General features: G+C 49.0%; 3 protein-coding genes across 15 annotated transcripts; 2 read left to right on the plus strand and 1 right to left on the minus strand.

Moving 5' to 3' along the window:
• Nucleotides 1–7,270: 7,270 nt before the first annotated feature.
• Nucleotides 7,271–80,622, plus strand: LOC108937677 (disco-interacting protein 2 homolog C-like). Of its 8 annotated transcripts, none has more exons than XM_029253435.1 (39): nt 7,271–7,910; nt 41,709–41,780; nt 45,111–45,218; nt 47,738–47,863; nt 50,714–50,920; nt 53,025–53,147; nt 54,780–54,914; nt 55,536–55,655; nt 56,077–56,274; nt 58,893–58,984; nt 60,045–60,155; nt 61,507–61,630; nt 61,869–61,978; nt 64,430–64,532; nt 64,910–64,974; nt 66,078–66,171; nt 66,278–66,397; nt 66,485–66,599; nt 66,911–67,050; nt 67,802–67,938; nt 68,030–68,238; nt 68,426–68,540; nt 68,655–68,856; nt 69,782–69,891; nt 70,766–70,846; nt 71,024–71,147; nt 71,489–71,610; nt 71,769–71,880; nt 71,975–72,084; nt 72,577–72,707; nt 73,657–73,825; nt 74,178–74,348; nt 75,469–75,498; nt 77,271–77,332; nt 77,522–77,579; nt 77,855–77,929; nt 78,067–78,241; nt 78,613–78,736; nt 78,837–80,622. In XM_029253435.1, exons 1-39 carry the CDS (start codon nt 7,811–7,813, stop codon nt 79,087–79,089), a joined length of 4,833 nt encoding a protein of 1,610 aa, XP_029109268.1. In that variant the 5' UTR covers nt 7,271–7,810; the 3' UTR covers nt 79,090–80,622. The 8 variants fall into 8 exon arrangements, with proteins under 8 accessions (XP_029109268.1, XP_029109269.1, XP_029109270.1 ...); XM_029253436.1 differs by having other exon boundaries at nt 69,782–69,882; XM_029253439.1 differs by lacking the exon at nt 7,271–7,910 and adding an exon at nt 8,450–8,466.
• Nucleotides 80,623–82,272: 1,650 nt separating this feature from the next.
• zmynd11 (zinc finger, MYND-type containing 11) lies at nt 82,273–96,840 on the minus strand. 6 transcript variants are annotated; one of them, XM_018757718.2, is made up of 16 exons: nt 96,380–96,838; nt 92,156–92,291; nt 91,314–91,473; nt 90,343–90,372; nt 88,618–88,779; nt 88,434–88,511; nt 88,214–88,306; nt 87,613–87,700; nt 87,408–87,463; nt 87,216–87,293; nt 86,375–86,493; nt 85,914–86,121; nt 85,343–85,411; nt 84,990–85,262; nt 84,696–84,881; nt 82,273–84,510 (listed from the first exon to the last, which is right to left on the minus strand). In XM_018757718.2, the coding sequence occupies exons 2-16, from the start codon at nt 92,284–92,286 to the stop codon at nt 84,388–84,390; spliced, it is 1,854 nt and encodes a 617-aa protein (XP_018613234.1). In that variant the 5' UTR covers nt 92,287–92,291; nt 96,380–96,838; the 3' UTR covers nt 82,273–84,387. The 6 variants fall into 6 exon arrangements, with proteins under 6 accessions (XP_018613234.1, XP_018613235.1, XP_018613237.1 ...); XM_018757719.2 differs by having other exon boundaries at nt 84,388–84,510; nt 96,723–96,840; XM_018757721.2 differs by having other exon boundaries at nt 84,388–84,510; nt 92,156–92,286; nt 96,380–96,840.
• Nucleotides 96,841–105,980: 9,140 nt separating this feature from the next.
• Nucleotides 105,981–122,838, plus strand: vipr2 (vasoactive intestinal peptide receptor 2). Its single transcript, XM_018757646.2, has 13 exons — nt 105,981–106,207; nt 110,537–110,639; nt 112,626–112,733; nt 114,419–114,510; nt 117,135–117,232; nt 117,670–117,802; nt 118,161–118,311; nt 118,760–118,820; nt 119,072–119,141; nt 119,662–119,753; nt 121,011–121,137; nt 121,242–121,283; nt 121,513–122,838. Exons 1-13 carry the CDS (start codon nt 106,157–106,159, stop codon nt 121,684–121,686), a joined length of 1,302 nt encoding a protein of 433 aa, XP_018613162.1. The 5' UTR covers nt 105,981–106,156; the 3' UTR covers nt 121,687–122,838.
• Nucleotides 122,839–142,727: the final 19,889 nt, after the last annotated feature.

Raw genomic sequence — 142,727 nt, forward strand, 5'->3', positions numbered from 1 at the left:
AGCAATTGATTGTGGGGATTTTTTTTTTTTTTTTTTTTTTTTTGGGCATCCCCTCCCAATCGTGTTGCCATGCTGTTTCTGTTTGTCATGAACGCATGGAACACCCACCCCTTTACCACACGCACACCATCAAAGAGCCATCGGCACCTGAACTGGCTGTCCCACCCATTGTGGTGGCCATGGAGATGCTCTGTCATGTTGAAACTCCCCATCCATTGAGGATGACAGGGCAACGCAAAAGCACAGAGTTTGAAGCACAGGATGTAGAGCGCCCCTGCCAGGGCCTAATTTCTCAGGCCTCGACAAAAAGAAACAACTGGTCTACCCTCTTTATATGATTTCTAAAAGCCGTAAAGGTTCATTCTTGCTGTAGTATGGCATAGCCCCGCCCACACACTTCTCACACTGCACATTGTCTTGTACACCCTCTTTGTTGGACCGCACTCCACCAAGCAGAGACAGTTCCCTAGTGCCGTTTCTTCCCGAGCAACAGCTCTTTGTGCACACAGTTAAGTTGTCATAATTGAATTAGTGTTTACAACAGTCTTGGTGCCACAAGTGCAGGAAAAAGTACCTGCTAGGGAGAGGAAGGTGCTGCAAATGTCCAGATGTGCGAGTGGATGTTGTGATCTACACAGTACCGTGTCAGTGTGTGAACCGTAATGCTGGTGTCAGTGGTGCGGAAGGTCAGCGCTGTACTGATGTCACTCAATATGGGATTTGCCATTTACACCGAGAATAAAATGCTTGTGTGTGAGAAAGAGACTGTTTACCTTGTTGCAAAAGTTAAAAACTAAATGCAAAAATTACCAGTAACTGACATTGCTTGGTGCATGTGTGCAGCAATAGGGTGGTGTGAAGGGGGACTGATGTAGTCTTGATGAGCGTTAAGGTTTTTTTTTGTGTGTCCCCACTGGCTGCATTGCCGGATGGCTAAATGGGGGACACCCTCCTCTTGTGCAGCCTGTGCATCAGTTTTTCTACACTCCAGCTGTGTGTTTGGGCTACGGTTCCTGTGACCCAGCATGTTCGTCTTCATCTCAACCACCTGCTCAGTTTTGCGTCCTCGGTTACTGAAGTTGGTGACCCTGCATCGTTGGTATCGCCGGGTGAAACGAACCAAGGTGAAAGGCATCGTGAGATGTTGGTGCCACGACGTGTCGACCGTGATGGCTGTTTGCTCCGCTACGCCTCCCTGTGGCGAGTCTCGTTCCAGTTGTGTCATAAACAAGGTCCACTAGTCAATGGACAATGCTGGGGGGGGGGGGGCTGCGCTTGCACAAGGCGCCTTTCCCAGGGCTTTAGACTCGTCTTCACTGACTTCCATTGCAACTGGATTCAAGTGTACATGTCTCATTAATTTAAGTTTACTGTGTCATATTGTAAATTGTCTAATTTTGGGGAAAATGTAGCTTAATGAAAGAAATAAAGATTTAGGCACTGTTACCAACTCCTGTGTGTGCGTGTGCACCCTTGTTTTCTTTTTCCCAGGATTCCTGTTTTACCTCTTCCTGAATTCAGTTGAGACCCCCAAATTCTGCATTTACACTTAACGTTAAGTCACTTACACTGACTTGCCCATTGATTATAATTGGGTAACTTTTACTGTATCACTTATGCAAAAATGCCTTGATCAGCAGGGGGGGGGGGGAGTGGGTGGGTTTGAAGACAGCCTTCATACTGTAAGGTGAAAGGTCTAACCATTTAACCAACCTGCATTTAAACTTAAGAAATCAGTGTTCTTTAAAAATATGAAAAGGTACATCTCTGACTTTGATATTTAATGCCTGTGACCTGTTGATTTTATAAGCCCCAAATTGTGCACAGAGTTAGTAAAATATTTGCAGTCCTCTCACTGGGCAGAGTGGTGAAAGCTGCTCTGATTTTTAGCATCATGGATGAGCCTGGTTTGCTCTGCTGCAGGTCCTGTGCTCAGCACCCTTTTTGGGCCTCGCCGCTCTGTTCAGTTCAAGCCCTGAACCCAGTGGATGTTGAGCTTTTCGCTCGGATCCTCAGCTGGATGAAGAACACGGCTGCGGTGTTGACATTTCTGCTGGGCGTAGCGACAGGCCGTGTGTGTGTGTGTGTGTTTTTTGCATGGAAATGCCATGACACCCCCCAACACTTGCGCATCAGCTGTCGTTTCCACTCCATAGCTGTAATTCTCGCATCGTGCTGGAAGTATCACATCACCATAAACACACTCGCCCCATACTGAATTTCCACAATCGGGTTCATCTAAAGCTTCAGTGTAACTTAGTTTATAAAAAGTAGCTTTCCTGTGGTAAAACTGAAAATACTGCATTTCTGTACTGTAACGTAAGTAAAATGCCTCTTGCAATGACTGAGTTCAGCCACAGGGCGGCGCTCTTCTCATGCCCTCAGCAGACAGTTTTCTTAATCTGTTGTCATTGATTCACATTTTCTGCTGTCAGACAAAAACAAAGTGAGTGGTCTCGAGCCTTTCTGCTTCCATATCTTACCCTACATTACCCTATTAGGCTCTGTTTATTATAGTATGTGTCATGATTAAACCTACTGATTTAGATGTATAGGAGTACAAGAATTATTTCAGTAACATTAATACTGACTTTAGCCAAACTCTTAAGACTCCACCCTGACAGCATGGTGATATCCTAAAATATGTTAGCGTGTCACCAACTACACCTGTTCATGATTAATCTTGCTGTTACCACTTATAGTCCCATGTTCTTATATGAATCCCTCAAGGTTATTGTACTGTTCTTATACTATTGTTCTTTTCACTTTTTTTTTTTTTTTTTTACTGTGTCTACCCTGTCTTTCTTATGGTCGTTCTCCTTGTGCATTACGGTTGTGTTCTGCTCGTATGAAATGCATCCCATGCACCATAAACCAGATCTGGTGCATTAATAATTCAGAAAGGGAAGTTGTAAGCCTGTTCTTTACAGAAATTAAAAAAAAAAAAAAACTTGCTGCAAGTAAGGAGTATTATACCTCGATAGCCATTTTAATTTACACTGGGACACTCCCTTGGATGGGTTTAGGGTCTCGCTTAGTTGGAACCACGGTTCCACCCCACTAGCTTCCCTCCCTGTCTTCATCTCCCTCGCTGATGGGGGATGTTGTTCGCTCTCCGCACGGCCCTTTCGGCCACCCGGCGCCGACCCCGAGGACGGCACCTCCTGGGGGCTGATTTACGCTGTAACCGTAACCCTGGCAACACCCCCGCAGGTGCTGCTGCATGGGCATCGCACCGAAACAGATGGCAAAGGGCACAAGGGGTGTGTGACGGGTGCCCAGAGATGGTGTGGGGCAGATGATCGCGCTGCATGAGCGTGTCCTGCTCCTTGGCCAAAGGCACCAGTGTCCGCTCAGCAGGCCCAAAACGGACTTGATCTAACCCTGCTGACGCATCACTTGAAACGCGCAGTAAGTGGGCAGGGACACATTTCCGTTTATTCGTTAAGCGGAACGCGGTGGATTGTGGGAGGAAGAACCACAGCACCCGGAGCAAAGTCACACGAACGCGGGGAGACCGCGCAGCCTCCGCTCAGAACGAGCCGCATCGGGCCCCGATTCCGAATCCGTAGCCCAGGAGGGGCGAGACGCCAGTACCGGAGCGTCACGTATACCAACATGCGTTCTTCACCCTTGTTTGACTTAAGGCGCCTATAGGTCTGGTGTGACCAGGAGAACATGAGCCTTTAGTAGAATTAGAGCTTTGGATTTAACCCCCCCCCCCCCGGCATGCTGAATAGCAGCTCAGTCCATATGTGCCGTTAAATGACGTAAATGCAATTCAGATTGCAAGTTGGTGGCAAATAACGCAAGTGTGCGCCGATATAAGTCACATGACCATCCAGTCTCAGAGATCCCATCCATCATTTGTTTGTTGGTTTGCTCATCCTCCACCGTCACCGCATCGTGGCGACCCCGCAGCCCTGTATCGTTCCCGAACCCTCCTTGACGTTTGCCTGTCCGTCTCTCCACGAAGGCGGATGAGTGGTTGTCATGGAGAGACGGACAGGTAAACGTCAAGGAGGGTTCGGGAATGACAGTGTGAGATGAGTGTTTGGAGGACATCTCCAGTAATTTATCATCAGTTCAGCATCTCAGCCAGGTGGCGGGGGGGGGGGGAGCCTCGTTTGTGCAATATTGCTATTAAACAGCTTTTTGAAATGTTGCGTTAATTGTTACAATAATGATGTAACGCTGGGGAGAGAATGCAGTGCAGTTTTGCCAAATTTTCAGTTTAAATTCATATTTCTTTCTCAATTTAATAGATGTTCTGCGAGCGTATCCTCTTTGTGGGATGAGGATCTGCTGCAGTGGGTGTCCCGTCGGAGTGGAGGCCACGCAATCTGGATTAGCGGCAGGACGGTCCATTACCATGGCAACTCGGAGGGCTTCAAATTAATTTTACAGCATCGTCAGGGTATCTCAAGGTTCGCAAAGATTTTCTGAAGCTAAAATGATTTTCATAAATATATTACTGCTCTGACCGAGTGCGCACACTTGTAGCTGAAGTAGAAGAGTCGCTCAGTGCATCATCGCTCTCACGTTATTCCACTTCAGCATCCATTTCTGATTATTTCCTCGGACGTTTTCTCTGCGTTTCCCGGCCGAAGGCTGTCGCAGATTACGGGGCAACATCTCGGTAATATCTGCACCATTTCATCCACTTCTTTGTGGTTTTCTTTTTCGCCTCTCTTTCTCTTTCTTTTTATTGTTGCAGCATCTCCTCTCCACAAAGGATCTTCTCAGGCCTCATCAATATTCATTGCTGACGACTTGTGTGTGTCGTCACACTCCGGGCACCTTAGGCAGTGTGCTTGCTGACTGATCCAATGCTCAGAAATGCTTTGTGCTTCTAACTAGGGTTTAGGCCTCAGTTACACTAGTAAACGGCCAACTGTATATAAAGACAAAGTTTTAAAAAAAAAAAAAAAAGGGGGGGGGGGGGGGGGATGCTGCTGTTTGTTTAAACAAGCAATGTCTCCTAGAAGAATATTTATAGATAATAAATTCTTCTTCACATATATATCAGAGGGGTGCAGTGGTACAGTCAGTTTGGCTAGGTCCTATTGTCTGGTGGGTCTGGGGTTCGAGTCCTGCTTGGGGTGCCTTGTGATGGACTGGCGTCCCGTCCTGGGTGTCCCCCCTCACCCTCCAGCCTCGCGCCCTGCGTTGCCGGGTTAGGCTCTGGCTCGCTGTGACCCCGCTTGGGACGAGCGGTTTCAGACTGTGTGTGTGTATATAACAGTTTACATATGTACAGAACGCCGGGGGGTGTGGTGGCACAGTGGGTTGGACCGCAGTCCTGCTCTCCGGTGGGTCTGGGGTTCGAGTCCCGCTTGGGGTGCCTTGCGACGGACTGGCGTCCCGTCCTGGGTGTGTCCCCTCCCCCTCCAGCCTTGCGCCCTGTGTTGCTGGGTTAGGCTCCGGTTCCCCGTGACCCCGTATGGGACAAGCGGTTCTGAAAATGTGTGTGTGTGTGTGTGTATGTATGTACAGAACACATCCAGTATATATTGTCCTTTAGATTCCTTGGGATGTAAATATCTGTAAAACAAATGCACAGCATATAATTCTGCTGCTGTTACTTGTACTAATATAACTATTATTATTATTATTATTATTATAATCTTAGCTCTGAGACAGAAGAATGCCCTGTGCACTAAGTGTGGAGCCACATGGACCTTCTGAGCCATCCTGAGTGTCGGTGGCCCTGGTTTCAGGCACCCCCCTCGTGCGCCAACGTGTTATCAGCTACAAAGTGGTGCCCTGGGTCGATGCCAGTGTAGGAATGGGCCCCGCGCCATCAGAGGAGCCCAGAGAGGGAGGCAGAGATTAGCAGGCCGAATGCACCACCCCCACACCCACCCCTGCCCCCGAGAGTGGCCATTTATCACACTTCATCCGGGGGGGGTGGGGGTGAGGGGAGTGTGTTGCTGCTTGAATTCGCTAATGGACGGAATGTGGGTCAGCCCATCTCCCGCCACCCACCACCCGGGCATCGAGTCAGCGCGTCGTCTCAAAATCGGGCCCCTTCGTCCTACAGTATCCATATGGTGCGATGCGGCCCCTTGGTGTCCTCTCCGGGCCGCTGCGAGACCGACCCGACCGCTCAGTCCGACACTCCTTTCCCCGCCGGAGCCGAGCCCTTTCATCAAACGCCAAACACGGGAGAACAGAACATGCGCGTTACTCTGGGATGCTTTAAAGCGTCTTTTTTAAAAAAAAAAAAAAAAAAAAAGCACAGTTTTTTTTCTCTTCCATTTTCAGTTTGTTGTCAGTTTAAAGCAAAGTGGATCTGGAGGTTATTTGCTGCGGCTTTTCATCCTTGATGAAAAAATAATAATTTGCTTGGCCGAGTTCTTTCCGAAGGGACTCCGGATCTTCTGAAAATGGGAAATTATCCACAAAACTCCCAACACTTTTAACGAAAAGATCTGTGATTCGGGTTAATTTTCCCGAGCTGAGATGGCTGCGTGTGTTCCGTTTGGCAAACAGCGGTAGATTTCAAAACGCGTCCCTGTAATTTGCTGATGAAGTTATTAATATTACACACACACCGGCAGCAGCCAGGTGAGGGTTAGTCTTTCTCCTCCTAATCCTCTCTGCTGTCCGTGTTTTAGTGGTTGACACTAATCCAGATTGGTGCTCATGTGTGTTTCTAACAGAAGCTGACAGGAGGCACATACAGCATCGCAGGAAGAAGGATTGCCGGAGGCAGCGGCATGCTGTTCTTTCCCATATCCTCGCGAGACCCTGCCATTCATTTTTGTCCACTATGGAGGACATTTTTTTTTTTTTTTTTTTACATTTCACCCACACACTGCATGTGCTGCAGTGCTGAGCCTTGATACATCCGTGCCTTTCCATGATGCCATGGAACGATAGAGATAGAGACCTCTTTTTTTTTTTTTTTTTGCTGGGCTTCAGGACAATATTCACACGTGTGAGCGTGTGTGTGTGCGTTCAGAAGGTACGAGAACCGCATGATGCAGCAGGAAAGGACCGTTAGCATCATATTTATCGAAGGCCCGGAGAACTTTGGTGGCACGCTTCCAAAGGGAGAACATCTCTGCTGGATGTGGAGAACATGACACTTGATGAGGATGATCTCAGCGCAGGGATTAATACAGGCAGGGACGTCCAAACTCAATCAAGGAGCTCTAATCCAGAGCGGCAGGACAAGGTTTTGTGCTCGTTTCAAATTATTGGTGGGGGGGAGGTGGTGCCGCAACACAGGGGGTCTGGGCCACTGACTCTGAGATCTGAGAGAATTAACAGTCAGCAACGCGGTGCCGCAAGGGCACGCGCCAGTACCCACAGTACTCTGTACCACCATGTGCACGCTTAGTTAGGGTACACCATTTCAAATCGAAGCGCATCCCCACGTCGCGTTTGAGCATCTCAGCATCTTCCGCACTGACGGGGATGGGGCGCCCCCCACCGGGGCTCTACAGAGGCTTTTTGTGCATGTGTGTGTGCGCGCGCGCGCGCCCGATCACGTGACAGCAGGAAGCGCAGAGGCAGCGATGAGACACCGGTGAGACGCCGCTGAGGCTCCGCCGCTCTGACAGCCCGGAGTCCCCGTCCCGTTAGTTCGCACGGACGAGGACGCGGACGCGCAAACGGAACGCGCACTCAGCCATGGCGGGACCGCGCTGACGGACAGCACACCTTCCTTCTCCGCCCTCTCGCGCTCTTGGCCCCCTGCTTTGCTCCCCCCCCTCCTCCGAAGTTTCGGCCCCTGAGGTCGGCGGCTGTGCGAAGGAGGAGGAGGAGGAGATCGGAGCGGAGCGCAGGGATCGGAGGCGGAATGGCGGAGCGGGACGCGGCGGCGCCTCTCCCTCTCCCCCTTCCCCTTCCCCTGGAGGTGCGGGCCCGCCTGGCCGAGCTGGAGCTGGAGCTCTCCGAAGGTAAGGCTTAGCGCTTCCTCCTCCTTCCCCCCGCAGCCTCGCGACGCCGCCGGCTTCTCCCCGATCCGATCGATCGTCGGGATCGCGATCGCGCGCCGCCTGCCCTGTCCCCGTGGACGCAGCTGCTACACCGCACGCGGCGTGTGTGTCCATCCGCGTGCGCTCCACTCGCTGCTCGATACATTTGGACACATTCGGTCGCGCTCGAATCCACGCGCAAAGTTCCGCGTCTGGCGGAAAAGTCTCGGGAAAAGTACCCAAGTGTTTGACCTTGAAGTGGGAGCTGGGAGAGGATGTGGTCGCGCGGAGGAGCCTCGGCGGGGGGCCGCCCGCTGTGTTCGTGCTCGTTCGTGACCGTTCGTGTCACTGTCACGCGGGAGCGCGCAAAGCCGCCGCCGGCGCTGGTTCGATCCAGGTACGGAACCCGACGCAGGTCGGGGGACGCAGCTTCGAACCCGTCTCCCCGAAGTTGGACAGAGGCGGTGGTTCCATTATGGCAATTCGTGCGCTGGGCCCGTTCGCTGCTCTTCACGCTCTTTAGGGATGATGATCGCAGGTATTCCTGGATGGAAATGGGTGTTTATGGGACCCAAAACCCAACTGGTTCCTCCGCTACCTGGTTACGCTTTCCTGAGCACAGTCCAGTTCCTCTGGACCACATTTGTTTGCTCTTATCCACCTTTTTACAGATGGTTAAAGTGCATCAGGATGCCATGGTGGATTGAATTACTAGGGCAACTAGGGTATAAGTGGTGTATAAAGAGAGTGTGTAATTCTGCGAAGGATTTACAACGGTTTGCAGGGTCTCCCTGTTCAACCCGACCTCTTCGTCCACCGAATCGCCTCTCGGTCCATCTTGGCCTCGCTGTGCTGCTCTCTGCATCGTCCTCTCCGGGGAGGGGCTCCTGGTGTCTTGGTGGGAGTGTGTCGAGTGTGTGTTCGAGGCACCCAGGAGGTTGGACCCCTGTTTGAACAGACTCGCATCCGGAGCTCGGTTGAACTGGGAGAAGAACCCCCCTTCAGAAGTGTGTTTGGATCAGTTTGGCCACAGGAGCAGAGAGTGCCATCGGTACCTGGTGTGTGTCTCCAGGAGAGTGTTTCCTGCACGGGTTTCAGGAGCTCGTGGCTCTGAAGTTCTCGGCGAACCTCAAAGGCTGTGTAACCCTCCTCCAGCCCTGATGGTCGCCGGGCCTAATGCACTCTGGGTAGTCTTAACCCCATCGTCACCGCTTTCTTTCGTCCGTGACACCCACAGCAAAATGAACTGTGGGCAGTTTACCGCAGTGTGTTACCAGTGGGTTAGTCCAAGATGAGTGAAGGGCAGTAACTACTTGCTTCTGGAAGCATCCTTGGGCACAAAGTAAATAATGATACTGATTACTTTCTCAATCTGTATGGGAGACTGTGCTCTGGTGTGTGTGTGTGTGTGTGTTTTGCGCACTCCCAGTCTCCCTGCTACACACGCTGGGTTTCGGGTGACATGCGGAAACAGCTGTCTCCATGGCACTGGTGTTTCCTGTCAACAGCTCGCCATCGGCCAGCCGACCGGCCCCGGGATTCAGCTTCCTTCCCACCGCGATTTCAATCACCTTGTGAATCTGAGGACCTCAGAAGACCTTCTCAGCCTTTCTGAGCCCTACGTTGTTCGGAGAAAAGCATCTGCTAAATGAATGAGGGCGAAGGTAGAAGTGAGGCGGAGCAGCTCCGGTCGGTTCTGGCCAGCGGGTGAACGGCGACACAGACCTGCCGGTGAACCGTGCTCGTACCGCGGTGTAAAGCGCTTGTGCGCCGCACACTCCTGCCATCACATGAACGCAAACTAATGTGAGTCAGAGAAAATCCCCCCAGCTTTGGAGACGCTGTGATTTGCGAACGCTGTGTTCTACGGCTTAGCCGTGCCTTGGACAACATCTTTGACGTGTATTTTGTCTGTCAGGATATTCGGTGCTCAGTTTACTGCACATCAATCAAGTACTTTTCTTATTCATTAGTCTGCTTTGTTGTCCCATAACTGCAACATCTATTATGTCCTCTCAATGAAAGTGACATTTTGTCGTCAGCCAGAAGAATGCTTGTTTTTATTTATTAATTTATCTGACACTTCTCTCTAAGGCAAATTATGATGTTAGGTTTTTATATTAAGCTGCTTGCTGTCATTTGCCCCTTTGTACAGCTGGGTAACTTTTACTGTACCTACTCAAGGTGAGTAGCTTGATCAAGGGTTCTGCAGCAGACATGGGGATTCAAACCCAGAACCAGCAAGTTCTGGCTGTGAACAGTTGCGAACCACCTGCTGCCCGATACTTATTAATAATCTGTAGCACATTTAAATTTATTAATTTAACTGTTGATTTTCTCCAAAGCAACTTTCAGTGTTAGTCTGCCTATAATTATTTACTTAATTATTATTATTATAATATTATTATTATGGGTAGTTTTTTTTACTGGAGCAAGGGTACTCCAGCCAGAGGTGGGAATCGAACCTGTGACCTTTGGGTCTAAAGGCAGTAGCTTTAACCACTACGCTACCAGCTGTCTAATAGTAATGATGCTGTGAGAATGTATTTTGGTTATGTGTGTGTGTGTGTGTGTGTGTTGAGCAGTACTGAGGTGACAGTGTTGCATCACATGGAGCAGCAGATCCAGAAAAGGACCTCAGCTGCACAATGAGGACGTTGCTTTGGAATTTCTGCTGTTTTTTAGCTCTGAGCCCTATTTCTGACTCTGCGCGCGCGCACACACATCTGGCCTTCATTTAGCCTGTCCTCGTACCCTCAGGCATCTGCTTTCTGGGGAAGAGGGCCTGAACTGGAGGCGCTTTCGGATGAGGAAATGCTGCTCCGGACCCTCTCGTTCGGCACATCTGCAGTCTCCCGTTTGTTCAGATTCTATTTGTTTGGGACGCGTTTGAGTTCTCCTCCTGCGGAGTCACGCTCCGAAGATCCCGTGGGGTCGGAGTGTGTGTCAGTGTGCCGTACTGCCGTGTTCTGTGAAACTAAGATCCTTTGGGTCCCAGATGTCAAACATCGTGAAGCTCAGCATGAGAAACCAAAGTGTCGACTGAGATCTTTGCGCAGTCTTTCGTAAATCTAATCTGATTGCTTGGTGTGTGTGTGTGTGTGTGTGTGTGTGTGTGTGTGTGTGTGTGTGTGTGGGGCCCCGAAGGTCACCAGCCAGAAGGACCGTACGATGCTCCAGCATCTCATCGCCTCTCTAACCAGGGGCCAGTTTGCGCGTTAGCGAAAGGGCGTCGTCGTCCCCCGTGGCCTCCGAGGGGCGCGACACCTGGGTGTCGCTCTCCGTGCTGAACGTTTCGTGAATTCCCTCGGTAACATGTGTCTTCAGAATGTGCTGCGGGGGCCGCTGGAAACACTTCAAAATAATCAGGCAGAATCGGAGAGGTGGGCGTGCCGGCGGCCGGGCCTCTTTGTTTTCTCTTGCTTTGCGCCCGTGTGTGTGTGTGTGTGTGTGTGTGTGTGTCTGTATTCTGTAAGCATTTATTTCTTTGGCACTTGTTATCAATTATTGTGTAGATGTTGTCCGCCGGTCGTGTTTTTCGTTCCCCTTTTTTGCCGTCTCCTGTTTGTTATATCTGTTTTGACTGAAAAAGCGCCTGATGAACTGTCGGCTTTGGAAGCTTTTCCGACACGGTACGCGCCAAAGCCCAGAAGAGCTCACGCACACTCTCGTACACTCTCACACACCTGGGCTCCCTCTCAGAGGTCTGTGCAAACCATGCCACCGTTGGGCGGTGATGCCAGGCCGCGGTTCACGGCGGGAGCCCATAGAGCCCGTTACGCTCCCCCCCCCCCGCCGCCTGCCGAACCCCTGGTGCCCTTGGCACGGAGCGCAGGAAACTGGCAGCTAACGCTAAGAGCTAGCAGCCTGCTGTGATTGGCTAGGGGCGGGACCAAGCGGCTCGCTCTGATTGGCTGGCCTGTGGCTCCAGCCCTTACTGCCCCCTGACTTGTGGTCCTGCTCGAAAGAAAGCGTTACATGATCTCACACGGCGTTCCGCTCTTCTCCCTCCTTAACCCTGCTTGTTTATGTGCTGCACCGATGTGGGGATCCAGTGTGCCGCACACACACACGGAGCTTGCGGAAGACACAACGGGGCTTTCCAACAGGCCCCGTTTACAATTAATACTTGTTTTTGTTAACAGCGGAACAGCACTGGGTCACAGCCACAGAAGGACAGAATCAGCACACGGAGGAATTGCAAATACATACAGTAAAAAAAAAAAAAAGGGCAAAGGGTCACAGTACTTGATAATGATCATGTAGCTCTGAGAAGTTCCAGAAGAGAGCGCAGACATTCCGGAATTGCTTTCCGTCATCGGTCATCCGCTTATTTACAGAGGGAACTTCAGGTGTGGGCAATAACCATAATGATAAAATACATCTCCTTGCCTAGTATGTAAGAGTAATCATCTCGTTTTCCATAACTTCATCGTCAAAAGAAGAATTTTGGTTGTGCTTCTGCAAGAGGGACGATCATTAATGTTTCTTATGTGACCGAGACTCTGAAGGATCGGTGCTGTGGGACTGGGGGGTGGGGGCAGTGATTAGCTGCTGGTGGTACTGCGCACGTGTGAAGGCTTCCCTGGTGTGGTGACCGTGAGAGATCAGCAGACAGCTGTGGAGCCTTTCTCATGTTTTCCATTTTAATTGTCATGATCTTGCCCTCCATTAATCCGTTGGCACCGAAGGCGGTCGAGTCTGAAAGTTTTTTTGGAGCTGCGACTGTGATTAACCATGTTGGGACAGTGGGGCTGCATTCCTGTCCACTTTCCCCCTCCTCCTACCCCATCTCATTTACATCACCCTCAAAACTAGGGACTCCCAGCATGCCTTGGGTTGTTTGGGATGCATCTTTCGGTCGTGGTGACAAGGGTTAGGGTGAGAACTGTTTGAATGCTAGAGGAGCTCTACACGAGGACCTCGGTTCCGGGGTCCGACGGTTGACAGTTGTTGATGAGGGCGGATGATGTAATCTTGAAAGACTCATGTTCCCGGTGGACAGAAGGACCCGAGGAGTGAGCGGAGCGACATGGCCGCGACCCTCTTCCGAGCAGCTCCGTCCCTCTCGGCCGAAGCCTGGAGCCGGGCCTGGAACCCTCGTGCCCCATCTGGGCCGGAGCAGATTGCGCGTGCGGCCGGGGGCCGCTGACGTTGGCCGGCTCGGTTTCGCTAGCGTTGCATCATGGCGCCGGGGAGGTGGTCCGGCGGAGCTCTTTGAGAGCCGTTGCCACGCGAGAGTCGTTTTTTTAGGGCCTTCGAGAGCAGGATGGTGTCATGCAGAGTCGATGCGGGAGTAAAACCCTCCAGTGTGGAGGTTCATTCATGTACCTCCACAAAGCTGGGGCCCAGGCCCATGGAAACGGTTTCAGAAGACGGGGCCACCAGGAAAACATCTGATTTTTGTCTTGAACACATTTGCGATTTTATGGCTCATGCCTAAGCCTGGGTTGGTCCCTCTGTTTGTCCCCCGCTCCTCACATTCATTCATCCTGCAGTCCATCTTTCTTCAATTCCAGCAGCTCATCTTTATGAGGATGAGGGTTTGGGGTCTCTGCTTCTTTTCAGATCTGATCTCTACTTGAACATGTGACTTGTGCCTTTCCTGAAGACACACCTCTTCATTTGGTCTCGACGCGAAGAAATTGCTGTAGAGTGTCGCCAAAGACTGTTGCGACGCGTTCGTAGTCTGCAGGTGCGTTTTGACGTTGTTCTTTCGGCTCCGATCAATCAGCACGAACGATCGAATCCCTTCCGAGCGTCGCTTCAATACAGCTGTTGTTCTGGCTTCTGCGGGACGTACAACGCCGACGTTCTGTAACAAGGGCCGCTTCCATCCGCCGAGCTCTCGGTTCCTCTTCTTCCTCGTTGGACTTTGGTATCGTTTCTCCTGCCTGTCGCTGGTTCCTGTCCGTCTCAGTTTTCACACTGGGCATATGATGAAAGTCACCTTTGCACCCTCCTGTCGAGCGTGAGTCAGTTCTGAACCCAACGGACCTGCCCCAACGTTCTTAAAGCGAAAGTGCGTCAGTGAGACGCGCTGGACGACGCGGTGGTGTCGCTTTCGCCGATGCTTGCTGGTTTGCGGGTCGCTCTGCTCCGTGTTGATGGGCAGAGAACCCAAAAGCTGGCGAAGAAACCACCGGTTGGTTTTATACGCCATCATTACACATCTACTGTGGCTTGAGTCCCTTTCCTCGTCTGAACATTCCCGTCTTTAACCCGTTGAGCGTCTGAAGAGTTGTTGTAGCACCGCAAACCTACATGCTCTTTTCTCCATGGGCTTCGTTTGTTGTCCACATCATCTAAAGGTGGTTTCCAAAGGGGATCTCTGGTGATGGACGTGTGCTTCTGCTCAGCTCTCGGGACCGAACCGCAATCATCATCTCCTTTAAGGTCACGACCCCATGTCCGTTGACGCATTCTGCCTGATATTTGAGGAAGGCCAGTTGTTTAGTTTTATTTCTCAAATGCCGGTTGAAGTGGCCCTCAGCCGCGCCGACGTTTGTAACCCCGAGGTTTAACTGGAGCTAGAATAAGTTGGCGGCACGAGGAGGGACGTGTTTCTCGCCAGCTTTGGGCGCTCGAGCTCCTCCAGCACTCTGGCTTCCCACCCTGACCTACAAGGCAAAAAGTGCACGGAGCGGGATGCCAGGAACCTCCCCGAGGGTTAGTTTGGGCTGCGGTCAGTGCTGTGCTGCTGAACGTTTCCATGAAGACGCGGCGCTGTCAGAACAAAGGAGCGGGAGGCCCCGCTTTCCATTTCCCAAATCGCCACGTAACCCGCTGCTCTGCTCCTTGTTTAAAAAAAAAAAAAAAAAAAAAAGCACTTGCAGCCTTTGTAATTCACCAAAATCTCTGCCAGTTGGCAGCTCAAAGAGATGTTTATTATATTTATTTACTCCGCTGGGCCTTTTCTCTAAAAGCACCTAACAGTGTTCATTTACTCGTATACAGCAGGGTAATTTTACTGTACCGCTTTGGGGTAAGTACCTTGATCAAGGGTACTACAGCAGGTAGTGGGATTTGAACCCGTGTCCTTTACGTGTAAGGTGGTTTCTCTAACCACTACGCCACCTGCTGTCCCGGCATTATATGTCTGATTCCTTGCGTTTGGAGTTTGACCTCGATCCAAGCGGTCGCATCCGAGGTCGGTTTACAGAGGGCAGCACGGCTGCTTCGGACATGTAAATAGTACCGCGGTGATGGAAACGTGGGGAAGGTCACACCGCCGCGAGGTCACGCTTGGGATGGAGGTCTCCCTCATATGGATATGACGACACGCTTCGCGTGTCAGTCATAAGCTGCAGCTGCCTTCAGCAAATGTGCCCTTTGACCTGTGTTTGTCTGTCAGGGGTGACGTTTAGAAATAAAAGCGTTATTGACAGTATTAACAATTTCCAGAAACCGTGTCGACGCATCAGCCTTGATTTCAGCACGGGCTCGTGTGAGCTGGAGGTTACTGAGGTCGTGAATGTGAACGTTTTCTTCTGCTCTTGTCTGCATGATGGAGTGGAAAGGATGTATTCAGGTGGAGTAAAATGTTTACATTTTTCAGATGGCTTAAAGCCTCCCTCACCATGATACGTCGGGGGGATTCGACCCCACACCGTTTTCATCACTTCCAGTGGGGTTTTCACAGACAGTGGGACGCGATGGCATTTATGACATTTCGGCTCAGCAGGTGGCGTAGCGGTTAGAACCTTCACTCTGCGATCAGAAGGTCTTGGGTTTGAATCCCTACTCATGCTGTAGAACCCTTGATCGAGGTCCTTGCCTTGAACTAATACTGTAAAAATGACCCTGCTGGGTAAATCGGTGTAAGTAGCTTAGTGTGCAGACACCACATTGTAAGTCACCCTGGGAAAAGTATCACATAAATAATGACTGACTAATTTTAGGAATTTTTTTATCCATGGTAAAAATATGCAGGTTATTACTTTGCGAAGAGTGCGGGCGCAGCACATACGGAGAACATGCCGCCGACGTGGCCTCGAGGAACCGATAACGTCGCCCGTTCGGCGAAGGGCCCTTGAAGACGAGTGGGGGGTGTGATGATTTATTATATGGCGGTTGAGAGAAACGCGTCGTGTCATGTGGGTCTCTGAAGTCGCGCCGCCCGCCTTGTTTTGCGTCTGAGCGTCACGCGTTGCTCTCCGTCACATAAATCTTCCTCGTAACTCCGAAACGCGATCGTGCCGGGGCCCAGGTCCACCCGGATGGAGCAGAATCCATGTTGGCTGATGTACGGTGTGTGTGTGTGTGTGTGTGTGTGTGTGTGTGTGTGGATGCGCTGTTCTCCCGCTTACATGTTGCTCCCCTTGGCTCATCCTGTCCTCCTCTGCAGCCGCTGTAGAAATGGCGCACGGTTTCGTATCATTTTATTCACTCTGGCTTTTTGCCCCCATGTTGTATAACAAACATCTTTCTGTGATCCATATGCATAATTCATGCGCATCCAGATGGCGCAGAAGACAATGAATGGCGAAGAGTGACATGTCGAGAACCGTCTCCACCTCCTCCCGAGATCCAGCTCCGTGCGCCTTTTCCCTTCTGAGCCGTTAATTTGAATGAACTTCTTCGCGACGGGGGGTCTCGAGACCCCCCCATCTTTCCGGATAAAGAATATTTCCATAATGTGGTGTGTCAGAGCTTCCGTCTTTCTCCCTCGCTCTCCTTTCGATGCCAAGCCGAAGTCGTCATCTCTGACGACCGAAGGCACGTCGTCCCGAGGTTCATCCTGGCCGATGACGACGACGACGACGAAATCCTTCTCGGTCCCCGCTCGTGTCTATTTTCAGCCGTCCGGCGCGTGAGTTCACGTCGATGTTCACGTCGATGTTCACGTTAATGAGGTTTCGAGCTGACAGCGCGCTGACGATTACAGCTCTGGCGAACCCCACTGGCCTCGGTCCCCCTTACGCACGAGTCCCTCATCCCAACAGTCACGTGAGCTCCTTGCCGCCCCGCTGTCATCTAAAGCTCCTCGCATAGCTTAACGCTTCTGTCGGCTGCCGACTTGTAGAGATTCGCCCTTCCTTCCTGGGTCTGGAACGTTTCTCAGGGGTGCGGCAGCAGAGCTTGAACTGACACCCTTCTGGTCCCGACTCTGTAGTGAGACTTTTGGTTTTGGATGGATGTTGAAATACCTTTATCTTGCTTTTTGTAATAGTTTATTTTTATTACACGTAATGATACAGACGTGTTTCATAATAATTGTAAAAATGTTTGTAGTACTTCCACAGTTTTTTTTTAGTTACTTTCATTCATTTAGCTGATTCTGTTCTCCAAAGTGACTTACAATGTTAATCTACCTATCATTTTTTTTACCCATTTATGCAGGCGGGTAATTTTACTGGAGCAGCGAGAGGTGAGATTCAAAGCTGCAACCTTTGGGTCCAAAGGGAGCAGTCCTTACCATTACACTACCAGCTGTTAGCGATAGCTACGTCTCTATAGTGCAGGGTCGCCCTGGTGTGGAACCTATCCTAGAGGCAGGGTACAGCTTGGATGGATGATTTGCCTTGTAGGTGTTTATGATACAGAAGACATAAAGTTCTCAAGATCACCGCTGCTGACTTTCGCTCTGCAAAGCACAGGGACATTGAGTGTTTGATCTCATGTCCTGCTGTAGTACTCTTGACCAAGGTACTTACCCCGAATTGAAACGGTAAGAACTACTCAGCCCTATAAATTAGTAAATCAGGGTAAGTCCCCCTGGAGAAAACTGTCAGTAAAATAATAGTGACGTGGGGATAACGTGACCTTGCTGGCAGCGAAGCGCCGTGCTCCGTCCCCAGGCCGCACCCCCTCGCCGCGATGAGGCGTCGAAGCAGACCCGGCGGATGCGGAAGAGGCACGTGAGCGACGGCATCTCGACGGAGTCTGATGGCCTCCTGCGGAGGCCCTGCGCTGTGTCTAATTACGGCGCGCGGACCGCCGGGGGCGGGTGCTGCGACCGCTCGCATGACCGCGTGGCTGTTTGTCGACCTCTTGAAGAGTCCTTTCTGGAAACGCAGGGTGGGGAAAGGTGCAATTAGGAGCCCTTCGGCGGAGGATCTTCGCGTCTCGCCGCTCTCCTGGGCCGCGACTCCCGCATCGCCTCATCCGGCTCTTACTGCCAAAACGCAAATGAGCGAGTTACCGTGGCACGTTCCAGGAGTCTCGTCTCCGCCCTTGTCTCTCCAACTGGGAAGATCACCTTGTCGGCTCTGATGTTGGAGCTCACGTCACCATGGCGACTCGGAGCGAAGCCGCATACGTTGTATTTTGAATTGACGCTTGCCTGATGCTTTTCTTGAAGGCAACTTAGTGTAAAGCTGTTTAGTGATTTACCCATTTATACAGCTAGGCATTTTTTACTGTGTCAGTTTAGGGTAAGTACCTTGATGAGGGCACTGTAACAGGCAGTGGGATTTGAACCTGCGTCCTTCGAGCGGAAGGTGGCGGCTCTAACCGCTACGCCACCCGCTGGCCCGTTAGCTTAGATTGAAACCTCGACTACAGCAGCGTTCTGTCCATCCGCTCAGATGCTCGCAGGCTGTTCCCCGCCCACTCTCTCGCTCACCGCTGCTCCTGTTGCCTTGTGGGTCTCTTGGGCTCGGCGCCGCGTCTCTGTCAGCGGCTCCCTGTTTGTTGTGAGTAGAAACGTAAAACGCAGCGCAGTTCTACCCCTGGACGGCAGGCGAAATAAATCTCGTCCTCTGTGTTCTCAACACATCGGGGGGGGGGAGAAAAAAAAAACTCCCTCGGAGAACATTTCCCGATGACTGCGAGGATCATCTGTGGACACGGAGCAGATGGAGTCCTGGGTGGACGTTCTCAGGCAATCTGTCGCCGAGAATCACACTCTCAGCCTGGGAGCCAGACGCTCGAGACAGTGCAGTCAGACTGGAGACGCCGCCTTTCTTCTTACTTATTCATCTGTTGACTTACACCGTTTTACCCTTCTATAGAACAGGGTCATTTTTAGTGCACCGCGATAAGTACCTTCATCAGCGAGAAAGCAGCGGGAGTGGGAATTCGAACCTGGATGCTTTAATATGAGGGCGACGACTCTGACCACTACATCAGCTACTGGCTCTCAACTCTCCTTTTCCCGGATGACTAGCGCTGTATGTCGGCAGTGTTTCTGAACAAGAGGTTATTTGCAGAATAGTACCTTACCATGTTTTCTCAGTGTAAAGTGCGGAAGCATGTACCGCTCCCCTTTGAGGTGTCCACAGAGACGTGTACTGTGGGTCAGATCCACGTGTTGAGCTGTGCAGGAGCGGCGGGATGATAAACTGATGAGCAGGCTCCTGACCAATCAGGGGTGTCCTTGAGGACCAGTGGGCGGGTCTTTTCCATCAAGCACACGTGTTCAGTTGCTTAATGCCGCAGTACAGTCGTTCACAGGATGGCATCATCCGTTGGGTGGTGCAGACACCTCTCTGGGGGGGGGGGGGGTATTCGAGGAGCTCTCTTTGTTGTTCTATCACTTGTTGCTGATCACTTATTATAATGGATCATGATTTTATTGGCTAGGAGGAGAAGGGAACATCGAACCAATTATGGCTGAAAGCTGGGTCTAAAACACAGCTGTTACCATGATTAGGTGTTTGAAGGATGGAGAAAATGGAACTGTTCGACTCCAGGGTTCATGGTGTTTGTGTTCCGTACTGTATTCCAGTCAGAAGGACTGTTTACATCCGCGGACCTCTGTTTCCCCCCGTTACCGTGGAGACGGCAGCAGTGTTTGTAACACACTTGGACGCGATGCTATCCTCCCTGGGAGAGACAGCAGGGAATGGAGGAAAGTCCCCTGGTGCTGCTGCCCAGGTCCTCATTACGGTGCATCTCCAGTGGAGACCCTGGAATCAACTGCAGTAAACTGCTCCTTAGCGCGGTTCAGCGATTGGATCCTTCCTTTCCTGTTGTCAATAACCGCTTGTCCACTTCAGGGTCACAGTGGAAGATGTGCAGAGCTAATGCAGGGTCATCAAGATCCAGTGGGTGGTGAGAGGGCGCCCACGGTACCCTGCTGTGAACCTTATTAAAGCCGGACAGGTTGGACTGAGGACTGTCAAGGCTCCCCTGTGGATGAGATGGTCCAGCAAGTCTCCTGAAGGACATCTTCCAGATGTTCCCTGCTTTGACCTGGTGAGAGCTGATGTTGGTCTGGCCGTTTCCTGTTTCCTCAACTTTGTCCTCGCAACATCTCCACCATGTTCTCAGTGTCCTCACTACGGTCCTCACAATATCCCAGTCTTTTTAAAGACTTTGAAGGGTTTTCAGCTCTGCTTCCCCCATCTTCTGTATTCAATGTCCTGCATCGACACACAGAGTCTTCCTTTTGTCTACTGTCCTCCTCAACGGCGTCGCCAGTGGCACTTCCCGATGGACAGTCACGAACCCTCGGTGGATTTCCCAAAGCCGCACGCTCTAATTTTCTAACCACCCAAGGTTGGGTGAGCTTGTCATCAGTTATGTGTGTGACCTCAGTGTTGACGCAGCTCGACCACACTGGCTTTTGGGAATTATTACAGCTTCCCTTCATGAACCCTTGGGAGCTGGACAAGACCTGGTCCACTGTGGGTGCACAGTCACAGTTTTCTTAGATAAGGAGAATAAAATTCATCTTCTCTTGACCTCTGGGGACTTCTGGGTGGAGGGCATCCTGACCTGGCCTCCATCCTTATTCATGCAGTTTAGTCTTCTCTGTTTTCCATGTTTGGAACAGAACTGTTGACATTTGACCTTTTCTGGAATACCACTCAGAAGCTTGCTATGAACATCAGAATTGTTCAGTTTGCTTTAAATCGGTCCAAGTTCAAAATAGTATTGTTTTCTCTGTAGGTTCTGATTCATGGTTTTCATTGTGGTAATCGAGGCCCTTCTTGCCTCACCCTTTGTTTGGAAGCATGTGGTTTGTGGGACTGGTCCCTTGGTCATCTTTGGTGGAGTAGATTGCACATGGAGTCAGAGTCAAAGTGAGTAAGATTGGTCATGCTGTTTGCCTTCACTGTGGACTGTTTGAGGATGATCGAGATCTTCTCCAGAATGGTTGAGGTCTTCTCCATGATGGTCCGGGTCTTGTCCGTAATGATTCGGCTCTACTCCACGTGAGCAAGCTTGACTCCGTCGTGATCGAGATCTCCTTAAAGCCCTTTCGCTGGGCTGTTGTAGGTGAACCCCGACAGATGAACGCGTAACCTTGAGGTGTCTGAATAACGTGCTCTTTGCTGCGTTTTTCCTACTTCCTGCTTCTCTGTGACTCGGACACTAAGTGTGTTAACAAAGACGTTGGAGCTCACACCCATCTGGTTTGCTTGGGTGACGGTGACCGTGCCGGCTGCTTGGTGCTCTGACTCTAAGGAGAGAAGGGACCGACAGCCCAGCTGATGAACCTTTCTAAATCGGCGGTTCAGAACCGTTTCTTGGCCGTCGACGCCTTTAAATATGTGATGAAAGCGAAGGAGCTTTCTAGAAAAATGTTCGCAAGTAAATTTGGAGAAAATGGCGCAATCGATGTTTTGCGGTGGAAAAACCGGCTACTTTCACGGAGACTCGCGCACAGTAACGGCATGTAAATATTTTACTACTCCCTCTCACCTGGGGCTTCGCCGTTTGACGTGCGGAACGCGAGGATGATGAAGATGGCGGTGGGAATGGCGACGATGGCGAGCCCTGAAAATCGAGTTCGGTGTGGTGTAATTTGTATTTCTTTTTTTGTGTCAGATGGAAAACCTCATTGTTTGAAACATGAACGCGTGTTTGCGTTTCGGGCCCCGGCTCTAAATCTCTCTGCTTGTCGTCGGTCGGCCGGCGGTTTGTTTAACGTTCCTGCCGTTCTGCGTTCGCCAGCTGTAAATTTCCCCTGACGTGAGATGTTCGGCTGAGGAAATTCCATGCGCAGCTTCTCTGTGTTCCTGCGCGACACGGATGAGTCTCGAATGGAAAAGGCCTTTCGTTAATTACTCGTCGAAAGGACTGACGGCAGACAGCGCTAGTCTCCGGTTCGTGGGGGGGGAGGGGGGGTTTAACCTGAACAGGTTCCTTTAACTGTGCGCCCATAATGATGGATCAACTTCCAGCCCAAATGATATTTGCTGTAGATGTGCGCTCTCGCATATCATCGTCGAAACTGGAATATGAACATTAAAAATGGCTGCTTGTAGCGCGACGAGCCGTTGCTAGGCAACCGCATCGCTCTCTGACCAGAGTTGGAGGAATGAAAAATGTCTCGCCATCCCGCAGGAGCCGGTGGTTTCTTTGTCGTTTTTCTCGTGTTTCCGAAGAAATGGAATTTTGACTTTGTTCAAGTTCAGCGTGAGGAGCTCAGACACCCGGAGAGAATCTCAGATTATCGTAAGGATTATTAAGAGCTCTAATGTAATATCGAGGTGGTGCAGGAGAACAGCAGGTAGCACTGGTGCCTCGCAGCTCCAGGGTAGTACTGGATGTGGGTCTGAATCAATCTCAGTCTGTGTGGAGATTGCATGTTCTCCCTGTGTTTGTGTGGGTTTCCTCCCGTTGCTCTGGTTTCCTCCCACACTCCAAAGACATGCCTTTCAGTTGAGTTTGTGACTCCAAATTGCCATTAATGAATGTGTGTGTGTGTGTGTGTGTGTGTGTGTGTGATGGCACTGTGATCCGCTGGTGTTTTGGCCAGGAAGTACCTGTCCACACACCCTTGGGTTCCAAGATAGGCTCTGGACCACCGTGACCCTGCCTTAAGAAGCACCTCGTGATGACGATTGATGATGTCCGTTTGTTCACCTTGTAATGCTGTTCCTGTAAAACTGTCGCAAGTAAATTTTAAGATTTAAATGTTCACACTAAAATATTATTTTTTTCCACACATGATGGTTTTCTGCAGTGACTTACAATGCAGAGCTCCATACACTGATATACCCCTGTATAAAGCGGGGTAACTTTTACTGTAGCAGTTCAGAGCAAGTACCGTCATCAGGGGCACTAGAGCAGGAGGTTGGATTTCGGGTCCTTCGAGTGGAAGGTCGCTGCTCTAAACGCTGCTCCAGTGACACGGCTCATGACCTCTGCTGTTCGCTTCTTGGAGCGCGGCGATTTACCTTCTCCGTGTCTCTCATTTCATGTTCACCACTGCAGCATGAAAGTGGACACCGGTACAGGAAGGACACTCGTCCTCTTAGTCTCGTCCTTCTTCCATTTCTCCTCACGGGTCTCTTCTCTAGGTCCCGTTTTTAATGAGGTAGAAGGACCGGGAAAACAGCTTACCTCCGAAATCTACTTTGTTTTACCGCAGCTGCTCGGTGGTCAGCGGTGCAACGAGGCCAGGCGGGTCTCTTCCAGCCAAGCTGTCCTCATGGTAGACATCTGTCCAGCTTGTTCGTAGACGTCTCCTCCCGATCAGGTCCTTCGTCCTCCGTGACGTGTGAAGGTGTCACATTAACGTTCGTTCCTCCATTCGTTAATTCATACAAACATCCTGCCGTAAACCAGCCGAGAAGATGAAGGCCTCGTCGTTTACAGATGCACATGTTTAGCGGTAAAATGCGGCCGGTTTGTTTGTTCCCGTGCGCTGACGTCAGCGGGGGAACACGTGTGCGTGTCCTGCTGTCGCTGGGGCTGATGCGCCCCCACCCCCCCCAGGCCCCGTGGCGAGGCGTCTAAAAATAGACTCCGAAACTCACCAGTTCGGATGGGGGGAGCAGCCCTTGGCTGTAGGTCGCGGTGAATCCCTGCCGTCCGGAGCCTCGGTCCTACGGCTTTTCTTTACCTTTCGGTGGATTATTTTATTAACTCTTAATTATCTGACGCTTTTAACCAAAGCCACCTGCGCTGTTAGATTTGTGCGCTAGATACCTGCACTGATTTACCCATTGGGGCCCTTTTACTGTATCACTACCATGATCTGGGGTACTTCAGCAAAGATGGGCCTTGAACTTGCAACCTCCAGGATGCAGGTCCTTGGTCGCAATGCTACCTGCCGCCTAGTGCTCTCAAATAATGTATTTAATATCGCATTGCGTGAGAGAAGGCGGTCCTTCCCGATGCCCTCGAGGACTGGCTCCGAGGGCTGGGTTCGAGGACCGAGGACCGGGTTACTGTGACGCGCTCCGCTTCCCCGGGTTAGACGCGAGCGTCAAGATCGAGCACCGGAGGCTGAGTGAAGGTCGTTGGCGAACACACGAAGTCACTCTTAGTTGTTCACCATGACCCTTGGGGGCATCACAGGCGCTAATCTGCTGTACGCTGCGCCAGAGTAAAGCCCCGATTAAGTTGTAAACGCCTAACGAAACACAGTAAGGAGGCTAATTGTTTCGAAATGCTCGTTTTTGCACTTTGGATTAATTGCAAACCGTCACAAAGCCATTTTTTTAAATCCAGTTATTACTGATATTTCAGCTGCTGGATAGAAATATGAAGCCTAACCTTTTCACTGTTCAAGTGTAGGAGTTTACCAGATTGAATTTCCCTGTGGGGTCAGTAAAGGTTTGCTTGTTCGTTCGTTCGTTCATGAGACGCAGGTTATGGATCCAGGAATAAGGTAGGAGAGGATGGATTTTACTCTATTAATGCACTTTTTCAGCCTAATGAAAATGCCCCTGCGGGGGTGCTCTCGGTTGGGTTTGACGGCACAACTGGTACTTTCCAGCAGGGGGCGTGGTGGTTAGAGCTGCCACTTTACCGTCTGAGGTCCCGGGTTTGTATCGTAGCTCTTACCGTAGTACCCTGGTCAAGGTACTTACCCTGAACTGATAAAGTACAGATTACCCAGCTGGATAAAGGGGGACATCAGGGTAACTTGTTGTACAAACCTAACACTTCAGTCAACATGGCAAAAAGTGTCAGATAAATAATAATAATTACTTATTAAATTTGAGAGCATGTAATGAATCACGGCCAAACAGGCTTTTTGTGATGTTTCAAAGTGTTCCTTTACGAGTTGCTGTGTCGCCACCCTGAACGTGTGCGTGCGGAACGCTGTTAACGGAGCGGGCGGTGTTGCCGTGACCCGGCGCCGCGCGTTTCGTTTCGTTTCGTTTCGTTTCGTTGATGAAAAAGAGGCCCGCTGTGTTTTCGCCGCTCGGGACGTATGATTCTTCATGGGTTCTGACACGACTCTCGCTGCGGGCCAAATTGTCCAAGAATGTGCAGCCCATGTGATCGGAGGCGTCCGCGCCTCGGCCGTGTCCTGCTTGCTTCGTCGGCGAGCCGCTCGAGGGTTTGAGGATCGATCTCTCCGGTCAGGGTGAGGGGGAGGTGTCTCCCACAAAGCCCTTCTTTCAGCTCCGGGCAGCTGAACACAAAACAGCTGCTTCTCCTTTATCTCCTTCAAGTGGAATTTATGACGCGGGAATGTAATGGACGATTTAGAAATGAATAAAATTAAGATCATAAATGGAGCATAACTGTTGTTGCATTGTTATGGGAACAAAGTGCGCTAGAAGCTCCTTCCCGCCTTCCCGCCGCAACTGCGGGGCTTCGGTACCGCGTGCGTAAGTGTGCGACGGCTTTCGACACAAAGCCCAGCTTCTGTTCGCAGCTTTAAGTATTAGCCTCGTTGGACGTCTGGGCAGAGCACACACACTTGCATGAAATGTAAATGGAATTGGGAAGAAATGATTAGGCTTCCGAGGACGGGCTGATTCACTGCTTTTCTATGTAAATGTGGGATTTTCTTGATGTTTCCTCCCACGTAAACATCTCCTGGGCCCACATGCCGCACCTCGGTCTGCTGGGCCGCTGTGTTCCGCTCCACGTGTCGTACAGTCCCACCGGTGACTGACTCAATAGTTCTTGGCTGGATGGATCTGTGGATGGATTGACTGATCGATAGAGAAATGGGTGAAAGATTGATAGAGGAATAGATTAATGGAGCATGGATAGGGAAAGAGGTGGATGGATAATGGGTAGAGAATGATGGATGGATGATGAATGGAGAAAGAGATGGATGGAGAGGGAAAGGGATGGATGATGGACAGAAAAATGGATGATAGAGAAGTAGATGGGTGGGTGATGGACCAAGAAATGGAAGGTGGATAGAGAAAGAGATGGATGGACCATGGAGAGGAAAATGGATGGGTGATTGATAGGGAGATGGATGGATGGATGATGGACAGAGAAACGGATGATGGATAGACAAAGATGGATGATAGATGGAGAAGTAGATGGGTGGATTATGGGTAGAGAAATGCGTGGATGGATGATGGACCAAGATATGGAAGATGGATAGAGAAAGAGATGGATGGACGATGGAGTAGGAATAGATGGCTGATCGATGAAGAAGTGCATGCATGATGGGTAAAGAAATGGATGGGTGGGTGGATGATGGAAAGAGAAATAGATGAATACATGATGGGTGGATGACGGATGATGGATCGATAAAGAAAATGATGCACGGATAAATGTGTAAATAGATTGATGATTGATCAGGACTTGATTGATTTTGAAGGAAACTGCATGACATTAAACAAACATCATGTTTGCCTGTGAGGTCCAGGCTGTTGGAGAGGAATCGGACGTGTTGCCGCATGTAATCGGTGGCCACGGAGTCACGGCGGAACACGAGGACACGTCCGAATGAGCGTGCGGAAGCAGAACGTTGCGTCCGTTGCCTTGGCGACAGTCGCGGAGGGGTTTTTAAGGAGCTTGCGGAGTTGGGAGGAGTCGCGGCGAGTTCCGTCTTCACGCCGCCCGTCCGCTCTTCGGATCACTTTCATCCCGGTAGGGGACGGGCGGCGACTCTCTAGGACTCCATTAAATATAGAAAGGGAATTGATGCTCCGCGGGACACCTGTGTCACTCTGACCTCCAAGATGAGAGGAGGGAAGACATTGTTACTTCAGGCAGCTCTCCTGCCTGTCGATGTGGAGAGTGTGAAACTTGGAGAACATCTCGACATCAAACGCTGATCACGCCCTTCCGTCTACAGCATTTACCCGTTATCAATACTCAGTGCTCCGGTGCAGGGTCGCGGTGGTCTAGAGCTTATCCTCGAAGTAGAGGGTGTGCGGGAGTGTAAGGGTGGAGATGGCAGTCCGTCACGGGGCAATCGCTCACTCACACGCACACGCAGACAGAGAGTCACAGACTTTGCCCTTGCTCTTTATTTAGCTCTGCTGGCCTCCATGGTGTATGTGAGGGCGCCAGGTGCCAACTCGTGTTTGACGTTCCCCATTCAGATGCGAAGTGTGATGTGTTGACAATGACATGGAACCCTCCGTATTTACTGCAAACAAACATTAACCCTTTCCGCTCTTCTGTTTGCATTCGTATGGTCACAGTTCACTTTTAGATGCAGTTTCATCTGGGAGCGGTACTGCACAAACACGTCTTTTGCCCGTGGGGACAGGGAGGCTGTCGGTAGATGGCAATGGTGATGGGCACTTCAGGTGGATGGCAGAGAACGCAGGTGGCCGCCGGCAGCGGATGGCGCGGGACGAAGCCGGACACTGGCGGCGGATGTCGGTGGACGCTCGCTCCAGGTCGCAGTGGACATAGACTCCGGTGTTGTCTGAGGAGACGGATCTTTCTAGCCTCACGACGGCCCGATCCTCAGTTTGTCCCTATTGATCGTACATCAGTCAAATGAGAGCGTAATGAAGTAGTCGGTGGACTGCGAGCGTCTGAAGCACTTAGACGGCCGCAGCTCGGCCGGGGGACGAGGTCCCCGGGCTTCCGTCGGCCGTCTTCTCCTCGCTCTGTCTCTTCCTGCGGCGCCTCGTCTCGTTGCTCTCGTGCCGCACGCCCGACGCGTTCATTACGTCTCCTCTCGCTGACCGTTTGGGCGTGTCCCCAGCTGCACTTCTTCCTTTTACGTTCATTTTAATTGCTCACCTCGCACTTTTCTCCAAGATGACTTTGCAATGTGAGGTTTGCACGCTGTGCAACGTACGCCGATTGACCCGTTTGTACAGCAGGGTCATTTTCAATGCGTCCATTCGGGACAAGTGCCTTGTTCTAGGCTACTGCAGCAAGAGGTGGGACTGGAACGCTGGACTGGATCGGAAAAGGTGAAGGTTCTAACCACCGCGCCACCTGCTGGGTACCGACCGTATTTCAGCTTCTCTTACTGAATTTTCCGTGTGTGAAGGTGATTGTTTTTCTCGAGTTTGGAGGGCTGAATTTAAATGGGGTTTGATTTTAAACACACCTCTCCAACACCACCAGGCCCGTTTCCTGCTCCCGCGGCGCCTCCTGCTTCCCGTTGGGTGTCGGACTGTTCCTGGGTGCGGTTCGTTATCCTGCCCCGGTGGGTGTCGGGTGGCAGGTCCAAGCCCGCGGTTTGAGCCGCGTGCCAAGTGCTTTCGCCACCGGCATTCCGTCGCACGCCGCCCAGCCGGTCCGCATCAGGTGTTCACGAGTTCCAGCGGAAAGTGGAGTTTGAAACGATGCTGATGCCAAGATACGCCGGAGGAAAAAAAAACCTGAATTTGACAGAAACGTGCCCGCTTCGCTCGTCTCCTCGGAGCACGGCTCCGCACCTGAAGACTGCAGGCAGCGGACAGATGGAGGCTCAGTTTCAAAGCGAGGAAACGGACGCGTGTGTAACCAGACACGACCGCCGTTCCGGAATAACGCGCCGCACGGCCCGCGTGGAAAAAGAGGGATGAGATAGACGCAGGGCGACGCGAGGCGGCAGGCCCAGTTACATATCTGTCCCTGCTGTGTGGTCCACCATCGGGTGCCCCACCCAGAACAGTGAAATCGGCACGTGGGCCGGCAGCGGGCGTTCTTTTTATCATTTATTTTTAATATGCAGAATGAATTTTTTAATAGTTGGAGAACATCACCGTCTAGGGTTTGACAAAGCTGGAGCGAAAAGCATGCCGCCCGCGTCCCGTTTAGGGGACCTTTTGCACGGCCATTCCTGCAGACTGAATTTATGCAAATGTCTCTCCGCTGGCTTTCTGTAGCTGTTCTATCAAGGCCCTACAAGATGCTCAAAGGGTCTGCAGCCCATCACCTACAGGACTTGAGCGCTGTGCTCGTCCACGTCTGGGCGCCGTGCTAGTTCCACTCACAAAGGGTCCCGAGTTAAAAGGCTCTAGGTTCTCCATTTTGTCCCCAGTGTGGTGGAATGAACTCCCTCTGGCCCTCAGAGCTGCTGAATCCCTCCCAGCATCCAAAAAGGGTCTCAGACCCATCACTTTCAGAGCCACTTCTCTCCTGATCTCCTGGCAGCTACATAAATGAGTCCAACGCCATCTGCTATAATGATCTATGTTTTTGCTATCTGAATGTCACTTCTGTAGGCAGCTACTTGAGGGATGTGAACCGGCAACATGGTGGTTTTAGACAGACAGGCTGTGCATCGATAATCCCGTGTCTGTGTCTACACCTCATCATCTGTTGGATGACCTTTTGTGCATCACTTTGGAGAAAAGTGTCCGGTGAATAAATATAAATGCAAATGAAATAAAAGCCTTCGAGGTATGCAAATTATGAAATATTCTTATTGGATTTCGTTTTGAACCCCCCCCCCCCCCCGACACTTTGACGTAAAGGTCGCACATGGTTTTGGACTTGCTGAAAAGCTCATCTTACTGCATTTTTCAGATCAGCCACAGATACAGTAATTTCCGCAGAATTAATTTAACAATACCTGTTGAAATGAAGAAAAAGACAGATTTGCTGTGCACCGCACATACCGCGGTAATACTGCTGCAGCTCTGCTGGGCTGCTTCTTGCTCCAGGGCACCATGGCAGTTCGCTCTGTAGGCTCCTGCTCCAGCGTGACAATAAAACACACCCAGCGCGCTTCTGTTACATATTAGTCATAATGGCAACTCTGAATGAATATATTAATTAGGGTTTAAAGTGACCTGTTCTGTCCTTCCTTTTCAAATTACCACGGTACCTTGTTTGGCTGCACCCGAGCTGTGCGATAACCATAAAAGGTGGCAAAGTGACAGTTTGGGACCACCAGAACCCCCCCCCCACCCTGGTGACTGGGGGCACAGTAAATGCCCCATACTGTGTTGTCAGGGTATGAATTATGCATCGCTACATACGGGGGGGTCGACATGGGAGGGGCCTGCCTGGGCGAGTCGGTGTTTCACTTCCTCTTCCTGCTGCGTCTCGCGGCCCCACGCGGAGCTCCGGCCGAACCCGGCCAAAGGCACGGATTTCATAATGGCGGGAAACGTACGGGCGGCAGGTGGCGTACTGGTTAGGGGCTGCTTTGAAACCCTCCTCTCGATCAAGGCGTTTACCCTTAAGAAAGGTAAAGCGCGGAGGTTCTCGGCTCTGGCTCCGTTGTGGTGAAATGACCTTCCCCTGCAGAATCTCTGTCCGCATTCAAGAAGGGTCTGAAAAGTCACCTTTTCCGGGCCCATTTCACCCGTGATCTCTCCAGCTCGTGTACGGCGTAAATGTTCATGCACCGTAACTCCATGAGCATCACCAGATAAAGCCTTTATACAGTCGCTACTCCGGCATTGTTTTTGCTTGCTTGTGTATCTTTTAATATTTAAAAAAAAAAAAACATAGAAATTGGTAGGAGGGTATCGGGATTTATCTATCCTGTGTTTTATGCACCTACTTGAACGATGAACCTCGGTGCAGCAAGTGGAAGGCAACAAACTAGCCTCACTTGAGAGTCACGTGTCTCCAGCTACGTCTCCTTCTCTTAATGTAATGCATAAATTGAATTTTCGCTGAGATGTACTATGTCGCTTTGGACAAAAGCGTCTGCTAAATGAACGAATGTAAATGTACCCTGAAATTACCCTGATCTATATATGGGTCAATTAGTGTAAGTGGCATTTCCAGGACGAAAGATGTGCCACTTGTTAAAGGAGCGGAAGGTGGCTGCAGCAGCGAGTCGAACCCCCCGCCCCCCCGCCGGGGTCTCGGGAGACGCGGAACCGCTGCTCCCCTCCGCTCCGGATTAATGAGTGAGATTATAGCCACAGGTGCTTATCGCGTGTGCAGCCGGAGCAACTGCTCATTTCCCAGAGGATTGTGGGAGTTATCGAGGGCCGGATCTGCAATCCCTCTCGCTTTGTTAAAGGTCAATAACTCTTGCGATGTTTTCATCTGAGTGGGAGGGGATGTACCGCGGTTATTACGTCCGCACCTCTCTTCCTAGGGATGCGACCCGACGTGCGAGTGGCGGACACGTGTGATCGTTAACCGCCTGGACTTCATTTACTCCGTTTATTGTGCGCAGTGAAGACGTGTGTCCCTCTCCCCACCCCCACCCCAACACCATTTCAAGGTCCCTGCGCTTACCCGTCACTCGCTGCAGCTCTGCATCACTCTGCTCGGGTGCGATTACTTGGACTCTCGGCGTCGGGGGGGGCAGGTAACACAGCAGTCCTCCCTGAGCGAGGTGAGGGCCAGTAGGGGGGTATCAGCTGCGTGGTCCGGGGGGGGCGCTGGGTTGCCGCTGCTGCCTGTCATGGATGTGGCCGGTGGTTGACCCCCCCCCCAGCGATCGAAAGGTTTGCGGTCGTCTTGCTCTGCGTCGCGGGCTCTTACGGAGTAACCGCGTCCTCCGCTCTGGTCCTATGGAGGAGGAGAATGCGTATGCTGCTTCTGGACTTAGAGGTTTCAGGTTCGAATCCCACTTCCTGCTTTTGTACACTCGATCAAGGTACTTACCTTGAATTACTCCAGCAGAAGTTACTCTGCCGTACGCATAGTTAAATAGTTATAACTAGCTTAACAGTGAAAACCGCTTTGGAGAGAGGTGTCGGATAAATAAATGAACGCACAGGTGGCGTGGCGGATCCCGATCCCAGCCTCCGGACCCTTGCGGGTGTTGCCTTGACAAGGGATCTCGTATGTAGTTTAGTCCCCATGTGTGTTTGTCTCACTTATTGTTCCGAAATTCAGTTGCAGAAGCATGGAAATAAGGAAAAGTCTATCCTAGGCCTTGAACCCACAACCTACCTGTTTTGTCACAGTTACGTGAACATCACTGCAACCCTGAACAGTGGCGCATTGTGATATAGGGTCTACCCGCTGCCTTCGAACCCTGGTGGTTTCACTGAGGGCTCTTTGTTCCACTTTGGTGCTGTGTCGACCTGCACAGCTGGGTTTTGTTGCCTGGCGCTGGGCGAGACCTGGTATCCGCCAGCCAGAGAAAGTTCTAGACTGTGTGTGTGTGTGTTGCATGCTGGGAAAGTATATGTGTGACCGGCCCGTGGGGAAGCCGTTCCAGCGCCCCAGTGTGTAAAAACGGCTAACAGGGTTTGTTTCGCAGTTTTTTATCACGGGAGGAATGTGGGTTTGGATTCGATTAGGGATCGAGTCTCATTTCTACAGCGAGCGTCTCGGTGAAATACGACCCCTCGCAGATGGCGGGTGGGAGGTCCAGGAACCCGCGTGTGATAGTCGCCTTGCAGCCTGTGTGTGTGTGCGTGATGGTGAAATTACGAGCGTTCGTACGCACGGTCGCACTTCGGCTGGTTGCCTCTGCCGGAAAATGGGGATCATATAGGCTGTCGCTTCGCACCCGTGACCATGGAGCTCCCTTAATGGGGGGGTCGGGGGAGGGGGTTTGTCTTTGGGGTGTGTCAACCGTGTTTCTCACACTTGCGTTCTGTGCAGTTTCGGTTTGTGGTGTGTTACTGTTCGACGATGTTTGGGTTTATACTCTAAGCTACTTGCACTGATTTACCCATTTATACAACAGGGTAATGTTTACGGTATCAGTTCAGGTTGAGTGTACGTCACCACGGTGAATAAGGTGTGTGGGCTCATAACACGTAGAGTTCGTTGGAAGTTGCTTTAGAGAAAAGCGTCTGCTAAATAAATGTACATGTATGGCTAACCTTTTTCAGTGATTCTGACTTTGGAGTTATGAACAGACTGAGTTATGAACAGACCGCTGTTCCAGTTGTGTTCATAAGTTGAGCAGCCGGAGTATAACTTTTAAAATTATACACTGTACCCTTTTGTGTACTGCTGGATGTTTACTAAATGTAGGTGAAGAACTGTGTCCAAGGGTCCAGCGGCAGTTTCCTCCCCCCCGTCCGCAGATCAGCACCGGGAACCAGATTCTCCCGGGTTCTACAAGGTCTGTCCGGTCCGGACCTTGTTTGCTGAAGACTGTGGCACACAGCAGGGCAATGAAGGGCCTTTTCTGGTGCAGACGACCAGGTCAAACATGGGTGTCCTGTGGTTTTTTTTTTTTTGGCTCGGTGGGATGACTACAGTCAATAGATGTTTGATTCGTTTTGGATACGAAGGGAACTCGACGCTGCAGCTGTTCCCCTCCCGCCCGCTGCACGGCTGACCGGAGGAATGCGCTCTCGGCTCGCTTCTGGTCTGGCAGAACGTGCGCTTCTGTGAAATGGTGGGTGCAGTTAGATGCCCGTGCAACGTGTTTAACGCCGCGTACACACACACACACGCGCACTCGCACAGTCGTGCATTTATCTTTCCCACCTCGTTTGGCCTCTGGTTGCGCGAACCGCGGTAACCCAACCTGGGGACTGGCGGGCACCGAGCCAGCAGCCGTCCAGCAGGGAGCGTATCCGGACTGCAGGCGGGACTCGACCTCAGGAATTTGGGTTCCATTTAAAGTTGGCGATGGTGGTAATGGGGGGGTTTAATGTACACTCTTTGAACAGTCAAGCTCCACTTGTGTTCTTAATTAGCTGGGGACACTCAATTATAATACACATGATTTGTGTTGTTTGCTATATTGTAGCATATCTTCAACCAGCATTTAAAGTACGTGTCTGCAACCAAAGCCCTGTATGGGGATTGAACCTGCAACCATTTATTTGTTTATCGGACTCGTCTCTCTAATGCGATGTACAACGCAGTGCGAAGAAAAGTGCATCAGCAGCAGAGAAAGAGCTTTAGGCACAGACGCAGGATTGTCGACGTCCAGCTTGTCTGTCTGATACCACCATGTTGCTGGGTCACATCCCTCCCCAGCTGCCTATAGAAGTGACATTCAGATAGCAAACACGGACATGATCGTAGCAGATGGTGTTGAACTCATTTATGCAGATGTCAGGAAATCAAGAGAGAGTTTGCGATGAAAGAGATGGATTTGAGACCCTTCTTGGATGCCGGGAGCGATTCAGCAGCTCTGAGGGACAGAGGGAGCTCATTCTACCACATCAGGACAAAAACTGAGAACCAACAGCCTTTTCATTGTGAACACCTGCTGAGTGTGCCTCATAAAGAGGTTGAGGAGCACAGTCCTGCTGGTGTGTCGGGAGTGATCAGGTGCTGATTCTTTGACCATCTTATGAACCTTAACCAGAATTCTGCACTACAGGACACTATTGGAGACATACAGCTTGAACAGCAGCATTGGGTATCAGCTGCAGGGGCTTGACGGTGCGGCTGGAAGACCAGACGGGTGGCAGCTGCAGAAGACCGGGTGAAATGTGACCGTGACCTGGACCGGGAGCTCCGTAGAGAGATACAGACTCAAACCGGTCCTTTTATTGACGGGTTGGTCACCGTAACTCCGGAGAGACAGACCGCCTCATTTTCCGGTATCGTGACCATTCTTGAGGACCCTACCCCAGTTCTCGGTCTCACCCTGAACTGTGTAGCGTGTCGGGCGTGACCGTGAGGAGAATATAAATCAGATTTGCGTTGCTGTTTACAGCGCTCACAGCTGTTGCGGGAGGAGAGTCGAAGAAGAAATATATTCCTTGAAGCAATAAAGTGGTGGAATCAAAATTCTGGACGCGATGCAAATTGGAGCGGGGAGGCAGGGAAGCCGATTCGCTCCAGTTGACACGTTGGAAGCAGCGGTTGGAGCGTTTCTCGAGCTCCTCTCAGCGACTGGGAGAAGCCGTCTGACATGGATCAGCTGCTCGGCCCTTTTTACACTTGTGCGTGTGTCTGCGTGTGTAGTGTTCCCTCTACACGGCTGGAGACGATGTAATAGGACATTATTATTATTATTATTATAATCATTATTATTAATATGTGGCTCAGTGCTTGAGCTGCGCATTCTGGTGTGGGTTCGAATCCTGCTCAAAAGTGGGCAGCAATTGCATGCTGTATGCATGTTTGCAACCCAAAGACATGTGGAAGAAGGTGATGGTAAACCATGTGCGTACCCTCTCTTACCACAAAAATCACCCGAGTGGTCACTGCGACCATGCCCTGACCGTGTCTAAAACCGTGGAAATAAATGGGCGAGAGAGCACTTTAAAATGATCAGAATTCTAATTCATGAAGGTAAAGACGTTTTGGGGTCTCGTCTAATTTTGGACGCGTTGAGGAGATTGGCCGGCCGCCCACTCCTCGAATCACGCACCCGCGTCGCGAGCAGATGCGTTTAACCCTAATCCTGCATGAGCCATTAGCTGTATATGCAGCGGCCCCACGCCTGCACGTCGCCCTCGGCATCTGCCTGCCCTTGATTGCCTGGGGTACCTCTGTAATCCGATGCTACGGTCATCCTCAGGTTGACGGAGCAGCCTGACCGTGTGCTGTGCCGCGCAGTCTGGACCGCTTCCTCCTCTGCGGTCCTGTTTCTCTTAGGGTCCGTTTCTTACAAGAACATACAAAAAGGTGGAACGAAAGGCTCTTTAGACCCAGGGACTCCCAGACCGGTCTGGATGACATGGGGCTGCTCTTTTCCTCTAGCAACACTGTAGGTCTCCACTGTCCAGCTTCTCTCTGGGCTGCGGGTACCGGGGTAACCATAACACACGCCTCGGGTGGTCCCGGTCAGCAGCGAAGGGCTCGTCTGACGACGGCTCTTTCTCGTACGAAGGCCTTCGGCCTGGCGATGGTCTCTCCGTCACCATGGTGATGCTTCTCGTTAAGGCGCACGGCATGGTCAATGTGCCCCACGGTCACTCTGCCCCGCAGCGAGTCCTCCTCACGGTCCGTCTGTCTCGTAGCGGCTTTACCCCACGCTCATTCTGCCCCGTGATCTTGGGGGTTTCCTCCGTGTCACGGTTGGCTCTAAAGACTCTCCTATACTGCCAGCAATTAATGAACGGTGCCCTTTCTTCCCGGTCCGAGAACTTCACGTTCCCGCGTTCGTACCCGCTCCCGCACGGCACCCTTGGCCGAACGCACGCCGTTCCTTTGCGGCGAGGCTCTTTGCGCCCGGTGCGTTATGAACGTGTGCAGGTTGAGCGCCAGAATATTATTACTGCACTAATTCATGACACGATTAGATTTAAAAAGTACATTTTAATCCTTGCGGCAGCTCTCCTTTCAGTCTTATTCCTGTGTGGAAAGCAGCTGTGTGTGTGTGTGTGTGTGTGTGTGTGTGTGTGTGTGTGTGTGTGTGTGTGTGTGTGTGTGTGGCTCACTGACTCACGGTGAGGCTCTGTTAATAATTACCACATTGTGCTGAGAAACATGGAAGGGATATGAAGAGTAAAAAAAGAGAACGTGCCCCTTGTCCATGTAAATTACCCCTTTATTGTCGACCCAACTGTCAAATGTGACAGTTGACCTTGAGGGCGAATTTGAATAACACACGCTCTGCTCTGATTGGTCAGCGGGGACGTATCCTCTTCCGATTGGATCGTTGCGCTCTATCGTTGGGGATTGTACTCTGAGCTGCGGGGCGCTTTGTTTTGTGAAACGCGGTAGATCGGACCTCTGTAGGACCCCGTCTCCTTCGCTCTCGTCTTTACGGATTTTCAGTTATTCGTCTTATGCTTCACTTTGCTTTACACGCATAAATGTATATGCACATATATACAGTATGTAAATGTAGTGTCTTGCACAGTTATTCAGACCCTTGACCAATTCTTTCATTCATATTTGTATTGTTTATCGCGCTTGTAAACATTAAACATGGGGTTCGTGTGCCGCCGTCACTGGGGTACAGTGAGACGTGGCCCACTATCCGACTCGGAAGAATTAATTGCGATCTCTTTGTGACATCGTTGTGAGGGGGTTCCTGCTGAACTCCTTGTTGCTGTGAAGCTGTTGCTCTGGTTTCCTCATACATCCAGCTCCTGAGGAGATGGTCCACTGCTGTCGCGATCATCACGGGCACTTCAGGGGTCATCGTTGGACTGCGTGTGGTATTCTGCGGGTCGGGCTTACTTCGGAGGCTCCCGTCTGCACATTAACACTTCCGGCGGATAATATAGTACCTGACCCTCCGGGTGGGCGGGGCTTCGGCCTCCCGCGATGCGTCTGCGCTGAGAGCCTCGAAAAGCAGACAAACGGAAGCACGTGCGACGTGTTCGGTTTTGCTGCGGCGTGTTTTCGCTCATCGCCCGACTCTTCAGTTTCCGTTTGAAAGGGCCGGAATATTCCGCACCGACCGGCAGGATCGCGCTAATGATCGAGGCCTCCCGAGCGTCCCCCGACCTTGTTGTGGAGTCAGCCCGGTTCCCTGGAGCTTCTGAGACACGCCCACGTGTCCGACGCGTGTGTTCTAGTTTGTTTGTTTGCGCTTGTTCTCGACGCACTCGGAACGCACTCGGCCGTCCCGCCGCTGGAGCGACGCGCGGACCCCTTCCTGCTGCGGTTGGACGGAGGTTCCGTTTTCCGTACGGCTCTGCCCTGTGCGAGGGTTCCAGGTGTGTGTTTGTGGATGCAAATCAGGTCTCCGGAGCCTCCTACACTTCAGCTCCGTGTGTGTGTGCGTGTGAGAGAGAGCGCGTGTGTCCGTCTGCTGGGCGCTCGTCGCTGCCTGCCGTCAAAGGCTGTGGACTCCACGCTCCGTGTGGCTTTCTCGCTCCAGGGTGGTGCTGACATTCTGATCGCCCCGAGTTTCCAGGTGCGTCCTGCTCCGCTGGACATGTTCGGTAAGTTCACCTTTTCGTGGCAACGTGCTACGTGCGAAGCGTGAGGGCGAGCATGAATGCGCGGCGGCACCCTTGCGTCCCCGCGCAGTGGACGGTCAGAGAAGTTCACGAGTCCACGTTTTATGCCCCAACATCCGTTTGCTCAGTATCTCCCGACCAGTGGACTTGCCCGGTGCTGACCGTTGGACGGATCGGTAAATGTCACCAGCAGGTGGCATAGTGCCTAGAGCCGCCACCTTGCGCTCAAAGGGTTCGGGTTCAGATTTCCTGCTGCGGAACCCTCGATCGAGGCAGAACCGGGCTCGCCCGGATGCGGACTCCCGACAGCACGCGTTTGGTTTGAGGCCCGGGTTGCGCCGACCGTCGCTCGGTGGCCTCCCTCCGGGGCGCGCCGCTCGCTCCGCTCCTCCCGACCGCCGTGGGACGAGTCCGGCGGCGCCGCTCCGCGTTCCTGCCCCGTGACGGGATTCCGGGAGGAATGACGATCTCGCCGCGGCCGACTCCCGGCTCGTTTACGTCTCGCGATAGTTGGGGGACGGCGGCTCCCCGCGAGCTCGGTCGGATTGCGCCGAACGAGCGCGTCCGGATCTCATTTGGCGACGTGTTTTGTGCCTTATTGGCTGCAGAAAAGATGAAGCGAGAGTGTAATAAGTGTAACGTATCAGGGGCGTTTTCTTTTCTCCTCTGTTTTGGGACACAATGGAAATGTTATTGGCCTCATTTAAATAGAGACACATTTGCCTACTGTCCTGAGCCGTCAACCGTGGTTCTTATTTTTGGAACCGTGTGTGTGTGGGGAGTCATTTGTGCCACAGCTATTTAACTAAGACAAAAAGGCACACTTTTGCTACCCGTTTGTCATAATAGTAAATATGAATATGTCTTAATAAGGCTCAAAAGCAGTCTGCTCCTTTTTGTCATTCTTTTTCTTTTCCAAGTACCGCGGTACCCTGCTCGCCTGCGTTCCACTTGCCTGATGACCATATAAGCCCGCGCGGTGTGATGGAGGTGGGCGGAGTCGTGGCGTTGACGCCTAAAATGGCGACTTCTTGTAGGCTCCCCGCGTTAATAAACAATAGCGAGAGACCCTGCGCGTCGCTCTCACGTCCCCGGTGTTTACTTTAACGCCAGCGGCTGGGCGCCGCGCCCCCTCCGCCCGCCGACATTCCGCAGGGAGGAAAGGAATGGAATTCCAAGAGCCGAGCACTCCTCTTGGACCCGCTGCCGCCGTGTTGGCCATTTTTAGGCCTGGCCCCCGCTGCATGTGTGGTGTGTGGGGGGGGGGGGGGGCTTTCCTTAATTTATTTGTTTAGCCGAGTCTTTCAGCCCAGGAGTTAAAGTCGTCTTTCACAGCTCGCGGTCCTACTGCTTTACAGCTTTCCATTTTACTGACATTCCTTCCTCTGGGTCACAGTGGTGCAGTTCCCTTCTGGGATCTGAACCAAGAGCACTGAGGTCTAAAGTTCAGCTCTCTGCCCACTAAATCCTGATGTATACAACCCATCTTAAGAAATAAACCGGCTCTTCGCCCTACCGTCACGGTCAGGAAGTCTGTTTGTAACTCAAATTGTTTGTAACTCCAGCGTCACTTTTACCAATCAGTCGCAATCAAGGTTAATAATACAGATGTCCCTCCAGTTGTTCACCGTTTGGGTGCTGTGTACAATCTGAGATAGCTACAGTAAATAAAAAAAAAAATAATAAAAAAAGTACTTTGCCACACTTTAATTAACTTAAAGCAACAATAAAAATTAAAGCAACTGACAGTAAAAATCTCTGAAAATTCGCTGATTCATCCAGTAAAAGTGCAGGGTTCCTCATCTCGCTGTTGATCGCCGACACTTGGGAACACCGGACACAAGCTGCGAACGCTGTGACGGCGGGTCGAATCGAGCCGGTTCCGCGGTGCCGTTCCGGTCGTGTCCTCTCTACTGCCACCTATGGGCTCGGAGGGTAAGCACAGCTCACGTTCGTTGCATCGCGGGCAGCGGTTCTATAAAAGAGGTGAGAAGGGAATGTTGGTGCCTTTGAAAATGCACAGCTTGCGAGTTGGTGTATGTTGTCCTGCGAATGGTTCAGAAAGGATTTGCTCGTGTGCGTTTTCACTCTGCCGTGCCTCCGGACGCTGCCGCGCTCTGCGAACGTGGGCCTTTTCGCGCGGAATTATGCGCTGTAAATTCCGTTAGAAAGCGTGAATGAAGCCGCGCTCCCGCCACACATAGCCGCAGCACCTTAACTACGGTACGCCGACTCTCCGGTGGATATTGCTTTTATGCAGAGCGCACGTTCCAATTAGAGAATTATGATAATCGCGGTTCCGATTACACGGCGAAATCAAAGAGTAAATCGCACGCCGTCTGCCCTTTTTCGAGAATGATGTCATAGTCGAAATAATCACCCGTCTGGTGTATGCATATGTATGTTGAATTCACTTTGTTTTGTTTGTATTATTCATGCTGTGTGAATTGCTTTATGTAACTGTGGGGCGGTTGTTGGCGGTGGCGGTGATGTACGTTTTAGTGAAAACCACTTCAGCATTTCAATATCGTGCTCGTTATTTGTTTGAGTGGCCCAAGGGGAATTTATTACGCAGGGCAGCGTGCGTGCGGAGAGGCGTTTCCAAATTCACGCAACGGTGATGCCAAATCAAATAAGTCCCTTCGGTATAACGTGACCAGTCTTTTGGGTGAAAACTTTCATAGGCGCCGACGCGAACGCGGTGGGTCCGTGTCCGCGATGGGAGGCACGCGTCGCGTCCTCTTGCGGTCCGGCCTCGGACCCTGGCCTTGGGTTCGGGGTTCTGCTTCTCTCTGTCCGCGCTACTTCTGAATAACGCGGCATGTTCGCTTTAGTGGGCTGTGTGTGTGTGTGTTTAGTAATATATTGGGGTCACCAGGGGGCATAGTGCTTAGGTTTTGCCTTCCTATCATAGGAGCCGGCTTTGAATTCCTGCTCTTGCTCTAGTAGCCCTGATCAAGGCACTTCCCTTGAACTGATACAGTAAAAATTACCCTGCTGCATAAATGGGAAAATCACGCTAAGTAGTTTACATCATATCTTACTTCATTCACAGTCCCATTCATGTATTCAGAACTGCCGGATATGAATACAAAATTAAGTGACATCATTATGTCGATTTAAACGGAACTTTGCTGAGCGAAGAGGAAAGACGGGATATTTCCGGAGGCTTCGGTAGGAGGACTGTCCCTTGCTCCGGGTCCGAATGGCCGGCGGGAGCGAGCTGGACGGCAGTTTTGCCCGTGTCCCGGTGTGACTTCAGCAGTTCCGCGGGACTCTGTGTCAGCAGCGGTTTGCGGTCCAGCGCCCCGTTCGGAAAACACTCCTCAGACTTTCCAATGAGAACATAATTTGAGGGTTTTTTTTTTTTTTTTTTTTTCTTTTTTTTCTTTTTTTTTATGTTGCATCAGGCAGCGAATTTGCTGGGGCCTGAGAGTGAGATCCTGGGCGGTTAGCGTTCCAGGCTTTGTAGCACATAGGAGAACGTGGAGCGTCGCTGTGTCTCCACCTTCCTTGGGGTCAGCACCCCTTAGATCTCCATTACGCAATTAATAAAGGTACATATGTAACGATATATATGTAATATTTCATATATATATAAACAATACATAGATGCATACAGACTATTTTTATCATATGTTTCTTATCACTTTCATGTAATTAGAAACAATATTTGTACGTGAACATGAGATGCACAAAGAACAAATGTACACTGCAATGGCTGGGAGAGGATTAAAAAGTGAACTTGCGTTCGAGACTGAAGTTGCTTAAGGGAACAAATAGAGACACGGTGCGTTTCACGGAAAAAGTTTCACACAAAAAGTGCAACATTTGAAAGACACGGCGATGCGTCAGCCCCCGTTTATATAATGTATAAGGCGGCACGTCGTCAATTTTTAATAGAGCCCTTTATTATTAAGCGGGGTGCTTTGTGTTTTTTCTTTCCCCCACAATTACAATTTATTTTTTGAATTCGGTGGCAAAATTTTCACCTGCGAATTAAAGACCCCCCCCCCCCAACCCCGAACCTCCGCTGACCATTCCTGTCCCCTGACTGCTGTTTCCCTCTCGTCGGCAGGTGACATCACACAGAAAGGCTACGAGAAGAAGAGGGCCAAACTGATCGGCGCCTACCTCCCGCAGCCACCAGGTAGCACCGGGGCGGGGCGTTGTCGGTTCAGCTCGCAACGCGGTCGATCTGATGAAGGCAGGACCCCCCCCCCCCCCCGAAGATCAACATTTGTCACCCACGTGACTTGCGCTCGGAGGAAAGAGCGCGCCTGGTCGGACACCGCGGGCGACGATCTGCTCGTCTCCCCGACTCCCTGTCTGGAGTTTTTAATAAAGGCGCTTGGCCTGGACTCCAGTGTGTCTGCGGGAGCGTCGAGACTCCCGTTCCCTCCTGCGCGCCTCCATTTATCATCCCGCTGCCACTCGGCCGCAGCGTTTCTGCCAGCGGGGCCATTTTCCTAGAGTCCTCTGGGGAATTTGAGGCTTCTGTTTGTGGACCAGCCAGTGAGAAGGGCGTGCCGTTATTGTTCCGTAATGTAGAAATATGTGGGCATCGGATTAAACATGAACACCAAATGTGTATTTTAAGGCCAGAGGAGCACAGAGGAACGCTTATCTGTAGTTATTTGATTTTTAATTGAGAGCTATAATATGCTGTTACGGTACTAAATTTATGTTAATGAGTAGATCAGTTATTTTTTATTCTGAGCACCTGCGGCACGGAACCGCTGCGTTTACAGCCGGCTGCACGGCTGCAGAATGGAGAACTCCTCTTCTCTTGTCTACCTGGAGTACGGTTTTGTCTCTGGGGAGAGACATCTGTCATCCTCTGTTGTCATGGCAACAGACACACCGCGATGCCTCGGTCGGCGGAACGTGTTGTTGGGTTTCAGTCCCAGGAATCTGCCAACAGGTTGCTGAATGAGGTTCGTGACAGAAATCCTTTGGAGGCCGAGAAGTGGGATTGGCCACGAGCTTCTGCGGTTGTGCTGTGAGGAATGTTCCAGAATCTAAGTAACTTTGCAGATTTTAAGAATCTAAGCACAGAGATCGAGGTGGAATGCAGTTTCCCAGCAACTGCAGCACAGTCCCTTGAAAAGTGTACGTCCACTGTGTGTGTGTGTGTGTGTGTGTGTGTGTGTGTGTGTGTGTGTGTGTGTGTGTGTGTGTCGCACGGCGAATGTGCCTGCGTTTACTTTCCGAGCCAATAGATGGCAGTAAAGAGCACGTGACCAGAACAGTGGGTTGGACTGCCTTAATTCAACTCGCTTCCGCGGTGTTTGCAGCTTAGGTCTGGTGTTCCTGAGTGTTGGTGATCGATAATAAGACGAGGAACGTTGCACGTGGTTATGGGATGAATCACTCAGTAACTGGCATCGGATAGGAGTTTGTGGAAATTACTTTGCTTTCAGTCATTTTTAATTATTTTAATTTTATTGTAGCTCATTAATTTAAAGAAAATATTAAATATATACATATTTGTATATATAATGTTCAATAATATGTCTTATGTGTGCATATTCATTAAATATAATACTAAAATGAACTCTTACAAAGTATTTTATTGATGTACGTTCGAGATTTTTACAGAACCTAACCAGTGAATAAATGGACTGACGTGTATTACTGACATTTTACTGAATGTAACATAGTGGTGGGATAGCATAGAATAGGATAGGTACTTTATTACTGTGTTATATTAATTAGTGCAAGATAAGGACTTTATTAGTCACTGAAGGAAAACTCGTGAAAGTGACTGGATTTGCCAATAAATTGAAGTACGAATACGACTTCCATACTCGGTGGCGTGCGTAAGCCGAGGAGCCGGCGGATGTGTAAAGTACCCAGGTACGAAGTGCATCGTGCCGACTGTTATCGGCCCAGCCACGTGGCCCTGAATGCGCACCGTGAGAGAGGTTCGCTGACAAATCGTGGGCCTATAATAATGAAAAGGAGGCACTTTGTACCTGTGTTCCTCACACACCCACTGACTCCTCGTGCGAAACGTTCAGTGGCAAATTGTTGGCGGAAGCTGATGGGTCTGGAGACGTGAGCTCCCGTGTAAGGGGAGCACCTTTTGCTCAACTCGGCAGATGTTTCCTAGAGCTGGGGGTCCAAACGGATGCCGGAATTCGAAAGTGGACCCGTTACCTTCGACGATCGCTGACGACGGGACATTTAATAACTTCTTAACGTTAAAATGAAGATTTTCAATGAAGGCCTTGATGTATTTTTTAATGGTTTTTCTTTCGCATTTCATAACCGGTGCGTTCAGAAGTAATGACCTCGTGGCTCCCGAGTCTGTGCACGTTTACAGTCTCCCGCCAGCGTGATGTTTTCCAGGGCGATGCTCATTTATTTCCACGCCTGCTTCTCGACGGGCAATATTGCCCAAGTGCTAATGACGGATAAACTGATTTATCCAGCGAGATGCATAAGTGTCGTTTCTGATGTGAGCAGAGCCAGCATGTTCTCGTATTAAGTTTCGGGCTTAAATTAGCTGCGTCTGCCTGCATCCGATGAAATGAGCCAGCTGGGGGGGGGGGGGTCAGTTTCGCCGGCTCGTCCCACCTGCCGTATCATGGGAAATCGGGAAGGGCTCGGGGCGGGAGCGGAGGGGATTTGCGGCGATGCCCGGAAGGATCGCGGAATTCGGTCCGTTCGAAAAGCCCGGTATTCCCAGCCACCATCCTGGTGAATCGCTTCGTACCGTGCTGTGGGCACCTCGGTTTGAGTCTCTGCTGTGCTGCCCAAGGAGCTGCAATATGGGGCAGTAGGCGGCGTAGCGGTAACAGCCCTCGTCTTGCAATCGAAGGACTCGGGTTCAAATCCTCCCTCCTGTTGTAGTTCCCTTGATCAAGGTACTTATCTTAAATTTGTACAGTAAAAATTACTCAGCTGTATGAATGGGTAAAGCAGTGTAAGTAGCTCAGTGTACAAACATCACATTGCAAGTGAGCCTGGACAAAATTGTTAAAATGGTGAATTGGTAATACTGAAAATAGATCTGTTTTGGCTCAGCTGGTCACATGCCTCTGTTCCGTTTCCCCTAATTGTTTACAGTGACCCCTGCAGGCCAGTGGGTGTACGCGGGTGAATAGCGCATTGCGTTGCCTGACGGATCCTGCCCCCTGTGTGGTTTAAGGGGACGAGATGTAGAAAAGGAGGCGCCTGGTATCTCGCCGAGGTCCTTTAAGTGTCTTCAGAATGACTCGCGCTACACGGATGGGAACGTGACGTCTCGGGGGTGTGCTGGGGTGTCTTGCACCTATCTGACAGTAGGGGACTGGGGTCACACCTCCGCGGTGCTCTGCCACCATGTGGCTACACTCTGAGGCTGATAGAACAGCTGTTGGCTGCTTCCTTGTGATGCCCAGAATCGTGCATGATGTAGGGTATCCCAGTGGGCGGGGCCATTCCAGTGGGCGGGGCCATGCTTTCTGACCATGTTCCTCTCTGTCTGCCCCAGGGGTTGAACCGTCTGTGCCACTGGAGCGCCGAGCCCCCGTCACCCCGTCCTCCTCCTCGCGGTACCGGCGCTGCTCCTCGGGGTCCAGGGATGAGCGGTATCGGTCAGGTAGGTCGCGCACACGCACACACACAAATAGGAGGAACCCATAAGGCTGCAGATCTTTTTATCATCTATACCTTGTGATATATGAGTGAGGGGTTTGTGAGTGAGACCTGCAGGAGATGAGGTCTTCCACTGTTTGACTCTGAAACACAGGTTCCAAAGCACAGGTTACACAGGGGCCTTTGAACCTCAACCCAGAGGTTCACCGCTGCCTTTCCACCTCTTGTCGGTTTACATGCCCTTTTCTCCAAAAATACACCACCATCAAAGTTCCTAATCCCTTCTGGACCTGGTCTCTCCTACAGTGCAGCAGGGACACTGTGTTCCTCCACTTCTGGACACTTCCTGCCCCCCCGCAATCAAAAGTCTGCAGATTCTCACTTTTAGCTCAGATGTGTTGGAACAAACTCCCTCTGTCCCTCAGAGCTGCTGAATCCTTCCCAGTATTCAAGCAAGGACACACACCTATGTTCCTATGTCAGCTTAGCAAGAAAATATAGTCTATAATCATTTTGAAGAGAGACTCTTTGAGCTATTTATGAAAGTGAATATTTTCACTTGTGCAGAAGATGGAAGGTCTCTTATTTGGACAAGGCAGGCAGCAGTGGTCCAACAGCGATTTGCGCATTCAGGGTCTTTGCTCCTCGGCTCCTTCACCGATGCGCCACCTGTTGGTGTTGCGCTGCGATCTGTTGCTGCCGCCACCGCGTTCCATTGAAGGGCTGATCTTCCAGACCCGATGGCCGAACTTCTAGAGGTTCGAGGGTGTCGGTCGCCTGGCTCCGGATACTCATCTTCGCTCTGAATTTCAAAACAGGAAGTTAAAATGTAAAACAGTGGAAGGTGTTCGCTCTCTTCCTGATCTGCTCGTTCCACCCTGACAAACCGTGCTTTGCGCTGCGGTTTGTTCTCTTTGCCACGACGCGGACCATTTATCACGGTTTTCCATACACCGCATTTCCCGTGCCTTTGTTTGTATTGGTCGGCGGGACGCGTCGCCGTCACGTTTCCTCCCGGTACGTCCAGCTTCCGCGGCGGGAGAATAACAGGATCCAGTCTGTGTCGGACGGAGGGCGATTTACGGCGGGTCTGAGCGCGGAGCATTTTTCCTAAAAACAAGCAGGAATGCTGCTCCCGCTGCCAGGCTGCCCGTTCAAGGGCTCCGCGCTAAATGGTGGGTGCGGCCGTCCAGCTGGAGGCGGTTGGCGGAGCTGGACAGTGTCCAGAACAGCTGGAGAAGCACTAACCCCGGTGGAAGGCCTCTTCCCCAGTGTCTCTCTCTCTCTCTCTCTCTCTCTCTCTCTCTCTCTCTCTCTCTCTCTCACACACACACACTGCCCTTAGTGTTTCACGCTGCTCACCCTATTTCACTTTAAAAGTGTTCCGCTGTCATGGGCAGCTGGTAGCGCACTGATTGGAGTTGCTTTGGGTGCAAAGGTTGCTGGTTTGAATCCCACCTCCAGCTGTAGGACCTTTGATCAAGGTGCTCGCCTTAAATTGCTCTAGTAAGTTACCCAGCTGTATAAATGGGTCAACTGTTGTAAATGGCTTAACATCGTAAGTCACTTTAGAGAAAGGTGTCGACTAAATGAGTAAATGTAAGTGTGGCGTGATGGACTGCCTTCCTCTGCTGCCAGGATAGACTGCGGACTGCCATGACCCTTCATTGGACAAGTGGGTATTGATGACGGCTGGATGGCGTCCGTTGGAAATTATATGGGAGGTGGATAGGGAGCCTCGGAGGGTTGGGTTGGTTTTGAAGTACTTGTGGGGCTCGGTGGTTTACTTCAAACATTTTCCCTGGAGTTTGTTTTCGTGATTATTTTGCTGTCTGCGACGGAGCCCGTGCGAGGTTTTCCGACTGTGGTTTCCGCACAAGGCTCGGTAGGGTTAGGTCGAAGACCCACCGTTAACGGAAAGAACCGCACAACACCCCCTTGTTTGCGGAGCACCGACTGCAGAGCGCCAAAGTGCGACGTTTCGGATGCGGCGCCGTGCTGGACGGTTCACCTCCATGTGTGGCAGCAAGGTCAACTCCAAGCAAAAGGGCCCTGCTCTTGTGCCTTTGAGTGAGGTTCCTGGATCTAAGTGGGATAGTACTGCGGTATAAGAGTGAAGAGGTGAGGTGTGGCGAGGGTTGCCCGGGCTTTCCAGGTCTTCCGATGCCCTCGCAGGATCCGCAGCGGAGATCCTGACCTCTGGACGGGAAGGGCGAACGGCTCAGCAGCTGTGCTTCCAGGCCAGGGGTGCGTAAGCGCTCGTTGTGTCGTAAATCAGGAGGCCAGGTGTGCACTGAAGGGATCCAGCTGTGTGTGAACCCAGGTGTGCCAGAAGACCAGCGCATATGTTCAAATGGCTAGAACGTTGGAAAATTGCAACACGCACACGCAATGGTCATCGTCTTCAAGTCAAGCGCACTCGCTATGCCAGGTGTAAAAGACAGGTGCGTAAGATGACCAGGTGCAGACAGGTCCCTGTACCTGAGCAGCACCGACATGTTCCCCCCACCTTTTGTCTTCCAGATGTGCACACGGAGGCGGTGCAGGCGGCGCTGGCCAAACATAAGGAGCGCAAGATGGCGGTGCCCATGCCGTCCAAACGACGCTCCCTGGTGGTGCAGACCTCTATGGATGCTTACACTCCCCCAGGTAAGCAATGTACAACCACACGGGGCAACTGCAACTGCGAGTGTGCGCGCGCGCCCCTCTCCCACCTGCACGGCCCGTCACCTGTGTGCCGTTTCAATTCGTTCGACGGGTCTGGGCGAGCGGCAGGACTGGACTAGCACCGCCCACTTTTACACCTGTTTATACTGCTCGATTAGCTCCGCCCACATCCACTGGCTATGTGTCTGAACCGGCCCCGCCCACTTTCACGCGTGGCTGTTTCAGGATCGCGGAACGCACGAGGTCTGTTGAACTGAAGCAAGTGTGTGGAGAGGACAGCCAGGACCTGTCGCAACTTTATTTTCGTGTGTGTGTGTGTGTGTGTGGGGTCTGTGGGGAAATAACCGTGTACTTCGATGGAGCACAGCTCAGCAGCCCTTGACAAACACTGCTCACCGTGATCAGCCAAATGGCCCTTGTTATGCTTCCCTAACAATTATCGTTAATACAAAATTTGGCGAGAGGCAGCAGTTTCCGTACCTCTGAGAGCGTGACTCAAGGTGTGCGTGCAGGTGCCTGAGGGCGTGTAGCGAGGCCCCGAGGACTGTGGTGCCGGGGGACGGCGGCGTGCGTACGGCAGCACCCCCCACTCAATCATGAGCACGCGGGCGGTGTTCCTCCCCCGCTGTAGATGCGGTCACGTGCTGCGGACCGTCAGATGAGGTTCTTTCCCGTCCCGGTTTCAGCGAAGATGCCCAGCGGAGTCCAGTATCTCCATTGCAAAGGCAGAGCTGCGAAGATGGAAACGCGTGAGCAACGAACGGCGGTCGTGGACCGGACTGGATCCGCAGCTTTCTTCCTCTTCCTTTGATCAACCGCTTTCCCCGTTACTTCCTGTCGCTCCTGTTGCCGCGGACACGTGCGCGGCGGTGTCGTCACGCTCGCTCTCTCTCTCTGGCTTCACATTAACGCTGATCCGACGTGCTGAGTTTCCCTCGTAACTTAATCTACCAGGGGATCGCCGAGAACCTGGGAGGTTTGGGGAGGCTAATGCGATTTAGGGGGTTGCTAGGCAACAGCTTATGTAGCGATCAACAGATGCGGCCGCTTGTGTCAGCAATCCGGTTTCCGAAAAGAAAGCGCGGTTGGTCCTCTGCGGTCACGTGTTTACTGGGAGTGTGCTCTCTGAATGAGCCAGCGGAACACAAAGGGTGGACAGTCGCCGAGGATCCCCCGCTGTCTAAAACCAAAGTCCTGGGTAGACACTGAGGTCACACACTGAGCGCGTTACACGGGGCTCTGCACTGACCCCCCAGAGGATGACTTTCCTCTGTTTTTGAAAGTGGTCTTTCGCTCTTCAGCTAATGTGGAAAGCGATGTTTAGCCATTATGATAATTGTAAAGGTTGTCTTTAATTATGCGAATTTGGGAGGACAGTTGATGGCACGGTCCTTGGAGCCGTTGCCTTCGGACCCAAGGTCGCCGCTTTGATTTCCACCTTCAGCTATAGTACCTTAAATTGCTCGAGTAGAATTACCCAGCTCTGTAAATGGGTCAATAGTTCTAAGTAACTTAACATTGTAAGTCACCTTGGAGAAAAGCATCAGCTAAATGAATAAGCGGAAGGCAGTGTTTAACCATTAATTTAATTCCGAAGGCAGTCTGCACCCATTATGCTAATTTGGAAGGCGGAGTTTAACTGCTATGTTAATTTGGAAAAGGGCGTGTAATTCTTATGCTAATTTGGAAGATCGTACAGACTCCTTTAGGTTTTTGGGAATCCAGTGTCAAGGGAGCAGCTCATGGAACTCCGCCCACTTCCCACTGATTCGGTGGCATTCGTTTTGTGTCGTCATGGTGACTTTGGACATGGAGCTTTCACACACTCGCCGTCGGTCATTAGTGACGGATCTAATGGGGCAGGGCGCTGGTGAAGGCGTGAACGGAGGGGTGTGATCGCCTGACTGATCACCTTTACACACCTGTACCTGCATCTCCACACACTTTGGTGGGCTGGTACTCCATTCTGAGCTGTGAAAAAGAAAGGGAAAAAAAATCAGTGTTCTCCTCTGACCCCCATGACACCAGGCAGAACACAGCCACACATGTATGAACACAAATGACAACGTCTGGACAGCATTTTTCCCCCAAGCACTCATCATCCAGTCCATTTTTTACACCGTGTTACTGTACCGATGACAAATTTTGGTATGAATGTATTTCCCTTGTGTGCCACGCAGTCTCGATTTGACCATGAATGCACAATAGTGTGTTTATTAATGTATGTTGGGGCAACACCAATCCAGCTGACCGCCTCTGATATGCAAACAATGTGCAAACACCCTCCTCCCTCAAGGCTCCGCTTATCTTAGCTGAACCTGCTTGGAAACTTCCGGAAACTGACAGGACATAGAGCCATCATGGTGGTTGTGGAGCTCGTTGTGTGTCGTCTTCTCCTTCAGTTGTGCCTGTATCGAAGTGATTTGAGGGGGCAGCAGGGGGCATAGCGGTTAGAATCGTCTCCTTCACGTTCAACGGACCCAGGATCGAATCCCACCTTCTACTAGTAGTCCCCTTGATCAAAGTACTTAACCTGAACTGATTACCCTGAGTAAAAAAAATGACCCAGGTGTGTAAAAGGGTAAATTGGTGTAAGTACCTTCACACGTAAGTCAATTTGGACTGAATCAGCACTATAAAAATATGTAAATATGAAAAGTGGTCTCCTGCGTTGTGCTGCAGATCCTCTTCTATCCCAGCTCGTTGCCTGACGGAATTTTCTAGAATGTCTGTTTTCCTCTGTCCAATTAGAGCTCTGTGTGTGTGTGTGTGTGTGTGTGGTGCCTGGTCCTCACCCTGCTGGCGCGCTCTCCCCTCGCTCACCCCCCACAGACACATCCTCGGGGTCCGATGGGGAGGGCTCCGTACGGGGCGAGGACACGCCCACCTCGAGCCAGGGCAGTCTGAGCATGGAGCGATGGATCAGCCGGGCCATCCACGGCTCCACCACGTCCTCCACTACGTCCTCATCCTCGACGCAGAGCGGGGGCAGCGGGGCAGCCGGTCGCCTTGCCGACGTCCTCGCCCAGACGCACGTGGGTGAGTCCCCCCCGCCCCCGTGTTCCGTTCCCACAGGGCGCGTGACCCGTCTCACCTGTCAAGGCGTCTCGGTGTTGTTGATCTTACCTTCACCTGTCTTCGTGTGCCGCTTCACTCTTCTGTAAGACATCATTTCCAAATGCCATTCGTACCTCAGACTGTGGTGTTAGTACCTCGTTTACTTTTCCGATGCCCTTTTCCACGGCGATGTTGACGCTGCACATCTCCGCCGAAGCTCAGGTTAAACATTCAAACCAGTGGGATTTGAACCGGCAAACATCGGGTCAAAACACATTGCGGCGCGAGGCCTTGCTCCCGCGGACCTCTATGAATAACTCGTGAAATATGAAATATGTTTCCGAGCAGAAGACGGGGCCCTGCCGCTGCGGCAGGCGGATGGAGCTCTCGACGGCCCGGTTCTGAAAGGAGTCGAAATCCTGAATGCTGCGGTCATCCCGAGCAGCAGGTGGCACGGTGGTTAGAGCGGCCGAAGGACCCGGGTTCAGATCCCCGCTCCTGCTTAACGGGCCTTTAGATTTACATGTGTAACGCAGCTCAGTGATAAAGGACACAACAAAAGCTTTAGCGAGATACCAACCGCGTATGTAAAACGTACGGTGAAAAAAAAAATAATAAAATGATAATAAAAGCGGTCATACGATTCAAACACAGGTGATGATGCTGGAATTCATCCAGGTCATTCAGCAGTCCATGCTGAGGGCAGCAGGTGGCGTAACGGTTAGAAAAGCCCGTGAGCATGAACCTCCTCTCCTGCACTAGTTCCCTTGATCAATGTACTTGTCGTGAACCGATACGGTAAAAATTACCCAGATGCATAAAAGGGCGAGTGAGCGAGAGTGACCTTGGAGAAATGCGTCAGGTAAGTAGTGGCTTGTAACAGTGTGATACACACCGAATGAATCTGCCTTCATATCCCACAGTGCTCGGCTGGGGGTCGAGGCAGCGAACGGTAGTTATGTTTAGACCCCCATCGTATGGTTCCTGGTCTTCGGAAAATCAAAAACCCTAAATCCCAGGTGGAAACGTGAGACGGTTTCCTCCAGAACACACGCTTCCCATGAAGTGCTGAACACGGACGGGGCTGCTGGTCCTCCCTTAACTCAGGAAGGAGTGTTTTACCGCAACACAAACACACCTGGGGTATCGTGGACTTGTCTTCATGTCGCTCCTGACACCGGGTGCAAAAACAGCTTCACCTGCACAGGTCCTCCTATTGGCCAACATGTATGATGATAACACTTCTGTTGCCTAGCAACACAATGCATGTGACATGGGAGGGACGTATCTGTAAAGTGTTCATTGTACGTTTTTTTTTTTTTTTTTTTTTTTATCCTGTTCTCTGCAGTTTAATTGTAGCATTTTGTGTTCTTAACACATTTTGTAGTCAAAATAACCGCAGTGCTGGTTATCCAAAAATAATTTCTAGTTTGCGTGCGCACCGGCGTTACTCGGTACGTTCAGAAGTCTATTGTGATTGTTGTGCATGAGTTGTGTGTGGTTTTTTCTTTTTAAGCAAAAGCAGTATAAAAATTGGAAAAACCAAGCTCCAAGACAAGGACAAAAATTGCAGTGAATAGAAAACAGTTTTTTTTCTTTTTTTTTTTTAAATCCGGTTTCCATCTTTCTGGCCTAGATGTGTGTGTAAACAGGGCTGCACTTGTGTGTCCCGCTCTTACACCGTCATCTAAAAGCAGACAGTGATGGATGGAACGTGTGGGGAAAAGTGTTTATGGATGCAAGTCGCTCTGAAAGTGAGGCCGACCCCCGGTTGTCGCCGTAGCGGTAATATCACGTTGAAATGAGTCCTCCTCCTCCGGTCTCCTTGATGGGCGTTGATGGTTGCGGTGCTGCACGGTGCTGCACGCCCCCCCCCCCCCCCACTCCCCCAGGTGCGTTTCCCAGGTGCGCAGAGCATCCCTGAGGTTATATCTGTCCAGTCCCATCAATCCCAGAATCAGAGGCGTGACACAGCGTGACTCAACTGCAAGGCGACGCCCCCCCCCCCCCCCGGTGGTCATGCGGTCCAATCCAGCCTGGTGACCGCGGCGCCGTGTCTGAGGTTCTGGTCTTCCCTCGTGTGCAGGGCCCATTGCACACCTCTCCCTGAAGAGGAAGGCGGCGACCGGCGCCGTCGGCAACGGAAACTCGTTACGGCGGTCCTGCGAGTTCGGATCAGAGCTCGTCTGGCCCCCCCTGGAGTCTCGGGGTCAGTATTGCTGTGCATCACCACCCCCCCCCCCCCCCAGTTTGTGCGCTTTGGTGTCAGTGACCCCTCCCCCCCCAGTATGTGCAGGCTGCTCCTTGGTCCTTGTGCTTCCCATTGGGGGATGGGAAGTAGGAACAACACGAGACTTGGCGGGGGGGGCACGGTCCAGTTGTGTGCCAAACCTTCACCCGCGACTCCTTCACCAGGGAGGAACGTGGTTGAACGTGAAGCTGAGGAGTGTGACGATACATGCTGTGCCGCTCTTGGATACGTTGCTTTTCAAGCTCCTCATTCCGGCCAAACGTCTGCTTTTAGATGCCTCGTACCCGTGCCTGGTAGCCCGCATGCTCTGTGCACCGTGTGTTTTGAGCAAACGCTGCGTGTGTGTTTGCCGCGTGTGCGCCTGGGAGAGAGCGACGACGCACATCTCGTCGATGTGGCGTCGACTCGCGCTTCCCCGGATGATGCGCCGTCATCGCCGAAGCTCCTTGACCGGCTCCTTTTGCAGAGCTTTTTTTTTGTTTGTTTGTATGTTTTTGTTCACCTTTTGTTTGCATCATTTAAACCTGGGAGATGAAAGCGCTCAGATGTGACCGTACGCGAACGCTTCGGGTACAGAATTGGCGGAGATGCTCGGTAAACAATACGCACCAGAGGAACGGTTGGAATGTTAACCGGACGAGACCGGTGTTCGGTCAACCGTTCATTCGCAAGGGTGTGACCGCAACCGTGACCGCAGCGCTGCATTGTGGACTCTTTACCTTTAGCGTCTTTGTCGGCCCATCGAGGCTTCGGTGACAGAGCTTGACAAAAGGCAGCGGTCATGGTCTGAGTTTTCCAGTGTTACTATTGTAGTGTTAAGTAGAGGGTTTCTGTCTCATGCAAATTGCTGTGTTACTGCTTTATTATTCCTGAAATGGCAACTGCTGGCAGAGTGGTTAGAGTTACCAGCTTTCACTCAAAGGATCCAGGTTCAAATCCCACTTCCTGCGGTGGTGCCCTTGATCCGGGTCCTTACCCAGGATTGATGCAGTAAAAAAGGACCCTGCTGTATAAATGAGGAAAGCTGGTAGTCTAGTGGTTAGAGCCATCTCCTTTGCACCCAAAGGTTGCAGGTTTGCATCCCACCTCCAGCTGTAGTAACTTGGAGCAATGGGTAAATTATTGTAAGTAGATGAACACTGTAAGTCACTGTAGTGTACAAATCTCACATTGTAAGGTGTCTGAATGTGGTGCCAGGAGTCCAACACATTCCAGAATGAAACAAGACTGTAAATTAAACTTTGCAAATAAATGGGACTATGCCTGGAAAAAAAAATTGAAACGCTGAGTCTTTATTAGTTATTATATAGCCCAGCCCCTCCCAGCTGCCATCTAGCTCCACCCACCCCTTCAGCCCCTCCCAGCTGCCATCTAGCTCCACCCAGCCCACAGTTAGGTCCACCCAAACTCCCGTTCATTTGTACTGTAGTCCCACCCACCTGCCAATAATTCGGGTGCTTCGGCCATGGTCTATCTGCCTGTGCTTTCCCATCTACCTCTGACATCTTCATCTTGTGTTGAGACTTCAATCTCTCCATATGAGATCAGCATCTTGCATAACCCACACCCTCTCCTCCATACCCCGCCCAGAGAACCACTCGGCCCCACCGGATGTGACCACCTACGCCTCGGAGCACAGCGCCCAGGTGGAACAACCACCGGTGTCCGCTGGCTCCCGACCCGCGACCAAGTACGGCAATGCGGAGCTGATGGAGACGGGCGACGGTGAGTGGAGGACGAGGTGCCCTGGGGGGCTCTCAATCAAGTGACTTTGTTGCATCAAAAAGGAACGTCTGCTGTTCTGAGAACCCAGTTTCCCCATTAGAGAACCTGGAAACTCAAATAGGCACTTTCTAAAATTGTCGACAACCCATAAGTATATGAAACGTCTGTAGGAATAACCGTTAAGAGTTCTACAGTGGTTCTTTAGGGAATGACCGTAGTGAGATTTCCAAAGGTCATGGACTAATCAAGCTGCGTGATCTTTTTGTTCTATAGCCTCAGATTTGTGAAGTGTGAGCGGTTTGTTGGCCTTCACTCTTCACAGCTGTTGCAGTTCTGTGGACCGGACTCAAGTGGTTCCACCACTGCAGGCTGATCTGATCTCCGGGGCAGTGGAGACACTTACCTTCGCTGCAGGCATCTGTCCGATACATGAGTCAGTAATGCTGAGGGACAGGCACTTTGCTAGTCCAAGAACCCAGACTCAGAGTAGGGAAGGATTCTTCTGACGTTAAACCGCACACATCAGTTAGAGGTTGAACCCACGTTGCGTTCGTGAGGGCGCTGATCTGGTGGGTGGGCTGTATCGACACACTCGCTGACAATAATGTGTGTGTTTCTCAGGTGTTCCTGTCAGCAGTCGCGTGTCTGCTAAAATCCAGCAGCTGGTGAACACGTTGAAGAGGCCCAAGCGACCGCCTTTGAGAGAGTTCTTTGTGGACGATTTCGAGGAACTCCTGGAAGGTTTGAGCTCTTCTGAAACCGTTTCTGTGTGTCTGCCTCCAGCTGTAAGTACCACGGTAAGAATAGGTAATGACGAAAAAAGCAAAGCGAGGCCGACAAACTGATCCGGTGCATTTTAAGCGTCGTCTCGGAAAAGGCTACCAGTCGACCGATCGAAAGACCACGCTGGCTTTTCGTTGCGCTACGTAGAGCGTCTCTTGACATTTCAGTCCTCCTCAATGATCTTGAGTCCTTAGTGTTGAAAGGATTGTGTCCATTGTCACAATGACTGAGTCCTTCCTTCTGGTTCATGGTCATCCTCTTCATGTTGGCCTTTACCCAGTCAAAGGACAGGTTGCTGACATGGCTGTAGCGCGTTGGTCCTCTCTCTCGATTTTGTGTAGTTGAGAACCAGTACTAAGAGCAGCTCCGCTTCCCGTAGTCCAACAGCCGGACCCCAATCAGCCGCGACCTGAGGGTGCCCAGATGATTCCGGTGCGGGGGGAGCAGCTGGGCGTGGTCACCAACTGGCCTCCCTCACTAGAGGCGGCACTGCAGCGCTGGGGCACCATCTCGCCCAAGGCCCCGTGCCTAACCACCATGGATACCAACGGGAAGCTGCTCTACATCCTCACATACGGTAAGGACCACGGTACATCTGTGTATATCATCCTATACAGTAAAGACCACAGCCCAGTGCTCTATGTCATCTCATAGGGTGAGGACTCTGGTATAGTGGTCTACATGAGCACACGTGGCAAAGACCACAGCATACCGCTTTTATATCATCAGTTTTATCTGTGTTTCACTTGTTGCCATACAGTAAAAACTGCAGCTCTCCAGTGAGCGTATGGGGTCGTAGCCCGGTGCAAGTCTAGTCAGAATCAGTCGTACGAAATTAGAACGTCATTGAAGACAAATCCACTTGAAAAATTTGAGTTTTTGTTTTCATTTACGAACTACACTGGTGTTCATCTACACCTCCAGGGGATCCATAACTTATTTTACCATATATATATATAAAAATTTAACGATGGTTTTATTAACTGGATGTCGTTTAATATTATTGGAAATTAGAGGGCAGCAGGTGACGTAATGGTTGGAACCGCTGCCTTTGGATCCGGGTTCAAATCCCAACCCCTGCTGCTGTACCCTTGATCCAGGTACTTACCCTGAATCAATACAGTAAGAATTGCATGCCTGTATAAGTGGATAAATCAGTGTAAGTAGTTTAACAATGTAAGTCGTTCTGGGAAAGCGTCAGGTAAACAAATAAATGCAGAGGTAGATAATCTGTTCGAACGCCAGCTGCCTTTGTTTCACGGTCGGGTTGGGGATCATCAGTGTGACCTTGGTCATGATTAATCATGTTAATGGTGACAAAGAGAACATCCTGCCTGTCTACACTGGGTGATGCTGGAATACATTGTGTTGTGTGCATGAGGTGAACTTCTTTTTGTCCACTTTCAGTGGCAAAGTGCCGTCGTGTGTGTTGGTGTGAATGTGCCAGTGTGGGGTGGCAAGCGCTGACCATGCTATGATATATTCCCAGTTTGTGGGCGGGATCCTGGTGAGGAGGCGTGGCCTGTCTGGCTCATGGTGGCGGTGAGACGGCTGTGCTAAGTGCCTGTGTGCCGTGATCTATCTGTTTGCCTTCCTCCTTTTCTCATCTCCTGTCACCTCCCTCTGCTCTCCAGTGACTGAAGGTCTGACAATCTGTCCAGCAGGCCCAGCTAATACCCCCTTACCCTTGCGAACATCGTACACTTGTGTCACAAACGTTTGAGTTACAAATTTCGAAGTATGCGTTCTTTCCATTTGTAGATTTTATTTAGTTTTTTTAATGTATTTATTTTGTAATTTGTACTTCGCTCTTCCATCTTCAAAAATAAGTTCTGGGATGAAGTACTTGCATTTCCTCATCCAGCCAGTAGTTGGCAGTAAAATGCACCCAGACAGAATGGAAATGTGGGACGAGGTTAATTTGACAGGCTTCTGGAGTGTTTATAGCTCGTGTCTAGTGTCTGTGAGTGTTGGTATTTAGCAATTTGTGGAGAAAATTTTTTTTTTTTTACAGTACTGTTAAATTAGTTTAATGTAACTTAATGAAGTTAAAGTTGTCTTGCAGCACATTTTTAATTTATTATAGCTACAACCTAGACTTTTGCAGAATCTGTCCAGCAAATAAATCAACATACATCTCTGTTAGTGTGCTTTTATTCTACAGTGGTTTCATTTGTAAACAAATTCAGTTACGAACAAACTTCTGGTCGCAGCTGTGTTGAGGACCCAGTGAACTTTCCACAAACTTGTAGCTCGTAATCTCAGAGCTGATGTGCAAGGAAATCTGGCCGCTCTTCACTGAGTGTTATGGGTCACATGTTCAAGATGGTCTTCCTGCAATGTCACAGGTTTGAGTTGAAGACATCTTACTAATATCTACACGTAAATGAGCCTGTACAGCAATAATCATCACCAGAGCCGGTCCTCTATTAAGATTTTGCCTCGAAAGGCACACTGGGGTCATCCTTACCAAAGAGCTTGCATCCTGCTGTCTGCTTATCATGATTAATACTCATTTTTATGGAAAGGGCGATTAGGGATCCACCAGACTTTTCATGTTCAGTGTGTTTTTTCATCTTTTGGATTAGGAAAGTTATTAATTCCTGGCGTTATGCACTTTCCATATTTCTTCACACGTGAGCGAGAACATTACGCCCCAGAGCACCGAGAGTTTATTATTTGTCGGAATTTCGCAAATGGATCATTTGGAAGTTGTAAAAGCATCGTTTTGACAGTTGCCATTTTGCAACACCGGGCCCTCAGGGCCAGATGATAATGTGGAAATTGAGCGCCTGACAGGTGAGGAGAGGTCTTCTCTAGGAGACTGGGTGAGCAGTGGACCTTGTGCTCTCTGTGCTTTACTGGGTTTTACTCTGCTTTGGGAATGCTGTCCTTATCTCTCTCTGTGTGTGTGTGTGTGTGTGTGTGTGTGTGTGTGTGTGTGTGTGTGTGTGTGTGTGTGTGTGTGTGTGAGAGAGAGAGAGAGAGAGAGTCCTGGTCCTTTACCTGCTCTGAAAGTTTATTCTGGTCATCGCATCCTTTGTCCTCTGTCCAGTGTGTCTGCATAGAAATATTATTCATGGAATTATTTATTTATGCCCCGAGTGCCATCGGTGATGCGGTGGACAGCGTGCTTTGTGAAGCGGATGTTGATTGGTTGCCGATGGGTCTAATTCTACGCGTGTGTGTCCGCAGGAAAGCTATGGACACGAAGCATGAAGGTGGCCTACAACATCCTTCATAAGCTGGGGACCAAGCAGGAGCCTATTCTCAGACCGGGAGACAGAGTGAGTGACGAGGCCCAGAGTGCAGTCGTCCATCCTGCCAGCCAGGGGCGCCCTGCTTCGCTCAGACGTGCTTCAACGCTGCATTATCAACAGCAACAACAACAACAACAACAACGTCTATGCCCACGATGCATACGTGCACCCACGTAGCAGCAGTAGTAGCGCTAGTCTCCGCTTCCTGTTGTTCCACAGCTCCCCATTTGGTAATGTTTATGCGGCGTGTGGGCAGAAGCAACGTTTTCGTTCTGTCCTGGTAACATGAGGACCGTTGTGCGGACCAGGATGTGAGCACGGTACATTTAACAAATCGAATTGGAGCGGTTGGCGACCATTAGCGGGAAGGACGTCGACGCTCTCCGATACGGGTTCCTTTTAAAAACGCTCGACCCGAGTCCCCCTTTCTGCATCCGCATCTGATCCTGCGTGCGGCCTCCATGTGGGAGCGATCAGCCGCGCTCGAGAGCACGATTACCGTAACGGCGTCCGGCTTCCAGCGTGCGACTGGGAGCGGCTCGAGCCAAAATGGAGGAGGGATCGCCCCTATTAAGGCCGTGCGGCAGTAAAGCGCCGGCTGGGATGCGGCTCCTTTGGCGCGATTAGCGCGTTATCCGCCTGCTGGAACCGAAACTGTCGAAAATCTTCTGAGGCATCTGGTTGCGTTCCTTTTGATAGAAGATACGATCGTCCGCTCTCCGCGGGACGCGAAGCAGGGCCCCGTCGATGTGCTCTCGATCGGGGTTCTGGGAGCGTTTTCACAAACGCGCCGGCCTAATCTCTGCCTTTAAAGCCCTCGCGCTCATTGTAGGCATTCCTGATAATCTTGAACCGAAGCCATCCCGAGGCTGATGCCGTCTGCACGCGCTTATCGCGAACATGTTCCACTCTGTAGGAGATTTAAAGGCCTGTTTTGTCTGAATTCGTCCGAAGTGCTTCAGGGCTGGAGAAGAGGCCAAAAACAGCTTGAGTAGATAGATGAGCTGCGGTGGTCAGATGAGAAGTGTTCCCATTTATTTTTTAATCATAATAATTTTGACCTCTCTGTGATTGATTTGGGGCGCAGGTGGCTCTGGTGTATCCCAACAACGACCCGGCGGCATTCATGGTGGCCTTCTACGGCTGCCTGTTGGCCGAGGTGGTCCCCGTGCCCATCGAGGTGCCGCTCACGAAGAAGGTGAGGGATCCAGCCACGCGAGCGACCCGACGGGGCTCTCCGGGTTCGACTGGCGGGGGAGGAAAAAGGTCCTTTAGGAAACAACCAGAAAGCACGGTTTTGACATTTGTGTTCCATCAGATGATTGTTATTTTCGAATTCCTCATTGTCGGGCTGCGGAACGCAGGACTCGAGCGTTAACCGTTCCTTAAATCATTCTCGGCCCGACTCCCTGCCCACGGAGGCATTATCAGCCCCCGTATGGGGAAACTGGCGGCTCGCTTCCATTTGCTGTGGAATCTATTTAGGGAAGGCTAATGCATTTGCCATTATATAGGAAAGGCAGTGTCTTGTGGCGAGCCGTAATTTGCCCGATTGCTTCGTTACGTCATCGCGTGGAGCCTTCGATCAATACTTCAGCTGTACCTACGGAGCGCGATAAGACTTAACGGTCCGAGCTATGCGTTTTTTGTGTCATCGGGGACAAGTTTAATGTAGCAACGTGCGTGTGTGTGCGTGTGTGTGTCCACTGAGAAGCAGATATATGGCCTACTGATGTTACGCGCATGCATTACTGTTCAAAGGAAACTTCCAGCTGTCGGCGTTTTAAGCGGCGTCCATTTGGAAGCCGGTACCATAAAAGCACGTTAGCACCGCGTCTCTCTGCCACGCAGCGTTTCTGCCCTTTACGTCGGTGGAGGCAGCGAGGATCGGAGGTGTTCTGGGAAAATGAGCATCTCTCTGAATTCCAGGAAAGAAGCCCGAGGCCTCCGGAACATTCCTTGGCTTCCTGGTTTTGGAACCTCGCTCCGGAAACAAAGGAGTTGCCGCTTCGCGAGGGAAACTTCCACAAAGCTTATTGAACACAGTTAAGCCTCTCAAAAAAGGCAATTAGCACAGCTACAGAAATAGCTCGTTCTTTCGTCCCAGGGTGATTTGGGAGAAGTAATTAGAGATATGCGAAAATAACTAAGAGAAGAAATCCTTGACGATTTGGCTCCAACTCCTCGCTTGAGACGAGTCTTGAAGCCAGAAGGCCAGGCTGCACTTGTGGTAACTGGCAATTCTTTAGAAGACCGAAGACCTGTTGGCTTCGGCTTTGGACTGAGGCGAGAGTTAGGAGCCTAACTGTCCGAAGGGTCGGACCTTGGACCAGGTCTTCGCTTTCAGTTCTGGCTTGAATGAAGGAGGGATCCAGTGGGTCACGGAAACCATCAGACTTTGATATTTACTGCTCTGATTAATTGGTGTTTGTGTGTAAGAACATGTCAATGGATGTATTAATGAATGGGAATGAAATTAATGAGGGTATATTAATGCATAGGAATATTTTGAGTGAAACGGTAATGTCTTGTGCACCTTTTATGTTCAGGACGCAGGAAGCCAGCAGATCGGCTTCCTGCTGGGTAGCTGCGGTGTCACCGTGGCCTTGACAAGCGACGCCTGCCACAAAGGACTGCCCAAGAGCGCCACCGGAGAGATCCTCCAGTTGAAAGGTCAGTCTTAACTGTCTGCGTGCTGCACCTTGAAGTGTCCTTTTACCAAGCCAGACCTTGTCGTGGTCCTCCAGACTACAAACTTTCAAGTCTTTGGTTCTTTGGGTTTCCTGATTGAAGACAAATTCTGAGCTCCTTACGATATGAAGTGTTATTTTCTGTCACACTTCTGCGGTACCTTCAGTCCTGTCTGAAAATGTGTGATTGTGTGTGTGTGTGTGTGTGTGTCATTCCTCAGGTTGGCCAAAGCTTTTGTGGTTCGTCACAGAGTCAAAGCACTTATCCAAACCCCCAAGAGACTGGTTCCCACACATAAAGGACGCCAACAACGACACGGCCTACATCGAGGTACGGCGCCACTGTCTCGGCTCCTCTGTGCGGTGTGTGTGTGTGTGTGTGTGTGTGTGTGTGTGTGTGTGTGTGTGTATGCTGGAACCAAACTCATATCGCTGGGGCTCAGTTTAATTAAGATTCTCTCACTAAATAATGTATGTTTCCATTAGAAACGGAGCCCATTTAAAGCACAAAGATAGATTGCCGCCAAAGGTAAAATTACCGTAATATTTGATCATGTCCCCGAAAGGTTCCTTAATGTGGCCCTTTCTTTTTTTCCTTCCTTCTACTGAAACGGATTCTTTCCTGAACCACTTTGTGCCGCAATTCTGTTTGATCGCCACCCCCACGCCGGTTCGAGGACAGAGGACAAACATGTGGACGGGGTGTCACTTTGGAGCGCACCCTCTTTAAATGCACTTCCTTTTCTTATTCGTGGAAACTCGCGTGACATAACGCACTGGTGGTGAAGTGACTGAAAGAAGAGAAATTCCCGATCGGTCTCGACGCATTCCTCGGAACATAAGAATATTTTGTTTTAGTGCCACTCCAGGGAAATACAAAACGCAAAGTCCTTAGAATTAGTTCAGTTGAAAGTTAGATGGATGTCCGGAGTGCTGCGCTTACCAGTGTTTTTTAACATGACTTTGATACATTTCATTATTACTGGACTTGACTCTTTGTCTTTTTCTGAAACACTGAAGGTTGGGTTATGATGAGCGGATGCGGGCTGCGTTCCCTAGTTGACTGCCCTCCCCTAGGTTTAAAGCCTACTTCCCTCTGGTGTCCCTTTTCCTTCCATCTTTTTAAGGAGGGAAAAAATCAGCGCAATCCACAGAAAAAGAAGGAAGCTGTCCGCTCTATCAAGGAGGAGGATAATGAATGATGTATAATTCCTGAACTGAGAAGTTTTACAGATACACCGGCTACTCGTGTTTCAAAGATCCAAACTTTTTCGGGATTCTTTGTTTCTTTTTAATGACACTTTGTTCACGAGACCCTTTTCTGAAAAATCAGCCTGTAGCACAGCAGTCCTCCGCACTGATAGATGGCGGTAAAGAACATCCAAACAAAAAAGAATGCAGGACCATCTCAATTCTGAGTGTCAGTGATCATGTGGATCAGTGTTTAAGTTCATTTACATTTATTCATTTAGCTGATGGTTTTCTCCAAAGCAACTCCAAGGTTAAGGTACCTACAATTATTTACCCATTTATATAGCGGGGGATATTTTTTTACTGGAGCAATTTAGGGTAAGTAGCTTGCTTAAGGGTACTACAGCCGGGAATTGAACCTGTGACCTTTGGTCCAAAGGCAGCAGCTCAAACCACTACACTACCAGCTGTCTGCGTTTCATGCGATGAATCAGTTAGAAATGAGCAGGAGTTTTTGTAGGTAGGCTAAATATAGGTAAAGTTCAGTCACTTTAAATTGTTTTATTTTTAATGTATCCAAGTTATTAAAAATATGCACATAAGTTTTACAAGGTATTTTTTATTTATCATGGTCGTACTGGAAATGTTCACAAAACAATTAGCAAATAAATCAAGGGATGTCTGTATTGTTAGCATTTTATTGTTTGTGACGTAGACTTTATTAGCAAAGGTCCTATGAACAAAGTTCCTGAGTCCTGTTTTAATGTTAAAATTGTGCAGTCGCAACATTGCTGTAGCTATGTGTTTATCATCGCCCCAGGGAACTGTTTGGTTCTTTGTTTCTCTTTGTTTCAGTTGTGGGTTCAATAATTTTAAAAGCCTGAACGGTGTATTTAATTCTACTGGGTCATAGTAGGATGGCACCTCACAGCACCTTAGTTGTGTGGGCATAGGTGGATTTCCTCCAGGTGCTCTGGTTTCCTCCCACAATCCAAAGGCATGCAGTTCAGGTCGACTGTGTGAATGGCCGAGTGACTCTGTGTGGGCGGCAACCCTGCAATGGGCTAGCATCCCACCCAGGATGCACCCCCTTCAACCGTACTGCTACTGACTGCAGGGTGGGGACCAGTCCCCAGTTAATAGGTCAAGTGGTTAATGAAAATAAATAGATGGATAATTCTCAGTAATATTACTTGCTCAGCTGACTTGTTAGTCCTTTCTTCACACGCCTCGCACTGGTGTTAGGAGTGGGATGGGTTCAAAACTTGAACAGGTGATCAAGGATATGTTTGGGGACAGCTGGCAGTGCAAGAATTTGCTACTGGAAGGTTCTGGGTTCTAATCAATCCTGCTGTACAGCTGAGCAAGGTACTTAACCAGGTTTGAAACCAAAAAGAATTACCCGGCTGTATAAGTGGGTAGAAGAACAAGTACCTCAGTATACGAACCCAACGCTGTAAAATGCCTTTCGAGAAGCGCATAAAAGAATGTAAATGTTTTAGGAAGAGGAAGCTTTCGTCATGCTGGATCTGGTGCAACTAACGTGTACTCAATGTTCCTCTGGCCCCATCTGCTTCCACTCGTGGGACAGTACAAGACGTGCATGGACGGCAGCGTTTTGGGAGTCACGGTGACGCGGATCGCCCTCCTGACACACTGCCAGGCATTAACGCAGTCCTGTGCGTACTCGGAAGGTGGGTGTTCTCCCTCGCCATAGTCCCCTTCATTTAAATGTCCCGCACATCATGCTGGGGAAGCACCAGTCCTCCAGGGCTGCAGGGGGCGCCGGTCGCCATTCCACGTTCCCTATCAATCCTTTAACTCTACGGGAGGACACCTCGGTCGGTGTCTCGGGGTGACTCCGTTTGACGGAGACCGTGGAACCGGCTTCCCCCGCGTCCCTCGAGTACTGGTGTTGCGCTCCCCGCTCACCTCGCGTCCGTCCACCCGCAGCCTCATCAGCTGTGCCAAGCAGGCGTGGCTCGAGCGCGGCCTGCTGCGCGTGCGTTGGACAGCTGTGTCCCGTGTGCCATGATTTGGTGATATATCCGTGTTTGTTTGTCTCTTCTAGCCGAGACCGTTGTGAATGTGTTAGACTTTAAGAAGGACGTGGGCCTGTGGCATGCTGTTCTCACGGTAAGGCCGACCCTGCCTCTCGGACTCCTCCTCCCTCGCACCCGGCATTGCGCTGTGTTCACTGGCAGTACAGGTCATCCCCCCTGGGCCTGGGACTACAAGGTTGCCCATTCAGGCACCAGGGCGGGCCCTGCTGTTGGACCATTGAGTGGAGTTACTCAACCCTGAGCAATTTGGTCAATGAGTGCTTGATTTTTTTTTTTTTTTTTTTTTTTTTTCTCATTGCTTATTATTATTATTATTATTCTTACTTTCGTAATCTTCGCTGTATTAGCATCCCTCCACCCTTATGCTCAGTTATTTTCCTGATTGAACAATAAGTAAAAGTCAGCGTACTCTTTCAGGAGACATTATGACGGCGCAGTGAGTCAGACACAGAAGCAGCGGGAGGCGAACCCAGAACCTACAGTGCTGTACTAATCAGATGTGTACAGTATTACAAAAACCTTTGTTACTCTTGAATGACAAGATTATTTTCTACAAACACATTTACTCCTTTTTCCATTCTCTCCAATAATTTCTTACTGTCAATTTCTCTTCTTATTTAGTTGTGTCACGAATGTGTTTTGTCATTTGCTTTATTACGCCAGTCTTATTTTTGCTGTTTATCATCACTCCCTGTATATTTTCCTTCTCTGTAGTTTGAAAAGCTGCCTTTAATAGCATACATAAAGTTTCATTTTACTGTAATATTATTAAAAATCGTTATTAAAAATGATATCATGAAATATTACACATGCTTTTTTTTTTTTTTTTTTTTTTTTTTGATTTAGTGGTAAAATACATCCTTCTGAGAGGTAAAAGTGTCGTCTTATGGTGGTAACAGATAAGGAGCAATACATAGCGGGGAGCTCAAGCCGGCAACCTTCTGGTCCCAAGTCTAGCTCTTTAACCAGTGCGCCACCCTTCAGGGTACATGTGCTTGGCTGTGTGTGTGAAGGCCCACAGTGTGCTTCCTCGAGCTTCCTCCCCGTGTCGTTTCGGAGCCCCGCCGCGTGTTCCGCGCCGCCGCACCCAGGTGTCCCGCTCGGCGGAGATGAACAGTCGCACGAGCAGCACGTGGACCGCCTCGCTGACACACGCCTCTCCACCTTCCCCACCAGAGCGTGATGAACATGATGCACGTCATCAGCATCCCCTACTCCCTCATGAAGGTCAACCCGTTGTCATGGATACAGAAGGTGTGCCAGCACAAAGGTGCGTGCGTGTCGCACTCCCTCGCTTTCGGTACGCAGATCTGCTTAGTGTCGGAGAGTCGCTTTCGCGCCGGTCGCATCACGTGTCCCTCTGATCCCGCCTCCAGCCAAAGTGGCGTGTGTGAAGTCGCGGGACATGCACTGGGCGCTGGTGGCCCACCGAGACCAGCGGGACATCAATCTAGGCTCGCTCCGCATGTTGGTGGTGGCTGACGGCTCGAACCCTTGTGAGTGGCGCCTCTTTCTAGCTCTGCTCCGATTAACACGGTGTACTCGTTTCAACCTGCTCTCCTTCCACCTCCTGCTGCCTCCAGGGTCCATCTCGTCCTGCGATGCCTTCCTCAACGTCTTCCAGAGCAAGGGCCTTCGGCCGGAGGTCATCTGCCCCTGCGCCAGCTCCCACGAGGGCCTCACCGTGGCGATCCGGAGGTGCGCCCCCTAGTGGCCACTAGCACATAGCCGCACATCAAATTGACATTGTGTTAGAGGAGAGAGTGTTGCATCATATTTATAAGCACCTCTTCCCTGTTGTGGGATGACGGAAACCTTCGTCCTGCTGGGGAAAATGAGCACACTGGTAGCTGGCTGCGCATGTTAGGTAAAAGTGCCCCTTTGCAGCCCTTTGTTGTACCGATGCTCTACCCGGAGGCATGTGGACATGTCCGCGGAGGTTTTGGGAGCAGGTGGAGTTGGAGCGCTCCTGACTGCTGCTTCCTGTGTGTGTTTGTGTGTGTGTTTAGACCTGTGGACGATGGCAGCCAGCCCCCTGGGCGGGGTGTGCTCTCCATGCAAGGCCTGAGCCACGGTGTGATCCGGGTCGACTCCGAGGAGAAGCTGTCTGTGCTCACGGTGCAGGACGTCGGCACGGTCATGCCAGGAGGTGAGGACCCACACGCATTTGCTCTGTCCCCAGTTAGGAACCGGGGTACAGCAGACGAGGAACTATCGCAGCATCCTGTTCCTGAAATCAGAAGTAACGACAGCCTTGGTACCTACAGGCCCTGATAACTACTTACACCCCACCGGGAGCGCTGTGCTCCTCCACCTCTGGCTGCTCAGTGGGGCTGCTCGGTGGACCCACTCACAAAGAGCCCAAAGACCATCATTTTCCAATTTTGCCTCTGATGTGGTGGATTGAGCTCCCTCTGGTCCTCAGAGCTGCTGAATCCCTCCCAGCTTTCAAGAAGGGTCTCAAACCCATCTCTTTCAGCGTTACTTCTGACAGCTACGTGAACTCACTTTTAGACGAATCGGAGTAAACGTACTTGTCTGAACTCCGTAACTCTGCCTCCTCACAGGCAAGGCGATTGGATTTGTTTTTTTTAATCAGATTTATTGGCAGCAGAGGGTCAACAGCATACAGACGGACAGAGCATCGAGAAAATGCGCATAGCGAGCGCTCTGGGTCAAAAGATGACAATTCGTCACAGGTGTGATCATGCAGAACTTTCTAATAACCTTCTAGTAACTTCCACGAGGGTGTCCAGATATTCCAGAATTTGGCAGAATTGTCATTCAGTAGGATGGGATTTTTCAGGCGTTTGTCTCGTTCGTTGTGCCCATGCGCCATGTTCGCCACCTCTGCTGCGCCACGTGTTCAGGACATGGTTTACATGCTCTCCGCCCTGCAGCGGTCTTGTGTGTGGTGAAATCGGAGGGGGTCCCACACCTCTGCAGAACAGACGAAGTGGGTGAGCTCTGCGTGTGCTCCGTCGCCACGGGGATGTCCTACTACGGCCTCTCGGGCATGACCAAGAACACCTTCGAGGTACGGATCCCACGCTCGGCTTCCTCGGGGTTCCCTGCTCTCGGTTCGGTTTCGTGACCTGCAAACCAGATGTGCGACGGTCTCTCGACAGGTATTTCCCACGAGCACCTTGGGGGCACCCATCAGCGAATACCCCTTCGCTCGGACTGGTCTGCTGGGCTTCGTGGGACCTGGCGGTCTGGTCTTCATCATTGGGAAGATGGATGGGCTCATGGTGGTGTCTGGGCGGCGACACAATGCTGATGACATCGTTGCCACGGCGCTGGCGGTGGAACCCATGAAGTTTGTCTACAGGGGCAGGTGAGTTCTACTCTGGAGCTGAAACTTCCGCTTGGGTTCAGTCCCTCGAAGGCGGAGCTCTTTTACAACGGGACCGTGGAGGAAGGTAGGTCCGAAGACCATCCTATTCCTAGATGTGGCTTTTGTGCCGGGCGGGGGGTCGGGGTGACGCTAACGCCGGCATCGACGCTTCCTGGTGGTGCCGCAGGATCGCCGTGTTCTCCGTGTCCGTGCTGCACGACGAGCGCATCGTGGTGGTGGCCGAGCAGCGACCCGACGCCACGGAGGAGGACAGTTTCCAGTGGATGAGCCGCGTGCTGCAGGTAGGCGGACGGGCCGCTCCCAGGTGCGCTCCAGGTGCGCGCCAGAGGGGTCACGGGTCGCAATCACCCTTGCGATGCTCCTCCCCGGTTCCACCGATTGCGCTTTTCTTCCAGGCGATTGACGGCATCCACCAGGTGGGCGTGTACTGCCTGGCCCTTGTTCCCTCCAACACCCTCCCCAAAACGCCGCTGGGGGGCATCCACCTGTCGGAGACCAAGCAGCTGTTCCTCGAAGGCTCCCTGCACCCCTGCAACGTGCTCATGTGTCCCCACACCTGCGTGTCCAACCTGCCGAAACCCAGGCAGAAGCAGCCAGGTGTTTGTCTGTGTGTCTCAGTCACTCTGTATCTATGCAATGTGTATAACAATCTCTGCACCTTATACAGTCTGTAAAATGTAAGGAATCTATTATATTTTATATTCATTTATTATATATCATACGTGATTATGCCAGATCCTTGTGTTAATGGCTGAGTTACGAATTTTTCTTGAAACATATGCCTATTTTTAATTGCATTCTCTTCACCTCTAAAAATTTCTGCTCGTTTCATCCGCTACACATCCTGTGTTTACCCTGTGAGCCGCTAGATGGCGGTAAAGTGCCTAATCGGAACAGGAACGTGCAAACGCATCAATTCGACTCGCTTCCGCGGTGTTTACGGCTCGCGTCCGGAGCGCCTGTTGGCGATCGGTAATGAGATGAGGGACGTTGCGCAGGTTTATGGGATGGATCGCTTAACAGTCGGCGCCGAATAAGAGTTTGTGCAGACGGCATTGTTTTCGGTCATTTTAAATAGGCTTAATAAAAGTACTAAGACAACTGAAAAAAATAATTACAGCTATATCCATGGTTTTTACAGAACATCACTCGTAAATACAAACACATCAAGTTACAAATGGATGTTTTGTCCTAATTGTCTTGTTAGAATGAGGACACTAAGAATACATGATGACAACTGACATTTTAAATGAGGTCCTGCCTCATTTAGAACCATTGATTGATTGATTGAGGGATTTAATTAACTTGAGTGTCCCTGATCAGTCTGACTCACTGTGCTGAGGGATTTATTGCTGTTTATAAATCCCATAGTTTCTCCTATGTTGTCCTTCCGTCCTGTTTAATTTGAGTGTTTATGGCCTCCTCAACATCATCCTTATACGTAGGTTCAGTTCACTGTGCGTGCGTGCGTGTATACGTGCGTGTGTGTGTAACGCGTTGTATTAATGTCGCTGTTCTGTAGAAATCGGCCCCGCCTCCGTGATGGTGGGGAACTTGGTGTCCGGCAAGCGGATCGCCCAGGCCAGCGGCCGGGACCTGGGACAGATGGAGGACAATGACCAGGCAAGGAAGGTGTGTGTGTGTGTGTGTGTGTGTGTGTTGGGAGGGCCATGGAAGTGATTTTTTTCCCCCCACTGTCCTACTGCGGATGGAACTGAGCCACAAGCTGCATGTTCGGTCAGCTCTGCTCCTCCGTTTGAACCGCAGCCTTTTCCATCGTTTCTTTGGTCATGGATTTCAGCTGCTTTACTTCAGCTCCATCTCTTCCATCCCATCGGGCCTCAGTGTTTCACCTGTTCAATCCCATCAGGCCTCACTTCTCCACCTGTTCAAGCTGTCAGTGTTTAATCTGTATGAGTTTATGCCCTGTCTCTCTGCAGAAAGTGCTCAGATCACAGGTACATCCAGCCATTCATCCATCCGCCCATGAAAATCAGGCCCTGCGAGTGACTGCTTATGGAGTGATGGAGACTGTAGCAGTAATACAAACGTGTTAAACAGCCCTGAACTGTTCTTAAGTATTTAGTCATAATGTTATTACATGTAATAATAAGGGCTGGCAAAGGTGATGTACCGCTTTGTTAGGAATGAGAAGAGTGACTTATGGGTTAATGCTGAGGTGGGAAGTGTATGGGTTATGTGGGGTTATGAAGGGTAGTTTATGGGTTAGTCGGAGCTCCAAAAGGCAGCTTCCTTGGCAATTAGGGCTGAGAAGAGTAGATCACAGGTTAGTCAGGGCCGAGAAGGGCCGTTTATGGGTTACTTAAAGCTGACGGAGGCCCTCTTGCTTTCCCGTGCCCATCTCTGACCGACGTGTTAAGGAAGGATAAGGCATTGATACCCGCGTGGGTGGATGCACTTAGTTCCCCAGAAGGAGGGTTACGTCGTGAGGTTCGTCTGCCGGTTGAGGCCCGAGTTCTTTACTCCAGCTCCGCGTGTCTTTCAGTTCCTCTTCCTGTCCGAGGTGCTGCAGTGGAGGGCTCAGACGACCCCGGACCACGTCTTGTTCACGCTGCTCAACTCGCGGGTAGGAAGGCGTCGTCGGCGCGCGCCGGCTCTGGGCCCCCGGCCCGGCCTGCTCGGTCGCCTCGAGCTCACGGCCGTCACAGTGTGTCGGCGGCGCGTTGAGGCGTTCGAGAAACGCAGCGCATTTACCGGACCGGGTGAGAAGGGAGCTAAAAAGAGGTACGTCTCTCTGATCTAGGGTACGATTGCCAGCTCGCTGACCTGCCTGCAGCTGCACAAGCGAGCCGAGAAGATTGCCGCCCTGCTGGCAGAACGGGGTCACCTGCAGGATGGGGATCACGTGGCGCTAGTCTACCCCCCAGGTGCTGCTGCTATTATTATTATTATTATTATTATTATTATGTAGCTGACTCATTTTGCCCGAGACAACTTACAGTGCTAGACAGATAATTTTCAAAGTTTTTACAGTGATGTACAGCTGGGTGTTCTTCCACTAAACGCTTTACACACGTTCAGCCATTAACACAGCAGGGTAATTCTTACTGTATCAGTTTAGGGTAAGAACCTTGACCCTGGTCCTTCAGATTGCAGCCCCCTAACCGCTGCACCACTTGCTGCTCTAACACACAGGCTGCTAGGGCACCTTGAGAATCTGAGCTTTTTCTCGGCTGGGTTCGAATAACGGCGTATGTTTTTCATGCAGGGATTGACCTGATCTCCGCCTTCTACGGGTGTCTGTACGGGGGCTGCGTGCCCATCACGGTCCGCCCACCACACCCCCAGAACATCGCCACTACTCTGCCTACAGTCAAGATGATCGTGGAGGTACGTCTGCCAAGAGGATCTGGGAGGGGTTCGTAGGAGACAAGAGAGGAAGCTGCTGCTGCTGCAAGTCAGTCGGTGATGTCTGCGAACGAGGGTGTGCTCACACCCTCGCCATTTCACACGTGTGCGTATTTGTGCGTATGTGTATCTGCCCCTAGGTGAGTCACTCCGCCTGCGTGATGACATCACAAGCCATCTGCAAGCTGCTGCGGTCCAAGGAAGCGACGGCCGCTGTGGACATCAGAACGTGGCCTCCCGTCCTGGACACGGGTGAGGCCGCTGCCCGTCACGCACTAATGCTCCGCCTGCTGGTCCCACCCCCCACCTGGCAACCCTCACAGAGGTTTCGTGTCTCCCCGTTCAGATGATTTACCAAAGAAGAAGCCCTTGCAGCTGCACAAGCCCTCGAACCCGGACTTGCTGGCATACCTGGACTTCAGCGTGTCCACCACTGGGATGCTGGCAGGAGTGAAGGTACTGCGGTAACTGCCGTGTGTGATGGAGACAGACATCTCCCTTCAGAAGCAGAACATTGTCTACATCTTAATTTCTCCACATAAAACCCAAACGGAGGCTTCCTTTGGTCTCGTTTACCCGTTTCTACGGTAACACGGAGAGCCTGGTGCTCATTATCATAACCACTCCCGTCTTCTTCTTTTCTGAAACGCATGCTGTCACGAGTGGATGTGAACTGCTGAGTAAAATGATCTAATTGATTCTGAAGGGCTCCTACACTAGACATTAAAACATTAAATTAAAGGAAATTAAAATATAATCAAGATAAAGTGGTGGATATAGTGGTGAAATAGATCTCAGCTGTGTGCTGCAGCTCGGTGCGATGGCCATTGTTCTGCCAGGGCGGGTGTGGTCCTCACACTGCAGTAGGGAAATGGCGTTCTCGGCCTCCTAGGTGCCATGTGACATGCGTCCTGCGATTGCCCCCTCCCCCCCCATCCCCGCATGCAGATGTCCCACGCTGCCACCAGTGCCTTCTGCCGCTCCATCAAGCTGCAGTGTGAGCTGTACCCGTCGCGGGAGGTCGCCATCTGCTTGGACCCCTACTGTGGCCTGGGCTTCGTCCTCTGGTGCCTGTGCAGGTGAGACACCCCCCACCCCCACCAGCTCCGAACATACACCCATCTGGAGCTCTGCAGGGTAACGTAATGTCACCGTAATGGCTGTGTAATGTGATTGCCTGTGATGGACAGGTGTCCTTTCCAGGGTGTACCTTGCCTCACATCTTACGCTTCCTGGATAGGAAGCGGACTACCAGCACCCTCCACAGGACAAGCAGTTAGTTATTCAATATTAAGAATGATGGATGAATTAATGATGTGTCACTCTAGGCCACCAGTGAGTCACAGTCCCCCAGTGCCCCCTAGTGGCCACGTGCAGCATCAGCGCCACTGCAGTCCAGGCTTCATTGGCTGCAGTTGAAACAGGAGCCTCCAGCACACATGTTTTTGTGTTTGTTCACTTTTCCTACCGTTGAACTAAGAGGAAACGCATCATTCCGCTGGAGGTTTATTTTGGACCCCGGTGTGTGTTTCTGATGCGCAGTTCGGTCTGAATGTTTCAGTCTGGGGGAGGGGGGACGCAAGGTGTCGGAGAGCTTAAAGCTGCTGCCTTTGGACTCGGAGGTCGCAAGTCTGAATCCCACCTCCTGCTGTAGTACCCTAGATCAAGGTACTTGCTCTGAACTGACGCAGTAAAAATGTGTCTGCTGTGTAAATAATTGTAGATATTTTAACTTTGTTAGTTGCTTTGGGAAAGAAGTGTGAACCAAATGAATGAATAATTGCGAACGTGTGCGAACGCAGCGGTGAGTGTGTGTGGGATCACACTGGGTAAATGGCTCTGTTTTGTCACAGTAAGGGGAGCCATCGCCTCGTTGACCAACCACCTGCTGAGATGACTGTTTCCAGACCAAAGTTTCTGAAAGGGTCATAATGGGAACATCTCAGTAGGAGCTCATGGTTAAAAAGGATGTTTCCGAGTCCCTGATGCCCTTTCGTTAGACCTCCTCTTCTCCCTCCCCACGTGCAGCGTGTACTCGGGCCACCAGTCCATCCTGATCCCGCCCTCGGAGCTGGAGGTGAACCCGGCGCTGTGGCTCCTGGCCGTGAGTCAGTACCGCGTGAGGGACACCTTCTGCTCCTACTCCGTCATGGAGTTGTGCACTAAGGGCCTCGGCACGCAGACGGACTCCCTCAAGGTACCGCAAGCCATCCTTATTACACAAAGACATACCGTGTTCCTCACCTTGTTACCGATCGCTGATACTGGGGGAACACTAGCCACGAGCTGTAAACACTGTGGCAGGGAGTTGAATTAAGGCGGTTGCACACTACTGTTTGCTGCAGTCCATTGGCTCAGCGGGGGAACGTAGGGGAAACGTTTCCCACGCTCACTCTTGGTGAAAAGTGCAGAATGCGATTAAGGATGGATGAATACATTGAAAATTATATCTTCGAAAATATGTAGCTGGATCGTTTGTAATATGAGGAACCAGTGTACTTTCAAAGGAGATTGAGTAGGGTCCCGTGTGGACGGCGTCTCCCCCCCAGTCTCGTGGCCTGGACCTGTCCCGCGTGAGGACGTGTGTGGTGGTGGCTGAGGAGAGGCCCAGGATAGCCCTGACCCAGTCTTTCTCCAAGCTCTTCAAGGACCTGGGGCTCCACCCGCGTGCCGTCAGCACCTCCTTCGGCTGCAGGGTCAACCTGGCCATCTGTCTGCAGGTGAGTCTGGAGCCCCGCCCCCTGACCACACCCTCTGTCACGTCCCACATGCACGTCAAGGGGAAGGTTCCACGCTCCTCTGTGAGTATAGAGCCATTTTTCTAAAAGGTGAGCTCAACTTCGCCACAAAAGGGCGCCGATGCTGCCCCCTAGTGGTTAGGAAGGCTTTCGGCATTTCAAGGAACGAGGGAACGGCTTGTCCTAGGCGGACCGTTTACAGTCAAATTCCCAGCATGCTCTGTGGTCGGGAATCACCTAATTGAATGTCAGCGTGGCTCGGTTGGCACTGGAAACGTTGCCTCCAGGTGAGGGTGCTCAATTCACCCTGCTGAAGAAAGACAGGGGCCCAAGGACAGTGAGGTGGGGGAAGATGGACCTGCCCTTGGATGTTGGATCGAGACCCATGTTTTCTGTTTGCAAAGCCCATCGTTTTACATGTGTTTTTATCACTTCTTACATGCTGCACTTGGTGGCATTACTCAAGTAGCACTGAAGTCATGAACACACTTTTTTTGCTTCTTCGTTTTCTCCAAAGTACTTTTACCACTAGGTCACAGTCAAAAGTTCAATAATAAACTGAAGGACGTAAATGTATCTACTAGGTTTTGTTTTGTAAAATCCCCAGACATAGCGATAATGATGATAATAAAAAAAAAAAAAAAACTACTTTAAGATCCTATTCGACTGCAATAGTTGACCAATTGATCCCATGTCCATGGTGCAACAGTCCTCATCTTGTTACTGATCATCGACACTCGGGAAGAAAAAAAGAAGAAAGATCTATGTGTTTGTATGTTGGAAATTTCACAAGTCTGCAGGTCGTAACACGAGGAGTCATTAAAATGTAATATCTTGCTGCCGGCAAAGGCACCTTTACCCTAGTAGCGTGTGCTCACGTCAGTTAAACACGGTTAATAAACATGGTTAAGCACCATATTCTTGCTCTTGTTGGATGACCTCACATTACTTCTCTTTTTGGGTTTCCCATTTCTGTATTTGACATTTTTCGTTCTTTCTGTTGTTTTTGTCCCCCCCGACCCCACCCACATGTCTCATACTTGGTTTTGTCTTCGTCCCCCCCCCCGTCCTCCTCCTCTTCCTCCTACCTTTGTTGCTTTAGCCTCACAGGCTGGGGAAGGTTGCTGAGCAGGTAGGGGAATTTCACCTCACCTTTTATGTAGGTTCCATGCAGGGGGCGGGGCTTAGTGGGGGTGGGGCGGGCAGAGGGCAGGCAAGGAGGTGTCAGACAGGTGTGTCTGGAAAGGGAAGAGACAGCAGGTGGTGCACTGGTGTAGCGACAGTCTGATAAGCAGCTGGTGTTCGATGCACAAACTGCTGTGAAACTGTGTAAAACTGTGTAAAAACTGCAACCCATGTGAGTCACTTAAGAGTCAAAGAGTCTCTTAAAAGGAACCTTGAACAGCCAAAAAGTGAATGGCTTTCTGGGATCAAACATCCTTCTGTTGGAATGACTCTCCCATAATCCTGAGCTGGTAAAACCTACTGAAGACAAATTGACAGTGAATGATGCCTTTGTGCACTTTGATTTTTACCCCTGTGGCTGTGGTTTTACCTGGAAGGCCTTTATTCAAGTATGTCTTTGTTACTCTTGTCTTATCACCCTCTGGTGATATTCAGAGATTGTCTGCCACCTGCTGCAAGTTTGAGTATTGAGTTGATGATGATGATGATGATGATGATGATGATAGTAGCAATAGTAATAACTGGACCTTGAGCTGGTGGATGGAAGATCTAGCCAAGGTTGAGAGACGTTCACAACTCAGGGGTCTGGAGATCCGTATCAGAAGAGTGTGAGGCAGGTGACGTCACACACTGTCCTCCACCGTGCTGCGCGTGTCATCGGAGGGGCCTCCGTGGGTGGTCTTCTCTCCGTTCCTCCAGCTGACCGTTCGCGTGAACACACCAAAAATCAAACGGCGGATATCCGTGCCCCTGGTGATAGGTTTTAGTATGTGCTGGTGTGTATTAGGTGTACGTTTTCTGTTTACATCAGTTGTGTGTAGTGAATGAACACGAACGAACGAACACACACACACACACACGTGTGGAAGGAGGTACCTGGGTGTATGGCTGTGTGCTGTGGTGGCGCTGAACATCCATGCTTGCTGGAGTCTGTGGATGTCCCAGCATGGCCCATTAACCCCGCCCTCAGGATGTGGCTCAGCATGCCCCAGCCCCACTTCCCCCATCAGCTGAAAGACTAGCTGCTTGGTCTCGTGGTCTCCTGGGGTGTCTTTCCAGCTGCTTACTTGTTGCACGCTAACCTGTTAGGCTGGGCCCACGTGGGCCGTCGCCGAAACGAGACGTTCACACGATGGAGGGTTCGGGCGCGAGCCTCTCATGCGCAAGTTAGCCTTGACAGGTTCTACTTCGGTTGTCCGTTTCAAGTGTTTTGCGTGAAAGGTGGACGCAACGGTGGGGATTGGAACCTGTGTCCCTGGGGCCGCGAGGCAGGCGCCGGTGTGAACCGATGAGCCATCGTTGTTGTTTCTTCACCTTTTCCCCTCCAGTCGCTGCTCATCTCCACTAACGCCAGTCTCTCATTGGTCACTTTTCTGTCCGCATGCAAATCCAGCATCATTTCACACACTGTCTGCCGCAAATTTCATTACTTTTGTTTGTGTTCATTTGATATATTTCACCCTGTACTCCATTTTTTTATTATAGATCTCTCAGCACCCGTAAAAGAGTGAACTACTTATTCCATCATCAGTGTTTCATTTCAGTTCTGGACTTTCCTGTAGTATCCCATTCATCTGCTGAGAGGCGAGCTTTTCTCGAGCACTAACAGTCAGCGCCCCAGTGATGGTGATCATGTGATGACGGTGATCGTCGGTTATGATGATCAAGGCGATGATGCACGTAGTCTCCTGTCCTTTAACGAACATTCGTCCTCGGCAGGGCACCTCGGGACCTGACCCCACAACTGTGTACGTCGACATGAGGGCCCTAAGACATGACAGGTGAGGGGATGGTTTATCTTTAGTGGCATTTGACCCCCTAAACTGCCTCGCGGTGTGGATTTTAGTCTGACGCACACCTCTGCCATTTTCTTAATCCTTCCATACTGGGTTATAACTTCAGGTGCCTCAAACCCAGAACCTTCAGGTACCGAACCCTGCTCTAACTATACGTTTTGTGCTGCTCACCAGGGTCCGTCTGGTAGAGAGGGGTTCCCCACACAGCTTACCGCTCATGGAGTCTGGAAAGGTGGGTCGAAACAAATGATTCCGGGAGGAAAAGGTACCATTGTGATTCACACCGCTTTTGAGTATTACATTTATAATTATTTATTAGGTGTTTTTCTCTATGGTGACGTGCAGCTCAGAGTAAACAAAAGTGCTTCAACAACAGAGTTTTAGGCACAGACACTAGACTGACACACAGCTTGCCTGTCTGACATCACCGTGTTGCTCGTTCACATCCCTCGAGTAGCTGCCTGTATGAGCGACGTTCCTGAGACGGCTGAATTTGGAATTTTTCAGATTTTGCCCGGAGTTCGGATCATCATCGCCAACCCGGAAACCAAGGGACCATTGGGGGACTCGCATCTAGGGGAGGTGAGAACCGCTGCACTCTACCATCCCCGCCTCACCTTCTCCGTGCTGTCCCTCAAACTTGTAGCAAGAAGTCCATCCCCGTGGGGTTGAAACATACCACACTCAACACCACCCCAACCCCGCTCCTCCCACCACAGATCTGGGTTCACAGCGGCCACAACGCCAGCGGCTACTTCACCGTCTATGGGGACGAGGCGCTCCAGTCGGACCACTTCAGCTCCCGCCTCAGCTTCGGGGACACGCAGACTGTGTGGGCGCGCACTGGATACTTGGGTTTCTTGAGACGGACGGAGCTGACTGACGCCAGCGGGGGTGAGGGTCACAACTCCAGGAGGGATCACACAACATGAATTCTTTTAAATGCAATTTGCGCAGTTTATTCTTGTCTTAGCTCTCTGTCCCAAAGTCAGGGTGAAAGATAAAGCAAAAGCCAAATCATCACATATAGCACATATTTGTGTAAAACTATTTGGATAAGGGCATATATGAAAGTAAGAAATAAAGAGAAAAGGAGACACTAAAGGGTCAGCCGATTCTGTAAATGTAGAGATGAAATGGCCTGCCTGCAACTGAGGAGAGGAAAACAAAAGATTACATACATGCTGTATTCATGGGAAGGGTTCACTTCGCTATTTCATTCAAATTTAAGGGGAGTAGTAGTTCACGTAGAGGGTGTTTTTCAGAGAGACACGACGCCCTGTATGTGGTGGGTGCACTGGATGAGGCCATGGAGCTCCGGGGAATGAGGTACCATCCCATCGATATTGAGACTTCTGTCATCCGCACCCACAAGAGCATCACAGAATGGTGAGCGTACACCTAGTCACTGTTGCTGGGATCACTGTTCTCCCTGGGCTCCCTTTAACTGCTACTGCTGCTGCTCATGTGACCCCACCCCACCCCACAGTGCCGTGTTTACCTGGACCAATCTGCTGGTGGTCGTGGTGGAGCTGGATGGTTCAGAGCAGGAGGCCCTGGACCTGGTGCCGCTGGTCACCAACGTGGTGCTGGAGGAGCACTACCTGATCGTGGGCGTCGTGGTGGTCGTCGACGTGGGCGTCATCCCCATCAACTCGCGCGGCGAAAAGCAGCGCATGCACCTGCGCGACGGCTTCCTGGCTGACCAGCTGGACCCCATCTATGTGGCCTACAACATGTAGCACCCCCTGCGACCCAAAAGATGCCGTATGGCACGGCACGATTGGTTGTTGACATGAGATGGGTGGGAACGCGGCGGGAGAAGGATGGGAGGGTTCGATGGATGGTGGATCCGAACCAGAGACCCAGAGGCTCTCCCCACCTCCCCATGGGAGCGAAGCCCTGCACATGTCTTGCTTATTTGGAAATTGATTTTGAAGTAGGTGTGGCTCTATCTTTCCATGTTACGTATGCCCAAGTTGCTCATTTTTAATATGCCCTCTAAGAGGAAAGGGTATTTTTTTAAATATTTACATACTGTGGCAAACTGTATTTTAAGTTGTCAACTGTTTTTAAAATGTAAAGCATTATAAATATAGATATGTTTCGATACAGGGCAGCGGTTTTGTCCTTAAAAACCTTCAGAGGTACTGCGTATTTTTGTTGCTTTTTTAACTTTGGTTGAGGTTTTTAGCCGTAATCTCGCCGTGTAGATTCGTCTCTAATGATGTCAGGATCGGGATGTCGCGTTTCCATCGTTTCCATAGCGACCCAGCGGCATCACTAAACCGAAAGACGGATCTTACCTCCTTCGCATCCTGTAATTATGTACAAAACTCTTAATTTATTGTTCATCTTTAGAAGTATATGAGAAGACATTTAAGAATGTTGTGCTCTTTAAATATTTGATAATATAAAACAAAGCAGCTTACAACCGGGTGTGTAGTATCACTTCCAGTGTAAAAAAAAATATGTGTACAAATATGAATAAGAGCTGGAGTTCAGCAGTGAAGTTGCCGAGATACAGCATGCATGGCATCTGTCAATTAAGTGGCACACGTGTGTTGGAAAACATGGAAGACACGCCAAGGAAATCTACCCACCAGGGAAAGACACAGACGGAAACCTTACAATATTCAAAACGGATAAAAACATTTTATTTAGAGACTAACTGCAGCTTTGGTTTGGTGGAGGTGGCGTATGGGATGCTGCGGGGGTGTCACAAATGCAAAAAGGGTGGCAGGACGGCGTGAGACGTTCATCACTGTGACCTGAACGCGTTTTACATGAATGACACGTTTACATTTATTCCCTTTGCAAATAGGCAGATTTACTAACCCTATTACATATATAATCAACAATCAAGTCACTTTGACCACATTACTTTCGGGAAGAGAGCGCTTTGCCTGTTGGATGTACTGGCATCCTGTTTAATGGGGGGAGAAACCATCATGATTGCAGAATAAGTATTTAGAATATTTTTTGGCCCCCAGACCAATTTCAGTACAGATTTGCATTACATGTGAACTGTTCCTGTCTGCCACATATTTCAGTATCGCCAGTAATTTGCGCCTCTGTGGGAGACTGGAGAGACCGAACGGTTTCCCCGAAAGCTGTTGGTCAGTGAGGGGGAAAAATGGTTTGTTTTGTCAGGCGTCAGTGAACATGTTTTCTAATCACTTTTTTCTTTTTTTTTTAATTATTTTTTGAAAAAGCCTGTTTGGCCTACAGGTGCTGCGTATGTTCATACATTCTGATGCAATAAGGCATGTTCACTTGTCGAGCCCCAACCCCCCCCAATTGGTCAGCACTTCATCGCCTGCAGTCTCCCTGCCACACGAGGGCACCACTTGCAAGCTTGTGTCACACCTTTGTTGCATCTCCCCCCCCCCAAAAGAGTCAAATGTTAACACCTTTATGGCTCAACAGCAGCAGACTGATGAAGCGCTTACAAGGGATCCCCCCGATGGATTTCCATACCAGATGGTACTGACAATACGCCGGTGGTCGCTCACTATGAAAGTGTCGCCTTTCTGTTCCCGTCCTATCTGTACCCCCCCATACATTATATCATAAACAGTAGATAATTTTCATTAGCGTGTCCACAGGGGCTCAGCAATAAAGTGACGGTCTGCATTTAGTTCTGCACTGCATGTGAAAAGCACACCTGAGAACATACTCTAGATGACTGTGTTGTGTGACCTTGTGCTCCTACACGAGTTAAACATTTTGCAATGAGAAAAACCTTGTAACGAATATAATCCCAGACAGGACAAAAGTACAGGCCTCCCTTCCATAATGAGCATAATTTGTTCTTGAAAATCTGCTCAGATAATTCTCCTGAAATCAGTTTAATTACCATAAATTTGAGGGGATGAATGATGTGTTCTTGTGCTACAAAAGGTTTACTTACCCAACATGCACAATGCTAATCTGTTAAGAACAGAGAAAATCCAATTCAAAACTACATCCAGAATAGCAGCACTATTCAGGACACCATTACTGTTTTTTGCTTTATTATTATAATAATAGATGATTCGGAATAAAGAGATTTCTGGGATGGACTGGAGAGTCCAGCCCATGTGTGGTGCTCACCCTCACTGAGGCTCATGCTCTGATCTGAAATTTCTGTTTCAAGGCAATAGTTCTTTGGTGAGGTAAGAGCTTGTTAGACTAAATTTTGCCTGTATATGCCAATTCTCAAAAACACAGTGTTTGTTATGCGAGGGGAGCCTGTACAGAAAAGGGCAAAAATGAAGAGGAACTGCTGAAACGATCATCCTCATCGATACGTACTGATGGCAACAACGTGCCCCTGTGGTGCTCACTGTGTAGAACACTTGCGAGACCTTCGCCCAGTTCTTCTCCATTTAGTGAGCAGTGCTGCTCTTTTCAGGCAGCTCTTCACGTTTCATTTTCTTCTCCTCGCATCAAAGGATCAAAACCGCCAGTACGCTTTGTACATCTGTGATGATGCCTGTTTTGTATTTAAATGAACAAAATAAAAGCTTTTATTTTTGTTGCTGTGAACATTTCTGCTCCTCTTTTCTTGTGCGGTTTGGGCGAGTTTTGATCTGCAAGACCAAACACCAGATGACCAGCAGGTCATTCTGCGGAGCGTGTTGTTGCTCCTCGCGACACAAGCAGATGGAGACCTGCATTCCGCCCCCCCCACGGGTTGCGAACCCTGCACTGTACCTGCTGGAGGTACTCGACCCTGATCCAGGAGGACTCGCATCCTGCTGGTTTTACACACCCGCTGATCAGTGCTGCAGTGGGCGGTCCAGGTGGAGGAGCGGTCTTCAGCAGGACATCAGATCTCGACCTCATGACCAAGAAGCTGGAGAAAAGGAGCCGGCGGGACTGGGGCCGTGTCCCAACAACCTGCTTCCTCCCAGGTAAGAAGGCACATCTCAAGTCAGCAGTACTGGTTGAAGGTACATTTATTTTTTTTCCATGTTAGCATATAGAATAACTGTACGTCAGCAGCTAATGCAGCTAATGGAAATGGCAGAAGCGCAGGAAATGGAAAGTCACTAATGGAAGTTTACACGCGATTCCCCGTTAGAGCATGTTGCTCGAGACCCCCTCCCCCCACCCCACCCCCTCCCGGACTCCACCATGAACAGGTCACAGCGTCCTCACACGGATCGGCCCGCAGTCTTCGGGCGGCTCGGCCGCGAACTCAGATTCGTCGCCGTTACAAAAAATAATATTGCATCATTTCAGTAAGTGCAACTATGTCATTGGACGTAGGAAGAAAAAAAAATGGAAATACACAAAGCTTACTTTTCATGCAAGATACCAGAAGTATTTTACAGATTGGAATGATACATCGAAATATCTCCACTTAAGAAAATGCCACAAACATTCCATTCAAAGGGATGGACGAATATAAAATCTTACTGTTGGTCGAGCAATTCACGGCAGTCGCTCGGTCGGAGACCAGTTCTGAACGCGGTCCACACGACCTGGTCGCACCGCACGGTCGCCAATGATGACGATTCTACTATAACTGCATTGTTAATGTCAAGAAAAATAAATGAAATACATGTGTGTACTGTACTATCAAAAAAGATTATTTACATGTAGTGCAAGAATGACAAAAAAGAACCAGGTTCTTGTGAACAGGGTCAAAGACTGGTCAGCCTGCTTGTTCTTAAAGAATTTCACTAAAATGGACGGCGTGTACTAAAAATCCATTTCATGGGCTTTTCTTTCTACTTCTCTTAATACAAACGTATAAATAAGAAGATGCTAAATAAAGCAAAATGTTACTCTAAGGAGAACACCTGAAATTATTCGTATTTGGGGATAACTAGTCGTCTTTTACATTGGTCCATCCTGAATTGCAAACTGAGCAGCTTCGCCTTTCCTTCCTACCAAGTGGTGGGGCACCGGTGCGCTCGTGCGCTGGGCGGGACGATGCTCTTCACCACTAAGTACTGCGCAAGCGGAGAGGAAACGCGACTCGTCTCTGTACCGCGTTTCCGTGAACACGCCACAATGAAGTGGCGCCAACCAATTAAAAAGGAGCAAAAAGGGGCGGGGGAATGAGCCCTTGCCCTGCGTTCTCACACGAGCCACATGCTACGCGATGTGTGGCCTTTTTATACGCTTATTTTTAGACATTTTTGGGTTTGGACCAGGAATGACATGTGCAAACCATAAAACCCCTAAAATGTCTCAATGGTCGAACTCTGGAAAAACCTTGCATTTTCCCCAATAATTTTTAGCCTAAAAGAGCAAAAACGTTTAGTTTCGTAAAAACAACCTGGTATTTAAAATAAGACAAAGTCTGCATAATAATGTTTTTTTTTTTTTGTCAGGCATGACGCCGGACACGAAAACCCTGTTCCCAAAATCGAGATGGAGATTATGGAGACGTTACCCTAGCTGACCTCCCTCCGCTCCTGTCCAAACGAACACTGATAAAATCAGCGAACGCTCATGACCTACATCGTTAAACTGTTTCAATTCTCAATGACCTTTTTTTTCTTTTTTTACATATTTTTAATCTTTTTTTAAAATTTTTTTTTACGAAAGCAACTCCTTTACTGTTACAATAGTTTTATATCTCAAGATCAACGTCCACATATATTTTTCGTTAACCATTTACAGTAAGAAACGTGATTTAAAAAAAATTCAGGTAATAAAATGTATTAATGCTCGAGTTTTGCTGAACACTTAAATAACACATTCTCCAACAAAGGTAGAATTAGCACTTCAGTTAAAAAAAAAAAAAAACCATCCTAGGAATTCGAGTCTTGTCCCTCGAATTATGAATTTTTGAAAATGAGATAAAATCAACACTTGGGTGTATTAAATAAGATCGGATGAGAGGAGAGATTTTCCAGCTCTGTGCATAGTTCTGGGTCCACAGAGTTGGGACGGGGCAGCTGCTGGAGGCAGGAAGTGGGAGGAGAAGTGAAAAAAGGACCCAATGGCATGTGAGCCACAGGACTTCTGCTACACAGTGATTGGCTGGCGGTGTGGTATGGGTGTGGCCAGGGCCTTCCCCGCTTCCATCCCCTCCTCCTTCACCTTTTCCTGCGACAGGTGCGCTTGTGGTCAGCGTGCCAGTGTTCCTGCTGGCACTTGATGGAGCAGTAGGATGTGTTCCAGCAGCAGTGGTACATGGCCTCCTCCTCGCAGTTGTAGCACTGCGGGACACATGGTTACCGCATAGTTACCTTGGCAACACCTCGGGATCCTCTTTGTCGATGGAGGATGAAGTGGCATAAAGTTTTACTAGACTTACATGTCCTAGGGAGCATGCTCACGGGACCACCACGTCTACTCGGTTACATACCAGTGTGTTTCTGTGTATGTCGGAGCCCTCACTCACCCACTGCTTCTTCTTGGTCTGCGAGATGAGCTGCTTGTGTTGAGCCACCAACTTCTTGATCTCCTCCACGAGCTCCTCCTTGCAGCGCTCCTTCACCTGCTTGCACTTGCGCTCCATCTCTGCCTGCACTCCGGCCACGGCCTTGCTCACCGCCTGCCGCTTCTCCTCCTCCAGTTCCGTGCGCAGCTGAATCCACCAACCAATCACGTGTCACACACTTCCTCTTGTCATCCAGCTGTACCCTCCCATCCCAAAAGACACACAGTCACATACACACTGAAACAGCACCCTCACCTTCTCCAGGGCCTCCCTCACTGCCCGCTCTGTCTCGCGCTTGTTGTCCGCCTTCATCATCTCCTTGACATCATTGAAGATCTTGGTGTACTTCTCGTGGCACCGGTTCTGGCAGCTGTTGTCTCCATTGGTCTGGGTGCCCCGGTGCAGGGTTCGAGGTGACGCTGCGCTGCCCTTGCGGGTCTGGGTCGACACTGAGAACTTCTCGGGCTGACGGGGTGAGGTGGGGATCTCCTGGCTAGAGCTGACTGCCTCCACCTCTGGTTCAGGCTCCTGGGTGGGTAGCGTCATCAGGTGAGGGGCCGGCGGATACTCCCCCTCCTCCCCTGTGTGTCCCGCAAAGGACCACTCACCTCCTCCTTGGGCTCCGCTGGCTGGCCACGTCTTGCCTTCTTGGCCTTGGGCTCCTGGCTCAGCTTGAGCTGCGAGACACACCACGATGTGCCCAGTTAGAGCCGTGTTGCCACGGTTACCACACCAACAGCACCATCAATGCCTGCTTTCCCTTTTCATAGAGAGAAAAAAAATTAAAATCTGCAGATAATCCAGCACACCACCACTGTATAATTAGGCTTTGAAATTAATCGCTGACTCTAAGATGAGTGGCTAATGAACATTTTATTGGCAGTAATGCCATCTTTCTACTGAATTATGTCTCCTCAACAACATGCAAAGTTATGATTTCTCTCCTCGCTGCTCTAACGGATGCCCAGCACTCCACTGAACCCAAAATGCTCATCTCACACTAATGGATAAATGTGAACCAATACAAGCAGGAGACCTGTCACCAGTCTGTTTCAACCAGTAGGTAGCACCAGCTGAAAGAGAACGGCCACAACACTCACTTTTCTCTTCTGTTTGGTGCTTAAAGAAACACTGCTGGTAGAAGGGATGGATGTGTTTGGGCATAGGTTGCTGCCCCACCTGCTCATTGCTGGTGGATGAGATGCTTGACTCCGGATCCTCCTCTGACCGCTCCTCCATCTTGGTCTTCCACACGCGGCCCTCCCGCAGGAAGCGCTGGTACAAGGCTAGCTCCTCACAGGCCTTCTTCCAACCAGCGCTGCGCTTCACCTGCAGTTGCTGGACGCTCACCTGGATGTCCTGGATATTGTCGGCAGGGATCCAGGCCCTGGTGGGAGACAAAGGGCCTTGTTGTAAGCCTAAGGTCTTTCCCTTGAACCCTTCTGCTTACTTCTGCACCTACTCCTTAAACAAGCCAGTTTACACCAGAGTCTGTAGTTTTAGCTTTTTTTCCCAGCAAGTTCCTGATGCTTCATAATGAAATGTATATACCACAATAATTCTCACTGGACAAGTTTTTATTCCCAGGAAAGGTTCTGCTTTTGTCAAAGATATCTTCTCTGTCTTGATCTATGGCTCACCTCTGATGCTGGTGACCAAAGAAACGAACGTCCACCTGGTTGTCCTCTCTCTGTAGGACCTTGGCAGGCCAGTAGCCAAAGCCCTTCATCCTGGCCCAGACCACCTCATGACTGGGTACCTGGAAGGACAAACACACCTTTCCTGACCTGAAGATTACCTACCTTCACCGCAGGATGGTACAGAGACCTGAAAAGGCTTTTTTCAGGGGAAACTAAGACAGCACTACTGAGATCAGATCTGCACAGACCTGCTATTAGCATTATATATAAGTTTTAAGCATTACCCATCTACACATCTCCAACATTACAACAGCTGGGAAGTAAATCTAACTCAAAAGTTCTGGTAATTTCAACTTCCTTTCATATACTTGTGCAATAGGTTCTGCAAAAATCTCAGATACAGCAACAAGAAATAACTTTGTAAGGCAAATAATTTTTAACTATGACTTCTATAACTTCTATTCAGTGCTGATTGCTGACCAATTCATCCCACAGACATATATAACATTCCTCCTTTCGGTATTGATCACTGACAGTCAGGAAAACCAGATATGAGCTGTAAACACTTTGAAAGTAAGTTGAACCACGGCGGCCCCATACCCCTATTTTGTTTGAATGCTTTTTACTGCCATTTATCAGCTTGGAAGATAAATCTAGATCACATTCGCTCCACTACAGCCAGAAACTAAAATAAGAAAATATAAAAGATAAACTAGGAAACATTTATATGTTTAAAACTTAACTCTTCATAACATAAGGAGCTAGTGTATTATATGGGAGCAAGCAGGGTGGCATAGCCCTCCACAGCCCCCGTCCATCTCTGCCAATTCCTTTTACTTACACAGGGGTAGCAGAACCAGTTGTCCGGCCGGGCGTTGGACAGGTAGAAACAGTTTTTGCAGAGCTGCAGCTCATTCAGCTGAAGAAAAAACAGGGAGACACTGGCAGTCAAATCACAGTAAATGTACCTTTCGCACTATCTCACACATTTACATTGATGCTGCATAGACAATGATTGTTCTGTACTTTTTACCTCGTGACACGTGTCGCTGTACAGCATCCTTGCTATTTCAGCTTGATCGCTGTGGACTGCAAGAAAACAGTGAGTAATGCTGCACATTAATGCTTTTATTCCATTTTTAGACTGCAATTATGCTTAGTTCTATTTATTCCCCCATATACTTATAAACAAGCTGCGACTCAGTACGAAAGCCCAACGTCTTTCCCCTGGTCCCCACCTCCGAACAAGATGGCAGTGTTGTGTACGATGAGCTGAGCGTCTGCTTTGAACTCGTCGAAGCTCTTGTATTTCCCCTCAGTGAGGTTCTGCAACAGAAACACAATGACCGCCATTCTTGAGTAGCGCAGTGCAGCTATTGGCAGCTAGAGGGCACTGCCTGTGTGTGTGGCCAGGCTATGTGAAGGGGATAGCTGATTTACATTTATTTATTTAAGACACTTTTCTAAAGCGACTTCCAATGAACTCTGTGTAGTGTTATCAGCCCACACACCTTATTCATCAAGGTGACTTACTCTGCTAGATACACTACTTACACTGGGTCACTCATCCATACATCAGTGGAACACACTCTGTGTCACTCACACACTATGGGTGAACATGAACAGCATGCCTTTGGAGTGTGGGAGAAAACCAGAGCACCCAAAGGAAACCCATGCAGACACGGGGAGAACATGCAAACTCCACACAAACTGAGCAGGGCTCAAAAACCCATGTCTTCTTGCATCACCCAGGCGCTGTGAGACAGCAGTGCTACTCGCTGTGCCCCCGTGTCTTATTGCAACAGTCCTGCCTCACAGGCCCTGGTCAACCCCACTCACCTCCTGTATAGTGGAGACTTCCATCGCAGTGTGGATGAGACGCCGGTACATGGGCTGTTTGGTATCTTTGCCTTTTTTGTTCAAGTCCACAGCCTGTTTGGAAGATCAGTGGGAACAGAGAGGATCTCGATATCATTTTCAGCAGTCCAACACCTCGCATCACCCTCACAACCAACCACGCTGTGCTGGATCGAGTGGGACCCTGTTCCGGAGCACTGACCCTCTCTTTCATGCGGTTGACAATGAAACGGAGATACTTGGTCATCTCCTGCTTGTTAAGGTTCTTCTTCTTACTACCCTGTGATGAGGAGGAAAAGTGAGGAAACAGGTACATGTTTTAAAGCTCAGAATCAAGGAGCAGCCCGTCCTCACTCACACACACACAAATACACACAAGCACACACCTTGCAGATGGCACATTGCCAGTGCGAGCCGCCGTCCCTGGGCCGGCCTTCCTCGGCCAGGCAGCGCAGGTGGTACACACGGAAGCAGCTGTCGCAGGGCAGCACATCCCCCGGCTGGTGGCACTCGAAGCAGTACCAGTCATGGCTCTCGGCTTCCCAGTCCTACAAGAAAGGCCGCAGCGTAACTGGTGCCCCCCTCCGCCCCGCCCATCCAACCAATTCTGCCCATCAGGCCAATCCACATCGATGCACTACTCATCAACCCACATCTGGTATAAAGATCCACCCCTTCCCACAGAGTCTATCCCTGTCCAGTCAGACCCACCTATAGACTCCACCCCCCCACAGAAGGCTCTTCATTTCACACATACATAAATATTTTTTACATATGAAAGCTATCCTTCCTCTCCAAATTTACTGGATTTTTTTGACGACGCAGAACAGCTGTGTGTGTTCACAAGGTTGCTTCGGGTTCTGCTCCTGCAGTCATCCACAGCAAGGTCCACAGCAACCCTAACCAGACCACTGTGTACAGGACCTGACCGGTTCAGATCAACTGTTTCACTGACGTAAACAGTGTTTAAGCATAAGTAGAGCAATGGCTCTACAATGCAGCACGGCTGCCGACAGCCATCCATCACATCCTGTGGGGACTCAGCTAGGTGCCACCAATGGAAGGATTTGGGGACGCAGGAACTCGATCCCGGGGATTGGAGTTAAAATACAAACAAAAATAAAGAGTTAAATGCACTGGGTTTAGTGAGAGTCAAAAAGCTTCCTGAGGAACATCATCAAACCACTGGTGCCTTTCATGGTGTTGCGGTCGCAGTCACAGAGGAAGGAACTGGAGCAGAAGGCCTCTCCCCCTCTGTCCCCTCGTAAAGATCAAAACCGTTTTCATACCAATTTGGTACCGTGTTCTTCCTCTGCTGTCAACGTTGAAGTGAAAGGGTCTTCTTCTGATCTTCATAAACAGATTCATAAGTCTTTTTCTTTCTTTCTTTTTTTTTTTTTTAAACATCTATGGTCCCATTCACGCACATTTCCTTGTGCCACTGAGGACACGGGTTCGACAGTCAGACATCTGCAGGAATATCAGACTCATTCCAACACCGCCATCACATGTCAGGTTCAGACAGACAGACCAGTCCCAGAGAGGCACTACAGCTACAATTAGGGGAAAGAGCAAACACAAACAAACAAGCAGGCCTATCTCTACAGCACTCCAGCACTCACTCATATATGCTGGCTACAAACCTCTGTGTTGCTAGTTTATCATCTGAGCTGTTCCAAACATTCAGACCATTCTCAGCGACCTTGACAGCGTTCACTTGGGTCAAGTACTGCACTCAAAGCACAGCACCCCTCCTGGTAATTTGAACCAGCAAGCTACTGACTGCAGGCATGGTCACTAGGTGCTGTGCCACCTGCTGCCCCACATCACACATGTTGATAAGTAGCGAGTAGATATTGCCATTTCACGGTGGGCTCATTCCGCAAGAAATTAGAACCCCAAACACAGCACAGTGTGGGATTTTGACAAAGCCTGCAGTTTGGCAGGACTGTCGTCCTAAACTTCACCCCTCACCAGTGCAGCCCTCGGCTCTGACCCGTTACTTGATACATTTTATTAAATCCAGGGGCCGTGCCATGTGCATAACGGAGCTGATTTGTCACGGAATGTTGTTAGTAAACGGAATAAGTGAAAAATGAAAGTAAACATACCCTTACCTTACTCCCTTCAGCCATCTGCTCCTGTGATAGCAAGTGATCCAAAGAAACACTGTTTTAAAATCCTGCTATGACAGTGACTGTCTGAGGGGGCTTGCAGAGAGGACACCTGTAGTCCAACACGTGTGTGTAGCTAAGTGTGTGAGCACGCACGCACAAGTAGGTTAAGGGACTACACTTCCCGGAAATCCTAGAGAAGACACGCCTGTACAGGAATTCTGGGAATTGTAGTCAATTTCCCTGAGCACAGTACGACTGTTGAAGCACATCTTGACACTGCAACCAATATGGCCTCTTCTTACATCAAGATCAAAGGCAGGCACCAAGAAGAGCACTACAGTTCAGCTGAGAATAATCTCCTGCATCTAGAACTTTCCACAACTCCACCCTCCTACACACTAAGAGCCTCTTGCTCTTGCAGAGAGAAGATGAAACTTCTGCATTATCTTCTGTCTACTGATCTGCACAGTGAAGCATCAAGTTCTAATGGAAAAAGTAGTAATTCTCTAGTGTACCTCATTTGTTTCTGTAAACATACTCATTCGATATCCCGAAGTAAGATTTTTAATTATTTACCTTTCGCTTTCCTCCAAAGTGCCTTAAAATGTCAAGTTTGTACACTGAGGTATTTACAGTGATTTATACTTTTATACAGCAGGACAATTTTTTTTTTTTTTTTTTTTTTTATTAATTCAAGGCAAGTACCTCGATCAAGCGCACTTGGGTGGGAGTGGGGATTCAGAACCGAGTCTTTCAATTACAATGCAATGGGACTACCCTCTACACTACCTGTTATCAACTATGGGAATGATTCAGGAGTGAAAAGGAGAATTCATATATTAAAAAATAAACAAAAAAAATACTCAAAACATGATTAGCCTCCATTCTAGCAAACAATAGTCCTTCTAAAAAGTTTTTTCCCGCCTACTCGTAGGCCCACGGGGGCGGTCAGTCTTTGCTCTTACCATTTCGTCCCCAGGTAGCCAGTAGCCCTCCTGCTCGATGCCGGCCTTGGAGCCCTTGCAGCCCACTGTGAGGGTCTCCACCACCAGGCCGTCCTTCACAGCTAAGGCCAGCTGACGGGTAGTCTCCTTGGGGTGGATGCCAAACACACGGCTCAGGTACCTGGAGAGTGGACAGACGGACAGCGTTTGTGTGTGTGCGCTTGTGTAAAACACAGTGGGCAACGAGGGATCTCAAACAGCCATTTTCCTCCTAACTTTGCTCCATTTCCATAAGGACTGTGGTACTCGTACTCACTGCTGATCTCTCAACCACATATCATTTAAAACACGACTAAAGAAGAAATCGCGCAGTCAGGTGGTCACGTCCTGGTTTTTCAGCAATGCTCCGCCCAGCTCTTTGACGAAACCGTTTCCAATCTGCTCATCTACATGCCTCGTTCCACTGATCACGGAACGCTTTTGTTGGCTGCATTAGTGCGAACAGATAAAAATCACACTCTGAAAGATTAAAGCTCATTTTCCATTCCCACACACACATCTGACCCCCTTCTCAGCCACACTGAGACAGCCGTAATATCCTCTCAACTTCTAATAAAAGGCTCTAAAACAACCTGACAGCTCAGTAATGCCTCAATTTGTTGCGCTGCCTTATCACCACGGTAACAGTTGTCCCTTGGTGTCTGATGACCCAGGTCTTAAATCCGAGACAAAAATGGTAAAAAAAAAAAAAAAAAAAAAAATTTTTTTTTTTTCTTAAATTATTTCAAAGGTAAGGTTCATGAGAATGATTGCACACGTGATCAGTCCAGAACCATTTATATCATCATTAGAAAGTAACTTACTTTGAAATTCGGTCCATGTTTGCAATTTGTTTCTGATTGCGGATGACTTCGATGGCCGTCCACATGTGCTGGACCACCCTAGGGTCTGCCTGCCTCTTCTTCACAACTCGCGACATGATCTCCTTATTCATCTGAGCTGTGGAAAACAACAGAGTGCAGTCACTCACGTGTCTGTCTTCTGCTCCGTTTTGTCACCCTTGGCAAAATTTTCTTTTCTCACATTATTTCATCTTAATTACCACAAACGTGTGGTTAATAGATTTATAAACATTATGGTTGCTGCCAGCCAACTCAGCAAACCAGAACACCAAATAGTCAAAACTAAAACCATATATTTTTTAAAAAATCATCATCACGGAAAACGTTAAAGAAATAATAGTGATTTGACTCACGGAATTTAACCCCCCCCCCCAAATAAAAAACCGCAATAAAGATAAAACTGTTATAAAAGTGACAAAGTATTCTAATCTACTGTTAACTATGTCAATGCCACGGAAAATCAAAGAATCTCAGTCACCACTTTCATTAACAATTACAGTTGTCAATCAAACACAACTGTTTGAAGACAAAGACATTCTCCCCAAAAAGACACATTTTTTTCACATTTTCTGAAATATGTGCCCAAGGCAGACCAAACGACCTGTGCTTACCCTTCAAACATACTGATGGTAGTAAAAAACACACACACAGAATAGTGTGACCACCTTAATTTAACTTATTTCCACAGTGTTTACAGCTTGTGTCTAGCATTCCTGAGTCTCAGTGGCAGGTATAAAAATTAAGAATGTTGTGTATGTTTATGGGATTAATCAGCATATTTTGATTTTCAGTCATTTTAGATTAGTTTTAATCTAATAAAACTAAATGAATACAAATGTTCTAAGTTTTACAACATCATCCATTCATTCTTCTTAACCTCTTGTCCTAATGCGCAGTCACAATGGACCAGAGCCTATCACAGGAGCATACATGTGAGGCGTGGTACACTCTAGAGTACTGCAGAAATATTTTCACATTACTTATTCATTTTTTACTGAGACCTCTTCCCAAGGTGATTTATAATGTTAGGTTTGTACAATGAGCAAACTACAATGATTCACCCATTTATACAGCAGGGTGACAGTGACTTCATCATTTCAGGATCATAATCTTGATCAAGGGTACTACAGCAGGACTGAGGACTTGAACCCGACTCCTATCCATTGTAAGGCAACTGCTCTAATGAATATGCCACCCACTTCCTCTTTACTGTAAATGTAGACAAAATCTGAAAAAACTGATACCACGAAATTGTTCTAGACCTGGGGAGACCTACACGAGTCAAGAGATAATTTCATGACACAGGGAACCGACAGTACTATTTTTCAGTCCCATATGGAGAAGAATTTACTGGAGAACAGTTACTGATTAGTGTTGAAGTCCAACACTTGTCATAATTATCACGTTAAAGGTGGAGAACCACACAAGTAGCTCAGACTTTACACTGGAGAAGCTCAGGTAGAACCAGATGCTCCAGGAGCTTCATCCTTCTCATCAGACTAATACCTCACTTATGTGATCCAGCCCAAGAATCAGTTTCATTCCTGGTGTGAATTATTCACTCATCAGTGTGTCAATGGCGCAAGGCTCTGTAACAGCACTACAACGCAAACCGAGAGGAACTGATGAAGAAAGTGACGATAACCAACCCCTAGTCTCCATGCTCTCATCACCGCTCCGGGAGACACAAAATTCTACAGCTCTTCCAGACTACTGGTGTGCTGTTTCTCCCCTTCCTTCTCCTCTGATTGATTCATTTAAGCCAGGAATTGGTCTGGGCCCATCCTGCACCCATGCTCCAGGTAAGGTCAGTTATCTAAATTGCTGTTTTTTTTTTGTTTTTTTTTTTTAAAAACACACACCACATTATAGAAACCATTCCAAACAGGAAAAGGTACTAACCAGCTTCTTTAGCTATGTGTATAGAAGTATAGAAAATTTAGTGATAAATTATACTGTGTGGCAGAAATTCTGAACATCTTTATTCATCCCTTCAATGCAATTCAAGAATCTTCAGGTGGATGGTGAGGATCCTATGAGCCACCTGTACCCAGGTGTCCTGTTCCTAACAGATCACACTTATGGTGCTGAGGACTTCACTAGTTGTGAAAGCCTGCCAAGACTGAGGAAGTACTAAGTGTGAGTGTTGACGTGACGCACTGCTACACACTAAATTCCTTGTGGTGAGTGTCTCCTCTTAACGGACACTCAATGTGTCTTTTCCTGTGACCTTGTGCTTTGAGCTTAGCGGTCCCTCACATCATCAATCCTGCACTTTATGGGAGGCGTCACATAACCCCTTACCTAGGCTCCTAAGAGGATCCCAGTTTCTGATCTTTCTTATTTGCTTCTTCTGTAAGTTCTGTGGCCTAGTTCTGTGATGCCTTCTTCACAGGAGTCATTTTGGCCTCTGAGGCTCTCGTGCAAAACCTTCTCTAGGTGTGCTGACCTGCTCCTCATCTCCTAACAAGGCCTTGGCTCCTAGACGCCACCTTTAAATAGCGATCAGACGTTAGTCAAACACCAGCGTTTCCATCCACCCTATTAGACCCAACGTCTTCCATCCACACACTGTAAGCAGCCGTTATTTGGACAACATCCATGAAACGATACATTTCTCACAACTCATTCAGTTTTCAGTTTGCTTTACTCAACTATTTCCACTATGAAAACCTGCAAATATCTTAACTGACAAAATTACAATGGAATAGTGTTGAATCCTGAGAAAAAAACACTCACTTTCTGCACTTAGTCCAACATGTGGCCCCCAATCACATATCATATTGCAGAGTACAGAATCCCCAATTCGAGCAGCAAAACAACTCGAGATTCCTTCATACTATGTTCTTTCATAGGCTGGCACTTTATTCACCAGGTAAACTCATAAGGAGGAGAAATGCACCGTATGAAAATGGTCCTTATTTCCACAACTGGTGATCTGATGCTTGTAAAAGCACCTGGTTTTAGTATCTGTGCTGCCAAATGAGCCCAATTCATAGACTAAAGGCCCTATACTGGATTTTTTAATTGGTGTGCATGTGCATGATTGCTCTGTGATAGACTGGCGTCACCTCCAGGCTGTACCCTGTCTCACACCTTAAGCTTCCAGGACAAGCTCTGGACCAGCATGAGCCTACACTGGGCAAGTGATTATCCATAATGTATGGATGGATGGATATTATAATATGATGTGCGAAAAAAGCCGGCTGGCAGGACACGCGGCATGCCATCCCTGGGGTTCGTTTGTTATCGCGATATTCTCAAGTCCCATTCTGTTGGCGCGAGCCGTGCGCGCTGTCTCCAAGGCGACTGTCGCGACATACGACGTACACCTAGAGCCACACCGATTGGCACAAGTCCAGGGTGTTTTGTCGCGTTTCAAACCCGTGGTTAATAACTTTCATATTTTAAAAGAAATGCAAATAAAACAGACAGCTCTTAAGAGTAACGCTTCGATGTCGCCTTAGACTAACTTCATATTCAAGCCTGAACTGAAATGATTGTTCAGGTTTTCGATAATCACCGCACGACTTCTTTCTGAGGGTCCTGGGTTATTTGGGAAAGCCCTGGGGCCCGGGGAGAGACGTAGATTGCGGACGTGTTCATGCCGCAGAAAGGCTCTCGTTTCCCGGCCTCCGTGTTCAGGAAAGCCCGTGGCTTCCCCAAGGCCTCGTCACCGTTTCTCACGTCGCCAAATACGGTTCGGCTGGCCGTCCTCGTCCCCGCGGAACAACCGGGTGTCACGCCGACATTTAATACAAAAACGGCAGTTCCGCGACCCGGTGCAGCAGAAACGCCGGAGATGAGCACCTGTGTGGCTGTGTGTGCTGTGTGACCCGAGTGAGCCGAGCTGCGGAGCGGCGACACCGCCGACGAGCCCGTCTCCTCCGCTCAATCCATAAATACTCAACTCCGACAGTAAATTCCGCTTTAAATCCTTCTGTTCGTCGCATCAGAGTTATGACAGAAGCGAGGTAGGGGGGTTTTAAGGAGCAGGGGAGCCCTCATTCCGACATCAACAATAGTAATAGTGGAGGACGCCATGTTAACGGTCCTCCATGACAGACCGTCTCGGCTCTTTTCGCTCCATTCCCTCGACTCGCTACACTGCATTTACCACGGTAACGCAGCAACTCCCTGACAGCGGCGCGGTAACGCGGCGCGAAGTGTGGCTCTCTAACTCACCTCGGTGACCGCTGCTGCAACACACCGGCTGCTCTCTCACATCATCCGCCCACTGTTACAGTCTCTGTCTCTCCGGGAGCGACTCGGCGGAGCGGCGCGGCGCGGCGCGGCGGGGCGGGAGCGCGAGCGGGCGCGGGAGAGCTGGAGGCCGAGCGCCGTCTGTCAATCCGCCTCCCCGCTCATCATCACGCACCGATCACCACACACACGCTCACTGATCGTTACACAGCTCACGCACCGGTATTCACACTCCGATCATTACGCGCGGCAGGTCACCAGTGAGCGATCACAGCGCGGTCAGCACTCCTACACGCAGCGAGCGCAGGATGATCGTGACACTGACCATCACGCGCCGACGAGAAGGGTGGCGGGCTCGCGATCCAACGTTCCTGGAGCGGAGACGCTTCTCGAGACGGGCACGCGGGGCACGCGTCGCGCGCCGATCGTCAGCTAATGACGGACTGATGGCGCCAACAGTTAATGGAGCAACGCGACAGTCGCTGCCGGCGGAGTCCGTTTCCCTGGATTCTTACGGCCCCATTGCACTGTCCTGACACAGTGTCTGTTGGGAAGACAAAAACTGCCTGCTTTCTATAATAAAGTGTGCGCAACAGTTAAATTATTTAGCATGGTACATTTTATTTGCGTTGCATATGCATGGCGCATGTTCTCTGGCAGATCCAGGGACAAGAATGCCAAATCAGTGGTGTCTGAGATTTGCATACCAATAAGGCCTTTTACAGTTATGCGACTTACAATGTTGCCTTCTTTTTTTTAAAAAAAATACCCATCATTTATGTAGCAGGGTTTTACTGGAGCACTTTAGGGTAATTACCCTGCTCAAAGGTACTACACAGCTGGAGGTGGGACACGAACCTACGACCTTTGTGTTTATTGCCACCGGTTTTAACTACTACGCTACCAGATGTCCGACATCTATAGTTTTATTGATTTAGCTGATGCTTTTTCTCCCAGTAACAAATTATTCGCTTGTTTGGAGTTGACATAAGCTATTTGTCCAGGCCAGGGTGACTTACAGCAATGTAACACACGCACTGAGGGCAGTTCAGGGCTCCACTTGAAACACGTCTTTGGACTGTGGAGGAAACCCACGCAAGCACGTGGTGAACATGCACACTCCACGCTGACCGAACCGGTTTCAGAACGCAAGTCTGAATGCCGAGGAGGTGCGGCGGGGCACCAGCGCTACCTGCTGTTCCGCCACATTGCCTTTGTAAGCTTTACATCGTGTGCGCGCTGCTTCCTTGTATTTTCTTTCCGTAATTGTTTTTGGGCTTTTCCATGCGTCCCTGAAATAAGAACACAGAGGGACTCCGTTCCTGTGTTAATTCTCGCTCTCCTCACGTGACGTGCTGATGGGTTCTGTCCCGAGCTCTTTGTTTAGCATGCCTTATTAAATGGCACGAAAAATTATGGAAATGCTGAGCAGAACAATCTGGGCGGCACGCTGTCCATTTTTCACACCTACACCTTTTTTCACTCTTTATGCTGCAGAAGGAGCGACCCCTGCTGGTGATCAACCTGTACAATTTTCGCGCGCGCGCGCGCGTGTGTGAGAGAGAGAGAGAGAGAAAGAGAGCGAGAATCAACTTCTTATTCCCTGAGTGTCTGTCACACATGACAGCTTTTAACTGGGAATTATTCTACATTTACTTTTCTCTCAAGAAGAGCTCAGTAACTCCACCCCAGAGTAGAGGCAGAGATGTAACAGGATCCAGGACGTATATGGGACCATAAAGAATTTCTAGAAACTTCCTATGGGTGGAGCCCAAAGACACGCAATAAAAGACGACCTCGTCCGGCAACAGGCTGCCTGAAATACTGAGTCGCGACACGCCCTTTTCGCTTAAAATATTAAAATCTGTGGTCAGTTATTTGTGTGAACTGAATGAAAGGCTACATTATGGTACACCTCACTTACCATCCAGTTACTCGCATCATGGATGCACAGTGTGATGAGCATGTAAATATTAATTTCCCACCCAGTGGTTTGCAATACCTGGGGAAGTGAGTCACTCGGTTTCTGATCCGCTGTTTGAACAGCCTTTGTTATGTAGCTGAAACAGATACAACAGATGCTCATCCACATGCGACACTATTTGCTGTACAATGACAATAAGGACTAATAGTGCGATCATACAGCTGTATGAGATACTGCATTGGTATCGCATTCAAAATAGATGATAATGTCCAGGTGTGACACCTTGTTACTCTTCCTTGAATGCGATCCTGTTTGGTGTGTACATGGAAAGAGGTTTTGCAAAGATTTAATACATGGCAATGAGGACATTATGAGATGTGTGTGTGTGTGTGTGGGGGGTTGTATAGCGGGTGTGTGAAGAGCACTGCTGGCAGCACATGAGGGCAGTTAGGAAATGGGTCCAATTTCCAATTCATTGCTTGAAGTTTTCATTTAAATCCAGCTCTCAGGTCTGAAGGAGCAAACACACAAGCCTCGTGAACCCGGGGCCAGTCTGGCAGCATCCCCTCTGGTCCTCAACATTGCCTAATGACTAGCTGTCCCCAAATGACCGCTCCTAGCGTGGGACTTGCATCACTACCTTCAAACAAGGCTTTGCTGACTCAGCGTTGAGGCCAATGAAGCAGATGTAACTGTTTCTTTTGAGCATCTCGTTGGCACAGCATGTGAGCAGTATCTCCACGGAGACACCAGCGATTGGTGGGTGACCATTATCTCCACAAAGTGATCTTGAGGCCAGCAGATAACAATATCTCCATGGAGACATTCTGAGCTCAGTGGGTGACCATCATCTCCATCATGAAATCTTGATCTCTGTGTGTGACCAACATCTCCATGGTGAGATCTGGAGCTCAGCGGGAGATCATGTCTGGTGAGATCCCGAACTCAGTGAGTTACCATCGTCTTTATGAAGAGATCATGCACTCTGAGGGTGACCGTTGTCTTCACAGTGAGATCCAAAGCTCTGAGGGTGACCACAATCTCCATTTAGAGGTTCTGAGCTCACAGGGTGACCATTGTCTCCATGGTAAGATTTTGAGCTAAAGCTGAATTTTGTATTGATGAGTTGTGTACCAATAACGCACCCCTTTAACAGCGCAACATACGTTGAATACAATGTTAGAAGCATATTTTCTACAATTTGAGGACATCCATAAGGAAATGTGATGCGTTATGAGAATTCAAACTACAGTGAATACAATTTTATATAATGAAAACAAAATTCCATATAACACTTTTAAAAGCAGCTTCTCAACATACAACTATACCATATCATATGATACAGTATGATAATTTAGTTGCAAAAAATAATGAGGACAAATTTCAGTGAACAAAAAGTTACAGTAACATCAACAAAATTAAACAGCCAACTAACATGATTATAATAAAAATAGTAAAATAAATGCTGAGAAATAGTATGGGAGTATAGTATATTAAATCTGATAGTCATAGTGAAACTGAAAAGTGATTTAGTATTAATAGGAACAATAGTAAGCAGATATGAATTCCAGTATAATTTCAAATGCATGAGGTGGTACAGCAAGTAGCGCTGCTGTCTCACAACACCTGGGTGGTGCGAGAGGACACGGGTTCGTTTTCTCGCTCAGTCTGAGGTGGAGTTTGCATGTTCTCCCCGTGTCTGCTTGGGCTTTCTCCAGGTGCTCTGGTTTCCTCCCACACTCCAAAGACATGCTGCTCAGGTTCCCCCATACTGTGTGAGTGACACAGAGAGAGTGTGTTCCACTGATGTATGGATGAGTGACCCATTGTAAGTAGTGTATCTAGCAGTGTAAGTCACCATGGTGAATAAGGTGTTTGGGCTGATAACACTACATAGAGTTCATTGGAATTCGCTTTGGAGAAAAGCATCTGCTAAATAAATAAATGTAATGAGAATGTTAACAATCTGCAGAATTTTTCTGCCAAAGTTCTCACTAAACAGTGATGATTATTTCTTACTATATACATTTATTGTAGTTTGTACTGCAGTCTGTGACATTTATTCCTGTTCAAGGTTTAAGCATTTCGCTGGAGTCACTTATTAATCTGCGAGATGATTTGTAGTTTGTTGAATTCTTAGAATACGAGCCACTGACTGATCATTAATGTCTTTAAGCACCGCTTTAGTGATGGAACGTTGTTCTGGCATCATCTCCCCTTGAGCGACAGGTTCTGAACGCAGCTGAAACATGCTAAACATCTGACAAATTCTCCCCTGTGGGTCTGAACAGTGCAACTGAAGACCCTTCTGGGCTCCCGCTTCCATAAATACTCTAAAAACTGCATTCCCCAGAGGGGCTGTGGCGTCGGGTTCGAGTCAGGCACAGAGGGTGATGTCTTAGTCTTAAACCATCTTTCATACGACATCTGTATATAACATTGTTACATGCAGATAAAAAAAAAAATCTGTACAGTAGTAGTAGTAGTTGAGGGTGCAAACTGAAAAAGGAATCATTTCCTGCTCAAGGCCCATGAGGGGCTCTGCTGTTGTGCCCTTGAGCGAGGTGAGCTTCAGCAGTACCCACACGGGTATGAGAAAAATCACTGTGGATAAAAGTGCCAGCTAAACAGCGGAACAACACTCTGAATTTAAAAATTAATGATCGGCTCTAGTCTCTTTCAGAAATTCTTATTTAATAATTTGTCCAGTAATTTGGGTTTCGGTCCAGTTGAGAGAACCTTATAAAGACTAAGTGTGAAGGACAAGCCTGGTTAGCTGGACCGATGCCCCCTGGGTGCGGCGTCGCTCCGGCCCATGAATAGGAGCAGTGTTATCAGAGGGTACGCCGTGTCCACACGCACCCGAACCCCCCTATTGTTCACAGTCATTATCAAGTCGGCTCATCTGCCTGGTGGCGCCGGGCCAAAACTCCGGGAACTGGCTGACGCCGACAACAGTTTGGACATTTTCACAGAGACCTGAAAATATGCTGTTCAAAAGCATACGAAAATAATATTTTAAAAGCACACAGGAGCATAGAGTGGGCAAATGCTGGCAAAATGTGGCAGAATGGGCTCATGAAGAAATTAATAGGGCTTCTGTTACATTATTCACTGGAGAGGTGTCTGCATTTGGACAGATGTAGTCATACATGACTATACAGTGTATATACACACACACACACACACACACACACATTTTCAGAACCGCTTGTCCCATACGGGGTCACGGGGAACCGGAGCCTACCCGGTAACACAGGGCGTAAGGCCGGAGGGGGAGGGGACACACCCAGGACGGGACGCCAGTCCGTCGCAAGGCACCCCAAGCGGGACTCGAACCCCAGACCCACCGGACAGCAGGACCGTGGTCCAACCCACTGCGCCACCGCACCCCCTCTACAGTGTATATATATAGATATATATATCCATGTAGACCTATGCAGATACTCTATATACCACAACTGAAACTTTGGTCCTCATTCATTCTTCTGCCTTTCCAGCGCAGCTGGGGTCTGGAGCCCATCGTGGAGGCGCAGGCCACGGGTCTGGTACACCCTGGACAGGACACCATCACAGTTCAGTGGTACATACACTTAATCACTCATAAGTGTCCTACTAGAGTGGGATGGGTTAAGGTGTTAAGAGCCACTGGACACGTTTCTGTGGATTCAAACCCCACTCCTGATGGCTTCCTGGTTCGAGTATGTGGAAGTCAGCATTACCATCCTCATGATTTTTCTGGTAAATATGAGGTAGAACATAGGATGGCCTTTACAAGGGAGGTCTTGACCATCGGCCCCCTTCTCAGAGTCATGGTGAGCCGGAGCCTTACCCAGCAACACAGGGCACAGGGTTGAAGGGGGAGGGGACACACCCCGGACGGGACGCCAGTCCGTCGCAAGGCTCAAACCCCAGACCCACCACACGGCTGGCACTGACCAAACCTGCCGCACCATCACGCATCCCCTACCTTGAACTAATACAGTGAAAATTACCCTGCTGTTTAAATGGGTAAATTGTTGTATGTTAGTGCACAAAGACATGTTGTTTCAGAAAAATACATTTTAATAAATAAATTGTTGTTACATATGTAGATTTGCATAGAACTGAATAGATGTACTTCCTGGGCCAAATGCTTTGCCCTCAGATGTTGAGGTCTTCATTTTTCATTTAAATTTTTTGTCATGTATTGTTTTGCAGTCCACACCGATAGCATCATCAGTCTGGGACGTCTTGAATGCAAATTACATATTTTAGAGATGATCATCTTTTAAAATGCACACCTAAACAGGCCTCCATTCTCTTATATAGGCTTCCCATCGGAATTCAGAGACAACGGAGCCCTTAAGTGCAGCGTAATCCAATCCCAGTCTCCTTTCGGTGAAACGGTGAACTCTTTACCCCAGCGATCATTCTTGGCCAATATCCAAAACTTTTTAAAGTGTTTTTCTGAGAGGTAAAGTTAGGCGTGTTTTGGGCACCTGGTAGTGTCATTGTTATAGGTGCTGTCTTTGGACGCAAAGGTTGCAGGTTTGAATCTCAGATAAATTACCCTTGAGCAAGGTACTTGCTCTAGTAAAATTACCCAGCTGTGTAAATGGAGAAAAGTGTCGTGTAATTGTAATATTTCGGAGTAAGCCGTGGAAAGGCATGTGTTTCTGGTACTAGAACGGACCTCTTCACGCTGACACAGGTGGCTGATCATTATTTTTGAATTCAGAAAATTGTGTTAATACGCTCTATAACTGTATAAATAGATACGTTGTTATGAGCATACACACGTATGGATGTACGGTGCTTTGAAATAACACAGAAGAACTCTAAGGAGGCCTGGACTGAGCCTGGAAGATGGGAGAAATACTCCATCTTTACCAGAAGGGGACGCTGTTACTTCAGCCCAAGCACGCATTCTACACGCTCACACACACACAGTGTGTGTGGTGCTCTGGTGGGGTAGTAATCCGGCCTCCTTCTGCGAAGCCGCAGCCAGATCCCTCCTTTTGCAGCGAGAGTCTCACTATGCAGCTGGTCTGAGCTTCAAACCTGCGGTGTTTCGGTATTTTGGGCGAATGAGGAGAGACGCTCAGAATCCGGAAGTACCCGTAGTAACCAAATCAGCGGCAGAATATAAATGAGACCGTCCAGTCATCTTTAAATTAGCTGAATTTTAAAGTATGAAACACACATTACATTTAGAAGTAGTGCCAGAGTGAGGGACAGCAGGGTGGCACAGCGGGTAGCACCGCTCCCTCTCAGCGCCTAGGCTGTATGTTTGGAGATGGATTTGAATCTGGCTCACTCAGTGTGTAGCTTGCACGTTCTCCATGTGTTCACACAGGTTTCCTGCAAATGCTCTGGTTTCCTCCCAGAGTCTAAAGGTATGGGTTTTAGGCAGAATGAGAACTCTAAATTGTCTTCTCTGTGTGTGATTGCCCTGTTATGGACTCCCATCATGCATGGGCTCTACCCTGCCTCACACCCTGTGCTTCTGGGATAGGCTCCAGACCACCACGACCCTGTGCTAAACAACGGATGGATAAATAAATTCTGTCTTGAATGTGCTCAGTTTGACTTTGTGACATTAGATATAAAAAATAATTTCTAACTCCTCTCATTCCCTTAAATACAGATGGCGTATCAATAGAGGCAATTTAGGGAAACGGAAAGATTTCAATCTGTGCATTTAAGGTGTTGCTCCTGCATAATTGACGCAAAATATATTTTTGTTGATATGTTTGGATGTAAGCAAGAGTACCTCAGAGCCATTGTTGTGCCGAGCGGCTCTTTCTGCAGCTGTCCACTCTTCTGCACCGCTTCTTCCAAACATGTTTATCTCCTAATTTAATCATCGGCTTAAATGAGTCGCGGGGACGCCTTTCTCCCCGCGCTTTCTAAGAGAAAGACTGCTTTCAGGGGGGCCGGGGTCACGTCCTGTCACATCTCTAACATACACCCATGTCCAGATTCAGTGACGGCCCAAACCTGGCTGCACTGGACCCCCAACCCAGATCTAAGGTGAAAGGTTACGCAGCCGTTTGTGATTATTCATGGTGCCTGCGGTCAGTTCCGTGCGGTCAGGTGAACTCAGTGAGCCGCACCGCTTGTCGGGGGCGGGGCGCCAGTTCTCCGGAGGCTTCCGTAAACGGTGAAGTGAACTGTGAAAGTCACCACGCTGTTTACAGACAAGTTGCCGACGCAGCCGAGGGCTCTGAATGTCAGCGGCGTCTTCCATGTCACCGTGTGTGTGTCGGTGAAGTTGTGCGTTGACTCAGTCGCTCGGTGCCAGACTCCTTCCGCGTGCGTCTTATCGATCACTGTGACGTGGGACTGCTGAGCTCACAAGCGTCAAATGTCACCGAAGATAGAGTAGCGGCAGCAAGTTGAACTGGGACTTACGTTTCACCTGGTGTCTTTTCAGAGTGATAAATGTCAGATTTTGGGAGTGAGCCGAGGTACAACAGCCCAGCTTGCCCCTTCCTGGGGTCAGCACACCTGCTTCTGTGAGCCTCCTCTGGATCGTCGCTGTGCTGCCTGTGCTCTCCTGCTGTTGCATTCAGAGTTTGGGGTGAAATATCTGCAGTGTGACAACATCATGCCCAATTTGAAACGCTCTGTAAACGGACAGTTCCACGGGAAACCGTCCCATGTCCACAGACTGCCCCTCGGTTCATTCTGGGGGACACCACTCAACATGCAGGCCCTGCACCCCTTCCTCGGGTTCCGTTTCCCTCAGGATCCCGGTACCTCGCAGGGAAACAAAATCTCATCTCTCACTGTCTGGCCTCCCACGATTATGACATCGTCGCCTCCCTGCATGGTCCTATGGGGCTGGGACCCCCCCCAGTTACTGTCCCCTAACTTTACTCTGTTCCTTCTGCTGTGGATACAAATTGATGTCCTTCTGTTACAGAAAACATGTGAAGCCTTGAGGGATTCAAACCCGTGGCAATCAGACCTCTTTTGGACTGCTAGGGTCCTCGTGTCCCTTGAGCCCTTTCCTCATGTCCCTTGATCCCTTTTGGGACTCCGGTCCCTTTACCTGGAAACCATGAACAGCAGTTCACCACACAAATGTCTTTTTTTTGAGCTACACATGTGGCGTCAAAAGCTTTATTCTCTCCACAACTGCAGCGCACATTTTACTGTAAGGTTTCATTTACGTGTATGTTCATATTTACTCATTATAATATGGGTTCACTGATCATCATTTCCACGCCAACACACGAGCCCTTTATTCACAGCGTGATGTAAAGAAAAAGGAACAAAAACCCCAAGCCAATAGCCTCTCTATCCTAGAGCGCGTAAAGGATGCGTAAAATCCATGGAAATTATTTTCGTATACACTGCAGCGGGTTTCTTTAGGGGTAATTGTAAGAAAATAATTTTTTGCGTTAAATAAATGCACACCACGATGCCAAACTGTTCAATTTACAACCTACGAAATCATGTATGCGCGGTGTAGACTAAACTTGAGGAGTGAACCGGAGGAACGACTTGAGCCACGGAGAAGCGGCTCTCTGTGGGTCCGAAGCGCGTCCCCCTTCCTTTGACGGCCCTGACGGAGGGTAGTTTGGGGGAGCGGGGGTGGGGGGAGCATCTCTCTCTTCGAGCGCGTAAACTCACAGCTCCGCAGCCGCGCGCGTCGGGACGGTGCGCTCGGTGTGCGCTCAGGATGCGGTGAGTTTGCGGCGACGATGTGACGAGTCTGCGTTGATGGTGATCATGGTGATGATGATGATGATGATGATGCGATGAGGAGGACCGATGGACCGTCCCTATGGGATGTGTGAACTGGAAGCCCTCGCGCTCTTCGGGAAGTCGCGCTTGACGTGAAGATGCGGGGTCTGCAATTCGTGGCTGCGCTCGTGCTCCTCTGTCCGCCTCCCGTGAGTAAATGCCTCTCTTTTTCCCATATGAACTTCATGTGCCGCTGCGATCAGACCCGATGCGACGAGGATCTCGAGAGAAAAGTTGTCTGCACATCTCATCCTTCCATACAGACACTCCGGGGGTCTTTTTTTCCCCTCGAAGTGACCAGTTTCCACGCGCCCTTAACTTACTGTTAATAATAATAAAATAATTCCCCCGGAGCTCAGTCTGTGCAGGAAGCAGGTCCAGATGATGTGGACAAGTCAGTGTGTCCATGGGGTAATAGGACATTCACATTGACCTCTATTTTAATGACCTAAGACCGCGTACTCATAGTGAAGCTGCTTAGTTGATTATGATTACAACTGTAATTCTATGAAAATAATTTGAAAAAAAAAGTATTCGAGCAGCTGGTAGTCGAGTGTTTAGAGCTGCTGCCTGGACCGCAAGGTCATAGGTTCGAATCTCCCTCTGGGTGTAGTACTCTTGAGCAAGGTACTTACCTTAAATTTCTCTAGTAAAATTATCCAGCTGTGTAAATAATTGTAAGTGGCTTTGGAGAAAAGCAATGCTAAATAAATATAATTATAAAAATAAATGTATATTTACTATTAGTGAATGTGGTTCTTTTGACCAGCTTCAGTTTAAACCAGACTAGTCTCCTACAGTAGCAGAGTAAATGTGAGTTTTTACTCCAAATTGTGCGATCATGATTCGGAGCTTGTCCAGTTGAGCTCATCTCCATCTAGAGCTCTACTATTTGCTGGCTTTTCCTGCTCGATGCGTCTGAAGGAATTCGAGTTCAGGGGCCATGTGACGTTGAACCCGAGTCCCTGGTGACCACCATGCCCCTGGTCATCCTCTGAGCTTCTTGAGCTTTGGAAGATGCCCCAGCTCTTAGGTCCCAGTCTAACCCTTATGGTCAGTGGGGTTGGTGATGTGGGCGAAGACACCTCACCCCCGGGGTTTGTTCCCACACTGAGACAGAGGTGGAAGTCTCCTGGCCTCCTTATGCATTAACCGTTCACACAAATGGGCTTCTAGCCTGGAGCACATCTGCTCCTGCTTCCGGTGGACAACGGCATTATGGGCTTGGATGCTGTTCCTGGAAATGTCTCCAGTGTTTCTCCTCCCAACTCGTAAATAGTAGAGCTCCACAAGTCAGAAATTAAACAAAGTCGACTGCGTGCACATGCGCCTCGTTCATTTCTTTTACTTCTCACGAGAAGCACTCGGATCCCCTAAGAAGGATATATGCCCTATTACGCAACTGATAAAATTTGTTTCCACGTGTGATATATCGACACAGTTGTGATTGCTGTAATTGATATCACCAGCTCAATGACCGTGACCGTGACCCTGTATGGACTGCTGTGTGATGTTGTTACTCTAAGTTTCATCCTATGTCCTTGGTGCTACACAATCGCATAGTTCACAACAAAATAAATTCTAAATAACTAGTAACAGTATATGGGGGGGGGGCAGTGGCGCAGTGGCGCAGTGGGCTTAGCCCGGGCCTGCTCCCTGTGGGTCTGGGGCTTGAGTCCTGCTTGGGGTGCCTTGTGACGGACTGGTGTCCCGCCCTGGGCTCGCCGCAACCGGTACCAGCAAACTCAGACAATGTGTGTGTGTAGTAACAGTATTGTACTGTAAGATATAATATTAATACTCTCTGACAGCTGCTGTTGCGAGCTGGAAATTGAGCCGTTCTGTGAAAGCGCCGCGTTCATACGGCATTCTGAACAAAACCATGATTTACCTAAAGTAAAACCACTGGTGGTTTTTCACTGGTCACCTTGTAAATTTAATCTTAATGACAAATAACTAAACAAATCCACTGTTGCACATTTAAGTTGGGGCAGCAGGGGACGTAGTGGTTGGAATCACGTCCTTGGACTCATGGAACACAGGGTTGAATCCCACCTCCTGCTGTAGTACCTTGATCAAGGTACATACACTGAACTGAAACAGTAAAAATCATATATACTGTAGGTATCAGTATAAGTAGCTTAGTGTACGAACGTAACGTGGTAAATCACCCTGGAGAAAAGTGTCGGATAAATAAACCGAAACTCGGGACAGTTTGCGAGTACCTGATGGGAGCCCACATGGGGTACGTGTCTCCCGAATGCGTCTCCGCTTGTGGCCCGTTTTGTAGACAGGCAGCAGCGGAATTTCTGACATCAGCTCTTCAACGCACACCGCTGTCGCCATGGCAGCGCTCATACAGAGCCTGTTCATTCACACCGTAGTCCTTTCTCTCAGACTGAAAGGGTGCGAAAGAGCTGCTCTGCTCAGTGTCAGAGGCGGCGCTGCCATGCTGGAGTGGCTGCTCCGCCCGGGCGAAGGAAGCCCCTCTTTATGGAAGGAATGTGGCCAAATCGCCAAGTTTGACTGAAGCAAAATGCCTGTAGGCAGCAGAGTTCAGCGGCGATTCAGTACAATCGGACTGCCCTGCTGCTCCCGGGGCGGGGGGTTTGGGAGGGGGCAACAGCTGTCATACCTTTGAGGTGTTTAGTCCAACTGCGGTGTTTAAAAAAACATGGAGGTTTTAGGGTTGAGCATTCTAGCACCCAGGGAAAAGCCATAGAGTGCAGCAAATACACATTTTTTTAACACAGTTTTCAAGAGCATAAACATAAAAATCATCCACCTTGAGGTTCAGTTTCAACACCCCCTACTTGCTGTCTCCTCTAATGCCTTTGAACTCATAGGATGTAGGTTCAAATACCACCTCCTGCTGTCATACCCTTGATTAAAGTACTTACCCTAAAGTGATGCAGTAAAAATTTTCCAGTTGTTTAAATGGGTAATTCAGTGTATCTTAATACTCTGATAAAGATGTTACTTTTTTTGGAAAGTAAATTCTGAATGCAGGGATGCCGATGATGCTGGGAGAATGCTGGTGTTCAGGAGTTTCTGGGTACCAATTGGTCGTTTACTGTGTTTAATTTCCATTCAAATTTTCACAAAAGCTTAATTTTACCATATTTTTGCCTGAATGCCAAGATTTTGTTGGGTAATAATTAACAACGTATAATGTCAGCAATTTTTTTCTTCTTTGATTCAGCCCTGCTGTTAATGTGCGCAGACGTGTCCAGAGACTCCCAGTGAAGCTCTAGCAAACTTCACACCTGCAGCATCTGTGTGTTGCTGGGGGTCTCTGTGGTCCAACGTTGGTCACCAAAGACAGGCTGTTCTCGGCCCCCCGGCTGAACCCAGGGGCCTCTCCCCTGAGAGGCCCTGACTCACTCACACACAAACACGCATGCAGACACACACACACACACACACACACACACACACACACACACACACACACACACACACACACACACACACCGGCTCTCAGTAGGCCCATGTCAGACCACATGAATGAGCACTGCCAAGCAGAACAGATGGTCTCTAAGTGACAATGAACACAGGGACCGTTTGAGAATTCCAGATCAGGTGTTGGACAGCGGCTCTGCTCCATGAACCTTTTTGCCAGTCGAGCGTTATGTTAATTTCAAAAGAAGTGCAGTGATATGAAAACAATGATGTTGGGGAGGATCACAAAGCACTTTGCAGAAGTGCTGCGTAAAGTATTTGAAAATGGGGACGTCGACTAATAGCATCATTTTGTTTTTGATGGTTGTGGTCATCGTGCTTCTTTAGGGTAATTTTTACTGTACCATTCAGAGTAAGTACATTGATCAAGGGTACTACGGCAGGAGGTGGGATTCAAACCTCTGACCTCGGGGTTCAAAGGATGCAGCTTTAACCACTGCTCATTGTCCATTAAAATAGAGTCTAATGTGAAGCATGTTTGCAGTATAAATGAGAAAGTAGTTATACCTTGATCAACAGTACTACAGCAAGCAGCGGCGTTCCAACCTGGGTGGCAGTTCTAACTCCTACACCACCTGCTTTTTAAAATACTCCACAAATGGAGAGAACCGCTGTTAAACTGGTTCGGAGCTATCCAGCGAGACTTTCACGGGCTGTGACCCAATCTCTGTACATTGTCTGCTGTCTCAGGTCAGCACCCCTGGAGAGTTCTTCTAAGGGCACCTTCAGTGCCAGGGAAGGAGGCCCACAGGTGCCCAGGCGTGCGGATGCAGGCCACTGCACTACCTTCTTCTTATGTCCTTTTCAGTTCGTTTCCTGTCCCTGCCTTCGAATTATATTTGCTGCTCCTTATTTGATTCCTCTGATTGGCTTTCCCTGTGAATATCGAATATAAACAAGATTCTAAAATAAGACGAATAAAAGGAACGCGCTTCGTGCAAAGCTGGGAAACATCCGTGTAAGTAAACACGAGGTCGAGGCAAGACGTGGACTCTGACCAGTCTTCCGTCCGGCAGGCCAGTGGAAGACACCCAAAATGTACCTTCCTGCTGGAGCTGGAGATGGAGAAGCAGGAGTGCCTGAAGAAGCTCGGGGAACGGGAGCCGCCGTCCTCCAAAGGTTGGACCGCAACGCTTATTCAACATTCCCGCTACAGATGTCTCAAAAACACAATCGCAAGAGTTCCACGCAAACTAATGCGCGCTGATAATTGTGTGCTGTCACTGACATTCACTGCTGCTTGATGTGCCGCATATTTACCCGAGATGCACCTCCGTCAGTAAAGATGTGGAGAGAAACACAGATGACAGTATGATTTTAAAAAGTCCAAAATGAGGAACTGTCCCCTGTCTATGCTCAACCATGCTGCCCCCTGGTGGAAGACCCACTGGGTTGTACTGTAAACGTGGCCTAGAGAGCATCTTGTCCTTTTCTGACCCACTTCTCTAGTCCGGGCACTTTAAGCTTTACATCATATAGTGAATTTTTACAGACTGAAAATAGCTATATTGTCTGATAGCTTTTTCTGAGTGAAAAGTATGAGAAAATGGGGCAGCAGCACTTCGCATCGGCCGTGGGTTCGAATCCAGCTGTGTCTGTGTGTAGTTTTCATGTTCCGCATGTAGTTTGCATGGCTTTCCTTCAGGTGCTCTGGTTTCTTCCCACTGTCCAAAGATGTGCATGCAGGGGAACCAGTGACTCTCAATTGCCCTTAATGTGTGTGTGTGTGAGATGGACTGCATCATGACCCTGACTTTGACCTTTAATGATAACACACACACACACACACACACATTCTCAGAACCACTTGTCCCATACGGGGTCGCGGGGAACCGGAGCCTACCCGGTAACACAGGGCATAAGGCCGGAGGGGGAGGGGACACACCCAGGACGGGACGCCAGTCCGTCGCAAGGCACCCCAAGCGGGACTCGAACCCCAGACCCACCGGAGAGCAGGACTGCGGTCCAACCCACTGCGCCACCGCACCCCCTTTAATGATAATATATAGATGGAAATATGTATATATGAAACATGTATATACATGGGTATAAACACCTGATATTCACATCAAGCCATACACCTTGGAGCCATGTTGCTCCGCTACCTCATTTTGTCACGTATATATAGATTTTAAGTGGCACTACGATACACGCCTTCTGTAAATAAAGAAGCAATCTGGTGGTGTCAAATCTGTTTGTGAAGCAGGGATTATAATTAGTATCATAATTAGCGGGGGAATATATAATTTGTCAGCGCTAACAAGCGCCTGCTATGAAAAGGTGAGCGCAAAAGGGCCTTCTTGTCCCTCGTTGTGTATATGTTACGTTGGCCCTGTGTGTGTGTCTCATGCCGGCGTTGGACCAACCACACACTTCCTCTGACCTGTTTATCTCCCCGTTGCTCCGCGTTTGACCCCGTATCTCCACAGTTATCTCACGGTTAGCGTGTTAGCTGTTAGCGTGTGCGGTTACCCCTCTCGGGGCGGACGCATTGTTCACATTTGCAGTTTTTAAAAATGGAAATAAGAAGTAAATAAGTTTGTAACGTCCACCCCCCGCAAGCAGGGTGCTCAGCGGCGCGCAGATGGACGCTATCCGTCCCGGACACAGCAGCGGCGCACGTGACGGATTATGCGCAGGCGCGTGTTTGTGTTGGATTACTTACGGTGCAAAACGTGAATTTTATTTAATTATTTTTCGTTTGCTCCCATTTTGGACGGCGTGATGTAAACACGGTACATCTGCTGCGTTTCGCCGCGCTGGTATTGAACCCATTTATGTAACACTCGATTGACATTTGGAAAGAGTCCCCTGGACGTGTGACCCAGAGCCAATTATAGATGGCTGCACATCCAGGGTGTTGTTTGTTCTAGTGTCGGTGTCCAGCCGCGGAGAAAAGTGGGGGTCGAAAAGACGGGGAAGGATGCTGGGCCCAATTTGCAAGCGTTCGAAGGAAATCTTATCACGCGCGTAGTGGACGAGATGCTCAGATATGCAGCGGACAATAAGCTCAGAGGAGCGGTGAGACACACCTGCGCTCAGAGGGCAGCTCTACAGGTGGACACGTTCTCGCTGCCTTGCGGTCTCATTGGTTTGTTTCAACAGGATGCCGGGGGATCTGGGACAACATCTCTTGCTGGGACCACGCTGAGGTGGGGGACACCGTCACCATCGCCTGTCCGCAAGTGCTCCGAAGCCTCTTTGGAAGAAACGGTACCGCTCTCTCCTTTACATGTGCATGATGCAATGTATGATATTTGACCATTGCGCTGGAAAGGTCCCTCACTCTGAATTCAGTGACATGTACAGACATACACCTTGGTGTGGATTGTGTGTGTTTGCGGTGTTTTTGCCCTTTATTCCGTGGATCGTCTCTGGGAAGAAGGCAGCAGGGTCACTTTGCAACCGGCGCCCCCTGTAGCACAGTGGAGCGGTCAGGGCTGTTTGCAGTCGCTGTGTCCGCTGACCCGTGATCTCCAGCCAAGTGTGTACGCACAAGTCCGCAGCAACGGGGAGGAGTTCAATGGCACACCCTTCGAAACTATGTTCTTTTTTTCTTACTGCTCCATCGTTTCCAATTTTACACCGTTTTACTTACCAAAACTTCAACAGCTGCTGATGTTCAATGACCACTCGGCCAGTGGCGCTGGGGTGACCAGTGCCTATCCTGGAAGCATAGAGTGTGAGTTCATCATCAAAGGGCAATTATACACACACAGTTTAAATTTACCAATCCACCTGAAACTTGTCTTTGGGCTGTGGGTGGAAACCTGAGCACCTCGAGTAAAGCCATGTGAGCCCTGACAAAACATACAAGCTCCAGCGAGGCAAATTTGAACTGGCACAGCAAGCGGCCATCCGGGAAAGATGTCCAGGAAGTGTTTTCAGCTGGGTTTGACCCCGATCCCACACCTCAGTCCCCCCGTTATGTAAATAAAGCAGTTTGCAGTCATTCCTTATGATCCATATTTGTTCTCTGTAATAATTTACTTCCCCACTTAGAATAATCTTAACAAACGGCAAAACTGTCAAAACTGTGCACTTATATATAGTAGAAATGAGACGCAGCACCTTCCGCTTGAGTCTCAGCTCTTTGTGTGGATCTGTGTTTATTCACCAGCGGCACACACGCACGCACGCACGCACACACACACTGGTCTATTTCATTGTGGGGGACAGAGCAGCGACCTGGAGCCAGGCGATGGACCGGGCCGCATGGGGGGGCAGTGTCTGATCTGCACATGCTGTGCCAAGAACTGGAGTTTGAGCCGGGCCACAGTGCATTGTGGGTAGGAAAGACTGACTGCAGTCATATGGGAGCACTGACACTGCACATAGGGGAGACGTCCAAATGTGAGATTTAATATCATACTGTCAAACAGAGACGTGTATTAATATGTGGTTTAGAATGAATAGCATGTTGGCTGCCGACTGCTGAGTGACCATAAATTAATGTCAAGTGAGAAGCCCCGCCCACCTACCAGGAGGGCCAGGTCCGGCAGAGTGAAACCCACTGGTATTTCCACTCTCCACCAACACTTTACATTATTACTTATTCACCTGACCCTTTTCTCCAAGGTGACTTACACTGCGAGGTCTGTACACTAAGCTGCTTATTTACCAGTTTGTACTGCAGGGTCATTTTTACTTCGTCAGTTCCGTGTCAGCATTTTGGTTGAAGGTCCTACAGCAGGACGGGGGGTCCAGCTCTGTTTTCGACCATGTTCGGTAAACGAGAATACGGCGACGCACTGCCCGTGTCTCTGAGTGCATTAGTGCTCATTTTATTAGCGATCTGTAGTTATTAGTTTTATTACTATTACACATTTTACTGTTACACAAGTCGTTGGGGGTGTGTTTGACATTCAAGAGTGGGGAAGTTTGTCTGGTTTCCTCAGGAAACATCAGCAAGAACTGCACGGCGGACGGCTGGTCTAAGGTTTTTCCCAACATCACCAGTGTCTGCGGCTCAGAGGACAAGCAGGAGAAGGTGCGTGTGAGCCAACGGTGAGGGGTGGGGGTGGGGGTGAGGGGGGCTCGTATGTAATAAACAAGGAAATTAAAAAAATGATTGTGACACGTCAACGAAAGAAATGAACTTAACTCATCATCATTATCATCATCTTTATCATCACCATCAACAGAGTCTTACTGCTGATGTGAATGTAAGTTTGTAATTTCGGAAGCCCCAGTGCGGAGCCCTGCTGCCCTTTTCTTTTGACAGACACACACACACGCACACACTCACATTTGATGATCCGTGTAGTCCAATCACGGGAGGCGCTCACGTCCGCCCCACTTACCACGGTGAACAGTCAAAATCTTGGCTCCTGTGACAATGAGCAGCGCTGTAGGGGCTGGAACTCTTTACTGGGGGGGCGACACGGTGTTCTGTAAACTCCCTTGATGATGCTGTAACTTTCGTGCCACCCCTCTGTGGTTTCCCGGCAACCGAAGGAAAACATCTCAGATGGCTGTGTTTGGGTTATCGGCTAACGATCGGCTAACGACACCCTGTTTACCTCAGGGCTTTAAAGGCGGACGAAACCCAGGCGTCGGCACGGAAGCTGTGGCCTTTTGGAAAGATCTTAGCTTAGAAGAGGGGGGTGTCCAGTCTTCCCAGCATGCTTTGCCTTTATGCCCAGTATAGATGGCCACGTTCCCACAAGGGATCACAGAAGCAATCGCTGATATGGTTTTATTAGTCATTCCATAATCAGCGACTGGATTGCCATATAATTCTTTTTTAATTCTGCTGTTTCATTCAGAATTTAACAACTAAAAAACAATTTATTGTTATACTTACAAAGTTTAACGAGAAATGAGCTGTCAAACTACGACCATGTTTGGCTAAGCAGCGGTTTCCTGAGTGACTGTATTAAGTGATGAGTTCAGCAGGAGGTAAAATGAAGTGTTTGACCCCAGGGCACAAAGAGCGCAACCTCCCGATTGAACTGAGCCACAGGCCTGGACCCCTAAGGCAGCCGTGTCCACGGGGTCGAGATCAATACAGCCCCAGCGGACAGCTGGCCTCCCGTGGTTGCAGCACCGCCGGGCTGTGCGCATGTGACCACGTCAGCGCTCTTGGTGAGCGCAGGAAGGACCCCCCCCTCCCCGAGAATGGCTGGTGGTCAAAACTAAATTAGTCACGACGAGTGGTGCGGAAATCAACACACACATACACACACACTTTCACAGAGATGCAAAGCACCTTCAAAAAAATAGAGCCCCAGCTGTGACCTTTCGGATGCACAAAATTATTCTGTTACACAGTCAGCACCAGTCCTTTAAACATTTTATTTCCGGTAGCAATCTTTTTTGTCGACACGCCGATCTGCTGCCTTCTATGTTACATGTGACCATGAGCCTGCTCATTAAAATAAATACCAGTTTCTTCACTGTAACAGAAAGACTGTTTAGGACCAGAGATTCTTAACCGCTTCTAGGCCACGGAGCCCTTCAAGAATAAGATGGAAACCTAGGATCCCTTTGAGAAGAATTTCCATGAATAAATTTGGAGAAAATATTGCACTGAAGCTTTATTACCTTCACACACAATTATGTCCTACTGTATTTTTACATTTATTTATTTAGCGGACGCTTTTCTCCAAGGCGGCTTCCAATGAACTCTATGTAGTGTTACTAGCCCACACATTCACTGCAATGACTTACACTGCTAGATACACTACTTACACTGGGTCGCTCATCCATACATCAGTGGAACACACTCTCTCTGTCACTCACACACTGTGGGTGAGTCTGAAGAGCATGTCTTTGGAGTGTGGGAGGAAACCAGAGCACCCAGAGGAAATCCACACAGACACGGGGAGAACATGCAAACTCCACACAGACTGAGCAGGGATCAGACGCACGTTCTCTCGCACCACCAGGCGCTGTGAGGCAGCAGCGCTACTCGCTGTAGCACCGTGCCACCATTTAACATTTATGTCATCAGATGGGTATTTTGGAAGCAAGCCAACACTGCATGGACTCCCTGATGCCAATCCATGGATCTCCAAAGGTGCCCGGGCCAAGAAGCAATCATTATGTGGGGGACCAGGATCAGAAAGTCTGTGTGCAGACCGAACATTTGTAACTGATGGGAATAAAAACACAACCTGTTGGAGAAAAGGGGTGAAGACAAAAATGGGTGGAAACAGCGGGACCCCAGGAGGGACACCTGTCACACTGTGCCAGTCATTGCTTTAGTTACGAGTGCAAACGGTTTGACGGAGTATCTGGGTGACCTCTCCCTTAAAGGGACACCTCTGCACCTCTCTCAGAGGTGACTTGGATCGGGGGAAGTTGGCATCATCCAAGTCATCGCACATCCTCCATCCTCGCATCATTTAACGTGTGAATCATCTGTGGAGGAGAGATGCGTCCAAGTTGCCATACAAACATTTTTACATCTGTCCTGCGTCTCCATCTTCTGAGGAGGCCTCTTTGGAAATATGATCTCAAAGGGTCGTTCGTAGCAACGGAGAGCTGAGCTCATTTGCATAATAAAGGTCTATTTTCAGCACATAGGCTTGTCATTCAACATATCCACATCATGCAAGGGGAGGTTTATTAAAAAAAAAGCTGATATTTACTTCATCTCTTCTCTCACAGCTCATCTTCTACTTGGTGGTGAAGACCCTCTACACACTTGGGCACAGCCTGTCCCTGGTTGCACTCACGACAGGAAGTGCCATTCTTTGCATGTTCAGGTGAGTCTGAGTTTCAGGTGAGAAATTACATTTCTGTACCTGTCCTTACACACACACACACACACACACACACACACACACACACACACACTTTCTGACCCGCTTGTCCCATGCGGGGTCGCGGGGAACCGGAGCCTAACCCGGAAACTCAGGACGTAAAGCTGGAGGGGGAGGGGACACACCCAGGACGGGACCCCAGTCCGTCGCAAGGCACCCCAAGCGAGACTCGAACCCCAGACCCGCCGGAGAGCAGGTACCTGTCCTTAGACTCACACAAAAAAGCAAAGCAAGTGACTCTTTCGCACATTCGTACAGAAGGCTTTCTTACCCTTCTCAATCCACACCCCCAAAGATTTCTTTGTGAAATGTTCTCGTTTGATTCTTTAACTGTATCGCCCCCTGTTGACCAGTGCTTGACATGTCATTGTGACCCACAGGAAGCTCCACTGCACCCGGAACTACATCCACCTGAACCTGTTCTTCTCCTTCATACTGAGGGCTGTGGCCGTGCTGGTGAAAGACGGGGTTCTCTTTTCCCACAATTCCCAGTGCTCGGAGCAGCCCTCCCTGGTGAGCCACAGCAGAACCATAGCCTCGGTGTTGAGACCTGATGTTTTTATATCAGTTAGCCCACACGTTGCTCACCTTTTCTGGGTCACAGACCAGTTGAGGACTGTGATGAAAACTAACCTTCCCTTCCATAAAATGTCCATAAGGAAACTGTGAGAAAATGTTGCCCTGGATTATTGCACTCAGAATTGATCATTTTCACACTGAAGTGTCTCACAAACAGTAATACCATGGTAATAGTTTAATCTGCGCTTCACAGAGAGCTTCCTGCCCATCCACAGACCCTTAAGGGTTCCATGGACCCCAGGTGAAGAATCCCTGAACTGTTTTTAATGCTCTTTCCGGAACCTTCTTTTAGCTGGGCTGCAGGGCGAGTATCGTCCTCTTCCACTACTTCATCATGGCCAACTTTTTCTGGCTCCTCGTGGAAGGGCTCTACCTCCACACGCTCCTGGCAGCTATCTTCTCAGAGAACAAGCACTTCGTGGTCTACCTGCTCATCGGCTGGGGTCAGCTGCTCCTCCACCACTTGCCCCACGCACACACGTGCACACAGAAAAAAAACGCTGATTTCATGTTCTACAGAGCTACACAGGTCTTCCAAACTGTTCTTCGATTATTTTTTTTTCTGGTTCACACAAATACATAAAGTGCTGCTTGAAAGTATGTGAAGCCCAAGTTGCGTTGTTCAGGTAAGTAGTATCAGTTGTGTAAATCATTATAATTTATTCATTTTATAAGTTTAAGATGTAGATTTTCCTAGATTTTATATTTTATACAATAATAATGACCATCCCTATGGGATTCACATACTTTCAAGCAGCACTGCCTCTGTGAGATTTAAGAAAAAATACAATTTTGACATAAAATACTTGATGAGTAATGTTATAACAATATAATGTTTGTAAAATGTAAAAAAAAAAAATATTTGACTAATATGGAATTCCTTTAATGCAGGATTCCCCACAGTGTTTGTGTTTGCATGGATTCTAACGAGAATTTACCTGGAGAATACAGGGTAAAAACTGACTATTCTCAATAATACTGTTATTACGTTTTTGCCGCTGAAATTACCATTTAAAGTGTGAATTTTGACAATAGGCATAGCTAAATCATAACTGTTTGTTGAACTGTGTATATTAATGTAACAAAGTTGTTAATTAGCAAAGGATGCTTAAACGCCTATGATGATGAAATAGTGGCTGCACATAATTTGAAGTGGAGCCCCTCTAAAGGGTCTGCTTTATTTCCTCATGTTCGAATGTTCAGATGTTGGGAGGTCAGTGAGCACACCATCCCATTCTGGGTGATCAATGGGCCAATCGTGGTTTCCATCATGGTGAGTGAGTCTGTGATTGACCTGCAGCATGAAAAACAGGAGAGTCACTCTGCCTTCACCATTTAGACATGTAGCCTCTCTGGAACCATAATTTTTTGAGGCTATTGTACTGAGCATGATATTTAAAGTGTAAAACATGGACATTACTAATTAAGGTAATAGCAATTCACTGTTAGCTTGAACTATTTCTGTGACACTGACTCAGACGCATCTTGATTTTTTTCACTATGTGAAAAATGAAAAAACCTGACCTTACCGAGAAGCACATCCCGGTGGCGTAGCGGTTAGAGCATTCACCTTCTAACATAAAGGTCTTGGTTGAAGTCCTGCCTCGTGCTACCCTGAGCTGATTGCAAAAAAAAAATACCCCACTGTATAAATAGGTAAATCAGTGTATCATTGTGTGTTGCAATGAGGAAAAGTGTCAAATAAATGAAGATAATAACTGTATACAGGAAAATGTAGGTGATTTCCGTACACATGATGAACATCCTTCTGTTTGCTTTCCTGTGGTCTCCAGGTGAACTTTGTCATCTTCATCAGCATCATCCGCATCCTGGTGCAGAAACTGCGCTGCCCCAACCTGGGAGGGAACAACCCGTCCCAGTACAAGTGAGCTCTGTGCCCGCCTGGCTCCTTCGCATTTTCCCAAAGGTCCCCATGGGTAAAAGCATGGTTTTTAGGGTTAGACACCCAATTCCTCCCATCTGCTGTAGGTGACACACCAGTCTGTGTTATCAGGATTTGCAACAACCATCCAGTCTGTTTTGAAATATGGATTTGGGATGGGTGGCAGTGGTGTGGAATTAAGAAAGTGAGCAAAGGACTTTCCTTATACTTTTTCGTGCATAAATGACGGTTTACATTAGTAGGTCAAAAAGCAGGGATATTTTGCAGTTTGAAAGGGCTCAGCTGTGGGGCACTTTGCTTCAAGACACTCTTAGAGTGTTAAACTGAGTGACGGTTAGAGGAGGCCCCTCCCTTTCTGCAGGAGCATCGCATCCGTGGCACCGCAGGTAATGAGCGGAGTAACGGGTCCGGCTCCCGCTGCGTAATCCGCTTCGGTCCAAATGAATCACTGGGAGACACGCAGTCCCGGGGGGGGGCACAAATCCATAGCAGCGTGTTTGATCGGGATTATTTGTAACACACTGACAGCTGGATTCTCGGGAGAACTGTCTGGAAAGCACATTCAGAGGGAAGCAAAATTGTAAACGCTGCACTTTGCTCTCTTTTTATGACTAAATACAAAAATCTCAAATTTATTCCTTTAATTTGTTTGTAGCAGCAACATTACTGAGTGCTTGAAATGAGAGGAGTAAACAGCCTGATTTGGAGTCACGTTACACTTGTGGTTATTATTCTTATTCTTATTATTCTTATTATTATTATTATTATTATTATTATTTTACTCAGATAATTTACAGTCAGGTTTGTGCACTATGATACAGTGCTCTTATGCATCAACGTAATTTTTACTGCATTAATTCAGGGTATGTAGCAGGAACTACAGCAGGGACAGGGATTTACACCAAGGTCTTTCAGCTGGATGGCAGCAGATTTAACTGCTACCCCACTTATCGCTTCTGTACAAAAACAAGGATTTACCCATTTATACAGCAGGGTAATTTTCACTGTATCAGTTCAGGTGTAAGTCCCTTTTGACCCCTACATCTTCACATTGTGCAGAGGCACCCCTAACTACCACGTCCCCTAGTGCTGATTTGGAGTGAAAGCTCACTTTGGCTGCTGATGGGGTAATGTGAACAGGTCCTCCTTACACACCACCAGTGCACATGTTCTCGATCATAATTAAGGCTTTTGTGTGTGTGTGTGTGTGTGTGTGTGTGTGTGTGTGTGGGATTGCAGGAGACTGGCCAAGTCCACGCTGCTGCTCATCCCTCTGTTCGGCGTGAACTACGTGGTGTTCGTGTCACTCGCCAAGTCCATGTCCGACTACAAAATATTCTTTGATCTTGCGATCGGATCCTTTCAGGTAAAGTACACAGGTGCAGGCCCGTGGCCCGCACATTTACTGTACTACGGCACTGTGTTTTTAGAACACACACTGATTTCGCTGTGCGTGTGTTTTTATGGCAGGGCTTTGTTGTCGCAATACTTTACTGTTTCCTCAACAGCGAGGTAAGATTTACACTTTTCTTTAAACCAGCTGACATTCTTTAAAGTGCACGCATCTGCTGTAAAATCTCATTAAATTGAGTGTTATTTCAGTGAACGAATAATTCGTTATTTTTCGACACAGCTTCTCGAGGTTGTTTTACATTTCGTGTTTGAAATGATCGCCGGACCCTCGGATCCCTCGCTAACGGCGCGCGAGCCGAATGCTAACGCTCCTCCGTGTCTCGAGCAGGTACAGGGTGAGATTAAGAGGAAGTGGGGCAGCGCGAGCGCCAACTGCCGGGCGGGACGAGACTACGGCTTCCGCGGCTCATGCGTGTCCCAAAGTGGCCCCGAGAGCGGACAGGGCTTCGAGCGCCATTCGCGGGCTCAGTCCTTCCTGCAGACTGAGACCTCGGTGCTCTGACCGTTTGACCGGAGCTTTACGGGAGCGTTCGAAATGCAGAGCTCTGCACATTTACCGGTGCTTTGTGCACGAGGACAATGTGCATATGTTTGGTCCCAAAGTAATCCGTGTATTGTTTAATATTTTGACCGTGTTTATTTATCTGCAGCTCTGATTACATGATTGAACTGTGTAAACCAGCATGGCATGATTCCACTTCTGTTCCACTATAAATATTGCCATTGTGGTACCTGTCAGTTATTCTGCTACCTGTTCCTCATTCCTGGTACCTATTCCTCACCCTGATGCCTGTCAGTTACCCCGGAACCTGTTACGTACCCTGGTCCCCATTCCTCACCCTGGTACCTGTCAGTTACCGTGGAACTTGCTCCTTAGGGTGGTACATGTCATGTACCCTGGTATCTGCCAGTTATCCATGTCCGAATTTCTCTCCCCCGACATGTAGAGACTGATCACAGACTCTCTGCGGTGACAAAATGGGCCGTACTTCTCAGAGGCCTTTTTTTTAACGCTTCGGCTTCGACACACAAAGAATTTCCGTCCGCCTCTTTAGATGGTGTAAAAAGCTGTAAATGTGTTTTTAAAAAAGACAGAATGAATGTCACCTTTTAAATGACTGACGCAAGATCAGCCTCCTCTAAGTATCGTAGCTTGCGAATGTCATTCATTTCGACATGCAGCACATTGTCTTCTTTTTCGTAAGTGCCGGACAGTTCCTTGTATTTACCGTCTTTATGTACGACAGGCTTCTGTCTGGAGTGACAAGCAGGGGATGTGATTTTTTTATCAGTCGTAATGATCACAAGCTCTTATTAGATGTCATTTTTTTCCCCTGTAAAGGGAAGTACAGTCCAAATATTACAGAAAGAACTTACATTCCGTGACGCTTCCATTCAGTGACTGCCTGTGTGGTTATCTTGAGTGAACTGAAATGTGAAAAAGTCATCAGTGCCTATATGTTGCAATGATTCTTCACTTTGGGCTTCTGTTGTATTAATGTTTTTTCTTCCTGATAAGCAAAGTGATGAGCTGTAAAAGTTGAAGGCAGTTTCAGTTCCAGTAAGTCCGAGTGCCGTGGCGTTATTTCTCAAAATGCATTTTTGTTCTTTCTATTCGCGCTTCCATGTGAAATGTTAATCCGCTTCAGTATAAATGCCCTGTCCCTCTGAATTGTGAAAATTATATGATTGCAGCATTTGGCTTGGTTTGGCATTTTTCTAAGCCTGCTTCTTGTACACATGACTTTTGATTTTGCTCGGTATTAATATTTAAGCTGTTTATTACGTTCATTTGTATGTCATGATGATGTTTTGTAAGACTTGCTTTTGGTACTTTTATTTCTGTTTTATACAATAGTGGGCAGGGCGTAGAAAAGTGCATCGATAAATACTGCTGTATATTAAGGAGTCATTACAAATAAATAGTCTGGCAGGCTGTCTGATTCGTTTGTTCATTCATTCTTTACTGTTCGTCTGAATTAAAATGTTACTTAACAAATGGCTGATGCTGTCATGTAAGCGCCACAGCCTCTTACTGCGTTCATGGTGCCATGAATGAGGGCGGAAAAATGAAAAACGCATCAAAACTCAAAAACGTCCTTGATTATGTGGATTTTAAGTTTGCCCGCTAAAGCCAAACGAAAAAATTCGACTCATACAAAGCAGCGTCCAGCACTCTGCAGTGTTTTCTTTGCGCTCCGCTTCATGCAGACGCTGAATGTATCACTGTTGCTCACGAGGGGATGACTGCATGATATGAAATCATCTTTATTTGATATGACAGAGCTGCCAGAGGCCAGGAATCCAAGTCATTAATTGGAGCAGAATGCAAAATGCAAAGCAAAGAAAAACAAGACACACATATTAATTTTTGTGTGTTCCCAGCCATTTATGTGCATATGTGATGAGCACAGTGTGATCACACTGCTGCCACCACAATCCTCAACATCGATACACTCTTTTTCGTTTATTCGCATAACACTATCAAAAGAACAAAGGTCTGTTCTACTTGAGGAAACGTAAAAGCTGTGTTTTAGCCAACTTTTGCCCTCGCTGTGAGGCAATGTACTTGTGCTCTTTCGGGGACCTTGCTAGGAGGACGGCTTGTGGGCAGTCTCGCTAAGGGCAAGGCTAGGGCATGAATACGTAGTGACGCACAACCACGCATACCCACAAATGCACACACAGAATCAGGAGAGAAGTGGCTCTGAAAAAAATAGGTTTGAGACCCCTTTTTAGATGTAGGGAGGGATTCAGTATGTCTGAGAGACAGAAGGAGCTCATTTCACTACATGGGTGACAAAACTGAGAACTGATGGACTGTTGATTCTGGGCTACTTGTGAGTAGGACCACTAGTGTCTAGAGATGGAGGAGCACAGCACTCTTTCTGGGGTGTAGGGAGTGATCAAGTCTTGCATTTATCCTTTAACCGCCTTGTGAAGCGGAACCAGAGTGTTAAATTTGATACAGGGAGCTATAGAAAATGAATGGGGAAGGATAAGGAGGGGAGACACATGGGGATGCTTCGGCAAGTTGAACACGACTCGGCTGACACGGCAGCATCCTGGATCTACAGTTCTACATAAATGTTGCTAGGACTTGCCCTCCTTAGTTACGCCAATGTTACATAGGACTTCTAATCCAGTCTGGTATTTCTGCGGGGTTTGTCATGGATTTTAGCTGCGTCCCCATGACAGTTCATCTCCAATACAAACGCGGGGGGACTGAGTCGGACGCCGCTTTTCCCCTTCAGGTGGTCCGCTAGCAAAACACACAAGATGTTTCTCCTCTGCAAAGGACACTTTGGCCCCGTTCGCCTTCAAACACACAGCTGGTCAGTGAAAACGGAGCCATGGAGGAAGTCTGGCTCAGGTGCCACATTCATTTGCTTGAAACGGTGATAAGTGATATCATTTTCCTATGCTCTCACATGCAACATGATGAACGTACACAACAGCAGAGTAAATATGCAAATTTTTTCCAGTAGCCCAAACAACTCTTTATTTGAATGCAGAAGTAATTCCTCTGAAATCCATCATCATTTGGATTTGGCCAAGCCTACATGTAGAAGGGGCCTGTTTACTTTCTGTAAAGTATTGTGAATAATTTCTAAAATGAAAAAAAGAGTGGATTTAACTGTAACATGCTTAGGTGTGAGTGATCAATGGTCAAAAACCAACATCGGGTCTGGTCCTTTTCGCAACCATGCTAAAGATGTCTTAAACTTTAGTAGCTTCTTGAGGTCTTTGCAGTTCCAACATTTGTCATTTATTCTTTTTTCTTCTTTTAATGTTAACGTGTGATTGTCTAGATGTTAATTACAAACAAAAGTGGAAAATATAAATTATCAAGTCAAAATTGTTGTATATTGTTTGTATATTGAATGATTCTAGAAATGTGTATAAATTATATCAATATATATAACTATACATATTTATATAATTTATATATATATATATATATATATATATATATACATGACCTTGCCATGAGATCAATGGCTGCTGTCAGGCAGCAAAGACTTTTGTTTGTATGCAAATGGGTGTCAAAGTCCTATCAAAAGCCTTCCTCATAAAAACAACCGTTTCTATTTCGTAACAGATTATTAACAAAATGGGCCGAGCCAAACAGAGGTGGAAATGAGTGTGTTTTTCGGTGAATGTATTGCAAGCGTGGCCAAGCCACACGGCACATGTAAATGAGGCACAGGCCTCCCCACTGTAAATTCCGCACGTAGATGAGGGTGACATTCGCTGTCGTCTTCCGACCGGCCCGCTTCACGCAGCCACGGTCAAGCGTCGGCACTGCTTTCGACACCGCGGGCCTCCACGACTCGACCGTTTCCTCTGATCTGCTTTCCCAGAATTTAGTTCTCCCTCGAGGTTCACTGTGTCTCATGTCCAAGCTGGAGCTTTTTAAGCCTTCTCCCCTGGTGGAGAAAACATGACGGGAGGTGACTTTCTAGGAAATGAAACAGCTGAGCCTGGATCCCAGCACCCCTGCTGATATTTGCCTCCGTAAAAAAGGCAGCGAGATGTTTGAAATGCCCCACATTCACATTTGTTAATGTAGATTTAATTTTTTTACAGGAGTTCTTAACATTTTATCCGGTGACACCTAGGAACTAACTGTAACTCATTTCTTCAAGTCACTTTTCAGTGACTAAATCAGTGTAAGGTTAATAATACAGATGTCCCTCATTTTTTAAAATGGATTCTGTAAAAATTTTGTATGTACCAACAATAAATGAAAAAACTTTTGTTTTTAATTATAATTAATTTTTTATTTTAAATTGTTTGAACATGTGCATTAACTCTGATGCACAGAAAAATTAAGCATAGATTAAAATGACTGGAGGGGGTGCGGTGGCGCAGCGGGTTGGACCGGGTCCTGCTCTCCGGTGGGTCTGGGGTTCGAGTTCTGCTTGCGGTGCCTTGCGACAGACTGGCGTCCCGTCCTGGGTGTGTCCTCTCCCCCTCCGGCCTTACGCCCTGTGTTGCCGGGTAGGCTCCGGTTCCCCGCGACCCCGTATGGGACAAGCGGTTCAGAAAGTGTGTGTGGGTGTGTGTGTGTGTGTGAAATGACTGGAAATATGTCCTTTCCACATGCTCATATTCAGTGCTCATTGAACAATTTATCTTTTAAATGTGTTCAGTGCTCCTCGTGAGGTGTGAACACGGTGGAAGAGATTTGAACTAAGGAGGCCCCACACTGCTGTTCCGTTTTGGTGCTCCTTACTGTCACCTATCAACTCAGAGTCAAAGCACAGGTCCCTTTGCTTTCGGTAAATTTAAAAAACAAGTTGAGAAAATGCAGCTAAAAACACAAAATTGGGAAATTTATCTTCATAGATTCAAAAGTCAAAGGTTTTCAAGGCTAAGAGTTGGTCTACTGCATGGCATTGTTCTCCTTCTCTTTAACTGGGTGAAGCTCTTTCACACACACACATTTTCTGAACCGCTCATCCCATACGGGGTCGAGGGGAACCGGAGCCTACCCGGCAACACAGGGCGTAAGGCCGGAGGGGGAGGGGACACACCCAGGACGGGATGCCAGTCCGTCGCATGGCACCCCAAGCGGGACTCAAACCTCAGACCCACCTGAGAGCAGGATCCGGTCCAACCCACTGCGCCACTGCGCCACCGCACCCCCCGGAAGCTCTTTCAAGATGAACTATATAATAATGATTCTTTCCAACAATTTATGGAAGTTCCTTTCACAGTCCAGCACTGGATGAACATGCAGATATTTGATAAGTTTCAATAGTATCACTTTTTCACATCAGCTCCAGTGTGGCATGTCTTATCTCAGCAAAGTCAGTAGGCGAAGTCTGAGATATGTGTGAAGCAGTATCTATGGTGATAGGCGGATGATTCCACACAGACACCACCTGGTTGCTTATGGATCTTCAAGGCCATCACACCACGATTGTGGATGTGACCCCACAATGATGTTTCGTCTCTGGTTGGCGTCAGTCACCAAACACCCATTAGGTGACCAAACGGAGGCCCGGACATAGCATCCTCCTCGTCCTGCGAGCTCACAGATGGTAGGTTAGTGGTTCAGTATTTGGACTCTTGGCCAGAGGGATATCTATTCAGTTCCAAACCCCAAGCTCAGCACCTGGCCTGAACTGATACTTGCAGAAGGCTTAGTTATATATATTTATAGTTCCGTTTTATGTGCATTTCCATTTTCATGTATATTTTTATTCCTGGAGCCACATACTACCCCCTGAGTTTTAGCATTTCCAGCCTTGTTGGGCCTCACTGCCATCTGTACCCCATCTCCTCCCTTAGCACAGCGGTAAGGATGTGCATGCTATAATTCGAAACGCTTCACAGTTACGAAATATCGCCATCAGGAACATCAATCTCTCTCTTAACCTCAAATTAACCCCAGCTGCTGCTGCTGCACTGGAGCCTTCAGAGCAGCAAAGAATAATATTTGTCAGTTTCGATTGTCTCTGTCAGATATCGTTTCCTTGACAGATCTGCTTCCTCCGGAGGAACGAATTCGCCTGCTTCTCCTCCTCCGTACTGATGTCGTCTTCCGAGTTCGTTCACATCCCTCGATCCCAGGGCTTTCTCAGTCATCGTCACTTTTGTGTGGACTGGTAGAGGAACTCTGCTCTGTAAATTTGAATTTTGCCTGTTTGACGTATTTTTCTCACCGGAGTTAAAATTGGACATTGGATCTTTACACTGAAATATGGAAAAGGTGAAGGTGCTTTGAACACACGTACATTTACACTACGTATCAGCTGCACATCAACATCATGTGAAATATAATTGCAAGGATTGGGAGTTCACATTTATTACGTTAGTATAATGTAATAAAAATCTATATGGGTGTCATATAGTGCGATCAGTTTTCAGCAGGTGATCAGCAGATGGTCAGAACTGTCACCTCCCAATTGAAAGACCCGGGTACGCAGCCCTGCTTCTATTTCAAGGTACACTTATCCCGAATCAATACAGTAAAAATTGCCCTGCTGTATAAATGGGCGAATAATTCCTGCAAGTTGTCTGCTGTACAAGCCTTTGGAGAGGAGTGTCAGATAAATGAATAAGTACCAAATATCTCACTGTGGTTCCATTTCCAGCAGATGCAATGTGTTATCCTTCAGCTGTAAACAAATAAACGCTTTGAATAGGCTCATCGAGGGCCGTAGAGATGCGAGGACAATGGTTATACAACGGTTACACAATGACAACAACAATGGCAACACACCAAAGAACGTGGTGTACAACATCAGGTTAGCGCCGCACCGCTGCGGAGATGTTGAAGCCCTGTTGTCCGCTCCGTCAGTAGCAATCAGTGGACAGGCGTGTTACAATAGCCCGCTGAGTGTGTGGCAAAGCACAACGACCGCAGCCGCGGTTTCATTACCTCCACCAGGTGTGGCTAAATGGCGCTCCCTGTTCGCATTCGTCCTCCGGCCTTCAGCCAGCTGCTCCAGCAGTTAGGTGTGCTTGTGGACTGAAATGACATCCCTGCTCCCAACGCTGACACCTGCTCTGCTCTCTGCACTTTTTTCATATAAAAATGAACAACAGGTGAAGCTCTGGCCAAAGATCATTATCAAATGAGGACATGCACATATGAATTTTATTCGGCGTTTGCGGCGATCGCTGCTCGGTTTTCGAACGGAAGCTTCTCAGATAAACTGAGCTCACCAAGGGCTTCTGTTGCAGATGCTGCGGAGTGATATCATCAAGTACTCAGATAGAACCCTGTTAAACTGAACTCGGCGACTGGGAGAGTGTATCGACCTCGTCGAAATGGTTGTAACTTTAGATTAATGGCCACAGTCTCCTACCTGCTGTGAGGAAGGGATAGGGGTCTCATCATCAGGACCCTTTGATGAGATTTGGCTTCTTCTTGGTAAGATGCTCATTGTCTGAGCTCTAAGTGCTACCAGTAGGATTCACCTGCAGAACATAATGAGTGGAGGTCACACAGAGGTCCAAAGGCTCAAACCTTTGTTAATGGAGCAAGTGATGAGGTCACATCTCTGGGATCTGGTCCGAAGAAGGGTGTCGAAGATATGCGAGTGACCAGGGGAAGGATGAAGAACATAGATGAGTGTGTGGAATGGAAGAATAACACTGATAATGAAGAAAGGATAGTGATAATGGAGGGATGATACTGAAGATGGATGAATGATTGCGATGATGGAGAAATGATGCTGATGATACAGGAGTGACAGTGTGATAATGAAAGTGACGGTGGAGGAATGATAGTAATGATGGAGGAATAACACTGAAGAAGGTGCAATGATACTGATAAATGGAGAGAGGGTGAAAGACGTAAAGAGGGGTCTGTGTGTGCAAATTACACACATTTTATACGCGAATGCAGAATTTCTCAGGTCAGCTCCAGCAGTCTTTTCCCCCTCTTTCCTGCCACCTTCTGAAGCCCTGCAGATGGACCTGTCTTCGCTGGGCCTTCTGTTGTTGGTATTATGGTCTTATTTGTACTCTCTGCTGAATTCTTGTCATCATCTGCGCCTCTGTAATTCCACATTCAAACCAGATTGTGTGTGACTCCAGTAAATCCGCCTGGTAAATGAGCTGCTCCAAGCTCACTGTAGCCGCTTACATGTGAGCCCTGTAATGTAGTCATGGTGCGTTACTCTCCTGCTTGGGCTTTCAATGTGTCAGGTCTGTAGTGAATCTTTAGATCATGTGTTTTTCGCTGATTAAGTCCTGATCCTGTTCGGCATGAGAGGGAGGTGAAGATGGCGGTGCAGCAGGCAACGAAGTGACTCACCTGGGGGTCATAGTCAAGGTCATCACTATAAAGTGGGCTGTTAAAGGGCTGACTGAGGGCTGCTGAGCCATGCTGTGCTCACAAGGGACAGGCAGTCGTTGTTCCCCCCCCCATCAGAGCTGGTCTCTGTCCCAAATGCAGAACCGCAAGGGCAGTTTTTTAAACCCAGTGCTGAGCTGCACCTGTTAGCAGAAGATTGAAAACTCAAGTCCCGGGAAAACCGTCGCTCCTCTCCTGGGCAGAACACATTGAATGAGTTATGAACATATACTGTATAAACGTGCATATGAGTAGGAACAGTCATTCGTGCAATTCTTGTTCACTCTTTTTAGGATCACTTTGATAGGGAAACGATGAATGAGCAGCGCTGAGTTCGTAATGACAGCATTCAATCACAAAAATCTCCATTTTCGCTATATGTGTAATCTAGACATACTGTATTGGATGATGGTACCAGGGCAGCTGGTAGCATACTAGTTAGAACTGCTGCCTTTGGCTCCCAAGGTAGTGGGTTCAAATCTGCCTCCAGCAGTAGTACCCTTGAACAAGGGACACACACACTGTCTGAAACCGCTTGTCCCAAGCAGGGTTGCGGCAAACCAGAGCCTAGCCCGGCAACACAGGGTGCAAGGCTGGAGGGGGAGGGGACATACCCAGGATGGGATACCAGTCCATTGCAAGGCATCCCAAGCAGGACTTGAACCCCAGACCTGCCAGAGAGTGAGACCTGGCCAAGCCTGCTGTGCCACCAAACCCCCCTTGAGTAAGATATTTACCCTCTATTATTAGAGTAACATTAGCCAGCTGCATAAATTGGTAAAGAAATGTAAGTACCTTGATGTTGTATGTTGCTTTGGAGAAAAGGATCTGCTAAATGAATAACTATAATAGTCACTGTCCTACAGCTAAAAATCATGTCTGTCATAGAGCAGCTGTAATGATCTAGTGAAACAGTACATAGGTGTCAAGCTCATTCTGTGACTTGAGGCAAAGCCCCCCACGGTGCGAGAAGATGGATACGATATGTATGAAGGTGTTCACAAAGTGGCTCTATTGTCCTTCTGATGGTATTTGGCACCAGATCTTGCTGCTGATTTTCTCAAGGAGGCCGAGTTCCGCCGCCATACGGGACTTTCTGGACGTGCGCGCACACTGAGAGAATGCGGCCGTGTTTTCTTTCAAACTCCTGACATGTGGAACAAACGCGCTCTGCGAGATGTTTCTCAGCCCTTCCGCCAGCTGCAGACGAAGGAAATCCAGACCTGGCGCTTCTCCGTAGCTCCAAGAGCCGTGTGACAAATTTAAAACACTTTCCCACTGAGTTCGCTCGCGAAAAATGCGTAGAAATGCTTGAGCGGAGGCCGGCTATCTCTGTGTTTGTGTGTGCGCGTTTGGTGATGGACCTCTGGACCATCCCTGTGCTCCTTTATGAGCCAAGTTCTGTCATTACAGAGGTGGGGTGATAAGGATCAGCTTCTTGTTCAGAGAGAAGCAGCTCTGTGGTTTCATCCCTGTTATATTTCACAAGTCCAGGACAAACAGCATTTGGAGTGGAAGGTGCGGCACACAGGAGCATGGCCACGCTCACTTCCGCGGTTATATCTACCCGCGATTAAATGGTGAGGATCAGCTGCGGCCATATTTAAATGGAAGGGGGGATGGAGTTCCTTGAGCTGCAGAATTATGCGAACTTACTCTTATGTGTACTACTAAAGCTCCCAAGCCCACCCTGTACCGTCTCATACCTGGTCACCCCCTGAACCTGGCACACCCAGCTTTTCTTCTGCTGATGGATTTCTCCTTCTCCTCGCCCCTTGTGCTGAGACGCCTTGACTCTAAGATCCTTTTATCTGAGTTAAGTCATGATTCTGTATCACGCTTCCTCTATCCTCGAACTCTTGCAGTTTCCCACAAGCTCGAATGTGCGTTGCTCCGGTCTCGCGGTGACAGGTCTGTGGGGGGCGCTTGCGCAGCAGACAGGTGAGGCTCCCTCGGCGATGTCCTGGAGATGCTCCTTTTAGCAGTTTCTGTTCTGCCTAACTTACGACAAAGCTGAGGGCGAGATTGACAAGCGAGTGTCAGACTGAGCACCTTAGCTCACCTTCTGGAGCCATCAAGGAGCCTTAGTGCACAAATCCCTCTGCTGAGAACTTCCTGCGTGAAGAAAGCAACTTGTCACATGTTATGTTTGTCTTGTGCCCATGGGGGTCCTGGCATCGCTGCAAGCTCAGAGAGTGTAAGAAGATGTGATGCTTTCTTCTGTCTGGCTCCTCCATGTGGATGTGGAGGTGCTACTGGCTCCTCTCTGTTCTTGGCATGTTGGAACTGATCCTGAGGTTCATATATCAGAACCAGAGCCACGTGGGTAGAACTGGACCCGAGCGCATCTCAGGTCTGCAGTGATGCTGGTGTAAATGGAGTGGGACCTTCCCAGGCAGCTGCTAGAGGGGTGTTTGGTGATGGATGAGTTATCTCCAGCAGGTGATCTCCATTGTGTGCCCTGCAGTGTGATCCAGGGCTAACAAGCAGCACCATGCTGAACAACCGAGATCCCGGGTCCCAGCTCCAAGGAGCTGATAGCCTGGACTTCCCCGCGGTTTGAAGCCCTGATACGTGCAGCTTGGTGCTGTGTGAACGTGAAAGGTGCCTAGATCAGTGAAGTGCTGCGAGTGGAATTTGTTCCTCCTCGCCTCAGAGCAAAGTGCCAGACAAGACGGTGCTCAGAAATGAGTTTTGACAGAGGCGTGAGCGATACGCCATCTCTTAAGCCAAGCTGGGCAAAGGGTTTGCATGCAGAGAGAGCTGACCGACTGAGCATGACGACTTGCTGAAACCCGTTTATGTCGGATGAATAGAAGATCCAAGGTTGAGTTTGTTGGCTCTGTCTACATTTCGTAGAGCTCTGCAGTGTGTGTGGAACACCCTGCTTTCCCACTGTCCAGGACGGCCTTGTTTCTTGAGATACACACCCACTCACGCACACACGCACCCACACACACACACACACACACACACACACACACACACTTAGTGTCTACAACTGCTTGTCCTGAGCAGGGTAGCGGCGAGCTGGAGCCTAACCCCCAACACAGGGCACAAAGCTGAAGGGGGATGGGATGCCAGTCCACCGCAAGGCACCCCAAGCAGGACTCGAACTCTAGACCCACCACAGAGCAAGCCCCGGTCAAACCCGCTGTGCCGCCGTGCCCCGTCTAGACACACACTTTTCTGAAACAATTTGAAAAAAAATTACTGGGTGCAATGAGTGTCTCGTGATCCCTGGTGAGTCTGATGATCAGTCTATGTATTATTCAGTTTTATTTTCAGTCCACCTCAATACAAAACTTCTCACAGTCTATTTTCTTCTGTGAATGAGGGTAGGGAGACATCTGGAGACATGCTGATTCCGACGTGCTTAGACTAGGGGCTATTTGGGGAAGGTGTTGTCTTGAACGTGGTAAACCTAAGGTTTTAGTTCCTTTTATATGATCCAAATAAGATTACTAAGAGGTTTTGTGGTCCCTAGGCAGAGATAAGGGACAGGTCTCTCTGTTGGGAGAGTGTGACCATGTCTTGATCTAGAAATGTATATTCCATTGTGATGTAGAATTGTCTCAAAGCCCTTTTGAGCGATCTGTGATTGCATCAATAAGTTCATGTATTTCCTCGTGCATTAATGTCCTTATCAGTGTTTATTAATCAACAGAAACATTGCAGTAGATAAGGTTGAAGCTAAACTTACACCGCTATGCATCTTCTTCCTTGTTTGAAAAGAAGGGTTCTAGCAGTTGTTTGCAAAGTGCTGCCATCACGCACGAAAAAAGTGTTGTTTATCCTGCCTGAGTGGTCCAGAAGTTTCCTCATTCTTTCTTTATTCCATTCCATACATGACCACTACTGTACAACCCTGTTTTGGTGAGCTCTGAGGTGTCACTGATCTCCCTGTCGCTGTGGCAAGAATAAAGAGCTGCTGCCCGAGGCCTCGTGTTTCATTAAGACGTCTTCAACACTGTCTTCTTCCGTGCAGGACATCTTCATGGGGGGCACCTGTAAAGAAGAAGTAAGGTGTCCAACTGATCCTTTGGATCAGAAAATGGTTATCTATCTATCTATCTATCTATCTATCTATCTATCTATCTATCTATTCATTAAAATAACCCTTCCATCCTTCTTTGGTCTCCAAATACAGCGTCTCTCAGGACTCCACGAAGACGTTGCTCGCCATAATGAGGCCGTTTGTCACAATGAGTGTGTCACTCGGTCCGACTCAGGTTTCTCCTTCACAGCTGCTGGGTGGATAATTAGGGTAAAACTACGAAGCCGTACTGTTCTGTTCTCTTTCCAGTACCTGGGAGGTGGGGCTGCAATGAACTCTTTGAACTCTCGCTACACTCGACAGTGTAGAAAAGTGGCGTGTTCATGATGAACGATTTGTCATTATAATGCGAGTGCATGCTTTCTGCTTTCCAAATAAACATGGATGTCGTGGACCAACCTGAGTGAGCATCTCATGAATGTTTCCACTGAACCTTCACCCAGATGGATAAGCGTCTGATCAACCTCTCCACACCTGACTGGCTCCTAGCTACACCCCCCTCCTGCTGGAATTATGGTATAGCTCAAAGGGAGCTATGGACGGGGCTTGACCCTGGACTGATCCGTCTTCCAACTGCTCCGGGGGATCGGCCCTCTTCGCTTCAAGGGCCGAGCAGCACATTCGGAGCGATAGAGAAATGTAACAAACGCATGAGTCGACAGGACACGGAAGGATGTCGGGTCTTACATTAACGACCACGTTGGTGTGGTGCTGAGGGCGTCCGGAACTTCCGTCAAAAGAAATCTCACCGAGCGTTTCCAGTTTAATGCCCTGAGCTGAGACGGGGACGTTTCCACACGTGAATCTCTGGACGCCTCCCTTCATCCTCCGCATCCTTCGAGAACGCTCGAGAACGTCAGCCCGCCGAGGCATATGTACCGCTAAGTGCCAGCGATGTGTTCACACACATTAATACACCTCAGCACATGTCGATACTGATCCAGGGCGGGAGCCCTGCAGCAGGGCCCCTCAAGGCCCCTGTGTTTACCGCAACGTCCGTCTCCGTCTCACAGACTTCAAACATGGGTCCTGGACTTCCTGAGACGAGCCACGCGCTGCTGGAAGAGCATTTTCCGGAAAGCACCGGCGACCCCGTACCAGCTTAGCGCATCCCCACTCGTGTCTTCAAAATTTAGAGAAATCAGAATGGATCCTGTGGAGAGTGGGGGGGATAGCGAACACAGCCCGCATGTCTCACAGCGATGTACACACACACATAGAATACGTGTCCTCGACGCATCCGAGACCTTACGCGTGCATGCGGAAAGCAGGCACACGGAGTACCTTCATAACCGCAGTTTCACAGGCACACGGTAACGTGTCCCAGGCGAAGCGTAGCCGCAGGCGGTGCGGTTGGCCCCGCAACTCAGATTTTTCGGCACGGATGAAGACCGTTCTCCTCACGTTTAATACGGACCTGCAGACGTAAGTGCGCTGTCATCACAGAGGTTTCTTCGCCCCCACTTTGCGACAGCGGTCTGCCATCACCGCCGCGATCCTAGCGCCGCACCACCCGGGCGCAGAAATGCTAAAAATGTGGGTAAACTGAATTAATGGCCCAAACGTTCAAGCCCTCGGGATGTTTCTTAAATGCGATTTTAAAGCCGCTCGTGAGGACTATTTATGGTCAAGCAGTTGGAGTTTTTAAACCAGAGTTCCAAGACTTTGTTTACAAATTTTCATGTGAATTTATGGCGCGCTAAGTTAGCACTTACGCTAGCGCTAGGGCCTGACATGAAACAGCCGCAGAGAGGGGTCATTCGCAGACGGCTGGGACCTTTCCTTCTTACACAACCCGAGTGTGTTTGGGTTTGCTCTCCGTGGATGGACCGCGCTCGGGTTAATCCCCCACTTGAGATTACATATGACGTAGCGGTGATGGACCGCAGGACGTTCTGCCGCGGCATTTTCCGGGACACGGCCCCTCACCCCAGACCCTTTTCCCCAGGCCTGCGGCGCAGAGCTCTGCCCATCCGTTGCGGCCATACCGTATCATCGTAGTGGATGCTGCAGGCTGGCAGAAGGACCGCGGTGCTCATTTGCTTACATTTTTCCGAACCACCTCGACTAAAGGTGCAACGGCACGGTCCCACCAGCCGCTCGAACTTCGACAGCAGGGCCCACTGCGCTTCTCTGCACCTCATTGTGCTTCTTCTATGACAAGTCCCTCCACCCGACATGTAGGCAGCAAGACAGCAAGGGCACAGAGCGACAGAGAGTGAGACGCGACAGACCGCAGAAGTTTCTGGAAAAAACAGTGGGAACTGTCAAATTCCACACAGATGGCTGCTTCTCCCTTATTTTATGTCTTGTTTGCCTTGTGTTACGTGACTGAGTAAAAATAGCAAACACTTAGAGCAGCGAAGGCATCGCGTTGCAAGATAGGAGTAAATCACCTTCGGCAGAAGGCATTTGGAAACAATTTGATAGGTGCGCTGATTTTTAAACGCTCTTTAATAAGTTCAGTGATTGAGAGGCGCATTTTCACGTCTGATATGAACCCCCTCACAGGCATTATGGAGTAATTATGGCTTATAAAGTCATAAGCAGCGGTGTGTTGTGTGGGTGTGTATTTGTAGACCACGCCGTCAAAACCTCCTTCAATGGTGCCAAACAAAGGATTCTGGGAATGGATTGCGGTGGGGGGCACGGTGACACACAAGGGCCACAGCACCTTATCTTAAAATTCTTCAATAGAGCAGCTAATAAGATTAAAGAGGCCTGTCAATAAATGCTTTACTGAGAACAGAAGCTCCCATGGAGACCCAGCTAATACTGCTGCTGGTCCTGATGGCGCGGGGGCGTTCCTGGATTCGACGCGGAGCACCCCCCATCCCATAGCGCCCAGCCTCTTCTTCTGTTTCACCTTCCAATTACATGTCTTGTAGGGAAAATACCGCAAACAGCAAAATGCATTTGGCTAATTAGTGCAGATGAAAATGCTAATTTGTGAGATGCGTCGGCCATCCGTGATGCGCCGAGCACTTTGTCACGTCTACTTCACACTGAGATGATTTCACGGGAGCCCAGAGTCGTCCCAGGGGGGAAAGTGTGAGTGAAAACATGAATTCTTTTGGTTCGTGTGTGTTTTTCAGTCAGCAGTGCAAAGGAAAAAGGCCTCACACAACTTAATTTGCATATCTGTAAATATTCTGTTTTTCCCCCCCATTTTAAAGAAACGCTTCTTCAATGCAGGGTCACGGTGGCCCAGAGCCTGTCCTGGAAACATAGGGTGTGAAGCAGGGTAGACCTTGGGCAGAGCACAAGTCCATCACAGGGCAATCACACACACTCACACACACATACTAGGAGAAATTCGGAGTCATCGGCTCAACCGAAACACATCTTTCGACTGTGGGAGGAAACAAGAACACCTGGAGGTGCAAGCAAGGGAAGAACAAAGGGAGAACATGAGAATATGCAAACTCCGTACAGACTGAGCTGGATCCAAACCCACATCCGAACTCATACCCAAGGAGCTGTGAGGCACCAGATCTACCTGCTGTGAAACCTTGCTGGCTTGAAAAACATAAAACAAAAAATATGGTATAGAAAATATGCCAGCAAGAACAATGTGAGCATTGAACACTTTTCTATACAACTGCTACGTAATAAAGCCCCGGTATTTGGACAGTGGGCCCTTACAGATGAAGGGATTTGGTGAGAAAGCACAGGCAGGGGATTGTGGAATAGCGAGGTCTGTTACAGATGGCAAACCCAACCCGTGTCCGGCAGAACAGCAGCGGCCCTCTGGTTCAGCAGGTCAGTTATTACCTTGACACATGCCAGAAGGAAACCGTTTTACTATTAACACAGTATCGCGGTACAGCCGTCCATGAAGTGGGGAAGATGATGTTCGATGCTGTGCTGAAATTAAGAAGAACGATGGTTTTGAGCGCTGAGATTTGGAGGCAGCCAGCAGTTTGGATCCCTGACGGCTCATCAGGAGCGGAAACTCTCATTACACTAGCTGTGAGAAAATGGAATTTTAAGACAGCGTTTATTTTAACATGTAATATTTTCGATGTTTTGTACTCAATTCCGATGCAGTTTAAAAGCAACGTTATCGCTGCAAAATTCTGGCAGATGACGGGAGTCAAGTAGAAAGAATGCTCGCCGACTGCTGTCCCTCGTTGCCTCTTTTAATACACACACTGGGTATGAATACCAAAGTCATCAGTGTCCCCTGTCTTCCCATTTGTCTCCTCACGATGACGCCTCTGTGCTGTTTTGAGAATGGGGGGAGGTGGAGAAAGGGGGTCTGGTGGAGCACTGCTTTGTGTGGTCTTTCTTGTGCACCGCATGCTGTAATCGGATGATCTGATTATGGCCCGCGGGGGGTGGGAGGTTAGGTAGTGCCAGCTTTGTGATTCTCACGCACACACACACACAACAGTGTGTAGATGCTGGACAGGATGCGTCAGCCTTCACTGGACAGCAAAGAGCACAGCGGCAAATCCAGGCCAGAGCTCACCGTCACACATCCGACATACTGCTTCTGAGTTACTGTACTGCTGTCCTGTAACTCAATGCTCCTTCACTACAGTAACACAGTCTTTGTTACATTTCATAATTACTTCTATTGTTACACTATTGTTACTGCTTAGTAGCAATATTAGCAGTATTCATTTATAACAACTACGTGGGCCAACAGGTGGCGTAGTGGTTACAGCCATCGCCTTCTCTTTGAAGGACCTTATTTCAAATCCTTCAAATTTCCTGCTCTAGGTACCTTGATCAAGGAACTTACCCTGAATTTGTACAGTAAAAATTACCCTTTTGTACACACACACACACACACACACACACACACACACACACACACTGTCTGAACTGCTCATCCCATACGGGGTCGCAGGGAACCGGAGCCTAACCCGGCAACTCAGGGCGTAAGGCCGGAGGAGGAGAGGACACACCCAGGACGGGATGCCAGTCCGTCGCAAGGCACCCCAAGCGGGACTCGAACCCGGTCCAACCCACTGCGCCACCGCACCCCCCACCCTTTTATATAATTGGGTAAATCACTGCAAGTAGGTTAGCAGACAAACCTGTACAAAAACTGTAAGTCACATGAAAGAAAAAGTCAATGAAAAATCAGTTCATGTTTTATCATCATCATCATCAACAGCAACAAGAACAACAACAATAATAATGGTAAGTCCTCCGTCTGATGTGTAGGAAACAAGAGCACAGGGTGAGAATGAGATGCAGCAGTGTTTTTTCCACCGCTGAATCTACCATATATTTAATTACCACTTTATTTGAATTTCCATTTTAAAGTGATACTTCCTTCTATGTGCGTCTGATCATAACTATTATTTCTGCACTTGTGTTAGGTGAAGAATTGCTTCTCCTGTTACACAAACCTGTTATTAATTACTTCACTGCTGCTCCTTTAACATTCTGGAGTTAATGCTGAAACATCAAATCATGTCTGCAAAGTATGTGTTCTATTCTCCGCCATCTCCTGATGAATATCTGCAAGGGCAGCCGAGTGACCCAGTTAGAGCTCCGGTGGAAAGCGTGCAGCCCCGGGCCCAGAGCTCAGAGGTTTGCCGAGAATCGGCGAAAGATCTGCGCACTTATCCAGCATCCAGAGACCCGCTTTGAGGAGGCATGTCAGTCTGATGCATGCAACACGCAGAGCGCCGGCCGTTCCTCGAACCGATAACCCATCTCTCGGCCTGCGTGCAGGGCCCTCAACTTTTATGTGCGACTCTGATAAAAAGCACGACTTTCAGGGATTAAAGTGCAATGTAAAACAAACGTTAATAATTCTGTGAGTAACCATGTTTTTTTTATTTGATGTATTTTTTTCTGGTGGTTCTGACAGCCAGGCTGTGCGTATACTTTATAATAACTGTGGGGTGTTCTGTGCACTGATCTGTAAGGTCAACTTTCAGGCTTTTGCCTCGTTCACTTCGTCCCCTGGCTGGCAAACTGTAACATTACATTACATTATATTTCATATCAAACACTTCCATCCAAGCAACTTGTACCTGTTGCTTGTTTGGCCCTTTACTTACTCATACCAGTGATATTTCCTCAATTTATGGAAAGTACCACAGACACTTTTCTGGGATTTGAACAAAGGACCTTGTGAGAAAAGTTTCTTCACTGCAGTCACATTTATTCATTTAACGGATCCTTTTCTCCAAACCCGGGTACAACTTGAAATTACTCATAAACGCGATCCAATTTTGTCAAAACCAGACCTTGCGACTATGCACCAAAGACTCAATGAACTCAAGTTCAGAATAGCTTGTTTCGAGAAATCAGAAATACTCAAAGTGGGAGAGAGTAAAAAGCCTTGGGTTGCCATGGAGTTGGACGCTCATGGGTACAACAGGAGTGTCTCACCGCCCCGGACAACACGGCAGTGCCAGTCAGTGACCTCTTGTCCCGCAACATCTCGTGTGTCGAGGACATTGGGACCTTCTGACGATGCTTGATTCCTTTGTGGTTCACCAGCGAGACGAAAGGACGCAGGGGTCCCTCAGTCCCACCGAGACACAGTTCCTTTGGAGAAAAGTGACAGACAGATGAATGTAAAATAATAAATAGATCAGTGTGTTTAATCGATTCGCTCTGTCTTTATTTCCATAGACAGCAAACGTGTCTCTGAAAAAAGCTCTTCTGCAGTTTGTACAGCAGATTGATGAAAACTGATCTTTGACTGAGTCGGCAAAACAGCAGTTAGAACCGATAATATAACATCGATAGCAGCTTGCGAAAGATCAACACACAGTGTCAAGCGTCATTGTGTTCAGATGTTTCTCACAGAAAAACAAAAAATATTATGCTCCTTTGATAGTTACGGTGTTTTTCGGGGCAAACCTAGTTGTGTTTGCTCTGCATTGACTCTGCCCGGGGGGAGGCACAGGGGCGCGGTGGCACAATGGGTTAGACCAGGCCCCCCTCTCCGGTGGGTCTGGGGTTTGAATCCCGCTTTGGGTGTCCTGCAACGGACTGGTGTCCCATCCTGGGTGTGTCCCCTCCCCCTCCAGCCCCATGCCGTGTTGCCGGGTTAGACTCCGGTTCCCCGCGACCCTGTATGGGACAAGTGGGTCTGACAGTGTGTGTGTGACTCTGCCCACAAATAAAGGGTCATTAAGACAGAGAGTCAGTGGGACTGTTACTGAAATTCAGCCATGAGGTAACAGCATGAAATTCATCACATTTAATTTTTTTTTTTTTTTTTTTTTTACAAAAGTCCTTAATTTTGCACATAAACAGCAAAACAGACGGAATTATAATCCAGGTATTTATGAACTCAGAACAAACCGACACCACTTGTTCCAGTCTTATTTTGGCAGATCCCCCACCCAAGTACAATTAATTTACCACTGATTTAAGGAGACAACAAGAACAGGAAAAGCAACTACATCAATCATAAGTCTTCAAGAAAAACTGAACTTCTGAGGAAAATGCAGCATAGATTCAACGTTTTAAGTAGCATTATTATGCAGGTTTAAGTCCACCCATAGAGTAAGATCAAATTAGTCAAGAATGGAGTTCTTCAGAGACACTTTGCTCTTCTCCAGGCTTGATCCATGAATCCTGGAAGCCCAAGAGATAATGAACAACTTTCAGAGGTGAGTTTGTGTCTGTGTGTCACTGCCAACATAAATAACTTCAGTTTTGCAGTGTTATATAACACTGTTTTGGAATAATAATGACTAGGTGCACTGTCCTTTGGGCAAGCAAGCAATAAACTTCATACTTTCTAAATGCAAATACATTACAGGATTTATTTCAATGCTTCTTCTAATTCAAGTTTTTTGAATTTTTTGCTGTTCTAAACCCAGACCGCATGTTGTTTTTAATCAGAAGAATTAAACCCTACAGTCATTGTGAAATGAATGAGTTGAGTTCAGCTGGTTTCGGAGCCCTTGATCAGCACTGGAGTGAACCGTCGATCTGAAGCTGGGTCCCGCTTAGCAGATAAGGCCTTTACAACCGAAGCCCTCAAAGGAAATCAAAAGTGATGCTGCAGCACTTTGGGCTCCCTCCTGGTCCTTGCCGGTGCTTTGATCTGTGCAAAATGAGTAACTCGGCCTCTTGCTTTTCTGGGCTTTCTGTGTCTTATCCTTATTTTGCTCGTTGCTCCATTGTTTTCTATGAGCTAAAGACCCATCAGGCCCCAAGCAAAGGGAACCAATCAATTAGCACCCTCAATTCCAGGATGGGGGGACGGGGACAGGGGACAGGGGACAGAGGGCGGGGTGGCGCAGCGGGCTCTGGCGGGTCTAAGGTTCGAGTCCCTCATGGGGTGCCTTGCGATGGACTGGCATCCTGTCCTGGGTGTGTCCCCTCCCCCTCCTGCCTTGCGTCCTGTGTTGCCGGGTTAGGCTCCGGTTCGCCGCGGCCTCAGCCAGCGTGTGTGAATTCCAGGACGTGACATCACTGCTGCAGCATAGCTCCAGATGGCATGGTGGTTAGGACCTGGGGTTGAATTCTACTCCTGCTGCAGCACCCTTGAACAAAGTGCTTATCCCTGAGTAGTAGCAGTAAAAATAACCCATCTGTAAAAATGCGTAACTAACTGTTAGTAGTTTGACACTGTAAGGCGCTTTAGAGAAAAGCATCAGCTACCCCAAAAAAGTGCCTAACTCACACTCTGCTACAACTGCTAATTTTACCTAGTTCTATTTTATTTGTGGAAATGATC

The sequence above is a fragment of the Scleropages formosus genome, chromosome 7, assembly GCF_900964775.1.
Source record: "Scleropages formosus chromosome 7, fSclFor1.1, whole genome shotgun sequence".
NCBI classification, from domain to species: domain Eukaryota; kingdom Metazoa; phylum Chordata; class Actinopteri; order Osteoglossiformes; family Osteoglossidae; genus Scleropages; species Scleropages formosus.

Excerpts from the sequence above, each read along its gene's own strand:
- LOC108937677 (XM_029253435.1), top strand. The coding sequence starts at position 7,811 with ATGGCGGAGCGGGACGCGGCGGCGCCTCTCCCTCTCCCCCTTCCCCTT. Across the intron at positions 56,275-58,892 it reads GCTCTACATCCTCACATACG|GAAAGCTATGGACACGAAGC; the intron begins GTAAGGACCACG and ends GTGTGTCCGCAG. Across the intron at positions 77,930-78,066 it reads GGGACTCGCATCTAGGGGAG|ATCTGGGTTCACAGCGGCCA; the intron begins GTGAGAACCGCT and ends CTCCCACCACAG.
- zmynd11 (XM_018757718.2), bottom strand. The coding sequence starts at position 92,286 with ATGAATAAGGAGATCATGTCGCGAGTTGTGAAGAAGAGGCAGGCAGAC. Across the intron at positions 90,373-91,313 it reads GGCTACCTGGGGACGAAATG|GAGCAGATGGCTGAAGGGAG; the intron begins GTAAGAGCAAAG and ends TTGCTATCACAG. Across the intron at positions 88,780-90,342 it reads CTGAAGGGAGTAAGGTAAGG|GACTGGGAAGCCGAGAGCCA; the intron begins GTATGTTTACTT and ends CCTTTCTTGTAG.
- vipr2 (XM_018757646.2), top strand. The coding sequence starts at position 106,157 with ATGCGGGGTCTGCAATTCGTGGCTGCGCTCGTGCTCCTCTGTCCGCCT. Across the intron at positions 112,734-114,418 it reads AAGCCTCTTTGGAAGAAACG|GAAACATCAGCAAGAACTGC; the intron begins GTACCGCTCTCT and ends TGGTTTCCTCAG. Across the intron at positions 118,821-119,071 it reads ATTTACCTGGAGAATACAGG|ATGTTGGGAGGTCAGTGAGC; the intron begins GTAAAAACTGAC and ends TCGAATGTTCAG.